The 144,179-nt window shown below is 42.6% G+C and overlaps 1 protein-coding gene and 1 pseudogene across 2 annotated transcripts; both read right to left on the bottom strand.

The window, feature by feature from the left end:
* Positions 1-7,102: 7,102 nt before the first annotated feature.
* On the bottom strand, positions 7,103-60,370 carry LOC145546355 (immunoglobulin kappa light chain-like). 2 transcript variants are annotated; one of them, XM_081592946.1, is made up of 5 exons: positions 60,290-60,370; positions 59,766-60,062; positions 35,380-35,384; positions 12,592-12,640; positions 7,103-7,629 (listed from the first exon to the last, which is right to left on the bottom strand). In XM_081592946.1, exons 1-5 carry the CDS (start codon positions 60,336-60,338, stop codon positions 7,307-7,309), a joined length of 723 nt encoding a protein of 240 aa, XP_081449072.1. In that variant the 5' UTR covers positions 60,339-60,370; the 3' UTR covers positions 7,103-7,306. The 2 variants fall into 2 exon arrangements, with proteins under 2 accessions (XP_081449072.1, XP_081449073.1); XM_081592947.1 differs by lacking the exons at positions 59,766-60,062; positions 60,290-60,370 and adding an exon at positions 35,867-35,951 and having other exon boundaries at positions 35,380-35,666.
* Positions 21,449-32,487, bottom strand: LOC145546354 (testis-specific Y-encoded-like protein 5; annotated as a pseudogene).
* Positions 60,371-144,179: the final 83,809 nt, after the last annotated feature.

Here is a 144,179-nt window from a genome sequence, read left to right on the forward strand (position 1 = left end):
TTGTTTTTTTACACTGTACCTGGTCCAAGCACTGACAATTGCAAGACCTAGCTCTTTCATTGTGTTCCCCAATCTAGTAAGTCTCTTTGTATTTTCTTGAGATGCTGGACTTTAGTGAGCCCAGGTGGCTGCCAGGCCTCTTCTTCCCATAGAAGGTGCCACAGATCTATAGACTATTGGTTTTTTCGATTTCCCTAAACCATTTTCCTTTCTGATGCTGTCATTTCATGGGGCTGATTCAGCTTCCTTGCCTTGTTAAACAGTAAGAGCATTAATGATTTTCTGATGCTGACTCAACAGTACAGATGGAAGTTTGTTGAGAACTGAAATCTCATCCCTGTTATCACCATTATGTTAGTTTGCTTGGGCTGCTGTGACAAAGCATTTGTTTTTGTTCTTTAGTCACTAAGTCATGCCCAACCCCATGGACTATAACCTGCCAGACTCCTCTGTCCATGGGATTTCCTAGGCAAGAATACAAGAGTGGGTTGCCATTTCCTCCTCCAGGGAATCCTCCTGACTCAAGGACCAAACCCATGTCTCCTGGATTGGCTGGTGGATTCTTTACCATTGAGCCACCAAGGAAGCCCAACAAAGTATTGGGTTGGCTAAATAGTTTCATAAGATGGTACGGGCAAACCAGAATGAATTTTTTGGCCAACCTGATACCACGAACTTGGTGACTTGAAATGACAAAAATTTATTCAGTTCTGGAGGCCAGAAGCCTGAAATTATGGTGATTCCTCCTTGAAGCTCTGAGGCAGAAGCCACCACAAGCCTCCTTGCTAGCTTTTCTAGCTCTCCAATGATCCTTGGGGGGCTTTCTTGGTGGCTCAGTGGTAAAGAACCCACCTGCAATGCAGGAGACATGGGTTGGATCCCTGGGTTGGGAATATCCCCTGGAGGAGGGCACAGCAACCCACTCTAGTTATTCTTGCCTGGAGAATCCTTATGTACTGAGGAGCCTGGTGGGCTTCAGTCTGTAGGATTGGAAAGAGTCTGGCATAGCTGAAGCGACTGAGCACACACTCACGTGCAGTGATCCTTGATGTGAATTACCTTGCAGTTGCTTTATTCCAATCTTTGCTCTCATCACCACATGACCTTCTCCCTGTGTGTCGCTGCATCTCTAATCTCTTTATAGAAGGACATTGGGCATTGGATTTAGGGACCACCTTAATTCAAAATGACCTCACTTTTTTAAAAAAAAATTTATTTTGAAAAAATTAGAGATTAATAGGAAGCTGCAGTGACAGAACATAGATATCTGGTGGGCTCTTCACCCATTTCCCCCAGTGGTTGCTGCTGCCGCTGCCAAGTTGCGTCAGTCGTGTCCGATTCTGTGCGACCCTATAGACGGCAGCCCACCAGGCTCCGCCATCCCTGGGATTCTCCAGGCAAGAACACTGGAGTGGGTTGCCGTTTCCTTATCCAATGCATGAAAGTGAAAAGTGAAAGTGAAGTTGCTTAGTCGTGTCCAACTCTTCGCAACCCCGTGGACTGCAGCCCACCAGGCTCCTCTGTCCATGGGATTTTCCAGGCAAGAGTACTGGAGTGGGCTGCCACCGCCTTCTCCTCCCCCAGTGGTTACTTCGTACATAATTACAGCACAATATCAAACTCAGCAAAGTGACATTGCTACAATGTGTATGTATCATGCTATGTCATTTAATCACACATCTGAAAGTGAAACTGTTAGTCACTCAGTTGTGCCTGACTCCTTGAGACCTCAATGGACTATAGCCCATCAGGCTCCTCTGTCCATGGGATTCTCCAGGCAAGAATACTGGAGTGGGTTGCCATTCCCTTTTCCAGGGGATCTTCCTGACCCAGGGATCCAACCCATGTCTCCTGCATTGCAGGCAGATTCTTTACTGTTTGAGCCACCAGAGAAGCCCTATCACATTTCTAGATGTATATAACCACTACTGCAATCCAGAAATAGGATTATTCCCTTATCACCAATTTCTCTCCATATTTTTTTATTTTTAATTAACTAATTGACTATTGGAGGCACTGGGTCTTGGTCGCTGCATGTGGGCTTTCTGTGATTGAGGTTGTGGTGAACCTGGCTGCGGTGGTGCTACTCTTTAGTTGCGATATGCAGGCTTCTTATTGCAGTGCTTCTCTTGTTGCAGAGCACAGGCTCTATGGAGTGAGTGCGGGCTCCGTAGTTGTGGTGCACAGGCTTGGTTGCCTCACGGCATGTGGAATATTCCAGAGAAGGGATTGAACCTGAGTCCCCCACACTGGCAGGTGGACTTTTAACCCCTAGACCACCAGGGATGCCCACCAAGGCCTCCCTTTATAGTTACATTCAGTCTTCTTTCCCCCCACCATCCCTCACCCCTGGCAACCAGTAATCTGTTCTCCACCTCGATATTACAATTTCAAGAGGGCTGAGCACTGAAGAATTGATGCTTTTGAACTGTGGTGTTGGAGAAGACTCTTGAGAGTCCCTTGGATTGCAAGGAAATCAACCCAGTCAATCCTAAAGGAAATCAACCCTGAATATTCATTGGAAGGACTGATTCTGAAGCTCCAATACTTTGGCCACCTGATGTGAAGAGCTGACTCATTAGAAAAGACCCTGATGCTGGGAAAGATTGAAGGCAGGAGGAGACGGGGAGACAGAGGACGAGATGATTGAATGGCATCACCAACTTGATGGACATGGATTTGAGCAGGCTCCGGGAGGTGGTGAAGGACAGGGAAGCCTGGTGAGCTGCAGTTCATGGGGTCACAAAGAGTCAGACATGACTGAGCGACTGAACAACAACAACAACAACAACAATAATGTTATGTAAAAAGAATCTTGTACTGTGTGACCTGTTGAGACTGGCTTTTTTTTTTTCCACTCAGTATAGTACACTTCAAGATCATCCTAGTTGTTGCATATATATCAGTATTTTGTTTCTTTTTATTGCTACATGGTATCCATGAAATGGATATATCACAGTTTGTTCAGCCTATTATTGAGAGGCATGTTGAGGGATCTGCTGAGTCACCTTTCGAGTCATGTATAGGGGGCCATGTTGGTGGTTTGCAGTTTTTAGTTATTACATACAAAACTGTTATGAATAACTATGAACAGGTTTTTGTGTATGGGTACTTTCTCATTTCTTGGGGATAAATGCTGTGGGATGCAGTTGCTGGTGTATTTTGTTTAGTTTTTCAGGAAACCAGCAAACTATTTTCTAGTGTTGCCTGTATCATCTTACATTTCCACCAGCAATGGATGAAAGATCCAGTTTCACTGCATCTTTACCAGCATTTCATTATAGTCTCACTTTAATTTGATTACATCTGTAAGAACCCTATTCCCAAATGAGGTCACTTTTATGGGAATGGGAGCTGGAATTTGAACATATCTTTTTTTTTTTTTTTTTTTTTTACTCGCTAGAAAATATTTATTGACACATTTTAATTTCCTTTCTATTTTCTGAGAAATTAACATTATACACAAAATACAGTAAAATGCACTTTTCCCATTTTAAATAAATATAGTTTACTCTTGTAAAAAATTTAATAATCTGCGTAATTCACCACAGTATCTTAATCTGTGAAATAAGGCAAAAAAAAATCTCTAGCTAAATTGTCACTTACTTTAAGATTCTCTTGGCTTTTTGCTAGAGAAAAGGAAAACTATTAGCTGTAGAATTAGATTGAGACTTACAGACTGCTGCTTCTGGTTTGGAGAGAGCAAAGATAAGTTCCTTTATAAAGTTTAGTGTCAAAATGAGTCTCAGTTTGGCAGAAGGATAACATCCAGGTCTTTGCTGAATGAACTAAAATTATGTGTAAACTTTTTATTTTTTAAAGAACATATCTTTTTTAAAGATATGTTTTTAAAGAACATATGTTTTAAAAAGAACATATCTTTTTATAGGATACAATTCAACCCATAATACCTGTTTCTACTTCCTTGAGTCATAGCAGGTCTGTCTTCAAAGTTTTGCTTTATGAAAAGACCCTTGCATGGGATCAGAGATGCCATTGACTGTTGAGTTTTGCATCCAGAGATGGATGAGAAAGTTTATGTCATTTGAAGGGACCTTACTGAGTCTTTCTGAACTCTGTTCAGACCTCCAAAATTTCAGAGACTTGATAATAATAAATATTCTCAAGATGTACAATGTCAGTGTTGTCTCCCTACCCTCTTTTCCCATGAGAATCCTTTCCCACTTGCTCCAGTACTGACAAAGGAAAGGAAAAAAATGCAAGAAAAACTGGATTATAAAGTTCTTGAGGGAAAGGACACCATCCTAGTTACTTGTGTACCTCTTTCAGGGTATCAGCTGAAAAAGGTGCTCAGTACATGTTTGTTGGATGGATAAGTAGATGAGATGGGAGAGGCTAGGATGCCTGCACAGAAGTGGGGGAAGAGAGTCAAGGTTGGTTTTATATGTGGCCTCCTCCTGACCTCCCCACTTCCCAAACACATAACCTTTCATTCATGGGATCCTAATATCCGGATCAGGTTAACTACATTCTTTTGCCCATAGTTGAACGTCTATTCCATTCCATTGCTACTTATGTATGTATGCCTCTGATTTCCAAATGGAGAAGTCCCTGAGAAGGTAACATTTGACCTTCTGTTCTGTGCAGCACCCTAAGCTCCAGAAAGCAGAATTGTATAGGTGTCTAGAGAGCAGAATTAGGTGGGTGGGAATTTGATCCTTGGCCCACCATTTACCATCCGTGTGGCTTTAACCTATTACTTATTCCTCTCAGCCTCTCTTACCTGTAAATTGGGTATAAGATACTTATGTGAGCTTATCTTGAAGTAGAATGCATATACAGAATTGTGCACGGATTATAATTTCACAGCTCAATACATTTTCACAAAATGGCATACTTCACATTACCAAGAATACAAGAAGCCCCGTCTTATATTCTCTTATGCACTACCTCAGCCCAAAGTAATTCCTATCCCAATTTCTAATTGTATTTTTCCTGGTTTTGAATTCTTCATAAATGAAAATATTGGCCATATCTTTTGTTTGGTTTCTTTTGCTGACTGTCATGCTTATGAGAGTCATCTATATTGTTTGGTATAGTTATTAATATACAAACATGTTACAATTTAATGACTCATTCTACTGTTGGGGGACATTTGGATTGTTTCTAGTTTGGGGCTTTTATGAATGAAGATGCTCTGAAAAATTCTTACATAAGTTTTTTTGGTGGGCAGGGACATGTTCATTCAAGGGCAAGATTGCTAGGTTATAGGGTATGAATATCTCTCAGCTATATAGAACCTTACTTACACTTTAATAAACATTTTGTGTTTTAACTGTGTTTCCTGGTAGCTCAGCTGGTAAAGAATCCACCTGCAATGCAGGAGCGGAGAAGGCAATGGCACCCCACTCCAGTACTCTTGCCTGGAAAATCCCATGGACAGGGGAGCCTGGTAGGCTGCAGTCCATGGGGTCGCTAGGAGTCGGACACGACTGAGCGACTTCACTTTCATGCATTGGAGAAGGAAATGGCAACCCACTCCAGTATTCTTGTCTGGAGAATCCCAGGGACGGGGGAGCCTGGTGAGCTACCGTCTATGGGGTCGCACAGAGTCGGACACGACTGAAGCGACTTAGCAGCAGCAGCAGCAGCAATGCAGGAGACCCTCTTTGGATTCCTGGGTTGGGAAGATCCACTGGAGAAGGGATAGGCTACCCACTCCTTGGGCTTCCCTGGTGGCTCAGCTGATAAAGAAACCACCTGCAATGCGGGAGGCCTGGATTCTGTCCCTGGGCTGGGAAGATCTCATGGAGAAGGGAACAGCTACCCACTCCAGTATTCTGGCCTGGAGAATTCCATGGACTGTAATGGGGTCACAAGAATCAGACACGACTGAGCAACTTTCATGTTCCTTCACTTTAACTGTATAGTGTAGTGAGAATTAAATTAGGTTGTGGAGACATTTAACGTGGTCTTTGGCAGATAGGAGGCCCTCACTATGTATTGTGTTTAAAATGTAATGAAGGCATCGTATTCCCTTAAGTTAAAGTGCCATAATGGACTTAAATATTTCCCTATTGCTTCTTCACCTACATTATCATCATTGTTTTGTCACGAAGAATGACTGTTTCTAGCCATTCCCTTCTTTTGAAAGATTTTCTGTTGGTAAATTAGATTCAACTGGATCAAAGAGTATGTGATCATCATCCTGAAAAGGGCTCTGAAGGCCTCCTGAGAAGGGGGAAATCAAAGAGGCAAGAGTCTCAATCCCAATGACATATATAACTAAGGAGAATTTATTATATAACCCAGGAAACTGTACTCTATACCCTGTAATGACCTGTATGGGAACAAAATCTAAAGAAGAGTGCATATATGTATATGGACAACTGAATCACTTTGCTGTACACCTGAAACTAACACAACATTGTAAATCAACTGTATTTCAATAATAAAAAAAAAGAAGCAAGCCTCTCATACCATGGCCCAGGAGAGGGCTTATGAATATAGATGGCTTATGGGTTTCATGAAAGAGTGTCTTGTAGGTAAAGTAGCGTAGGCTAGAATGGAGGCTGATGATTTTTATTAATGATGGTATGGTTTTTATCAACTCAATATTTAATTTCTTAGAAGATAAACTGGGTCATTAGAAAAACAGTGTTTAAAAACCTTTAATCAAGGAACTTCCCTGGTGCTCCAGTGGTTGAGAATCTGCCTGCCAATGCAGGGGACTTGGGTTTCATCCTTGGTCCAGGAAGATTCCACATGCTATGGCTGGACAACTACTGAGCCCATGTGCTGCAACTGCAGAAGTTCGCATGCTCTAGAACCCATGCTCCGCAACAAGAGAAATCACCTCAGTGAGAAGCCCCTGCACCACAACTAGAGAGTAGCCCCTGCTCGCTGCAACTAGAGAAACTCCATGCTTCAACGAAGACCCAGTGCATGTGTGTGTGCTAAGTCCCTTCAGTTGTGTCCAACTCTTTGTGACCCTATGGACTATTGCTTGCTAGCCCTCACTGTCCATGGGATTCTTCAGGCAAGTACAGTGGAGTGGGTAGACCCAGTGCAGCACCCCTATCCCCCCAAAAAAAGTTAAAAAAACAAAACAAAACTCCTTAAATCAGAAAGGAGAGAGAAATCACAGGTGCAAAGATTTACTTTATTTATTCATTGTCCCCCCAACATTAGCATGATTAAAGCCAAAGAGGGGGAGGGGGGTGAGGTGAGGAGATGGGTCGGAGGATTGCAATAGGGGTTGATCTGTGGAAAAAGGGCCTGAGGAGGGGTGAGGAGCTGGGAGCGAATCAGCACAGGTGACTGGGGAGCCTGTAGACCTCTCGCTCTAACATTCATCCTTACTGAAGCTCTTGACCAGGGCAGTAGTCAGGCTCTTGTGGCTGATCTTACATGCATAGGTGTTATGGCTTTGGTACTCTGAACTGGACAGTGTCAGGGTGCTGCTGAGGCTGTAGGTGCTTTTCTTACTGTCCTGGTCTGTGAAACTGTTTTGGAAGTTGTTTCTCTGGGTAACCCCATCCACTTTCCACTCGACACTGATATCTTTGGGGTAGAAATCATTCGCCAAGCACACAACAGAGACAGTGTCGGTCTTCAGCTGCTCATCAGATGGTTTGAAGAGGAAGACAGATGGCTGAGCATCAGACCCTGAGGAAGGAAGGACAGAGAAGGGTGTTTAAGTAACAGTGAAGTTCTCTACTGGGGTGCACTGTCTGGGGGTGACCTTGGAAATGCAAGAGACAGATGTGCAGAGAACCGCATGCTCTTTTTGCAGTATCCAGGGGCCACCCAGGGAAGTCAGGAAGCAAATTCACAATTGCCATGGTTTTGAGTTTTTCCTTAGCCCCTACTCCTTAAGAAAGCTCTGAATTTTTTGTACTCTTTGCAGCCATTCTAAGGCTGCAAAGTAATATGAATTTTAGAAAAAAATGAAGTGAGATATCCCATAAAGATACTCCTCTTTGGATCAATCCTTGATAGCTTTAAACATTCTCTCCTGCATTAAAATATTAAATAATTAGCATACTTGATATAGAAAGTCTTGTAAGTCCTTATATCTTCCAGGGGATCGTCTCAACCCAGGGATTGAAACCAGGTCTCCCACATTGCAGGCAGATTCTTTATTGGCTGAGCCACCAGGGAAGCCCTATCAACTTTTTAATGGAATTTAAAAATTCATTAAAAGATTTTTTTAAAGCCCTATATAATTTTAGAACAGTTTAAAATACTTAAATAGTTTAAGCAGTTTGAAAGGAGTTTTAAGTTTTCCGACCTTATCTTTCTTTCCTTCTTCTGTGTTCCCTGCCTCCTACAAGGGAGCCCAGTGCAAGAGGCCAAGAAACAAAACCACTTCATCAGACCCTCTTGGAGTTTAGAAGTGAGAACAGATCTAACATGATCACTTCCCCTTGCCTCTCCTAGTCCTGTGCAGTGATGTCAGGCTGTCTTCCACTTCCTGGGCTTCCTTTGGGTGTGTAGGGGTCAAACACACCTTGCATGATTGAGCCCCAAACTCTGAGTCTGGGTCCAAGCGTGTGTGTGTGGGTGTCAACCCCTTCATCCTCTGATCAGGCCAGCAACTCTCCCACTCCTTGCAAAAGCCCTCAAAGGGAGACCCCCAGCCCTGGCCTTATGACTGTCGCCATATGGGGCAAGTCTCAGGCAGACTCGTAAGGTCAACTGTAATTTCAGCCACCTGCCCAGGAGAAACTGATGAGCTTCACTTCTGACTGTGAGCAGCTGCCAGATGGGCTGCTAGAAATCCCTTTGGTGGGCCTTTGAGTTCTCGAATGGGAGAGCGTGAATTAAATAACAAATTAAGAATTCTTTGCTGGGAGAAGTCACAGATCAGTGAATAGATTTTTATAAAGCTATAAACCTCCATGTTAACCAAGCAGTTCAATATCAGATACTGAATTTTTAATGTTTTGATATTTTCCTTTCTTTTACCCTTCATATTATTTTTGTTTCAGAGAATTTTATAAAACAGCCTAGGCAGTAAAATAAGATGAATTCTAGAAAAAAAGGAGATGAAATATCCTATGAAGATACTCCTATTTGGGTCAATCCTTGATGGCTTTAAATATTCTATCCTGTATTAAAATATTAAACAATTATCATATTTGACATGGAAATTCTTGTAAGACCTCGTATTAACTTTTTAATAGAGTTTAAAATTCATTGAAAGATTTTTAAAAGGCCCTAAATTATTTCAGAACAGTTTAAAATACTAACATAGTTTAAGCAATTTGAAAAGAGTTTTAAAATGGCCCTAAAATAGTCCTGTCAGGTTGTCTGCAAACCAAAAACAACCTTTTTCAAGTATCACTTTTGAAATTAGCCAGAGTAAACCACAATGACAATAACAAATTTTTAAATGATTTTAAAGTGTAAAACACCCAGATTAAAAGTTTTCTATCACGGAATGAGGGGGTTGGAAAATACTTTTCTATTTCCATTGAGTTTTTATCAATGGCATTTATATACGTTTAGATATTTTGTACACCTGAAATATAATCTTACTGAAGCCATTACATTTCTGAAAATTAAAAACATCACAAACTTATTTTTTTTCAGCAATATACCTATAATGATATTTAGTTTGAACTTTTAACTCAGTAAAAGTTAACTGATCAAAACCTGAATGGCCAGATTGCCAGTTTTCAGTTAGACTTTTGCTGGTGTGAATTTTGCCCTAAAAGAGTTATATGTATATAGAGAGAATTATATATATATATATATATATATATATATATATATATAAAAATATATAATATTAACTTTTAAATATTATTTATTTAACATTAATGCCTAATATTAATATTAATAAATTTTTATTAATATTAAATATATAATGTTAACTAAATGGAATTTAAATTCATTAAAAAGTTTATATATATTAAATTTGTTAATATATATATTTAATTTTGATGAACATTTATTACTTAAATATATTTGATGAGAGGACATTGAAATAATTATAGATCACTGAAAAAATAACCAAGTTCTTTATAGTCTCCTACTGGAAATTTTTATTAAGCAGATACAATAATATAAATTTTATTTCTGGAATTGCTGATAAAAATCAGGCTTCTCCCTATTTTCCCCATGTTAGCTCGCGCCCATCACATTTCTGTTCTCTACCGTTAGCGACATGATTCGTATCACTGTGTCAGGAAAGCGGGCCATAACACAGCTGAACGGGCGATCACGGGGTTGGCCATGCCTTTTGCGGCCTTTAGCGGCCAGGTGCGCGGCCATTTAGAGCCCAGGGGCCCGGCCGCCAGCGTCGTTCAATCAAGAAAGAAGACCGCCCTGAAGTCTAAAGACAGCCGGGAGGTCTACAGACCACGTTAGAGGGCCACCGCATCCACAGCGGTACAAAGACACCACCAAGTAATAACAAAAATCATACTCATTAAAATATTTCCTATCTTCTTAACGTCCGTGGGCATCTAAAAAGTGCAATTATTTTATTTTCCTTCACTTAAACAAATTTCTTCAAAGCTGAGCTTTTGGTAACAGCCCTCTTGCCTTCATTTATAAGAGGAGATGTATTTATACATTTCCAGTATAGTCTAATATAGAAATTCGTTTTTTTTTAAAGAGTAGTCTGTCAAGGTATAGAACCCCTATAACATTTCTGAATATTGACAGTTTATCACTCATTTTAGACTCTAAAAATAACACTGCTGCTGATTCTCAATCAAGCAGAAACTTTAACATAGATAAGTATATTTTTCTAACGTCTTACTGATTTTTTAGTGCATTCCATTAATTTTTGTTGGTATGAAATAATTTATCAGAGAGAGAAGACAGAAACACATTTTTCTACTTTTCTGTTTTGTACATCTAGCAAAAATCAGTACAATATTTGGCAAATCTCAATGAAAATTAATCCACTTTGGCTCTTTAGAGCTGCAAACATTCCTTTTTAAGGAGATATTTCAAAAATTTTTAATATCCTATCCCAGGGACATTCTACAAATCTTAAGATGTAAAAAATTTAAGTCTCTGTTCTGATTGTTAACAGCTAAACATCTTTATCTTTGAAAAAGTGTCCTTTTTCATTGACACTTATTTTTCCCCTTTGAGTCATTTGGTTTAGATTAAATTAATCTTTTTTGTCTACAAATCCAGTTTTGGAGCTGAGTTTAACTTTTCAAACTGTTAATAAATCTGAAATATTCTCATTTACCAATCTCTGCAAAACTCATACTTAAGCCTCTAGAAGTCCATACTGGCATTTAGACTCACATTTCATAAGGTAATAGAGAAAAATTACTTACATCTAATCTCCAGACGTGTCCCTTGGCCAAAGATGATCCGCAGATTTAACTTACTTTCCTCTCAACAAAAACCGCTTTTTGCTGTAAATCTCTTTCGATGGTCAGGTACAGAGAAAATCTGGCCATTTAGGTGCCACATCAACTAACTAGCTCTTTGCTCTTCCTTGAGACAAACTGATTTCCAGTCCCTGACTCATCTGATTTTTCAGAAGAATCCCATTCTCTTCAAAACTGACCTCAACTCATATCCCAAGCATTAAAACCCCCAAATTTCACAGCTCTATAAGAAAAAGGAGTTGAAAAGTGCATTTACGTTTGATTTCCACCTTGGTCCCACTGCCGAATGTAATTCACAGTGAGGTCCCTGACATATCCCCCTTAACAAAAACCTCCTTCTGAAGCCAATCACAGGAAAAAGCCCATTCCACAGAAAAATCCAGCCATTTCTCTGCCTTTCTCTCCACAAACCCTACTCTCTTTACAAATTCAACGATATGGCTGTTTGTTCAGCTTAAAAATTGACTATCTTCTGATTTTCTTTTACTTTTTGGGTCACCAGGCATGGCTCATGTAACCAAAATGTCACAAATTTGCACAACTGATACAACAGGACAAAAGTCTCACAAACAGTTGAACAAAAATGTACTCACGTTTGATCTCCACTCTGGTCCCTGGGCCGAAAGTGAACCACAGTGATGACCCCTAACTTCTGCTTGTACAAATACCTACCCTGAAGGGGTATCAAGCCCCTTTCCCCAGTTACATTAAAATCCATCTTAAATTTACCATCAGCTAGCCTCTTATGGAAGAATTTCCCTTCCCCTCCTCTGTACCTAACCTGGGAATGAAATTTGTTTTAGCCCTGACACCAAATTAATGAAAACAGGCAAAAAGGAACAAAAAGTAAACCAATTAGACAGAAACAGCAAAGGATTAGCTGAAAACAGTACTTACTTTTGATCTCTAGCTTGGTTCCTGGGCCGAAGCTATTTACACAACGGTTCCTCTTAACCTTGTTCCTATACAAAAACCCTTTCCCTTCCTGACCTTTGAGCAAAGCTCTGTTTCAGAATAGACCCTTTGCTCTCCAATACATTTTTCTGAAACTATCACTCAGGCAAGTTATTCTCACCCAGAGACTGACTCTGGTTCTTCATAGAAAATGTGCAATCAGTTCTTCTGTTTGATTATGGATGGACTGTAGCTTTGCCCTGGAGGATGGCACAGTCTGGTTTCATAGAGTCAATGTATGGATCATTACAGAGACACAGGGATCATAAGACACAGACAACTGAGAAAGGAAAGTTTGGATTTTACTCACGCTTGATTTCCAGCTTGGTTCCTTGGCCGAACGTCCGCCACAACGATAGCTGTACATTATCTTGCTGTATAAAAACCCTTCTCACCAAAGGGGAACAGAGCCCCGGGTAAAGCCGCTGAAGCTTAACTCCCATCTCAAGCAGGTGTGGAGGCCCTGGGGCTTCTCTGCTAGAGAATGTTTGTCATTCTTAGGTGAATTCTAAAATCCTAGAGGATGATTTATTTATGTCTATGGCCTAAATAAATGGTCCCATATGTTAGCAATCTCCCATGTCTGGACTGCTGCTTACTTATTTACTGGAAAGCAGGTTGAATATAAATTAGAAAGAAAGATAAACTCATTTTAAAAATCCCTGTACTTTTAGACAGTTGAAGCATAGTTGATTTACAGTGTTGTGTTAGATACATCAAAGTGATTCAGTTATATACACACACATGTATTTTCTTTTTAACATTCTTTTCCATTATACATTATTACAAGGTATTCCAGTAGTCATGTATGGATGTGAGAGTTGGACTATAAAGAAAGCTGAGCACCGAAGAATTGATGCTTTTGAACTGTGGTGTTGGCGAAAACTCTTGAGAGTCCCTTGGACTGCAAGGAGATCCAACCAGTCCATCCTAAAGGAAATTAGTCTTGAATGTTCATTGGAAGGACTGATGTTGAAGCTGAAACTGCAATACTTTGGCCACCTGATGCAAAGAGCTGATTCATGTAAAAAGACCCTGATGCTGGGAAAGAGTGAAGGCGGGAGAAGGGGACGACAGAGGATGAAACGGTTGGATGGCATCACCAACTCAATGGACATGAGTTTGAGTAAACTCTGGGAGTTGGTGATGGACAGGGAGGCCTGGTGTGCTGCAGTCCATGGGGTCGCAAAGAGTCGGACAATACCGAGCGACTAAACTGACCTGAACTGATTGAATGTATTTCCCTGTGCTATATACAGTAGGACCTTGTTGTTTATCTCTTTAATATTGTTTGTCTGTTAATCCCAAGCTCCTACTTTATCTCTCCCCCATCTTTCCCCTTTGGTAACCATAAATTTGTTTTCTACGTCTGTCTATTTCTGTTTTGTAAATTATTTCATTTTAAAAACTGTACTTCTTTATACCTTCTCCTGGGGTGAGGGGGGTGGGTCTTGCACATGACAAACCTCATTCAATGTCATTATGAAACTTCTTAGCTTTTCTCAGTTAATAATACTGAAATAATGTTTTTTCTATTTGAACCTCTCTTTTGCCACCACGTTGTTTACAAAAAAAGACTAAATGTATTAATACATCAAACCAAGGCCCATGTCTTATTTTGAAATATATTTTGGAGTGAAGCTGTAGATGGCCCATGAGACAAAAACAAATATCAAAAGGGTAGAAAAGTAGACTTTACTTGTTAGTTGTCTGTTGTCATAGGACAGGTAGAGCTGGAGGGGTACCTATCATGCCATAATGAGCTGAACCAGGTGTATGCTGTCTGGAGCTGCTAGAGAATTGTGGCATGCCTTGATGTTTCCATAGTAACCCCATCAAGGGCCCTGAAGACCTCATTTTGCTGTGAGTCCAGCTCTACATTCCAGTCCTGTTTCCCTTTTAACTTTCCATTCCTACTTCAGCATCCTAAAGTCCTTACTCTCCTCCTGAGACCTCCAGTTTCTACAAAGCTCCCCCTCTTCTTGGAAACACTTTTGTTCACCTGCCTTAACTTGTGAACAATGAATTGTCTTTCAAGACTCAATTTAAGAGAGACTTTCTGGGGGACTCCCTGGTGGTACAGTAGTTACGACTCTGTGCTCTCAATGCAGAGGGCGCAGGTTCAATCCCTGGTCGGGGAACTAGATCCCACGTGCTGCAATTAAGACCCAGCGCAGCCAAACAAAAAAAAAAGAGAGAGAGAGAGACTTTCTGTTGGATTATCTCCCAGCAAACAACTCAATGTTGTAGAGTACAGAGGCAGGTCACTGAGCCTGTAACACCTAGTTGCTCTTATCTGCAGTCAGATTCTTTCTGCCCTACTGGATTGTAAGCTGTTTGATGTTTCATTGCTTTATACTTGGAAGGTCCAGTCTAGTATCCTCACTTGGTAAATGCTCAACAAACATTTGCAGAATGAATGAAAACAACAAAACAAAGAGACAGAAACAACCAAACCATAAATAGTTGAAAAATCAAGACTAGATCAGAGCCGATAAACTATAAAGGACCAAGGATTAATACTGACTATGGTAATAGTAAGTTTTACAAAAGAAATTGTAATAGAAATTCTGAAGATTCGAATAGTAATTCTGAAGTAGGCTCAAAACTATATACAAGACTGCACATGAAATGTTGTTTAAAAAGTAAAAAAGAGAAGTTGTGGTAGGCATATACAGTGGAATATTACTCAGCCATAAAAAGGAACAAAATTGGGTTATTTGGAGTGATGTGGATGAACCTAGAGTATGTAATACAGAGTGAAGTAAGTCAGAAAAAGAAAAATATCATATATTAATGCATATATATGAAATCTAGAGAAATGGTACTGATAAACCTATCTGCAAGTAGGAATAGAGATGTAGACACAGAAAATAAACTTGTGGATGCAGCAGGGGAAGAAGACTATGGGATGAATTGAGAGAGGAGCATTGACATATATTGTGTGTAAAATAAATATGAAGGGCTAGTGGGAGACTGCTGTATAGCACAGGGAGCTCAGTTCGGTGCTTAAAGATGACCTAGAGGGGAGTGGGATGGTGGGGGGAAAGGGAGGCCCAAGAAGGAGGGAATATATGTATACTTATAGCTGATTCACTTATAGCTTATACTAACTAACACAACGTTGTAAAGCAATTATCCTCCAATTAGAAAAGAAGGTAAAAGAAGAGAAAATAATTGACATCTTCATCATAAACTAATTATGATAGAGCTTTGCAATGGAGCACAAAACAGCCAACAATAGGATAAAGTAGAAGGCGATTGCAAAGATATAGGCTGAATGGTATGTATTGTATGATACTATGATTCTGTTTTAATTGAATATGTATGGATATGAATAGAGGCTAATTGCAGAAGGAAATACAATCAACTGTGCTCAGTAATTGTCTCCTAAAATTGATTACAGTAGTGTGTTGTTGTGGAAAAAAGGGAAGCAATGTCTTCTCTTTCTACTGTACTATTGTAGATTATTTGATTTTTAAAAATTATGGGAATACATTCATTTTTTGATTTTCAGAAACACTAAGGCTGTACCAATTTTGATAGTTTGATATCATCGAGTAGAATTCTCCATAGTCATGTGCAATTGTAAAGATAATTTTTAAATGATATATACATGTTTAATTTTTCTTTGTCATTCAAATACTGTTTTAATAATCTTTAAATTAAGAGTGCAAAAAAGGTAAGAGTTTTCCTGTTCAGTATAGGAGATATTGTTTTACCAATGTAGGACATGTGGGTGTGATGTAGGGGCTAGAAAATGTATGTTCCTAAGTGAGTAAATAGGAGATTGAAAGAGAAGCATGTAAGTAAATGACTATTAAAAGCAGAATTTGCTACTAATAAAAGATGCTTATTATAAGAACTGTTGTGCAAAAGCTAGTTTTTTTGACCACACACAGTAGGATCAGTAGGAATGGTTGTTGTGATGTTTGCTGTAGCATCACATGGATCATTGAAAAGTGGCTGAGAACCTTAATATGTATGTTGTTTATTATTTGATGGCAAAGGATGTCTTAGAAGCATCTGTGAGGACCTACCATTCTACAGAGTGTCCAGGATGGGCCTTGATAAGATTGATTTACTAAGGAAAAATAGAGTCAATAAACTAGTCTGAGGGGTTCTCAGATTTTTGCATGAGTGATGGAAACAGAAAATTTAGGGGAGCATTCCGAAAAACTCATCACTAAAACTGCTTTCCATGTGACTGCCAACAAAGTCAGATTCTTAAAATAAATTCTCAGCTGCTCATGGTGTGTGTGTGTGCTCAGCTGCTCAGTCGTGTTTGACTCTTTGCAGCCCCATAGAGTGTAGCCCACCAGGCTCCTCAGTCCTAGGGAGAGAAAGAAAAAAGGAAAGAGAGAAAGACGAAATACATGTGTATAAGTCATCCTGAAAACTGTTGAGAAGCTTTCTCATCAGTTGTTCTCAGGTCTAGCATTTCAAAAAACACCATATATTTTTTTTTAATTTGACACAAGTAACCAGCCTATTTGAAAGGTCTGTCTCCCATCAGTACCATACACAAAATCACCCATGTCAGAGACACAGTGACACAAGTTTGCAAAGTTTGAGGACTGAGGGCTTCCCTACCTGGCTCCTGAATGTTTGCATCTGATAATCCATCCAGAAGTCTTTGGTTCAAAATTTTTTCCAGCTCATCATTCACAGTAAAGTCCAAAGTAGGTGTGGTTCTTTTGGCTTCAGCTTGATTCTTTCCTCCTTAGGATCCTAGTGTCTGTCCTTTGTATTTGACTTAAGCTGATATTTCAAAAGATGAGGAGGAAATTCTTGAGTGGTGATCAGAACCTGATTAATTGCTGTTCTCTGGGCTAGAGTGCCACAAATGGACATCTGCCTTGAATCCCCAAGGGGCAAGGATGCCCCTCCCCCCCATTTGCCTGGAAGGAGGGAGACAGAGGAGGTCACTTGAGAACTCACTGCTTCTTTGCTGCTTTGGGGCTGTGTCTATTTCCATCCATTTCTGAAGAAAGACATGCTGAGAGAAGCAAAGTCCTTTGCCCAGCGACGTGTAAACACATAAGCTGTAATCCTGACCCCAAATTCTGGTCCCGCTCTGGAAAATGTAGACAGGCATCTTGTTTCCAGGGCTTTCCAGGTGACGCTAGTGGTAAAGGATCCGATTGCCAGTGCAGGAAATGCAAGAGACTCATGGGACAGGAAGATCCCCCGAAGGAGGAAATGACAACCCACTCCAGTATTCTTGCCTGGGAAATTCAATGGATGAGGAGCCTGGCAGGCTACAGCCCATAGAGTTGCAAAGAGTCAGACACCACTGAGTGCCTGAACATGCACACAAACACACACATCTTGTTTCCATGAAGACATGAAGGCTGCAGGTGTTGTTTTTTTTTTTTTTTTTTTACTTTCTAGAGTGGAAGAGAAAACATACCAGGGCTTATGAACCCTTGGAGAAGCTCTGACAACGAGATTTACATATTGAAAGCTGTGGTTTCCAGTTGGTTTTACACTAGTGATGAACCTTTCAAGCTCTACCCTGGAGTTCCCTGGTCCCCTGTCTGTCTACTTGGCATGCAACCCTGTGTCCCCCTCACCCTACTGCACAGAAACCCATCGAGGACAATTACTGTGATTGAGCCAGCTCTGCGTGCAGCCATGGAGTCCCTGAATTCAGGCTTGGTTCCTTACATTTTTGCCTTTGTTGTCAAAATCTTCAAGTCCTTCATGAACACTCTACTCTGCTTTCTGCTAACTCAGGACAGCTCAGTGAGAGGCCCCTCCCGCCCCTCTGACCACTCCCCCCTTCCTCCTCTTCCCAGTCTTGCTCATCTAGACTAAGAACCTGGGCTCTGGATCTTTCCTGTCCACTGCCCCACATTGCCTCCTTCCTTTGATATGTATGTCCTGATTCCATTTCAAAAGGATTTCAGTCTCACTCTACTTTCCAATTCCACAACCACCCCCTCCCCCCACCCTCACCATTCTGTTCAGCTCCAGGGATCAGTTAAGCTGCTTACCACACAACTTAATATTTTGCTGCTGCTGTCTCTGCCCTGTTCTTTCTGTATTTGTGGTTTCTTTCTTTTTTCTGATTGTACCACAAAACTTGTGGATTTCAGTTCCCTGATCAAGGATTGACCCCGGGGCCCTTGGCAGTGAGAATGTGGAGTCCTAACCACTGGACTGCCAGGAAATTTGCTGTGGGTTTATTTCTTTAAAAAATTTTCTCAAAAAATCGCTTTTGCAATTTAGGTTTTTAAAAAATTTTTGTATTTATTTAAAATCTATTTATTTGGCTGCTCTTGGTCTTAGTCAAGGCACATAAAATCTTCATTGCAGCCTGCCAGATCTTTAGTTGCAGCATGGGGGATCTTCAGTTGTGGTATGTGGGATCTAGTTTCTTGACCAGGGATGGAACCCAGGTCCCCTGCATTGGGAGCATGGATTCTTAGCCCCTAGACCACCAGGGGAGTTCCATGATTTTGTTATTAAACAAGGGGTGTATTGTGATTGAATCTGTGAGTTTAATCCCTCTTCTTAAACTAGATTTTTCTTAAATTGGCTCCTTTGGTTTCTAAGTGGGGTTAAACTAGACTTGTTCTTGGTTCTTACTCCCATGTTGCTGTTCAGTCACTCAGTCACGTCCAACTCTTTGCGACCCCACGCACTGCATGCCAGGCTTCTCTGTCCTTCACCATCTCCTGGAGCTTGCTCAAACTCATGTCCACTGGATCAGTGATGCCATCCAACCATCTCATCCTCTGTCATCCCCTTCTCCTGCCTTCATTCTTTCCCAGCATCAGGGTCTTTTCCAATGAGTCAGTTCTTCGCATTAGGTGGCCAAAGTATTGGAGCTTCAACTTCAGCATCAGTCCTTCCAATGAATATTCAGGGTTGATTTCCTTTAGGATTGACTGGTTTGATCTCCTTGCAGTCCAAGGGACTCTCAAGAGTCTTCTCCAACACCACAGTTCAAAAGTATCAGTTCTTCAGTGCTCAGCCTTCTTTATGGTCCAATCTCGTATCCATACATGACTACTGGAAAAACCATAGCTTTGACAAGACAGACCTTTGTCAGCAAAGTAATGTCTCTGTTTTATAATGTGCTATCTAGGTTTGTCATAGCTTTTCTTCCAAGGAACATCTTTTAATTTCATGGCTTCAGTCATCATCTGCAGTGATTTTAGGGCCTAAGAAAATGAAGTCTGTCACTGTTTCCATTGTTTCCCCATCTATTTGCCATGAAGTGATGGGACCAGATGCCGTGATCTTTGCTTTATGAACGTTGAGGTTCTTTTTCCCAGAGATTCAAACTTTTATTTTTTTCCATCATGCAAGTAAGCTTACAATTAACCCACTTCAGTATTCTTGTCTGGAGAATCCCAGGGATGGGGGAGCCTGGTGGGCTGCCGTCTATGGGGTTGCACAGAGTTGGACATGACTGAAGCGACTTAGCAGCAGCAGCAGCAGAACAGAGAAATAATTGCATTATTACCAGAGTGCCAAATTACCAAGTAAGACAACCAGTTACTGATTACTTTGGCGATGTTATTTTCACAGAACACAGCAACAATTTCCAAATTATACTTTACTTTCAAGTTCAGAATTATATCAAGAGACCAGGACATGCTGATAATTGTAACAATCACACAAAGTCTCCATCTTACAGGGGGAAAAAAGACAGTTATTCTGGTGAAAGGTCTCAAGTAAGCACCTTATCAAAGACTGATAGATAAGTCTTTGTAAGAGTTTACAACAGAGCAGTCTCTCTTTCCTCTTGTGGGTGCAGGGAAAAGGTAGCCTCATCACTTTTTGAGACTTCCTGTCAATTCTGAAGACTTTCATTTCTAAGGCCCATCTCTAGAACGTCATTTGTTAACGTGGAACGCAAAAAGCAGACCTGATAGGATAGTGATAATGCACCCACCACTATCACCACCAGCAGAGTGTCTCAGTTTCCCAAAGTAGTCCTGGTTGAACTGGCACCGTGTCTTGGACTTTTGATAAACAATACAGGCAGGGAGAGGGAGATGCAGATGAAATCAGGTTGACCATAATTGATAAATGATGTAGCTAGGTGACAGCACATGGGGTCTCTCCACTTCTGCACATATTGAAAATGTACGTAATAAAGAGGGAAAAGCTTTAAGGAAAAAAAACAGACTGTACAGCTCTATTTTCCCATTAGGCAAAAAAAATGGGGAAAATGGTAAGATTTACTCAGAGACAAAATAAGTAGCATATAGCATTAATCTTCCACATAACACAAGACCACATCTGGAGCCACAGCTTGATGACAGTGAGTGCGTGTCCACACATACCAGCCTGTCATCAGTCCGGCAGCCAGTAGGGTTCCTGGAAGGCTGGAGAGGGTAGGTGTGGATCTCATGCACTGGCAGAGAGCTTGTGTCCACAGGTAGTTCTTGAGGTCCTTGTTAACCAGGAAGCCAATTGGGGCCAATGGCAACGTAGACAAAACTCAATGGCCTGACAGTGATGAGGCATGGTGCAGACCTTGACAAAGGTTTACAAGGAAGGAGAAAGGCCTAGAGGCAGAAAGAGATGCTGAACAGTACAGAACACAAAGCAAACTGCTTCTTACCCTTAACCTGAATCTGTGTCCAGGAGAGTAGCATGGGTCCCTGGCCAAAGCCAGAGATCCTGTAAGTGGCACCTTGACTGGTGACCCCAGAGCCAAGGGACAATCAGTTTTGGTTGATAGCCGATGCCATATGCACTAGCTTCATTTTGCAGTAGCAACAGAAAAGCTTGCCGCAGATGGCATGCATGGCTGGCATGAACTTGAATCCCAGCAAGTCACAGGCCCTGAAGGAGCAGAGCTTGAGGATGCACTGGTCCTCTTGTTGGATGACTCATGAGTGCTCACATTAAAGACAGGTGGGAAAGGCCATAGCCAAGATCAGGGTCCAGCACACATCTGAATCATGTGAGTTTAACCTATAAACAGGAGGGGTGAGATCAGGTAACATGTGATACTAACGTAAAAAAAGCAAGAACGTCATGGGGAAGCAAAAGAACATGATCATAAATGCCATATTCTTGTAACTGAACTCCAACAGGAACACAGTGCATAGAGGCCAACACCAAGAGAAGGCAGACAGCCAAACACATAAGGTCAGCCAGGCACAGGGCCAGCAGGAGGTAGGATGGAGACTTGTGCAGGATCAGTTGGACTTGTTTACCCCAGGTTCTGGGGTCTCCATGGGCTGCCTTGCTGGACCTCGCCTGCCCTCCTTTCCTTTCTCTGCACAGGCCCTTTCACTCATAAGGTAGTAGTGTAAGGGACTGGGCCACAACTCCTCCTACTCCTCCTTGATTATCTCCATAATCTTGTCAGACTCAATGGAACTGTGGTTTGAAAACCACCCAAAAGAAGCTCCGGCTGTTGTCAGGTTTCTCCTGGCTAAGGGTCTGGAGATCATCTCAGAAGAGCCACTGGATTGGAATAGAACGAGACACCACCTGACCGGAAAGGCCACACCCATGTTCTTTGATGAGCATCTTATTTTGGAAATAGGGGTTGCACTCGAAGTAGAACTTGATTTTGTAGCCCAATTTTGCGAGGCCAAGCTCTTCCACCTCCAAGCTATTCAAGTAGCTGAGGACCTCTTTATCTTGGTTGTTCAGAAAAGACAAGAGCTGGGAGTGGTTCTGAAAAGCCTGCCCCCAGAAGCCTGGAATATTCTGGATAAGGAGGTTTCTGCGCTTTAAGTGGTGCCGCGGCAACTGCCCAAACTTGCGGGCAAGCTGCAAGTAGACCCTGTCCGCCTGGGTGTTCATGGTCTCCAGCCTCAGCTGGACGTTCTCCAGCGTATCCATGCTGCTTTCTGTCGCTGCGGGCCCTGACCCTGCATTCTCCATCTTCTCTCCCACTGGAACGGAGGCAGGCTCCCCAGTGGTCCTTTTCTTCAGCGTCCCATCTGCTAAGGCTGGAGACCCCCCCCCCCCCACTTCACTACAGGCATCTGGGGCCTTCTTCACAGCGGGGCCGCGCCGATTCCCAACGCGGGGGCCATTTTTCGGCCTTCCCACGGTTCCCATGAAGACAGTGTCGGTCACCAGGTGCTCTGGGAAGGATGTGGCCTTCCCGGGCCGGGCCTGGTCATGGCCTGCCTGCGATTTCCACCGCCTGGGCCAGGAGCGCGAGGCCATGATCTAGGAGGAGCCGGCAGGCACCCTCTTCCCCGGACCTGCGGGGCGGCACGGGTGCAGCGGTCTCCAGGCCACCCCAACCCACACCAGCCTGCACCTGTGCTGCCTTGGTCTTCTCCCCAAGCATCTGGCGCTCTGGAGGGTCCGGGTCGCGTGGGACGTCGTCAGGAGCAACGCGGACTTGGCCTTTGGCGGGGCTTTTGCCAAGGCTTTTGACGCGGGAGGACTTTCTACCCTTACTCGGCCACGCATGTTGGCAGGCAGCCCACTCAACTTCAAAGCCACGCTGAGACCCTGGGGCTCCTGGCGCTGGCTCGCGGTACTTGAATGTTCAGTTTTAAGCCAAGTTTTTCACTCTCCTCTTTCACGTTCATTAAGAGGCTCTTTAGTTCCTCTTCACTTTCTGCCATATGGGTGGTGTCATCTGCATATCTGAGGTTATTGATATTTCTCCCGGCAATCTTGATTCCAGCTTGTGCTTCTTCCAGCCCAGCGTTTCTCATGATGTACTTTGCATATAAGTTAAATAAGCAGGGTGACAATATACAGCCTTGACGTATTCCTTTCCCAATATGGAACCAGTCTGTTGTTCCATGTCTAGTTCTAACTGTTGCTTCTTGGTATGCATACAGGTTTCTTAGAAGGCAGGTAAGGTGGTCTGGTATTCCAGTCTCTTTAAAAAATTTTCACAGTTTGTTGTGATCCACACAGTCAAAGGGTTTAGCGTAGTCAATGAAGGAGAAGTAGATGTTTTTCTGGAATTCCCTTGCTTTTTCTATGATTCAATGAACGATGGCAATTTGATCTCTGTCTGGTTCCTCTTCCTCTTCTAAATCCAGCTTGAACATCTGGAAATTCTCGGTTCATGTATTGTTGAAGCCTAGCTTGGAGCATTTTGAGTATTATTTTGCCCCCATACTTACCCCCACACTAATCAGCATACAGATTCAAAGGCTGTTAGTCTGGCGCTGGGGAAACAAGCACAAGTCACTCACTTCCCTTAATGTGACTGCTTCCCTTAAAGCCCCTCAACCACCAAAGTGCCCTATTTATCTTGGCTGAGACTAGACTTCCAAACCTAAGAGCACACAATAGAAGAGGGCAGAGTGGCAAGAAAACAAACAGCAAACCAAAAGAAAAAAATCAAAAAAGCAACAGATTGAAGCAAGGAATAATTGGAGTTTTATGTTGAATATGATGGACTTGTCTACCACTCTCAAACTCCCCATTGCAAGGACAGAGAAATATAAAAATGAGAATAAATATATTTCAGGAAGCATCACAAAGGAGAAAAAATAATTGAGGGAAAACTGCAAAGATTGCAATTGTGTGATTGAAATGATGGAGAAGCTAGAATCTTCCATTCCTTGGAAAAAATAGGCAGGGATCCTTGAAGCAGCCAGTATTAGTTTTGCCCGCAAAGCCCTCAGAAAAGCACATGCACCTCAGAGCTAAAAGGCATCGATTGGGTGGACTTCCCTGGTGGTCCAGTGGCTAAGACTTTGGGCTCCCAATGCAGGGCACCCAGGTGTGATCCCTTGTCACAGAACTAGATTCCCCATGATGCAAGTAAAGATCCCAGTGAAGACTGAAGATCCCGTACAACTAAGATCTGGTGCAGCCAAAAAATAGAAAATGCATTGGGACTGGAAGTTAGAAGGGGGGCCTTGGAAGGTGAAATAACACTGGGCTACCTACCACTCAGCCTTCAGGTCATGTGAATAGTGATGGCAGTAAAAAGGGATCAACTGACAGGCATCCAAGAGCAATGAGATAAAAGTTTTCCAAGGTACCGGAAGGAAAAAAAAATAGTTAAAAACCTAAACCAGTGTAGCAAAATTCAGGAAAAGGAAATTAAGAAAAAATCAAGAGAAAAATATGACCAACAGAAATGTAAAATAAGATGGGAGGACCAAGTACAAATAGAACAAACTACAATAAATATCAAGTTATTCCAAAACTTGAAAATAAGGCTCCAAAATCACTGCTGATGGTGATTGCAGCCATGAAATTAAAAGACGCTTACTCCTTGGAAGGAAGGTTATGACCAACCTAGATAGCATATTTAAAAGCAGAGACATTACTTTGCCAACAAAAGTCAGTCTAGTCAAGACTATGGTTTTTCCAGTGGTCATGTATGGATGTGAGAGTTGGATGGTGAAGAAAGCTGAGCACCAAAGAATTGATGCTTTTGAAGTGTGGTGTTGGAGAAGACTCTTGAGAGTCCCTTGGACTGCGAGGAGATCCAATCAATCCATCCTAAAGGAGATCAGTCCTGGGTGTTCATTGGAAGGACTGATGTTGAAGCTGAAACTCCAATCCTTTGGCCACCTCATGCGAAGAGTTGACCCATTGGAAAAGACCCTAATGCTGGGTAGGATTGGGGGCAGGAGGAGAAGGGGACGACAGAGGATGAGATGGTTGGATGGCATCACCGACTCGATGGACATGAGTTTGGGTGGACTCCAGGAGTTGGTGATGGACAGAGAGGCCTGGCATGCTGCAATTCATGGGGTCGCAAAGAGTCGGACACGACTGAGTGACTGAACTGAATTGACTCTGAACTGTCTTCTCAAGCAGGCTCTGAATTTTGGGCTTCTCTGTTTGTTACTACTTTGTCCAGTTTTAGCATGAATCCTGCTAAAGTCATTTTAACCAGAATTCCCCATCATGGATCTCCCTACCCCCACCCCTTGATATCTAACTCAGTTTTTTATACTCTATCATCTCCCAGACAGTATGTGAGGACTCTGGCCTGCCTTCAGCAAGACTCTCATCCTATGGGTTCAGCCAGACTCAGAATTACCCCTGCTGTTTCCTCTTAGTAATTTTCCATCTACTGACCCCCACTCCAACCTTCTCAACTTGACTGTAAATTTTCACTAGTCTTTATATTTGAAGCCCAGTCTCCTCCCCTTTTGTATAACCTCATGTTGCACTGTGGTCCCTACACTTACGTTGATGGTCCTGAACAGGATCTTCCTTGTTTGTTTACATTGAGTGGCTTGTGGGAGCCTTGACCAGAGACTGAACTGAGGCCCTGGCAGTGAGAGCACAGAGTCCCAACCACTGGACCACCAGGGAGTTCCCAAGCCTTTTTACCATTCTTTAACAATCATCATACACAATTTTTCTTCAACACTATTTGTCCTTTTCAAGGTCATTTGATTTACTAGGAAAATAAAGTTTGTTTGGCTTGTGTTTATTACTCATTAGGATTTGATTCCAAAAAGGTAGACCTAGAAAAAACTGATATCATGAAAATGATAAATGATTTTTGTATGGGAAGACCATTCTAATACTTAAGGTTTTGTTGCTGTATCTGGGCTTCCCAGGGTGACTCAGATCGTAAAGAATCTGCCTGTAATGCTGGAGACTCAAGTTTGATCCCTGGGTTGGGAAGATCCCCTGGAGAAAGGAATTGGCAACCCATTCCAGTATTATTGCCTGAAAAATTCCATGGACAGAGGAACCTGGCAGGCTATAGTCCATGGGGTCGTATAGTCAGACATGACTGAGTGACTAACACTTTCACTTTCAGGATATTAATCAGTTTTTTATTTTGTTTACCAATCTTATTCCAGCCTTGATAGGCGTGTGTCTGTGTCAACTAAGGAAAGGGTGGGTCTCATGACATCCTCAGCTGACTCTATCTAATCAGAAAGAAGTAATTCCTCAAAAGGAGAGATCAGTTTACTTTTAGGAAGTGCAAGGATGCAGTTAGGAAATGAAATGTCCATTGCTGTCTCTTCTTTGTGTGTTTTGAACCCAAAGCTGGTGAATTAGGATATTTTGACTATATATAAAAGGTACAATTCACCGAGAAGTCTTGTGATGGACTTTTATACTGAGTCACAATGCATTATATATTAAAATATTTTTGTTAGAGACACAATAAGAACTTGAGAAAATGACAGTTACACTAAAGTATGTATATACTTTCCACATACAGAAGTTGGAGTCAACACAATGAAAAACTTGAACCTCTCTCCTCCATATCCATCATTCTATCCTGTGTGGAATCAGAGAACAGACCATAGTGTGTTGTGCTGGCATAAACATGTTAAAGATTATGTTAAAGATTAAGATCCTTTCCAAGTATATTTATGTGAAAAGGGACATTTCCAACTGTAGCTGGGAATATTTCTGGGTTCCCTGGTTAAGAAGCACAAGTTTAAATAGAGTCTTTCTAATCCATATTTATTGTTCAGTCACTCAGTCGTGTCTGACTCTTTGCGATCCCATGGACTATAGCATGCCAATCTTCCCTGTCCATCACAAACTCCCAGAGTTTGCTCAAGCACATGTCCTTAACCATCTCATTCTCTGTCGTCCCCTTCTCCTCCTGCCTGAGGAGCCTTGCGGGCTGCAGTCCTTGGGGTTGTAAAGAGTTGGATACGATTGAGCAACTGAATGCAAAGATACCATCTCATACAGAGGCAATGTTTAGAAATTGAAAAGATTCTTTTCCTTGTGATGATAACTCTTAGGATTTACTTTCTTAACAGCTTTTATATGCAGCATACAGCAGTGTTAATTATCTTTATCAGGTTGTACATTATATCTCTAGGACTTATTTATCTCATAACTGTAAGTTTGTGACTTTTGACCACCTTCATCCAGTTTGCTTTTTGAACATCTACATAACGTGCACATTCTTCATCTCCCAAAATAAATGGAATAATTTGCCCAAGAAGAGGTAGACACTAATTTTAGAAGAAATTTAAGTGTTTGTCAAAAAACTAACTCCTCCAAAAGTACCTAATACGAGATAGTTTTCAAACAATTTCTTTATATAAATTTTTTTTTTCTTGAAACTGATAATTTCCTAGGTCAAGCAGTTACACGTGTATGTAATACTTGTCAACTTATTCTCTGAATTGGCATGACTACGATACTGTGAGTGGACTGGAGTAATCCTCAAAAGAAACCTGGGACTCCTACCGATTAGAAAGCCTCATCTCTATTCCTTTAACCCTAAATCCAGTAATTTCCATGGCCTTTTAAAGTGCAGTGAAGAGAAAGAGTAAATAATATTTAGTCCATCTTGTAATTGGCCCAGCTGGGAGTTTGACGTACCGCAGACAAGGGGTAGTTGCCACAGGTAATGACATGCACCAGGAAGGGTCCACCCAAATGTAAGACACATACACAGGACACATCAACCTAGGGGAAAACCAGGATTGCAAAAATATACACAAAGTGTATATACACAAAGTGACACACAAAGTGTCATTGCCAACTCCATGAAAAAGACAATTTTTCACATCCCTCATTATTTCTTGAATTATACAGGCATCTCAGAGGGCTTGCACTCACCACTGCGCTCTCAGTAACTAACAGGTGTCTGGTATACACTTGGAGTGAAATGAGCAAAGATTGTTCTGCTGTCACATGGTATTTGCTGTTTTCTCCTCTCTTGCTCTGGCACCCTCTGGTGATAACTTTACATACTTTCTGAAGTCCTGAAGGTCCTGTGTGGACCACCATAAACTCTGGAAAATTCTTAATACCAGACCACCTGACCCACCTCTTGAGAAACGTGTATGCAGGTCAGGAAGCAACAGTTAGAATTGGACATGGAGCAACAGACTGGTTCCAAATTGGGAAAGAAGTATGTCAAGGCTGTATATTCTCACCCTGCTTATTTAATTTATATGCAGAGTACATCATGAGAAACACTGGGCTGGATGAAGCACAAGCTGGAATCAAGATTGCCAGAGAAATATCAATAACCTCAGACACAGAGATGACACCACCCATGTGGCAGAAAGTGAAGAAGAACTAAAGAGCCTCATGATGAAGGTGAAAGAGGAGAGTGAAAAAGTTGGCTTAAAGCTCAACATTCAGAAAACTAAGATCATGGCATCTGATCCCATTACTTCTTGGCAAATAGATGGATGAACAGTGGAAACAGTGACAAACTTTATTTTGGGGGGCTCCAAAATCACTGCAGATGGTGACTGCAGCCATGAAATTAAAAGACACTTACTCCTTGAAAGAAAAGTTATGACCAACCTAGACAGCATATTAAAAAGCAGAGACATTACTTTGCCAACAAAGTTCCATCTAGTCAAGCTATGGTTTTTCCAGTGGTCATGTATGAATGTGAGAGTTGGACTATAAAGAAAGCTGAGCGCTGAAGAATTGATGTTTTTGAACTGTGATGTTGGAGAAGACTCTTGGGAGTCCCTTGGACTGCAAAGAGATCCAACCAGTCCATCCTAAAGGAAATCAGTCCTGAATATTCAATGTGAGGACTCATGCTGAAGCTGAAACTCCAATACTTTGGCCACCTGATGCGAAGGACTGACTCATTGGAAAAGACCCTGATGCTGGGAAGGATAGAAGACAGGAGGAAAAGGGGACGACAGAGGATGAGATGGTTGGATGGCATCACTGACTCGATGGACATGAGTTTGAGCAAGCTCCGGGAGTTGACTATGGACAGGGAAGCCTGGTGTGCTGTAGTCCATGAGGTCACAAAGCACTGGACATGACTGAGTGACTGAACTGATTACACATATTTATGCTAGATTTTCCTTGTGTTCTACATATTACTCCTCATGCTTTCTATCCTGTCTTTCCCCAGACCAAATGCCAATTTATACCCTTGCACCTATTAGCACTATGTTCCTTAAACTGCATGTTGCATCATCTTATCACAAAATCTTTTCAAGATCCTAAGAGAGTCTTGGACTAAGGACATTAGAACCCAAGTATGATGAGGAAGCAGTCACATAGGAAGATGAAGGTGGAAGACCCACGTGGAATATGGAGTCCATAATATGATTGGGCATCTTAGAATCTTGCCTGGGAGACTCCATGGACAGAGGAGCCTGGTGGGCTACTTTCCATGGGGTTGCAAAGAGTTGGACACAACTGAGAGACTGAGCACGTAAATTAATTTATGTTTTCAGGCTTTCTTCAGTTGGTTTGAAAAAATACAGCTGATATCAAGAAAATTTTACATTTAGGAATTTCTGCTGAATGGTATTGAGAAATCACAGTTTTAATTTGGTTGCCGAGCCTCTCATAGACCTCACATTTCCTGGAGTAGTGATATTTTTGTCTCCTTCTTTTCATTGTTCATTATTTGTCTTCACAGCTCACTGCACAGGTACTTTTGATGTCAGGCTCTGATGCTTTGCTTAGGTCCTGGAGCTCTAGGCAGGATGCTCAGGGCTCTATTAAAGGAGTTTCCTGAAGATGGAGCCTGAGTGTGTCAGATGAGTGAGCAGCAGCAAGATAATGCCACAGCCATAACTCCTTATCTTCCTGGCCCTCTGGGTCTCAGGTGAGAGATTTAGGGAAGAAGTATCTTTATAAAACTAAAAGATGATTTTACCATGCAAAATGAGTAAATCATTTTACTTAAACGGTGTAATTAGTTATGATAAGGGGCAAATCCTACATTTTTTATATATATGCTTTAATATATGAATGATGCAATGTATGATCACAATTCAATCGTGATTGCAGGTGTCTCTGGGGACATCATGATGACCCAATCTCGAAGTTCCTTGGCTGTGTCTGCAGGAGAGGGAGATCACCATCAACTGCAGGTCCAGCCAGAATCTTCCATACTTCAACCAGAAAACCTAGTTTGCCTGGTGCCAGCAGAAACTGTGGGCTTCCCCAGTGGTGCAGTGGTAAAGAATACGCCTGCCATGCAGGAGCTTCAGGAGAATGTGGGTTTGATCTCTGGTCAGGAAGATCTCCTGGAGTCAGATTAACAGACTTTTTCCCCCCATCTTCTTCCTTTACAACCACTAGTACCTTGAGTAACTTAAGCTCTAAGTACTTCTAAGTAGCTCTAAGCACTAATGATTTTTCATCATTAGATGGGTTATTATGAGATAATTGCTATAGGTGAATAAGTCGTTGCTACAATATTCAACACTTAGTAAACCTCTAAGACTTCATTGATCATGGAGGAAGGCTTTCTTATCTCCCCTTGCTATTCTTTGGAATTCTGTATTCAAATGGGTGTAGCTTTCCTTTTCTCCTTTGCCTTTCGCTTCTCTTCTTTTCACAGCTATTTGTAAGGCCTCCTCAGACAATCTTTTTGCTTTTTTTTCTTGGAGATGGTTTTGATCCCTGCCTCCTATACAATGTCAAAAACCTCCATCCGTAGTTCTTCAGGCACTCTGTCTATCAGATCTAATTACTTGAATCTAATTGTCACTTCTACTGTATAATCGTAAGGGATTTGATTTAGGTCATACCTGAATGGTTTAGTGATTTTCCGTACTTTCTTCAATTTAAGTCTGAATTTGGCAATAAGGAGTTCATGATCTGAGCCACAGTCAGCTCCCAGTCTTGTTTTTGCTGACTGTATAGAGCTTCTCCATCTTTGGCTGCAAGGAATGTAATCGATCTGATTTTGGTATTGACCATCCAGTGATGTCCATGTGTAGAGTTTTCTCTTGTGTTGTTGGAAGAGGGTGTTTGCTATGACCAGTGCCTTCTCTTGGCAAAATTCTTAGCCTTTGCCCTGTTTCATTCTGTACTCTAAGGCCAAATTTGCCTGTTATTCCAGGTGTTTCTTGACTTCCTACTTTTGCATTCCAGTCCCCTATAATGAAAAGGACATCTTTTGTGGGTGTTAGTTCTAGAAGATTTTGTAGGTCTTCATAGAACCATTCAACTTCAGCTTCTTCAGCATTACTGGTTGGGGCATAGACTTGCATTACTGTGATACTGAATGGTTTGTCTTGGAAACGAACAGAGATCATTCTGTCATTTTTGAGATTGCATCCAAGTACTGCATTTTGGACTCTTTTGGTGACTATGATGGCTACGCCATTTCTTCTAAGGGATTCTTGCCCACTGCTGCTGCTGCTGCTAAGTCGTGTCAGTCGTGTCCGACTCTGCGCGACCCCATACACGGCAGCCCAACAGGCTCCTCTGTCCATGGAATTTTCCAGGCAAGAGTACTTGAGTGGGTTGCCATTGCCTTCTCCGATGCATGAAAGTGAAAAGTGAAAGTGAAGTCACCCAGTCGTGTCCGACTCTTAGCGACCCCATGGACTGCGGCCCACCGGGCTCCTCCATCCATGGGATTTTCCAGGCAAGAGTAATGGAGTGGGTTGCCATTGCCTTCTCTGATTCTTGCCCACAGTAGTAGATATAATGATTACCTGAGTTAAATTCACCCATTCCAGTCCATTTTAGTTCACCGATTCCTAAAATGTCGACGTTCACTCTTGCCATCTCCTGTTTGACCACTTCCAATTTGCTTTGATTCCTGGACATAACATTCCAGGTTCCTATGCAATATTGCTCTTTACAGCATCGGACTTTACTTCCATCACCAGTCATATCCACAACTGGGTATTGTTTTTGCATTGGCTCCATCCCTTCATTCTTTCTGGAGTTATTTCTCCACTGATCTCCAATAGCATATTGGGCACCTACTGACCTGGGGAGTTCATCTTTCAGTGTCCTATCTTTTTGCCTTTTCATACCATTCATGGGGTTCTCAAGGCAAGAATACTGAAGTGGTTTGCCATTCCTTTCTCCAGTGGATCACGTTTTGTCAGAACTCACCACCATGACCCATCCATCTTGGGTGGCCCTACACAGCATGGCTCATAGTTTTTCATTGAGTTAGACAAGGCTGTGGTCGATGTGATCAGATTGGTTAGTCTTCTGTGATTGTGGTTTTCAGTCTGTCTGCCCTCTGATGAAGAAAGATAAGAGGCTTATGGAAGCTTCCTGATGAAGAAAAGGAAAGATATACCCATTTGAATGCAGAGTTCCAAAGAATAGTAAGCAGAGATAAGAAAGCCTTTCTCAGTGATCAATGCAAAGAAATAGAGAAAAACAATAGAATGGGAAAGACTAGAGATCTCTTCAAGAAAATTAGAGATACCAAGGGAACATTTCATTCAAAGATGGGCTCAATAAAGGACAGAAATGGTATGGACCTAACAGAAGCAGAAGATATTAAGAAGAAGTAGCAAGAATACATGGAAGAACTATACAAAAGAGATCTTCATGACCCAGATAATCACGATGGTATGATCACTTACCTAGAGCCAGACATCCTGGAATGCGAAGTCAAGTGGGCCTTAGGAAGCATCACTACGAACAAAGCTAATGGAGGTGATGGAATTCCAGTTGAGCTATTTCAAATCCTAAAAGATGATGCTGTGAAAGTGCTGCACTAAATATGCCAACAAATTTGGAAAACTCAACAGTGGTCACAAGACTGGAAATGGTCAGTTTTCATTCCAGTCCCAAAGAAAGGCAATGCCTAAGAATGCTCAAACTACTGCACAACTACACTCATCTCACACACTAGCAAAGTAATGCTCAAAATTCTCCAAGCCAGGCTTTAACAATACGTGAACCGTAAATTTTCAGATATTCAAGCTGGATTTAGAAAAGGCAGAGGAACCAGAGGTCAATTGCCAACATTCATTGGATCATCGAAAAAGCAAGCGAGTTCTAGAAAAACATCTATTTCTACTTTATTGACTATGCCAAAGCCTTTGACTGTGTGGATCACCACAAACTGTGGAAAATTCTTCAAGAGATGAGAATACCAGACCATCTGAACTGCCTCTTGAGAAATCTGTGTGCAGGTCCGGAAGCAACAGTTAGAACTAGATATATAACAACAGACTGGTTCCAAATAGGGAAAGAAGTACGTCAAGGCTGTATATTGCCACCCTGCTTATTTAACTTATATGCAGAGCACATCATGAGAAACGCTGGGCTGGATGAAGCACAAGCTGGAATCAAGATTGCTGGGAGAAAGATCAGTAACCTCAGACATGCAGATGACACCATGCTTATGGCAGAAAGTGAAGAAGAACTAAAGAACCTCTTGATGAAAGTGAAACAGGAGAGTGAAAAAGTTGGCTTAACACTCAACATTCAAAAAACTAAGATCATGGCATCTAGATGGGGAAATAGATGGGGAAACAATGGAAACAGTGACAGACTTTATTTTCTTGGGCTCCAAAATCACTGTAGATGGTGACTGCAGCCATGAAATTAAAAGACACTTGCTCCTAGGAAGAAAAGTTATGACCAACCTTGACAGCATATTAAAAAACAGAGACAGTACTTTGCCAACAAAGTTGGTCTAGTCAAAGCTGTGGTTTTACTAGTAGTCAAGTATGGATGTGAGAGTTGAACTATAAAGAAAGCTAAGCACCAAAGAATCGATGCTTTTGAACTGTGGTGTTGGAGAAGACTCTTGAGAGTCCCTTGGATTGCAAGGAGATCCAACCAGTCCATCCTAAAGGAAATCAGTCCTGATTATTCAATGGAAGAACTGATGCTGAAACTGAAACTCCAATACTTTAGCCACCTGATGTGAAGAACTGACTCATTTGAAAAGATCCTGAGGCTGGGAAAGATTGAAGGAGGGAGGAGAAGGGGATGACAGAGGATGAGATGGTTGGATGGCATCACCAACTCAAAGGACATGAATCTGAGTAAACTCCAGGAGTTGGTGATGGACAGGGAGGCCTGGCGTGCTGCAGTCCTTGGGGTTGCAAAGAGTTGGATACAACTGAGCGACTGAACGGACTGAAGACTTCAATAAATAGCAATTGGCCACGTAGTTATTGTTTGTATTTATTATTGTTAGTAGTAGTAGTAGTAGTAGTAGTAGTAGTAGTAGTAGTAATATCAGTAGTAGAAATAGTCCTATTTCCTTGAATTTGCAATAGTAACAGTGGTAGAAATGGTCATATTCCTTGAATGTGGGTTCTTTTTGTTGATCTAGTTTTCTGTCTTTAAAAATACTTCTCAGAGTGCTTTTCAGAGAAGAGATTCAAAGACTGTGCCATGATCGAACTCTGCTTAATGTTATGTGGCAGCCTAGATGGGAGGGGAGTTTGGGGGAGAATGGATACGTGTATGTGTATGGCTGAGTTTCTTCACTGTCCACCTGAAACTATCACAACACTATTAATTGGTTATTCCCCAATATAAAATGGAGAAGGCAATGGCTCCCCACTCCAATACTCTTGCCTGGAAAATCCCATGGACGGAGGAGCCTGGTAGGCTACAGTCCATGGAGTCGAGAAGAGTCAGACACGACTGAGCGACTTCACTTTCACTTTTCACTTGCATGCATTGGAGAAGGCAATGGCAACCCACTCCAGTGTTCTTGCCTGGAGAATCATAGGGACAGAAGAGCCTGTTGGGCTGCCATCTATGGGGTTGCACAGAGTCGGACATGACTGACACGACTTAGCAGCAGCAGCAGCAGGAATACAAAATAAAAACTTAAAAAAATTAGTTACAAGGATATATTGTGCAACACAGGGAAAATAGCCAATATTTTATAATAACTAGAAATGAATATAGGGCTTCCCTGGTGGTTCACACTGTAAAGAATCTGCCTGCAAAGCAGGAGACTTGGGTTTCAATGTCTGTGTCTGGAACACCCATGGAGAAGGGCATGAAAACCCACTCCTATATTCTTGCCTGGAGAATTTCAGGGACAGAGGAGCCTGGCGGGCTACAGTTCATGGGGTCACAAAGAATCAGACATGACTGAGAGACTTTCACATAAATGAATATAACTTTAAAAAATTGTGAATCTTTGTTGTACAACTGAAACACATATTACACAACTATACTTTAATAAAAGATAATAATAATAAACTTTTTACACACTGTGAAAAGATCGTGTTGTGGACAAACTCCTCTGCAGGCCTGAAATGGAAATCTCTTTTTAGACTAAATTAAATAGAGGTTGGAGGGTTTTGTGTTGTCCAGAAAGGAAGCTTTCAAAGGACTGAAGTCTCTCACAAGGATTATCCTTGTACCCTGCAAACCCTTCCTCAAAGTAAACCCTGCAGCTCTGAACAGATCACACAGCACAGTGCAGCTGCTGTAACCACCAACCCTCAGCACATAACTGGCCTGGGAGGACAGTTTATGTTTGGGGCTGTAACACTGTGGGAGGAAATACGTAATCTTGCTGGCAGTAATACATGGCAGCATCATCAGCCTCTACCTGGCTGATTGTGAAAACAAATTCTGTATCAGATTGAGTCGCAGTGAACCTCTCTGGGACACCATTATAACGGTTATCAGCATCATAGATGAGAATCACAGGAGCCTGGCCAGGTTTCTGCTTATACCAGCTTAAGTAATCACTAATGCTCTGATTGGCCCTGCAAGTGATAGAGATCCTCTCTCCTAGGGGCACAGAGATGTAGGCTGGAGTCTGGTAGAACACAGCTTCCCCACTGGCAGCTGAGAATGAAGCAAAACACAAAGTCACCATGGTTGACAAATCCCATGCCACTTGCCTCCCAGCAGAGTTTAGCTGCACTGGGGTCTCCAGGAAGGGATTGGGGGTCAGAGATCCACAGAGACCCTGGGCAGGATTTCCCAGTTAGCAGGGAAGAATTCCCATTGTCTCCAGGGGGTATTCCCTGCATTCCCCTTCTCACCTGGGAACCAGAAGAACAGAAGGCAGGAGAGTTGAGTCAGGACACCCATGTTTCATCCAGGTCCTGCCTGAGGTTCTTTTTTCTTGCCCAGAATCACTTAGCAGCCTATTTATGAGGATTTTGAAGAGCAGAAATGGACTCTGAAGAAAGCATGCAAATCACGAGGGGTTAAACAGTTCTGTCCTTGCAGGTGCAGAGCCAGTGCTGCTGTGGGGCTCAGGGCCTCTTGGGTGCTCACATCATGGATCCACATGCAGTCCCAGGGGGTTTCTCTCTGGTATTTGTAAGATAAAATCATCTCTACATTTTGTGGTACTTATCTATACTCAGGGTCTAAAATCTAATTACAATAGGAAGGTCTTCTAAAAATTTAGAAAGAAAAATAGTTATATAGATCTCTAAGACTTAAACTTTAATTTGAACCTATTGTGTATTATATGGAGCTATCAAGCTCTCGAGATGGGTGTGAAATATTGGTTCTAACTTGATAGATCCTTTTTAATCTTTTCTGCATTTCTCTAACACTTGCCTCATGATTTACAATAAGGAGAAAATACTGCTGTGACTTTTGCGTTTGTTCCAGTAAAGTTTCTTCAGGCTTTTAATGCAGGGCCTTTGTAACATGTCACGCTTAGAAGCCTATTCCCTAGGGCTGTATTTTAAAATGGAGCATTTTATCTGTTTACGGGCCAAGATATTAATTAATTTAGAGCAGCAGTCCCCAAGCTTTTTGGCACCAGGGACTGGTTTCATGGAGGAAAATTTTTCCATGTACAGGAGAGGGGGAATAGTTTGGGGATGACTCAAGCATAGTAGGGTTTGCGCTCTTATGAGAATCTAATGCGGTGGCTGATCTGACAGGAGAAGGACCTCAGGCAGTAAGGTGAGGAATGAGAAGCAGTTGTAAACATAGATGAGGCTTTGCTCACTTGCCCGCCCCCGCTACTTCCTGCTGTGTGGCCCAGTTCCTAATAGGCCTCGGACTGGTAGCATTCCACGGCCTGGGGCTTGGGGACCCCAACTATAGAGTATCATGACCAGATAGTTTAATGACAATAGCTAGAATAATGAATTAAAATAGAATAAAATGGAATAGAATGGAAAACAAGTATGTGATACGGTCTTATGGTAAGTCTGTTTTGTGGATTTTTAAAGTATGTATTATACCTATGTTGTGTATGTGTGTGTGCTGTGCTGTGCTTCGTCGCTCAGTTGTGTCCAACTCTTTGCAACCCCATGGACTGTAGCCTGCCAGGCTCCTCTGTCCATGGGGATTCTCCAGACAAGAAGACTGGAGTGGGCTATCATGCCCTACTCCAGGGGATCTTCCCAACCCAGGTATCAAACCCAGGTCTCCCGCACTGCAGGTGGATTCTTTACCATCTGAGCCACCAGAGAAGCCCATATGTGTGTGTGTGACTGTGATCTAAAAACTTGAGGGGCACTGGCTTAAGGATGCCTACTTTACCCAGTGTAGATGTCTTGCCTCTCTAAGAAAGCATTAGAGACCCTGACAATGTGGAGATGTATGCGCAAATCAGTCTCTGGGAGGTGAATGGGCATCTTGCTTGGTTTTCTCCTAGCTAATTGATAGAAGGAAACAGCTTTCATCCCCACTAGTATTGATCTTCAAGTTTTCTCCACAAAACATCATGGACTTTAGTTACTTTAGTTGTCTGTCATGTTCTATCACTTGGTTAACTGTTTAAGAATTTTAGAGCCAAGTATTAGAAACTGTCTTTCTCCAGTATCGAGAGAATTCAAGTTTACAAAGCATTCAAGTGACTCGGGTCAAAAGAAATTTATCTGGCTAGAAAAATCTCGTTCTTCTAACTAAAGATCTTATAGTCCTATTTAAGGCAAAAGACAAGAAAACAGAATTTCATGCCTCAGACAGTGAATGTGAAATATGCGGTAACCAGTTGTTATAGACTGGTGAATATCACATTTTGAATATATATACCAGATTAATCAAAAGGATTTCTTAAGAGAAAAATTTCCTTGGGATAATAGGAGAGAGTGAACAAGGAATATTTTCATATTGCTATACATTTTTTTCTGAACGGTTATAAATTCTTCTCATATCAACTTTTTCTCATCATGTATTTGGCTGGCCATAGTCTTGAATCTACAGTTTAAAAGGAAATTCTGTATGTTATAATGAGAACAAATCTACTTTTTTAATGTCTCAGTGTTCTGTACCTATGACTGACATTTTCCTGGGCTTTCATCAAAGATGATCACTGTGTGTGGATGGGCCTGGAGTCTGTCATACAGAGTGAAGTAAGTCAGAAAGAAAAAGACAAATGTCATATATCAATGCATGTACATGGAGTCTAGAAAAACAGTACTGGTGAACCTATTTGCAGGACAGGAATAGAGACAGAGATGTAGAGAATGGACATGTGGGCACAGGGCCAAAGAAGGGGAGTGTGAGATGAATTGAGAGTAGCCCTGACATATATACACTACCATGTGTGAAATAGACAGCCAGTGGGAAGTTGCTGTGCAGCATAGGGAGCCCAGCTCAATGTTCTGTGATGACCTAGAGGGGTGGGATATGGGGTAGAGGGGAGGGTGGTCCACGAGGGAGGGTATATATGTGTATGTATATATATAGCTGACTCACTGGAAAAGACCCTGATGCTGGGAAAGATTGAAGGCGGGAGGAGAAAGGGATGACAGAGGATGAGCTGGTTGGATGGCATCACTGACTCTATGGACATGAATTTGAGCAAGCTCCGGGAATTGGTGATGGACAGGGAAGCCCAGTGTGCTGCAGTCTGTGGGGTCTCAAAGAGTCGGACACGACTGAGCGACTGAACTTATAACTGACTCACTTCATTGTACAGCAGAAGCCAACAAAACACTGTAAAGCAATTGTACTCCAATTTTTAAAAAAGTGAAAAAATATATGGTCACTGTAGAAAACGGTGCTGGATCAGAACCCCTCAGGGGTATTAATTTTAAACATTCTGCCTCTGGAGCTATGAGAGAATAAATTTGTGTTGTTTTAGGTCTCTAAGTTTGTGAAACTTGGTTATGGCAGGCCTGGGAAACTAATCACTCACTGCCCAATATGGAAACTTCTATAGTGAAAAAGTAAGAGTGGAAATTAAGCTGTATTTTATTCTGTTGTAAATCAATTCTTTTTTTTTTTTTAATTAATTTGGTTGCTTTTTTTTTATTTTTTATTTTATTTTTATTTTTATTTTTATTTTTTATAAATTTATTTATTTTAGTTGGGGGCTAATTACTTTACAATATTGTAATAGTTTTTGCCATACATTGACATGAATCAGCCATGGGTTTACATGTGTTCCCCTTCCTGGACCCCCCACCCACCTCCCTCCCCATCCCATCCTTCTGGATCATCCCATTGCCCCGGCCCTGAGCCCTTGTCACATGCATCGAACATGGAATGGTGTTCTGTTTCACATATGATGATATACATGTTTCAATGCTATTCTCCCAGAACGTCCCACCCTCACCTTCTCCCTCAGAGTCCATAAAATTGTTCCATGCATCTGTGTCTCTTATTCTGTCTCGCATATAGGGTTATCGTTACCATCTTTCAAATTCCATATATATGCATTAGTATACTGTATTGTTGTTTTTCTTTCTGGCTTACTTCACTCTGTATAATGGGCTCCAGTTTCATCCATCTAAGTAGAACCGATTCAAATGTATTTTTTTTAATGGCTGAGTAATATTCCATTGTGTATATGTACCACAGCTTCCTTATCCATTCGTCTGCTGATGGACATCTAGGTTGCTTCCATGTCCTGGCTATTGTAAACAGTGCTGCGATGAACATTGGATCTTCGTTGCTGCATACAGGCTTTCTCTAGTTGTGATGGGTGGGGGATGCTCTTCATTGCGGTGTGTGTGTTTCTCATTGTGGTGGCTTCTCTTGTTGAGGAGCGCAGGCTCTAGGCACACGGGCTTCAGGAGTTGTGGCTCATGGGCTTAGCTGTCCTGGGGCCTGTGGAATCTTCCGGGACCAGGAATCAAATCCATGTCCCTTGTATTGGCAGGCATATTTTTATCCACTGTACCACCAGAGAAGTCTCAAATCAACTCTTTAAAAGGCTACTTTACAAAGTATTCTTTAGCTTGAATTTCAGAGAGTATTGCTATTTTCTGTGAAATTAACATAAAGCTTTAAATTCTGATTGGTGTTTTATTTTACCATCTGTTGCCTTGAAATACACAGAAAAAGTAAATACTTATAAAAATTATTTCTTCATCAGAAAAAGGCTTTGAACTTTTCTTATAGAGCCTGTACACAGAGAACATAATATCCCTAATTCTAAAAAAGAATCTCTGCCTCCTTCATGTTATCAGATAGTGTTATTGGTGGAATCATTTGAGTGTGTTATTGTGGAGTCAGAATTTGTGGGGTGGAGAGTGTGATATGGTTACATAGTTTGTAGTCATTGTTGTTGTTCAGTTGTTCAGACGTGTCTGACTCTTGCAACGCCACAGACTGAAGCATGCCAGGCTTCCCTGACCTCTACTGTCTCCCGGAGTTTGCTCAAACTCATGTCCATTGAGTCGGTGATGCTATCTAACAGTCTCATCCTCTGCTTCCCTCTTCTCCTTTTGCCTTCAACCTTTCCCAGCATCAGGGTCTTTTCCAATGAGTCAGCTCTTCACCTCAGGTGGCCAAAATATTGGAGCTTCAGCTTCAGTCCTTCCAATGAATATTCAGGGTTGATTTCCCTTAGGATAGACTGGTTTGATCTTCTTGCTGTCCAAGGGACTCTCAAGAGTCTTCTTCAGCACCACATGTCTTGTAGACTTTGATCTATAGACTTTGTCAGCCCAAATAGTACAAACCCACATTGCTTTGGCCAAGATTAGAGACAGACATAGGATTGCATCCTGACAGATCCAAATGGAGGTTCTTTCTGATGAAAAGTGAGACTTTCTCCTTGGATGATAACTGAGATAAGCCATGCAGCAGAGGGAGCTCCCCACCTGCAGGTCACTGGACTGGATTCCTGAGCCCTGAGCCCTGTGAATGTAGTGGGTCATCTTTCCTAAGTAACTGCACCTGTTATTGGCTATCGGAAAAATTCACTGATAAATATTCTAGTTTAAAGGGAGCTCAGGGAAGGTTCTGTAAATGTCTTTATTATCTGAGTTGATGGAGAAAAAAGTGTGTTAGTCGCTCAGTCGTGTCTGACTCCTTGCGACCCCACCAGGCTCCTCTGTCTATGGGATTTCCCAGGCAAGAATAGTGGAGTGGGTTGCCATTCCCTTCTCCAGGGGATCTTCCCAGCCCAGAGATCAAACCCACATCTTTTATATCTCCTGCATTGGCAGGTAGATTCTTTACCACTAACACCACATGGGCAGCCACTCTGTTTATGGAAATATTATCTTTACATGCCTGATTTTTATGTTTTCTCAAGGCCATATTCTCTCCTTGCTAAATCTTAGTGAGGAATAATAAATGAAATCAAATTATGGGCTCATTGGAGCAGTTGTAAGGCATAGTTGTGAAATTCAGTAATTCGCTAGAAAGTGTTGACTACTTGTTAGAAACTCACTTAGATCTTACTCATCTTTATTATCCTTGCCCTTGGAATTAGGAACTTCTACAAGCCAGAAACTGTTTGGCTCTGATTATGGTTCCTTAGCAGCCCTGAAATTTAAACCAACCATAAAAATTTATGTTAATGATCTATCCAAGAAAAAAAAAGATTGTACCAAAAATACTTTCATAAGGCAAAATAAAAGAGGAGATCCTCTTGATTACATGGAGAGATTAAAACATATATTTCATGGTCAACAAAGTTTCTGGCTTAATGATAAAGTTTTAAAACCAGAAAATTAATTTGTCTTAGATTTATGATATCCTCCAAACTCCTAGAACACAATAAAGTGATAAAGAGGGCTGTTAACAAAATTTGTCCCAGATTAATAGATACCGGTCCTAGTCTCATGGAAGTCATCCAGCTTTGGGTGGAGCCCCGAGGGGCAAAGAGTTCTGCAGAAGGTCAAGCTTTCAGCGGAAGCAGCCCAACCACTTGGACCAGTGAGGATGCCGAAGACTTAAACAACACTTTCAACCATCTCAGCACCATTGGCACCTAGGGAACACTACCACAACAGAGGACACACAGGCTTTTTAAGATATTTGGTATCATAATCCATATTGTGGAGCAGAAGTTCAGTCAACAAATGTAGGTAGATTCAAATCATACAAAAAATATTACCCGAGTCTAAGGAAAATATATTATAAATCAGTAACATGAAATCAATCAGGAGATCAAACCAGTCAATCCTAAAGGAAATCAACCTTGAATACTCATTGGAAGGACTGATGCTAAAACTGAAGCTCCGATATTCTGGCCACCTGATGTAAAGATCCGACTCATTGGAAAAGATGTTGCAAAAGATGCTGCAAAAGATTGAAGGCAAAAGGAGAGGGCAGCAGAGGATGAGACGGTTGGGTAACATCACTGATTCAATGGACATAAACTAGGGCAAACTCTGGGAGATAGTGAGGGATGGGAGGCCTGGCATGCTGCAGCCCACAGGGTCACAAAGAGTTGGATACAACTTAGTGACTGAACAACAACAACAGAAAAGTAACAGAAAAGTTTCTCAATTATATGAAACAATAATACCCTGTTCAGTGAAACTTGGTTCAAACAAAAAATAAAAAGAGAAATTAGGCACCATTTTACATTGATGGAAAACATTTCACATTAATATTTGTGGGTTGCAAAAAGTGTGACTTTTTCTCACTGAATTTACAGCATTAAATATGTATTGTTGGGGCTTATCCCTTAGAGACAAATATTTCCTTTCTGCTTCAGAGCCAATCACTGTTCTTGCTGGAATTTTAACAACCTTGTGGCCTTTGTCTTTATAAGCCTCTGACTTTTTTTCTTCTCTGGAACACTTCAGTTTTACCTGAATCTTTGTCTCCTGAACTGCTATTTCTAAGACTCTAAACAAAGCTCTTTGTTCTTTGCGGTCTCGGTACTGATTATTGTTCCACACTATTCTACTGGTTCTCTCATGTCATATACAGAAGCAGAGAGTTTTGTTGAGCCTCCATCCCAGATGGTGGCTCAGATGGTAAAGAATCTGCTTGCAATGCAGGAGACTGGGGTTCGATCCCTGGGTCCAGAAGGTGCCCTGGAGAAGGAAATGACAACCCACTCCAGTATTCTTGCCTGGAGAATCACATGGACAGAGGAGCCTGGTGGGCTGCAGTCCATAGCGTCTCAAAGAGTCAACATGACTGAAGCAACTTAGCATGCATGTGAGCAGAGGGGCCTGATGGGCAGGAGTTTGAGTTCAGGGCTGTACCACGGCAGGAGGCACTTGCATACCTTGTATGCAATAATAAACTCTGACATTCTCAGCCTCCACCCTGTTGATTTTAAGTGTGAACTCTGTTCCCATTCTGTTGCTCCTTAGCCTATCTGGAACTCTAGAGGCCCAGTTAGATGTCGCCTTGAACAGGAGCTGTGGAGACCAACCTGACTTCTGCAGGTACCAATGCAAATTTGGTGCTTCCTTTACTGTGTACATGACCTTGACTAGACCTGCAGGAGACGGAGGCTGGCTTTCCAGGACTGATGAGCAGGGAGAGTGGAGTCTGGGTCAGCACAATAGCCCCACTGTATCCTGACATAATGAGGGAGAATGCAAGGTGACATACGAACATTATGAACTATTTTCATAATCTTCCTTCTGTTATTTATTTCAAGTTAAGTAACATTTTGTGATTTTGGTTAATATCCTAATATATCCAATTTCACAAAAGAGTGTAAGATTTGCGATGCACAAAGGGGTCTCTGAAAGTCATCTACAACATCCCGCTCTTTCTGTGTCACAGTCTTCACCAGAGGATAGGTCCTTGTTCTTTCTAGAATGTTCCTCAGACTCATAGACCTAAACATCACATGCCTCTTCCCAGAGGATAAAATATATGCCTCTAACTCTTGGACAAAACAGACATGGAGGGCAGTGGTGCCCCTAGAACTCACCCCCCATCCTCTGTCTCATCCCTCCTCCGTCCTCACCTGGGACCCAGAGCAGGAGGAGCCCCAGGAGCTGAGCAGAATTTCATTTTGAGAGTTTATCTGATGAGTCATGATAAGTCAAAGCAAGACTAGAGCTGATCTTTTATCTCAGACTGAAAGTTCTCACCCGAAGTGTTTGATCTCAATCCTCTCTTAGGGACCAGTATGCAAATACCCTGGTGGGTGCAGCCACGTGGAGAGTGCCAATGGGAGGGTGAGGGCTCTTGCGAGAGGGCAGAGAAATATAAAATGTCTGTGTTTGAGGGAAAACCAACAGAGATAAAATCAATGCTTCCCAATGGGAAAGAGATGTAATTAAATGTTTCCTTCATTTCCTCAGCCAGTTTTCTAGTTCTCTAGTACTTTTCCAGTTACATTTACACTTCTCTTTAATAAGCTTAAGTTTCATAAATATTCAGTGATGCTTATTCTCTTTTCATGTTTATTTAAAACATGAAATAAATGTTTGTACTTTTTAAAAAATTGAGATTAAAACAAATGCAGGGTAAATGGCAGAAATCTTATTTGTGCAACTGAGTCAAGTGTATATAAGTTCACTGACCAAGTCTTTTCCAAACATCTCTCTCAAGGAGCTTTTGGATCAATAATGACTCCTCCTAATGCAACAAAGTAGCTGTTATTGTCACATCTATCACAATAGTTTGGTTTTTCCTGGACTTGAACATTATGTAAATTGAAGCAAGCATTTTTTTGTTTCTATCTTCTTTACCTTTGTTGAATCCTTTATTCCTTCCTGAGGATTTGAGTCAGTTGATCTGAAGGGTTTTCTTTTGTAATTTTTATAGGCATACCTGCTAGCAATGACTTTTCTTCACTTTTGTTTATTAGGGGGTATTTTTACATTTCTTTGTTCTCAAAAGATAGTTTCGTTATAAAATTCTTGTTGCCTTTTTTTTTCCTTTTGGCACTTTAAATCTGTCACTGTTTTGTAATACCAACTGGTCATGATAAAAATTTAGTCAATGAGAGTAGTCCCTCCTTATCCGGAGTTTCACCTTCAGCAGTTTCAATCACCAGCAGTCAATTGCATTTTGAAATTACTGCTCTCCCTAGGGATCTGGTGGAAGTATGGTCAGGTCATGTGGAAATTTGTTATAAACAATACGAAGAAAATCTTTCCTGGAGAAGTAAATGAGAATTGATTTAACATTATAGAATTACTATTTCACAAATCGTAGAGTACTTGATTGTCAGATTCAAAGAAGGAGCACTCATTCATTTTCAGGCTAAAAAGTGTGAGAACTTGTGAACTAGAGAATGAATGGAGAATCACATTGATTGATTTGCATATATTGAAGAATCTTTGCATCCCTGAGATAAATCCCACTGGATCGTGGTGTATGATCCTTTTAATGTGTTGTTCGTATGTCACCTTGCATTCTCCCACATTAATGTGTTGTTGAAATACTAGTTTACTAGTATTTTGTTGAGGATTTTCCACTCTGTGTTCATCAGTGATATTGGCCTGTAATTTTCTTGTTTGTGAAATCGTTGCTGCTTTTGGTATCAGGACGATGCTGCCTCTTAGAAAGTTTGGGAGTATTCCACTCTCTGCCATTTTTGGAAGAGTTTGGGAAGGATAAGTGCTATATCGTCTCTAAATGATAGAATTCATCTGTGAAGCCATCTGGACCTGGATTTTGGTTCATTGGAAGATTTTTAACACAGTTTCAATTTCATTGCTTGTGCCGGGTCTGTTCATATTTTCTATTTCTTCCTGGAATGGGTGGAGAGAGTGCTGGGGAAGAGGAGAAAGAGCTGTGTAATAAAGGCACCTTCTCAAAACCCTAAAAGACACAGGCTTCTTTGCCTTGTGTGGAACCAGAGAGCAGAGTGAGGACCAGAGGTACTGCTCCCAGCCCTTAGACTGTATACATTCAATATGGTTTAAAGAAGCAATTTAAATCTCCCCATAAATAGTGACATAAAACCACGGTATACTTGGTTTAGAGAATACAGAAAAGTGTCCATTCCTTCCGTAAGCATCTAGTGGACACCAAGTCCTGTGAGATTACTAAATGGAGTGAAGCGTAGATCCAATCAGAACTGAGACCTTAAGGACCAGCTTTCCTCTGCAGCCATCACTCTGTCCTCATAATACCTTCCAGGGGAGCTGAGGGATGCATTGAGACAGAAACCAAAAATTGACACATAGATTAAACCAGCAGAGAACAACAAAAGCGTGGTATAAGCAGAGACTAACTGAATAGCTGAGGACCCCAATCTTGACCACACCACAGTAACTCCGTTGCCAAGTAGAAATCCTTTGCTTTCTCTTCTTTTGTCTCTCTCAAAAAACTGCTTTATTGGTGTTATTCCAAATTGTAAGACAATCTCTGTACATTCAGGAATTAGAGCTTTACCCATAGCCACTGTGGTTAACACACTGAATCTTGAAGTTAAACCATCTCAGTTGGATTGGAGCTCCATAACTTACTTGGTTGTGTGATATCAATCAAATTTTTACTCTTTACCTCAGTTTCCATACTTGTGAAATTGTGAAAACAGTAGTAGATACTTTACAGTATATTTCTATATATTTTAAGTGTATTTCATCCACAGCCAGGGTTCAGCATCATCTTTTGTCCAACAGGTTCACAAGTCTCTTAATCTTAATTTATCAATCAGTTCTAAAGCCTGTAGATCTATAGTCATGAACCTTCAGACTCTTTCAGTGTGTTTTCTCCCACTGCCCATTATATTTTGTCCTGTGAAAACTAGAATGTCACATTGCTGTTCTCTTTCTTATATAATCCTTATTCAGTTTTTTAAATCTTTTTACTTTGTCTCCAAAACTTAGCCCATGACATAGAATAAGGAAAACTACTATTATCAGTTTGGGGCCTACTCTAGGGTATTTTTTCAAGTGTTTTGGACTTCATTTTCAATCAGTCACACTAAGAAGCATATGCTTGAGAATAGTATTTTGTAATGTGGAGTGTTTTATTCAATTGTGGATCAAAAAATTAATTTAGTGGGCAACGAGCAATTGTTTAATGATATAAACTAGAATAACAGAATAAAATAAAATGAGCTAAAATAGAATGAAGATCCCTGTGCGTGTTGTGTATACTAATGAGAATTACTTCTTCTTGGATTTATTTTTCATATATGTTAGACATACATGGTCTATATATGCATGCTGGTGATTCAAATATTTTAGCATTGCTGGCTTAAGGAATCCCTGTGTTACACTGGATTTTTCCAGTTTTATTTTTATGACTAGAAGGTTCAGTATTATTCCTGTTAGTTTGAGGAAAAAAGCAGAGGAAACTTATTAAGATCAAGCAGTCGAAGCAGTAGAGGTCTGTCCTGTGATGTTGTGGTTGTTGCTGCTGTTGTAATTATGGAATAAAATTGGAGAAAAAATAGCTGAAAGATTTACAAGTTGTTCTCTTCCTCATACTCACAGTTTCTTTACAGACGTATAGAGGATGGTCCAGGAATCTCTGAATCTTCCAGAGAAGCCTTGTTCATTCTATTCTAAACGTCTTCCTTGGCATGGTATTGCTTTGAGTGACATGCTAGATGGAACTGGGATGTGGACTTGAATATTGGGAAGAAATGTTGAAACCTCAAGTACTGGTTAGAGGGATAGGGGACTAGTGGGTTTATAGGTTTAATTAGGTGCCATTTATTTCTATGACAGAGGAGACATGATAAATCAGACTTAATCCTGGAAGAGTTATTGGATTATTTTGTATTTAGGAATTATTACTGTTATTTTTTGGCTGTACCTTGTGGCTTGCAGGATCTTAGTTCCCCGCCCAGGAATTGAACCTGCACCCTCAGCAGTGAAAGCACAGAGTTCTAATCCCCGGACTCCCAGGGAATTCCCCTAAGAATTCTGAATACTTGCTAAATAGGTTTTTTTAAATTCAAAGTCATTTCACATTAAAAAGTTATCGACACCCACTGAGTTTTGGAGGATACCATTGTCCTGGCTTTGAAGTAGAGATTTGCATTACTTATGTGAGTTACATCTGTGAGGAGCAGGAAAATTCTGCATTGTTTGGGAAGAGTGCTTGAGTATTGATCACATTTTTTGAAGGAGAATGTTATGTCACAGCACTTTCCACACTATTAAATTTAAACAGGGCAAATAGTCTCATACCTAAAAGAATAAACGGGTCGTATAGTCACACTGTTGAAATGGAATAGTACCCTATGATCCCTGGGCTCCCCCCATGTCCTCTGCCTGCCTTCTGTCTGTGGAAAACTTTCATCAAAGAAAAAGTTTAATCAGAGAGGTGAGAACATATGAAAACAAAGCAAAACAATCAAAGGAGACCAAATAACAATGTAGTCATTAAGCATAGTCAAGGGCCTTTAGTTCTTTCTCAAGGGCTATAGATAATATTCTCAGCCATATCCTGTGAGCTGTCTTCTAGATACTAGAATACTAGGTGGAGAAGGTAACACGTGATGATCAGACTGTACCCAGGACATGAACTGCCACAATTCAGAGAGCTGGCCTCAACGAAATCGGAACAAAAGGGCCCTGGAACTGAAGATTAACTGTACCTAAAACAACCAAGCTGGTCAGACCATCAGTGACCAATCTGAAGATGACTGTCAGAGCTGACCGTGCTGCTTCTGCATGTCGCCCCCTCCTTCTGTCCACAAAAGCTCTTGCCCCACTGGTTGCCAGTGGTGGGGGGGGAGTCGACCTTTGGACAGATGTCTGCCACCCTCCCCCCACCAGTTGCCAGCATCTGAAATAAAGCAAATTTTCCTTCCCACCAACCTGACTGTTTATTGGCTTTTGAGTGGCAAGCAGCTGGACCCACCACAGCTTTTGGCAACACCATCACCAAGAAGGAATCAAAGTATATGGCCTTCTCACAATGGAGAAAAGACAATCTCTTTAACAAGTGGTGCTGGGAAAACTGGTCAACCACTTGTAAAAGAATGAAACTAGAACACTTCCTAACACCATACACAAAAATCAACTCAAAATGGATTAAAGATCTAAACGTAAGACCAGAAACTATAAAACTCCTAGAGGAAAACATAGGCAAAACACTCTCTGACATAAATCACAGCAGGATCCTCCATGACCCACCTCCCAGAATATTGGAAATAAAAGCAAAAATAAACAAATGGGACCTAATTAAAATTAAAAGCTTTTGCACAACAAAGGAAACTATAAGTAAGGTGAATAGACAGCCTTCAGAATAGGAGAAAATAATAGCAAACGAAGCAACAGACAAACAATTAATCTCAAAAATATACAAGCAACTCCTGCAGCTCAATTCCAGAAAAATAAACGACCCAATCAAAAAATGGGCCAAAGAACTAAACGGACATTTCTCCAAAGAAGACATACAGATGGCTAACAAACACATGAAAAGATGCTCAACATCACTCATTTTTAGAGAAATGCAAATCAAAACCACAATGAGGTACCATTTCACGCCAGTCAGAATGGCTGCTATCCAAAAGTCTACAAGCAATAAATGCTGGAGACAGTGTGGAGAAAAGGGAACCCTCTTACATTGTCGGTGGGAATGCAAACTAGTAGAGCCACTATGGAGAACAGCGTGGAGATTCCTTAAAAAACTGGGAATAGAACTGCCATATGACCCAGCAATCCCACTGCTGGGCATACACACCGAGGAAACCAGAATTGAAAGAGACACGTGTACCCCAATGTTCATCGCAGCACTGTTTACAATAGCCAGGACATGGAAGCAACCTAGATGTCCATCAGCAGACGAATGGATAAGGAAGCTGTGGTACATATACACAATGGAATATTACTCAGCCATTAAAAAAATACATTTGAATTGGTTCTATTGAGACGGATGAAACTGGAGCCCATTATACAGAGTGAAGTAAGCCAGAAAGAAAAACACCAATACAGTATACTAATGCATATATATATGGAATTTGAAAGATGGTAACGATAACCCTATATGCGAGACAGAATAAGAGACACAGATGCATAGAACAGTCTTATGGACTCTGAGGGAGAAGGTGAGGGTGGGGCGATCTGGGAGAATAGCATTGAAACATGCATATTATCATATGTGAAACAGAACACCATTCCATGTTTGATGCATGAGACAAATGCTCAGGGCTGGGGCAATGGGATGACCCAGAGGGATGGGATGGGGAGGGAGGTGGGAGGAGGGGGGTTCAGGAAGGGAAACACATGTAAACCCATGGCTGATTCATGTCAATGTATGGCAAAAACTACTACAATATTGTAAAGTAATTAGCCCCCAACTAAAATAAATAAATTTATTAAAAAAAAAACAACAAAGTATATGGCCTTCTCACTATTTGCAGGTGAATAAAAAAATGCTATAGAGCTCTGGATTCTTTTTTTTGTTGTTGCAACTTTCCTGATTTGTCGTTTACTATCATGTACTGAATGTTGAAATTAGAATAAAATGAGTTTTAATCATATTCCATGAAATTTTACCCTGCTTTCCTGAACTCCATCACAGTAACTCCAAGCATAGTTGTGGGAACATAGAAAGGAACAGGTGCAGTCTGAACTCAAGGGTCAGCAGGTAGCATAAGAGGATCATTCCTGACCTGTAGCGCTATGTGAGGATGCTCCAAGGCGGGTGACTCTGTAGTATCTCTAACCTACAGGCCTCTAACTGTGGGCAGGGTACGTGTCCTAAACCAGTCTACTGAACCAGAATAAAGCCCTAAATTAGAGAGGGATGCACTCCTGCTGAAGATCATAGGACTCTACACTGGATTCTGCTAATACTAGGCTAAGTACTTTCTGAGAATTAACTGTCTTGGCTAGTTATTGTGACTCTTTCTGAAGTCCAGAGGCTGGGTCAGCACCCTGAATTTTTCCTTGTCCACAGAGTGGAAAATTCAATATTGTTAAGATTTTATTTCCACAAATTTGACATGTAGAGTCAATGCAATCCAACTAAAATCCACAAAGGATTTTTTGAAGTTGAAAAGATGATCCTAGAATTTATGTGGAAATTCAAAGAACCAGGAAAACCTTAAAGAATAAAAACAAAGTCAGTAGACTTATAATATCATTCTTCTAGATTATTATAAAACTACAACGATCAACAGTATGTGTACCCTCGGTACCTAGATAGACAAACAGACAAAGGAGACAGAACAGAATCAAGAAGAGCTGGGACTTCCCAGGTGGCCCAGTGGTTAAGGTCTCGCCCTCCAATGCTGGGAGTGTGGGTTTGATCCCTTATTAGGGAGCTAAGACCCCACATGCCTCCTGGCCAAAAAATTAAAACATAAAATACAAGCAATATTATAACAAATTCAATAAAGAGTTTAAAAATCTTAAAAATAGAAAAAAAGAGCCACAGGCACAACCACTTGATTTCTAACAGATGCACTAAAGTGGGGTACAATTTCCTAGTTTTTTGCTTGTTTATTTTTGTTTCATAATAAATGGTGAGGAGCTATGAGATATGGAAATGTAAATAAAATTCTGATTCATCTAACACTAGGCAAAAATACAAATTAGAGTTATAGTTTTCATATGAGAGGTAAAATACTGAGGCTTCTAGAAGAAAGTTTAGGAAAATATCTTTGGGCCCTAAAAGTAGCCAAAATTTATTGAACAGGACACACATGTAAACTCATGAAGCAAACACAAGAGAATGCGGGAGACCTGGGTTTGATCCCTGGGTTGGGAAGATCCCCTGGAGAAGGGAAAGGCTACCCACTCCAGTATTCTGGCCTGGAGAATTCCATGGACTGTACAGTCCATGGACTCGCAAAGAGTAGGACACAACTGAGCAACTTTCACTTCACTTCACTTTTCTTTTAGCAGAGTGTTCTTTTGTTCTTATGTGTGTGTGCATGCTAAGTTGCTTCAGTTGTGTCCCACTCTTTGCAACCCCATGGACTGTAGCCCACCAGGCTCCTCTGTCCATGGGATTTCCCAGACAGTAACACTGGAGTGGGTTGCCATTTCCTCCTCCAGGGGATCTTCCTGACTCAGGGATCTAAACTGTGTCTCTCATGCCCCTTGCATTGGCAGTCAGGTTCTTTACCACTAGCACCACCTGGAAAGCCCTCTTCTGTTCTTGTCAGTGTTCAAAACGTGCTTTTCTTGCCACCTTTTCATCTAAGACAGGTCCTATCCTGGATGATAGATTTCAAGAAACTGAAAGAAATTTTACAAGATCTCTGTATTTGGTACCTGGGGATATCATTGAGGCTAGAATGTCTTCCTCTTTGACCTCTACTGAATTGTGCAGTTATCCTTAATGTGCAGGTAAACTAGAGCTGCCAATGCACGCTAGCGGCAGAGAGGAATATATCTGGGATGTAGGGATTTCTTGGAGTACCCCTTAGTACTCTCAAGTACAGAGGTAAAATTTTTCCATCAATAGAAGAATATAGTAGCACGTGTGTGTGTGTGTGTTAGTTGCTCAGTCGTGTACGACTTTTTGTGACCCCATGGACTGTAGCCCACCAGGTCCTCTGTCCATGGAATTCTTCAGGCAACAGCACTGAAGTTGGTTGCCATTCCTTTCTCCAGTAATTGAACTCGGATCTCCTGCATTGCAAGAGAATTCTTTACTGTCTGAGCCACCAGGAAAGCACTGCAGTAGCACAATACATGACAAATTTCAAACAGTTTAATTCGTTAAGGAGTAAGAGATTAGAGTTACTGTACAGCAAAAGGGTTGCTATACAGAGCAAGGGGAATGTGAGTAGTGGAAAAATAAAATTATAAATGCTATTCATGACTGACTTGGGCCCAATTTCAGAAAACAGAGCTTTATATTTATGTCTCTATCTATCTCAGTTTGCACCTTCTTCTTTCCTTATATTTATTTATAAGGTTTACTTATAGTGATTAGCCTTATAATTCTGTCTTTAAATTTTATTATGTAAACATGATTGCGGGTGAGTTAAAAAATAAAAAGGCATCCCCTTTGGGGAAATAGAAAGATTTATCTTGAGTTTTACAAAGGGTCATTGTATGATATTAGACTGAGACACAATGGTGTTGTATTTTTGATTGGAATCTTCAACAAGGGTCAACTTGTGTTTTGGATGCCGGAGTATCACAGAAGTGAGCCAGATTGCCTATTTCTTAGCTTAGCATCACTCTGTGTCCACCTGGACTCTAATCTGCATCCCTTCCCAGAATCCCTTTCTGAATAACTTTCATCTAATAAAAGCGGCTTCTCTGTGATTAGAAAATTGGAGGAAGGAGGGACACCATTCATCTCTAGTGATAGTCACGCACCCAAGTCACCTTGTGACAAGGCAGCAGATGTGAGAGATGTAGGAAACACTGGCCGGGGAGGAGGAAAGTGAGACAGGGAAGCGAACAGGGACAGTGACAGGTACATCAGCAGGCCTGTTGCTGATAAGCATACCTGGTTCTCAACCCCATCTGGAAACAGAAGGATAGGTCACTGAGTTATTCCGCCTGAGATGTGAGAGAGCTGAGAGGTATTTATTCACCTCCTTCAGTCACTGACTGAGGGTTGTTCCAGGAGATGCTCCTTCTAGTTTCTCTGGCCCACCAAGGAAGGTATGAAGTAGAGGCCTCCCCAGCTTTAGAGAGGACAGGGAGGTGCAAAGAGAGCCTGTGGGAGTCAGCAGAAGCACAGAGAAGTGGAAAGACTCAGGATACTGACAGCAATGCTACATTGACCAAGAAAAAAAATGTGGCTTTCAGTCTGGAGTTCCTAGTGTCACTGGGTCTCTCTGGTACATGATCCTGGCAGCCTGGTTGCAAGCAGATTCCTTAGAAACTCAGGCCCAAGGAAGCAGCAAGAAATTTGTGCACAGGCTGTACCACCAGAGTTTGGCCCCTCCAAGTCCTGCCTGCAGAAATATAATTGAGGGCCCCGGCTCCAGGGCAATGGTGCTGGAGGCAGAGTAAGTTTCATTTACCTGCTGCTGAACCGGGCTGGGATGCTCCTGCCAAAGCAGAGATCTGAGATGTAGGGGGGTTCAAGTCTTTGTCTAAGTTATACCTTCCTCCCAGAGATACAGGCAAGCCAAACTGGCATCTGGGTCAGGATTATGTCCCCACTCACTGCTGAAGAGTAACAGAGAAGAGTGTCCTTTTATGCTGACCCGTTCTCTGGAAAATCAGGTACTAGAGAGCTGCACCTGAGCCCCCAGAAAGATGGGGTAGGAAGTGCTCAGGGCACTGGGAGTGCATGAGGCATCAGATCTTTGTAGAGACTTGGGTTAACATGGTGAGTTGGGTATGTGGCACAGAGGAGACCAGAAACAAAAACAAAAACAAAGGCTGCTAGAGAAAGAATTCTTTGAACTGTGCCCATTTAGGACCTGAGATGGGAGTAGTAAGCCTGTGAAAATGTCTGAAATACTTAGGAGAAAAATTTGCCATCCCTTGACAAGGACCTACAGGAAAATGATGCCCCTTGACAGGAGAAAAGCAGCACCTTTGTGATACTTCTCTTCTTAGCCAGCCTAGAATCACTAAGACTTTAGACTTCAAAAGTGACCAATAGATTGACTATCAGTGAGTGGGAGAACACTCAAGTATAGAGAGATGTCAGTGTAATTTGTATTGTTATTGTTGTTGTTTAATCACTAAGTCATGTCCAGCTGTCTGTGACACCATGCACTGCAGCACGTACGGCTTCCCGGTCATTCACTGTCTCCCAGAGTCTGCTCAGACTCATGTCCATTGAGTTGGTGATGTTATAGGTAATTAGTATAAAGTCCTTCAATAAAATCCCAGTTGTTGTTTTCCACTGATCATCAACCTATTTGCCTTCTGAACAGTGACTCTCCTGTCTCACTTTCGGGCTCTTTCCCACACATTCTTGTGTGAAGTCTGCTTCATCCAGAGGGGTCCATCCAACCTCCACTAAGGATCTAACAGTTATTGCCTTTGGGGAACATGTGGGGACATTGATAACAATGGATCCCAACCCGAAGGACAGGCAGGAGTGTCCATTGATGAAATGGGCTTTCGATCAGAACCAGCCCATGTCCTTGTGGCTCTTTGATCAGTGGTCTCCCCCATGGAGCTCCTCAGGCTGTGTCTGTAGGTCTAAGGTCTAAGTTCTTTCTTCTCACATGCACAAACCCAATCAGGACTCACTCTGGCCTCCCCTAAGCTGTGAATCCATAATCACCTTTCTGCCTCCCTCCCTGAGAAGCCAGCACTGACTGCCTGGAAGTTTTCATTGTAAATTATCAAAATATACCTCAGGTAAGAACCTGGCTGGATGAGTCAACAGCTTCTCCTTAAGGACAGAATGGAGGAAAATCTGTGAACACACATACTAGTACCACATAATCCCTGATTCGGTCTTTTCTCATTTTTCTTGTCTGTTTCTTGATGGCAATTCTATTTTAATGACCCTGAGAGGAAGGAGGAATTAAGGAGAACAAGAGACTCTTTCATGCTTAAAATATCAAGAGAAATGGAGACAGAGAAAGTGAAATTCATGAACTCTTCAAAATGATTTGGTTTCTCCATCCATGGGCACAGCATGACTAAGATGCCAGGGAGGGCACTATTTCTTATGGTTTCCTGTCTTTCATGCCTCCGACTCCCCACAAGCACTCACACAGACCTATGAGAATCACCGTCCTTTACTAAAAAAGCAGATCTAAGCTCACCCTCCCCAAGCTCTTCCCTTGACATGTCTTTTCTATATAAGTTAGAATAATTTTAGAAGTGAAAGAAAAAACACTGTAGCAATGGCTTAGAGAACAACAGAAAGTCTGAAGGTTGGTGCTTGTAGTGATGGTGCACCAGCTCACTGACTGCAGAGAAGACCCAGGTTCTTTGCATATTTATGTTTTACCACCTTTACTGCATTCACTGTTCAATTATTGGCTTAATGCCTCAAGGACACAAGAGGGCTGCAGTTGCTCTGAACATCATGTCTTCCTATGTGTTTCAGGAAGAAATGCAGTGCAAAGCTCTTTATCTCCCCTTATTTTATGAGGGTTTAAAACCCTTTAGGGAAACCATCCTCACACTGTCTGTCTTTTATTTCTGCCTGCCTGAACGGATAGCATTTTCTTCTAATCCCTGATCCTCCTCTGACTTGGGGAGAAGCTTACCCATCTTCACCTGTCACAGCAGGACAGAGTTGGGCTTCCGTAAACCTAAGGAGAAGCAGGAGGGCTACTGTAGACAAGGTCAAGTACCTCTGCTGCATTTAAAATTTCACTGTGAATTTAAATTTTTTTAAATCTCAAATTCAATTTTATTATAACCAAAACAGTTGAATTAACTGTACATAATAAAATACTGTATGTAACAGTTACAGATTTTGGGTATATAGATAGATAGATAGATTTAGATATAGATAGATTTCCCAGGTGGCTCAGTGGGTAAAGAATCCACCAGAAATGCAGTAGGTGCAGGGAGATGTGGGTTTGATCCCTGGGTCGGGAAGATCCCTCAGAGGAGGGCATGGCAACCCACTCCAGTATTCTTGCCTTGAGAATCCCATGGACAGAGGAGCCTGGTGAGTTACAGCCCATGGGGTCACAAAGAGTCAGAAACGACTGAGTGACTAACATTAACAGAGACCATAGAATCAGACATGAAGTAACAACAGAACAGCTACAAGAGACTACAGTGTGGCTGGCAGTTCCCACAGAATGGGGCCACCCTGAAAGTCTTGTTAACCTGTACTGACTGGCATGAATAGCTTGAGTTATCTTAACAATACATTCTCATATTGTTATTGTTGCTTAGTCCTTAAGTTCTGTCTGGCTCTTTGAAACCCTGTGGACTGTAGCCCACCAGGTTCCTCTGTCTGTGGGATTTTCTAGGCAAGAATACTGGAGTAAGTTGCCATTTCCTTTTCCAGGGGATCTTCCCAATCCAGGGATCGAACCCTCATCTCCTGCACTGGCAGGCGGATTCTTTACCTCTGAGCCATCAGGGAAGCCCACACTCTGATACACATAGCCCAAATGGTATAAAGGATGACATGCAAAGACCAGTTATTCCTACTTTCAACAAAGGATTCCAGATACTAGAAAAAGTACTGATTAGACTCTCAGACTGTATCCTTGGCACCAAGCACAGTGATACCAGGACAATAGATTTGATTGCAGAGAAGGCTACCAAGTGACTAATGGGTAGATGGTATAAGCAGTGTACATTCGCTGGTCAAAGACATGACTCCCCTCCCTGGTGGGACTGAACAGGTTGGGGTGAGATTTCATCACATTACTAAGAATAACAAGCAATTTATTTATTTTTTTTTTTTTTTGATTTTATTTTATTTATTTATTTTTTTTTTATAAATTTATTTATTTTACTTGGGGGCTAATTACTTTACAATATTGTAATAGTTTTTGCCATTTAAAACTGATGAATTATTTGTTTTTGTTTGCTTGTTTGTTTTTTGTGAGCAGTCCTAGGCTGTAGAAACTACTTGGAAATGTGGAACTCATGAACTGTTTATTTCTGGAATTTCCACTCAGTATTTTTGAACCATACTTGACTGCAGGTAACTGAAACCATGGAAATCAAAACTGAAGATAAGTGTGGATTATTGCACACAAGAAGCCTGGTAGGCTACAGTGCATAGGGTCGCAATAGAGTCCTACACAACTTAGCAACTCAACAGCAACATTATACACACACCCAGCCTTCTTGTGATCCTTGCGGTGCATGCACGCCATCTTGTGGCCATTTATGGAGCGACAACCTTGTGGTGTCTAGGGCAATGTGCGCTTCTTGCAATTTTCAAACGTTTTCTTTCAGATGGTTGCAACAAATACAGGTTGCCAGGTGCTATCCAAGAATGTGGCCACATAAGATTGCAATTTGTAATTTTCAGTTAGATATTAATTGTCTAAGTATTGCAACTTCCCCACCAAATCTGGGATCCAAAAGCTGTGGAGGCCATTCAGTCATCTGCTGTTCAAGCCTCTCTGCTCACGATGGAGTGACTGTCAAGTCATCAGGTTTGAGGCACAGGATTCAGTTAGTCTGTGTTTACACTGCACTTTTGTTCTCCTTAGTCATAATTCATGGGGCAGTTTCTCTCTTATGTCTCACTGGCATCCCTCAGTTTCCTTTGGATGTACTGGGAGGACAGGGTGATGGTGTACTGGAAAAGTGGTCTTTAAATTCTCAGTTCTTACTAGTTCTCAACTTTACTCTGTTTAGTGATGTCACAGGAACCAGGTGGTACCATCTTCCATGATGAAGACCCTTATCTATCTTTCCTAAAACAAGCACATCCTGCATTTTTGTGGTGGTGTAAGCCTACGTTTACTGAAAGATTCAAATTGTCTAAAGTACACATGGAACAAAGCGTCTGAAGTTTGGGAATCGTGTCTTTGGTTTCCACTTTGCTTCCTGGTTTTACAAAAGGCGATGAACCTGTACTGTTTAAGACTGTGAGTGTTCTTTGGGTATGTGTGTGTGCTTAGTTGTGTCTGACTCTTTGTGACCCCATGGACTATAGCCTGACAGGTTCCTCTGTCCATTAGGTTTCCCAGGCAAGATTTGCCATGCCCCCCCTCCAGGGGATCTGCCAGACCCAGGAATCGAACCCACGTCCCTTGTGTCTCCTGCATCTCCTGGGTTGGCAGGCAGATTCTTTACCACTGAGCCACCAGGGAAGCTCAGGAACCTGTTCTTAACTCTTGAGAATATTGCAGAATCTACTGCTAAGGCAATAGCTGCCAACAAAATTCCTTAGGCTCTCTGGCCAAAGTTGATTTTAATCATAGGATTGTCCTCATTCTCTTTTGCCACCCACTTCTCCTTTTGCCTTCAATCTTTCCCAACATCGGGGTCTTTTCCAATGTGTCAGCTCTTCACATCAGGTAGCCAAAATATTGGAGCTTCAGCATCAGTTCTTCCAATGAATATTCAGAGGTGATTTCCGTTAGGATTGACTGATTTGATCTCCTTGCTGTCCAAGGGACTCTCAAGAGTCTTCTCCAGCACCACAGTTGAAAGCATCAGGTTTCAATGGGTGGCAGAAGATATGGTAGATAGCATCACCGACTCAATGGACATGAATTCGAGCAAACTGCAGGAGATAGTGAGGGACAGGGAAGCCTGGCGTGCTGCGGTCCATGCAGTCTCAAGGAACTGAACACAACCAGCAACTGAATAACCTGATTCTCTTTTAGCTGAGCAAGGAGGTGCCTGTGCTGTGGCCAACACCACCTGCTGTGACTAGCTTAACTCTTCTAGGGAAATTGAAAGTCGGTTATGTAAATTGATTTAAAAAGTTGACTTTTTCAGCAAGGTCTTTTTTTTTTTTTTTTTTGGATATATTTGATATTGATTGCTTTGGGTCTTGGAGACCAGGACTTCAAAGTATGCTATGGAATGGATATTGGCAATTATTCTGCTTATAATAACCATAGTGGTCCCTCTGGTCATGTTCTCTCAGATTTTCACATGCATGCTCACAGTCCTTGGATACCAAGCAAATGATTCCCCTAAGACTGGGGCAGTACAAAAGAAACAAAGAAACCAATTTAAAAACTGTAAATCTGAACTCATGTTCTGTGCATATCACAGAGATTAAACAAAAAAAATGTCACGACCTGTGAATATCCACAAAGGACCGACAAAGCTAAGAAAAGTACAGGAAAAACTTGGACGCCCTCTGCTCTTTTGCTGCTTCTGCCATGCCAACACTGTTGCTCTGATGGAGCCTTAACGTGTGATACCTAAAGTGTAGCCAAGGCTCTCGTGGTCCAGAGCCCTCACTGCAACCTATTTCCTGAGATCTCCACCATCTTCCTCTTATACAGACTCAAAGCATCTGCTGTCAGTTCCCCAGAGAAGCTGCACTTTGAGCAGCTGAGCCACCCTGGCAGGGAGGTTTGTGTTCAGGGCTGTATCACTGTGGGAGGATTTTCTGTACCTTGATAACAGTAATAGACTCCAGCATCCTCAGCCTGCACTCTGCTGATAGTAAGCGTGAAATCTGTCCCTGACCCACTGCCAGTGAACCTGTCTGGGACCCCAGTGTAACGGTTGGAAACCTGATAGATCAGTAGCTGTGGAGACTGGCCTGGCTTCTGTAGGAACCAATACTGATAAGTTTTTCCATCACTATACAGGAGGCTCTGACTTGACTTGCAGGAGATGGAGGCCGTCTCTCCAGGGACAACAGACAGAGCGAGGGGAGTCTGGGTCAGCACAATGTCTCCACTGGATCCTAAAATAATCAGAGAAAGGATAAGATTTAAGACACACTTCACAGTCATACACAGAATTTTCTGTTTGTTGTTTACTTTAGGCTAAATTAGTTTAGATTCCGATTAATACCCAAAATATCCCATTTCAAAATGTATCAGAGGTTCACAAAGAGAGGTTCATGAAGAGCCGTGCTGCCCCCAGAGTTCACCCTCCACATCCTCCTTCTCATCCCCTCTCCATCCTCACCCGGGACCCAGAGCAGGAGGAGCCCCAGGAGCTGAGCAGGGAACCTCATGTTCAGAAGTGTGGACAAAGGAGTCCTGATAAGTCAGAGCAAGACCAGAGCTGAGCTTTTATCTCAGACTTGCAAGGGAAGGTCCTCCCTGGCGAGCAACATGCAAATCTCCTGGTTGGGGCAGCGGTGTGGACAGAGCCCAAGGGAAAGAGTTGGCCTCTCCTGTCAGCAAAGTAACAAAATACTTTCTGTGTTTGTACCTAAATAGAGTTAACATTTATGCTGTCCAAGTAGAGAGAAGACACAGGTTTAAATGTTTCCTTCTGTTTCCTCTACCAGATTTCTCCTTCTTTAGCTCTTTCCCAGGTAGATTTTAGACTTCTCTTCAGTGAGTTTTCATAAATATACTCAACTTAAGCTTTTTTTCATATTTGTTTGAGCCTGGCTTTGGTCTTCTAAAGTTGTAATTGAGATAAAACACACGTAGAACAAAACAAAAAAGTCTTAAATGTGCAACTGAATACATTTTTTATGAATATGCACTATCTGCATGATAGTACAGAATATTTCAAACTCTTAAGACGTATCCCTTTATTCACCTTCCCAGTCAATAAATAACTGTTCCTGGTAATTCAGCACAGGTAACCGTCATCCTGACATCTATTACAATTGCTTTTTTCCTGAATTTAGACTTCACAAAAGAAGTAAATGTTCTGTTATTGTTGTTTATAACTTTGTTTTTGTTTCTTTTCTATTTTTGACACCTTTATTTCTCCTTTTATATCTGAGTTGCCATCAACTGTCATTTCCTATGATTATGAAGGCTTTCTTCTTAAATTTCTTTTTTTATAATTAAATTTATTTTTAATGAAAGGATAATTGCTTTACAGTATTGTGTTGGTTTCTGCCCAGCATCAACATGAGGATTTCTTCTTAAATTTCTTACAGGAAACATCTGCTAGTAATGATTTGTCTTCATTTTTGCTTATCAAACCTAAGTAAGGTACTCAACTGAAGATAAGTTGAAACAAAAGCTGAGAATCTCAGGGTCAATTCTTTTTATTTCATCTTCAACAGTTTCAGAAATCTACAAAATTGTAATACAGATTTTTAGAAAAAACAAGACCCACTGGAAAAAACAAGATTATTAAATCACTTAAACTGATTTTTAAAAGCAACCAAAATGATCTTTGACGATTTTCATCTCCAGTTACACAAATTGAAAGTTCAGAACCAGAGAATCAAGGATTGAATGAAATAGCTAGTGGTCATTTCTTTCCTTGAAGTAAGTGTACAGCTTCTGCATCAGTAAGTGAAAGTGGTGATTTTCTGCCTTAGAGGAGCAGCAGGCTTACCTGTGAATTTCATATCTGCTTAGTTTCTTTGACCAGGAGCCATGGATCACCCAAGTTAAATGCTCTTTGAAGTATCAAGAGCCCTCAGCTTTCAGTGCTTCCAGAAATTTTCATGTACATTCTTCTAAAGAACCTATTAGGACATGAAGAGAATAAGAACTAGAAATTTTAAAAAGTAATTATGCAGTCAATTCTGAACTCCCTCGAACAGTCACAGGAAGAAATTATAAACCTTAACAGAGATCAGTGGGCTATGATAACTCATTACCAACTTCCTCAGACATACCCTCCTCATACTTCATATTTTTTCTCTAGTAAATTGGGAACATCTTCAACCCAGAGATTGGCGCTCTCATATTCTGAAATTCTAAAAGCACTAGGCACAGTTTGAAACCAGTTATGAGAACAGGCTGATTCATATATTATCCCAGAAAATCTGATTGCACCAAAATGATTTATTTAAAGCAAAATGAAGAAAAGAAATGGATTAATTCTGTGGAAAAAATTAAAGCAAATATCTGCAAGTCAGTAACAATTTTGGTTACCCTACAGACAAGAGCAACGGTTGCAGTTCATGGCTTAATGCAGAAGTTTCCAGATTCAGTAAAGTAATTTACCTTCGTTTCCAACTTGTAGTGTTGGTATTAATGATAGTTCAATCTACACTGAAAACATATAGAAAAAAAGAAATAATGAAAAATCTTTCAACAAAATTTGTTTCAATGTTAACATTTGCAGAGAGAGAGAGAGACAGAGAGACAGAGAGGAGGGAGGGGAAGTGTAATTTGAATAATCACCCTTTTAGCATTAAATCTACAATGTGATAGGGGCTTCCCAGGTGGCCCTAGTGGTAAAGAACTCCCTTGCCAATGCAGAAGATGTGGCTTCGATCACTGGGTGGGGTAGATCCCCTGGAGGAGGTCACGACAACCCACTCCAGTATTCTTACCTGGAGAATCCCATGGACAGAGGAGCCTGGTGGGCTACAGTCCATAGTGCCGCAGAGTCGGACATGACTGAAGTGACTTAGCACACACTACAACGTGATAGACAAATACAATAGTCTTTGGACTGGAACTAGCAGCAGGAGAAAGATGTATATTAAAATTTTGACTTGACTGCCCCCTAGTGTGCTTTGACATAATGACCAGGTGAAAGTATTAATAAGTAAAATATTAATATGGGTACAGAAACTATAATTTCAAATGTCAAACCCTCCTAACTAGACCCCAAAATTGTCTCAAAATAAACAAAGTCATCTGAAAATGATCTGGGAACTCTTTCTGGGCTGCCTGGTAACACTCTGGTGGTGGTCTGGTGGCTGGTTTCCTCTAGCTGGAGGTACATTCCAGACTGTATTTGGAGCCACTCTGTTCTACAGTTGACATCAAATCACACGAAGTCTTTTCCCCCAAAGATAAGAGAGCTCTCAGGTGTACCCCACAAACAAGGTGGGGGTAATATTTTCTTCTGAGTTTAATGTGTGTGTTTTTCTTTAAACAAAGACATTGCTTGCCAGCATCACTGACTACTACAAACAACACATTCCACATCTATGAACACTGGTCTGACTCATGGACCAGGGGACACGGACTCTGCCAGATTTCAGAGGGGTCAGAAAAGCAAAGGGCTCTGCAGTGGGTTTAGCCTGTGGTGCAAGCAGCCCTGCCTCCTGGGCCAGTGAGGACACAGAGAGCTGATCAGAGACATCAGCCATTAGGACATAACCGACACTCAGAGAACACATGCGTGAACAAGAGCAAAATATATATTTCTTTTTAAACAATTGCTAAGATAGGTCATATTGTGGGTCACAAGACAGTCAATAAAATCAAATGAATTCTAATTGTATAAAGTATAGTCTACAAAAACAAGGAAATAATATTCAAAGTCAGTAACAGAAAGTAATCAGAAAAATCTTCAAGTATTTGGAAAATAAATAAGAAACTGCTTTTAAAAAAGCTAGAGTCAAAGAAGAATCCAAAGAGAAAAGTAGAGCTCACTGTGAATTGAAAAAAAAATATTGTGTATCAAAACTTGTGGGAGGAAAGAAAGCTGAATTCATAGCAATAAACTTGTGTAGTAAAGATGAATTGCAATCAATCACCTTAGCTACCACTTTGATGTACTAATAAAATTTAAAAAAAAGTTACAGTAAAACACAAGGGTCTTTCACGAAGAGGGACGTGGCCATGTAGACTGTGACACAGGTACCGTGACACAGGTGCAGCTTGCAGTACTAGAATCATCTCAGGGTGGGAAAATGCATATTACCAGCTTCAGATCTCCCACCCATTTTTTTTGTCTGGGTTGTTTATTTCTTTGTTTTTTGATACTGAGCTGCATGAGCTCTCTGTATATTTTGCAGATTAATCCCTTGTCAATTGCTTCATTTGCAAATGTTCTCTCCCATTCTGAGGGCTGGCCTTTCGCTTTGTTCATGGTTTCCTTTGCTGTGCAAAAGCTTTTTGCAAGTCAGACAGCAAAAGACACATATCATATGATGTCGCTTACAAGTAGAATCTTAAAAAATGGTACAAAAGAACCTCCAGAACAGAAATAGAGTCACAGATGTAGAAAACAAACTTATGATTACCAAGGGCGGAAGGGGAGGAGGGACAAACTGGGAGACTGGGGTTGACATATGCACACTAATGTATATAAAGTGCATATTCAGTCACTTCAATCATGTCCAACTCTTTGCAACCTTGTGGACTGTAGGCCTGCCTGGCTTCTCTGTCCATGGGGATTCTCCAGGCAAGAATACTGGAGTGGGTGGCCATGCCCTCCTCCAAGAGATCTTCCCAGCTCAGGGATAGAACCCATTTATAAATATATATAGAAATAAAGTAGGTAACTATTATTAATAAGAACCCACGTATAGCACAGGGACCTCTACTCAATACTCTGTAATGACCTATATGGGAAAAGAATCTAAAAAGAGCATATATGTATATGTATATGTAACTTATTCACTTTGCTGTATGGCAGAAACTAATACAACATTTTAAATCAACTGTACTCCAATTAAAATTAATTAAAAATACAGCAAAAAGTGCACATTACTAGTTTCACAAGAGAAAATTTTGAGAGTGGATAAACATTTTGAGTAAATACTCTGAGTGAATTCAGTGATGAGGAAAGTCAAAGAGGATTTTTAGACAATGTTGTTATGGTTCCTTATATATGTGAGCTTTGAGTTGCTCAAAGTCCAAACACCACTGTAGCGCAGGCAACTTTTTATTCTCCAGTTGGTTAGTGAGAGTGATGATGTGCTGGTAAAGTCATGAAGCGAGTGCCTTGAAGGGATTAAGCGGCAGTGGTGCTGTCACAACCAGACTAGAGTGTCCTGCCAGTGACATGACTGAAATTCTGTGCAGCTGTGAGGTCAGTAGGGAACCTAGGAGGTGCTCCTGGGAGACATGGCAGCCATTGCTTGGGGGGACTACAGAGTGTGAGCACCCTTCTGGGGAGAAAGATGGAGGCTCACGGAGGCTGTTCTAGCGATGCCTTGACCCCTGATTACACAGAAGAGGTGCCCAGGCATAGGCCACCATGACTGTGGTGTCTTCCTCAGGCTCCACAGACATTTCCACCTGAGCCCAGCCTGGTGACAGATTGTCCTCCGGGCACCGCAGCTGCTCCTGCCACCCTGAGGGTTGAGCCTCTGGAAAGCTTATGTTTGGGGCCCTTATGCTGTGCAGGGTCCAGTGAGTGGCCTGCTCACAGAAGTATGTGCACTGTCTCCAGTTTCCAGATTGGTGACTGTAGTAAAACATCAAGAGAATTTCGGATGGATGTGTCTCCATGGCGAATATATACAGAAATATACACTGAAATTTGCCATTTGTTTTGGTATGTGTTAGAAACCTTGTATACGGATGATTTTGAGGGATTTCTAGTTAAGTATGGGCTTCTCAGATGGTGCTAGTGGTTAAGAACCAGCCTGCCAATGCAGAAGATGCAGGAGGGGGGAGTTCGATCCCTGGGTCAGGAAGATCCTCTGGAGAAGGGCATAGCAACCCACTCCAGTATTCTTGCCTGGAGAAACCCATGGATGGAGGAGCCTGGCAGGCTACAGTCAACAGAGTTGTACAAAGTCAGACATGGCAGAAGCAACTTAGCACACACACACACTAATTAAGTATACAATTTTAATTGCAATCGCTATGAAACCCATTATCCTGAAATAGAAAATCATGTCTAATAGGTTTATTTCTTTAACCAGAAAGAGTATTATATTGTCCTAGCAATCTGGGCTTATTTTACTTTGATCATAGTATGTCATGACATGTAACTAGCTGGCCCATTATTAATTCAGAAATATCTTTAGAACATTAAAGTATTCACTTTCTATACAACAACAGTGGAAAAAATAGACATTAGATGACATAAAATTGCAAACTTTAAAGATCCTTTTCCAGTTAGACTAAGTTTACTTAACTTTATTCTGTATTATTTTCCAAAATTGCCTATGGTTATTAGACTGGATGCATTTAATTGACAAATGTAGACAAGGCAGGGCAGACGAGGCTGACCTTTCACTCAGTCCCCCTTTCACAGAACTGCCTGCTATAGGACACAGAACCCCCTATAGTCCCTGTTGCTTCTGCCAGGACCAGACTGTGCCACTGATGCAGCCTTAACACATGGTAGCTGAGGGGCAGACAAGACACTCATGGTCCAGAGCCCTCACTGCAAACTCTTCCCCTGAGATCGCCACCATCTTCCTCTTACACAGACTCAGAGCATCCGCTGTCAGTTCCCCAGAGAAGCTGCACTTTGAGCAGCTGAGCCACCCAGGCAGGGAGGTTTGTGTTCAGGGCTGTATCACAGTGGGAGGATCTTCTGTACCTTGATAACAGTAATAGACTCCAGCATCCTCAGCCTGCACTCTGCTGATTTTAAGTGTGAAATCTGTCCCTGACCCACTGCCAGTGAACCTGTCTGGGACCTCAGAGTAACGGTTGGAAACCTGATAGATCAGACCCTGTGGTGATTGGCCTGGTTTATGTTGAATCCAACTCAAATAGGTTTTTCCATCACTATGTACCAGGCTCTGACTAGGCTTGCAGGAAATGGAGGCCGTCTCTCCAGGGATGACAGACAGGGAAAGTGGAGTCTGGGTCAGCACAGCGTCCCCACTGGATCCTAAAGGAATGACAGAGAATTAGGAAGCTATAAATATTAGCAACCACTTTTATTGTTTCCATTTTCTGATTTATTTTAGCTAAAATATATCTAATATAGCTAAAATAAATTAATTTAGCTGAAATACAATATTAATACTACTTTGTATTACTCTCATTATCTGTGATCATAAAGCAAAATGTACAATCACAATAATGAACTTGACATCTGTGAAATGTAAAGAGACCTCTAAACATCCCCTACATCATCCCCACTTCCGTTGTCACGGTCCTGACCAGAGCACAGGACCTTCTTCCTTCTGGAACATTCCTCACTCTCATAGATCTAAGGTTCCCATGCCCATCTGCAGGACAAGTCATACACATCTAACAGAGAACACACGTGGAAGGCAGTGCTGCCCCAGAGCTCACCCCCATCCTCCTCATCCTCCCTCCATCCTTACCTGGGACCCAGAGCAGGAGGAGCCCCAGGAGCTGAGCAGGGAATCTCATGTTCAGAAGTTTGAACTGAGGAGTCCTGATAAGTCAGAGCAAGATCAGAGCTGAGCTTTTATCTCAGCCTTGCAAGGGAAGGTCCTCCTTGAGGAGCAACATGCAAATCCCCTGGTTGGGGCAGCGGTGTGGACAGAGTCAGGAAAAGGGTGGGAGGGGCCAACTTTGAGCAAAGTGAAATAAAGGTCTTCTGTGTTGAGCTGTAAACCAATGGCTACAGTCTATACTGCTTGGAGCAGTGGGACGAAGAATCTCACTGTGAAAGTGCAGATTGTTTGCAAGAACCCAGTGCACATGGGCCAGGACTCTAAGAAAGCAATGGGGACCCTACTCATGGACATGTGTGTTCAGGGTTAGTATCTGGGAGGGAATGTCCATCTTACTCTGATTCTTCCTAGCTGATCTAGGTAAGAGAACAACTCTTTCCCCACTAGTACTGACCCTCAGAATTTCCTCCAAAGAATATCATGAAGTTGAGCTGCTTCAAGAACTGTTAGATAATTGCAGTTCTCAAATTGCCTGTTTAAGAATGTTAGACTCAACTGTTAGAATTGATCCTGGCAACGAGTGAACTAACTTTCAAAGAATATTTAAGTCAAAAGAAATTGCCAAGGAAAAAGACAATATATATGTTGTTCAGAAAGTTAATAGTTCAGTTTAAGACAATAAAAATTTGATAAGACTTTTATGCCTAAATCAGTGATATGAAATACCCAAAACTCAGTTTTTTCAATCTGGGGCATGTTCTATTATAATTCTATCTGTGTTTGTCTTTGTCTCTGTCTCTCTTGACTTTGTCTCTCTGTCTCTGTCTCTGTCTGTCTGTCTGTCTGTCTCTCTCTATATATATTTATTTATATAAAACAGCTTAGTCACAGGAGTTTTTGAGATATTCACTTAAGATGATGGACAGTATGAAAAAAGTGTGACTTTGTGTTTCTTTTCTGAGTGGTGCTTAGGAAAACTTTTCCTCTGTGGACTCAGGTAGAATCAGGTGCTATAGGATTTCCTGGTTCCCTCAGCTCTGTGTGAGGACCTAAGGCTCTCAATACCTGTGTGTTGGAAGCTACAGCCATGAGTCTACATTTCCAAAGGAGGTAGTGTTTGTGAGAATTTGAGCAATGACTGGATCCTTTATTTGAATGTCTCAGGGTGGGCTGTGTCTGGTCCCCATGGAGCAGGATTCTGGGCCACTAGTGCTCAGAGGCACAGTCTGTCACAGCAGCTTCCTTAGGTAGACAAACAAGAAGACCATTGTCCTGACGCAGGTCATGTTGAATTGAACAGTTCCAGAAAAATGGTGCCAATATCAAATTGTTTTTGTCCTGAAAACAGAATCTTGAAAATTGTAAAAGTAGATTTTGCTGTCTTTTTAAAATTGGGTAATTTAGACACAAGGCGTGCATGCTAAGTCACTTCAGTCTTGTCCAACTCTTTGCAATGCTCTGGACTCTAACCCACCAGGTTCCTCTGTCCATGGGATTCCCCAGGCAAGAAAACTGGAATGGGTTGCCATGCCCTTCTCCAGGGGAATTTAAACCCAAAGACAGGCTTAATTGACTATGAAGACAAATTAACTAATAGAATACTCTGTAAGATTCCACAATAATGCTTGGTCTGCATATTCTCTTGGAAATATTCAAGAATAAAATTTTGAAAATGTTGAAATGATAACTGACCAAAAATGGTGTTCATCTTTAAACTCTGAACTTTCTGGACTCATCTCATCTGCTGAGAAAATCGTGGTGTCGAGTTACTTGCAGAAAGACATATGTTCCGTATTTCACTAGTCACACCATTAGTTATGCTTTAATTTTATTCCATTTCCTTAAGCTTTCACTTTCTTTGACCTGGTCTTTTTCAGAATGATTCTGGGTCTTATATCTGGCTCTGAAGATACCAAGACAATGGGGATTTCTAGTATTGGCTAAACACAGGACGCTGTGTGAATTTCAGCACTTTATTTAACCATGTAGTATAGAAGTTAAAAAAAATTCTTATAGTTTTGAAAAAGGGATATTTAAGACCCTGTGGAAAACACAACATCAAAGCAAATGATGTAAACTGATACCTGAAAGCAGTTAAATTCTCTGTAATCACTTCTTTTCCTCTCCTGTTAACACAAATGGAAAGATTAGAGCAGAACAGACACAGGGATGAATCAAGTATTTAGTGGCTGTTCCTCACAGGCAGCAGCAGCCTCATATTATATTGAAAATACACTGCCTGCATCAGTAAGTGAGAATGGTGATTTTCTGCCTTTAGGAAGCATCGGGCTCACAGGAGTGATTTTCTCATTACTTAGTCACTTTTGACCAGAAGCCACGGATCACTCAAAGTCCAAATGTTCTTTGGAGCATCAACTGCCCCCGTCTTTCTGTGCTTCCAGAAATTTCCATACTGAGTCTTTTAAAGCAGTGACCTGATCAATCAGAGAATAATGGTCAGATATGAAAAATAAGTACATGAATGAAAAATAAAAATAAAATAAAATGCTCCCATTACAAACACACATCCTGGTCAATTAGAAACATTTTCAATCCCACAGATCGGCTCTTCTGGAATTCTTATAGCCTTATGTTAAATGTGAAGCTGATTGTTAGAAAGTTGAAAATCCATTATTCAAGGGAACCACACCAAAATAGTTTATTGTTTTATAAATATAAAGAGGAATTGAGTCTCACCCTTTTGGTTATGATAAAGTGTATAAATACAAAGATAAGAAACCTTTGATTCTATTACAGAAAATAAAACAAATAATTGGTGGTCACAACAACCCTGTTTATACCCCTAAGCAGGCAGCATATTTTTGTTTGGAATTGAATAATAATTATTCAACAGTGAGTAAAATCATTTGTCTTCGTATAATCGAAACTTCTAGTGTTGGTCATAACCAGAGTTTACTACCATGTAGAAAAAAATGTAGGAAAAAAAAGACAGACCATGTAGGAAAAAAAAAGACAGAATGAAAAACCTGTTGCAAAATGTGTCTCTGTTAACATTTGCAGAGAAAAAAGAGAACACAGTGAGATCAGAGAGAGAGAGGAGAGAAGAGCCATAATACGAACTACCATCCTCCTCACATTAAGATCTTCAAGGCAAATAAAAACTTAAGACCAAAACTTGCAACAGGATAGACATGTATGTGTATTAGGACTTTGACTTGACTGTCCCTAGCATGTTTGGACATAAGGACCAGGTGAAAGTAGATACAAATACAGATAGAATTTTCCAACTCAAGCGCTAGTTCAGAAGTTGTGTCAAAACAAAGTCAAGAGAAATGACTTGGGAACTCTCTCTGGGCTGCCTGGTGGCATTCTGGTTGTTGCCTGGTGGCTGATTTCCCTTAGTTGAGGTGCTGTCCAAATGACACTTCAGGGCACAAAACTACTGGTACCAAATTGCAGGAAAAAGTTTCCCGCAGTGGTTAGAGAGTTCTCACATTGCTCCCTAAGCAAGTTGTAGATGTACATTCCCTTTCAGGGTGTTGAATGTTTGTCTTTCTCTTAATGAAAAGAATTGCCAGACAGCTTCTCTGGTTCTGGACACAGCATAATGTACATGGAGGAGGGCTGGTCTGGCTCCTGGACCAGGTGACATGGAATCTTGCAGATCTGAGTAGGGTCAGAAAAGCAAACTGTTCTCTGCAGCCTGCGGTGCCAGCAGCCCTCCACGTGGTCCTGGAAAACACACAAGACTTGACTGAAGACATCAATCATCTGGGTCTGTTGACACTTAGAACACTGAAGAACAATAGTAAAATGATTCCAAACCCGCCTGACATCAAAATACAACAGGGAGCCTAATGGATGCTCCAGGGGGAACATGGCAGCCATTCCCTGGAGGGATGGAGCATGAGCTCCATCAATGAGGAGGAAGATGGAGGTTCTGGGAGGCTGTCCGGGGGGAGCCCTAACCCCTGTTTACACAGAAGAGGACCCAACAACTGTGACTAAGGTCTCCATGTGGCCTCCTCCTCAAGGCCCTACACTCATATCCATCTCAGCCCAGCCTGGTGTCAGCCTGTCCTCTGCTCACCACAGCTACTCCTGCCACCCTGGGGCTGAGCCTCATTGGGAAGATTCCATTTGGATCCTTACATTCTGCGTGGCCCAGGGAGTGTCCTGCTCACAGATGTGTGTGCAGTGTCTCCAGGCTCCTCACTGCTGATTCAAACGAGAAACCAATAGACTCTTGAACAGAAATGTGAACATGTGGTGAAATACACCCTGAATACTTGTGTTTCTTCATACAGTACTCTTGCCTGGAAGGTCCCATGGACGGAAGAGCCTGGCTGCAGTCAGGGGTCGCTGGGAGTCGGACACGACTGAGCGACTTCCCTTTCACTTTTCACTTTCATGCATTGGAGAAGGAACTGGCAACCCACTCCAGTGTTCTTGCCTAGAGAATCCCAGGGACGGGGAAGCCTGGTGGGCTGTCATCTATGGGGTCGCACAGAGTCGGACACGACTGAAACGACTTAGCAGCAGCAGCAGCAGCAGCATATGTGTTACAAATCCATGAATATAAAACACTTATCTCTAGATAAAATGCAATTTTATTGATAGTAATTTTCAAGATAATAATACAATTTTAATAGCATTTGCTGTGTAATCTCAAGCTGGAAAGGAAATCATCTTTAATGAGTTTTATTCCTTTAACCAGCAACAGGATTATATTGTTCAGGGGGATTTGGAATTAGTTTATGTCAATCATACGCTGTCAGAATATGTAACTAGCATGTCCAGTATTAGTTGGGAAATATTTTAGAGCATTTAAAAACTGGGATCTATTTGAAGTACTCAGTTTCTGTACAAGAATCGCTAGAAAACGTGAGAACTTCCCTGGTAGCTAAGCTACCAGGGAAGAATCTGCCTGCAATGTAGGAGACCCTGTTTTGATTCCTGGGTTGGGAAAACTCCCTGGAGAAGAGATAGGCTACCCACTCCAGTATTCTTGAGCTTCCCTGGTGGTCAGACAGTAATGAATCTGCCTGCAATCCAGGAGCTTGGTTTCCATCTCTGGGTTGGGAAGATCCCCTGGAGGAGGGCATGGCAACCCACTCCAGTATTCTTGCCTGGAGAATTCCATGGACAGAGGAGCCTCGCGTGCTATAGATTCATGTGAAAACTTTGCATTTATTTACTGTTTGAATTCATTTGTTTTCATAATACTATGCCAGGCTTATAATCTCCAAACTGTATTTTGGTTAAAAATATGAAATGTGAAATAATAGAAAAGGTGAATCACCATTGCTAGGGAGAACATTGGATGGTTTGGAAAGCCAACCACTGCAGAAGGTACAACATAATAAAGGGGTAAAGTGAAGAATTCATATTTTTATTTTTATTTTTTTAAATTAATTTATCTATTTTTTAACTTTACAATGTTGTATTTGTTTTGCCATACATTGACATGAATCCACCATGAGTGTACATGTTTTCCCCTTCCAGAACCCCCCTCCCACCGACCTCCCCATCCCATCCCTCTGGGTCATCCCAGTGCACCAGCCCCGAGCACCCTTCTCATGCATCGAACTTGGACTGGCGATTCATTTCACATATGATAATTTACATGCTTCAGTTAATAAATTGAATAAAGTAATAAATTGAAAAAAATAAATTAATAAAGGGGTAAAGTGAAGAATTCATATTTTTAGAACATCAGAAAAGAGTGGAAATTATGAGAAGTAGATGACATAAAAAATCAAAGCTTTCAGGTTTAAGGTGATATTTACCAAGCAATTTGTCCTTCTATATTATTTTCCAAAATGGCATGTGGATAGAGATTCTGATTTGGCTCTAACAGAGGAATGGAGCTGGAAAGAGAGAATCCACCTGAGGGCTATGGACCCAAAAGGCTACTTCTAGCATAAGGGCAGTTTCCTAAAGGGAACATTCTGAGATCTGAGTCAGCAGTCAGGGGAGGGGATGCTGGGCCAAAAACCAGGAATCCTCCCCATTGGTCTCCATCTCCTCTGCATCTGCTGTTCTGCACCCTTCAGGCCTTTCTGTTCAGGCCTACAGATGCCTGTAGCATCTCCCAACCCAACCACACGGCCTCTGCTGGACCACCTCCAGGAGCAAATAGGTTTTAGAGACTCTCCTCATCTGAAGTAGGTTGACAGTGACTGTGGGACATGACCTCAGGTTTCTGCACAGGGACATCACCGAGCCCTTGATGATGACAGACCTCAAGCCTGCTCCACATGCTCATTTCCTCTGACACTAACAGGGCCTAGATATCACGAAGACACACAGGCCCACATCCCTTCCTCTCTGTGATTCCATAAGGAACACACTGTATCTTCTTTCTGGGTTCCTATTTTCAGTTCTCAACCCCACCATCTTTTTGAATTCCACCGAACAGAAGCCAAAGAGCAGATTATATCCAACAGTAAGAGTTGGCTAGATTTCCTTCGTGTTTCCATTCCTGCAGTCTTCCCACAATATAAAATTCTTCCTTTTCTTCCTTTACAAAAACAAACAAAACAAAACCTCTCATATCATTCTGTGTTCTTCCAGGATTCTACAGAATAAATTCTACACTGTATAATCCAGTTTATATATATATATTTTTTGTTTTTAAATACCAACTTTTGAAGACACCTTATTCCTTTCTGCAATAGGTAATTGAGAAAAAAACCCAAATGTCTGTCTAGTCAAGGCTATGGTTTTTCCAGTAGTCATGTATGGTTGTGAGAGTTGGACTATAAAGAAAGCTGAGTGCCAAAGAATTGATGCTTTTGAAATGTGGTGTTGAACACAATGTCCCCCTTAGGAAACTTCTCTCAAGAGAAGACTCTTAAGAGTCCCTTGGACTGCAAGGAGATCCAACCAGTCCACCCTAAAGGAGATCAGTCCTGAATGTTCATTGGAAGGACAGATGTTGAGGCTGAAACTCCAATACTTTGGCCACCTCATGCAAAGAGCTGACTCATTTGAAAAGACCCTGATGCTGGGAAAGATTGAAGGCAGGAAGAGAAGGGGAGGACAGGGGATGAGATGGTTAGATGGCATCAACAACTTGATGTACATGAGTTTGAGCAAACTCTAGGAGTTGGTGATGGACAGGAAGCGGAAGCCTGGCATGCTGCAGTCCATGGGGTCGCAAAGAGTTGGACATGACTGAGCAACTGAACTGAACTGAACTGAATAATATATCAAAAAGTGTGAAATGCTAACATGTATTGAACTTGTTTTGCTATAAATTCGCCTCACTTGTCCCCTGATATACTGACTGTATTGATTCTACACATCACTGTACACAAGGGGGAAAGTAGGATGACCTCTCACTCACCTCCCCTTCCTCAGGTCTGTTTGCTCAGAGGACACTTAGACTGTCCATCCTCCTGCTGGTGCTGTCACTCAAGAACCCACATGGGGCCTTAACCTATGTTGTCTGAAGTTGAGCAGAGAGACTTCATTACCTTCCTGAGCCCTCAGACACATTCTTTTTCCATGGTTCTCCAGCATCTTCCTCCTACACAGACTCAGAGTCTCATGCCCCACCATGAATACATGTGAGCAACTGGGCCACCAGGAGAGAGAGGTTTATGTTTGGGGTTGTACCACTGTGGGAGGTGCTTGTAAACTCTGCTGGCAGTAATGAACTCCAGCATCATCAGCCTCCACCCTGCTGATTATGAGGATGAAATCTGTCCCTGACCCACTGCCTGTGAACCTGTCTGGGATCCCAGACTCCCAGTTAGAATCTCTATAAATCTGAATTTGTGGAGACTGGCTGGGCTTCTGCACATACCAGTGCAAAAAAATTGCATCCATATCTATTTTGAACTCTCTGACTGGTTCTGTAGGAGATGGAGGCCATCTCTCCAGGGATGATAGACAGGGAGCGTAGAGTCTGGGTCTGCATAATAGCCTCAAGGGATCTTAAAATAAATAGAGAAAAATACAATATTTCAGACAAATTTGAAGAGGCATTTTCAGAATTTTTCACTTGCTTATTTCAGGCTAAGTTAATTTTTTTTAATCCTGATTAATACTCAAAATTGGCAGTTTCAAAATAATCCAAGATTCACAATGTAAAAAGAGGTCTCTAGGAGTCATACACACTTGCCCACCCTTTGTATCTCACAGTATTTAACAGAGAACACCTACTTATTTCCTCTGTATTTATTATCATTCTCGTATCGCTAAATATCACATGCCCTTTACAGAGGGCAAGGTGTGCATCTAACATGGGGACAAAGACACATGAAAAGCAGTGCTGCCCCAGAGTTCACCCTCCACATCCTCTTTCTCATCCCTCCTCCATCCTCACCTGGGATCCAGAGCAGGAGGAGCCCCAGGAGCTGAGCAGGGAACCTCATGTCCAGAAGTGTGAACTGAGGAATCCTGATAAGTCAGAGAAAGACCAGAGCTGAGCTTCTATCTCAGACTTGCAAGGGAAGGTCCTGCCTGGGGAAAAACATGCAAATCCCCTGGTGGGAGCAGCAGTGTGGACAGAACCCAACAGGGAGGGGAGACTCATGTGCGCAAAGGAAGAGAAAACATCTCTGTGTGGAAGGAAGAACTTCAACTTCAGTACAGATGAAATTCACGCCTTTTAAGGGTAAAAAACACACAGTTAAATACGTCCTTCCATTTCCCCTCCCAGTTCTCTAGTTTCTTAGAAGTTTTGAATTCATGTTGCTGTAGTTCAGTTACTAAATGGTGTCTGACTCTGCAACCCCATGAACTGCAACAAGCTGGGCTTCCCTGTCCTTCACAATCTCCTGGAGCTTGCTCAGATTCATGTCCATTGAGTCAATGATGCCATCCAACCATCTGTTAACTCCTTCTCCTCCTGCCCTCAATCTTTCCCAGCATCAGGTTCTTTTCCAATGAGCTGGCTCTTCGCATCAAGTGGCCAAGGTACTAGAGCTTAAACTTCAGCACCAATCCTTCCAATGAATACTCAGGGTTGATTTCCTTTAAGATTGACTGGTTTGATCTCCTTGCTGTCCAAGGGACTCTCAAGAATCTTCTCTAGCACCACTGTTCAAAAACACGAATTCTTCGGCGCTCAGCCTCTTTATGATCCAACTCTCATATTCGTGCATCATATTGCACTTCTATTTAAGAATGCTGAGTTTCCCTCTCTACGTGCTGATTTTTTTTCTTGTTTAAATATTTGTTTAAAGACTCTGGATTTGTTCTTTTTAATTTTAATTGTGATATTAAAAACATACAGGAAAAACGGGCAAATATGTTAAGTATACAACACATGAAGGTTTACATATATCACTATCTGGATAAAAATATAAAATACGTCATACCCTACCGATGCCTGACTCTTGCACTTTGAAAACCACTAACTACTCCAACCAAGAACACAGGCATTCTGAGAGTTAGGGGAGAAGATGTCTACCTTCAGGGAAACCTGAGGTCATGGTAGTCTAGGACAGAAAGAGGAGCTGAGATGCATGGAGCAGAGAAAAGGCGTGAGTATGATTCAAAGCCAGGAAATTCTAGAACAGATTTAGTTGAACAAACTTAGAAGCTGTGACTACATGATACTCACATGAAGTTCAAATTTCATCATGGTATTCTGTCTCTAATATGAGAATAATTTTCAGATTTTAAGAGAATATACATCAGGATGATTAAGATTTTCCAGACTAGGATTTTCTGCCAGAGAGACTGAGGGAAAGACAGTTTTCTCAGAACCACTGAGAAAGTCCCTCCCTGGGGCCCCAACCCTGTCTATGAGCAAGTGTGTGAGTCTGGCAGGTAAATCAGTGTAGGGAAGGTCTGTGCTCCAGGGGACTGGAGAGCAGGTGGTCGGTCCTTCACAGTTAGTAATGCTGAGAGCTGAGCGAGAGTCAGCATGGAGCCGTCCATGAGCATCTCAGTCAGCGGTCCAGACCCTGGGGAGCTCATGACAGGGACTCCTGGGCTCTGGACCTGAGGGTGTTCCCACCTCCTTTCAGGGCTCCTCGCCATTTCCTCCTCCCCAGTTTGTTCTCCACTGAGAGGAGCAGCTGCTCTGACCCCGATTCCCTGGGGGAAGCAGCTGCTCAGCTGAGTACAAGGGCTGAGCCCACGAGGGAGGGGTGTGTTTAGGGCTGTGACACGTGCGGGTCCCAGTGAGGGTTCTGTGCACAGAAGCCACGTGCAGGGACCCCACCCTGGTGAGTGTGAGTGTGAAATCTGTCCCAGACCCACAGTCACTGAGCCGGGCTGTGACCCCAGGAGCCGAAACCCTGTGATCAGTGGTTGAGGAGAGTGTGTGGTTTGTGCTGGAAGCAGGGTGGGCAGGTGTGTCCATCACTGTGGAAGAGATGAGATGGCCTTCAGGAGATGGGGACGCTCCCTCCACAGCCACAGGCAAGAGGGAGGGAACGGAATCAGCACAGCAGCCCCAAGGGGAACTGGGGAAGAAAGGAACTTAGTGTGTGTGAGCGCAAACAGGGGAGAGTAGTGATGAAGGATAAAATGATGGTCCTTATACAGCTATTTTATTTTACGTGAATGTAGTTCTGTGTATAAATTTTTTCGAGTTTTAAGTATCTGTAACTTAAGCAATGACTAAAATATCCTTAGGATGTAGATAAACCTAAGGATACGGGCGTGATGTAATTATAACCTGGTATGACGTCAACATTTTGCAGAGATATACCACTGACTAGACCCCAAACAACAAAGCACTGGAAGAAGCACTGGAAGAAGCTCAATCAAGTCTCTTGTTTATTTAGGTACTTAATTCTTCTTGGTCATTTTTAAAAGTCTCTGGCTTCATGAAAATATTCTACATCCTGTCACATATATGATAAGCATATAATAAGTAATTCCTCTCATAGCTACCAATCCTCTGGCTCTGTCTTGATGTCCATTATATTCCACCAGTGTTCATTGCCTTTTCTGAAACTGAGTATTTTTCCCTCTTGATAATGTATGCCTCCATGTTTTAATAAAAGTGAGACTGTAATGTATATACTTAATGTTTATGTAGATTAATATACATATTTACCCTAAAAATGTTAGAGATGATTTTAGACCCTGGAATGATTTATGTCAACCAGGAATGATTTACTTTTGAATTTGGCAAAATGCTAGGTGTTGATCACTTTCATCCAATCAGGGAGACATGACTTTGCGGCTGGTCCTCAACCTTGCTCTTCCTGGTTCATCTCCCCTTCCAGGTGTGGCCCTCCCCCCATTACCCCCATTGCCTTCCCCTTACCTGAAGGCTTTGTTCTAATCAGGATCCAACCTTCTCTGCCCTTAGAGACTTATTTTTATCTCTGGCCACAGATATTGCTGAAAGCTGTGCTTGGCTTTGAGACCTCTACCATCTCTTTTTTTTCCCTCAAACATTTTTAGCTTTGAGGATCCCTTAGTGAGACAGCAATGTGTTTAAGGGACATTAAAGAGGTTTGAATAAGGCTCACTTCCCTAGGCTTCATTACTTCTCAACTTTTCAAGTACATCCTCTCTTTATACTCCCTGTACATGAGATAGAATTAATTATTAAGAATTTTCTTGTTTGATGCATGAGACAAATGCTCAGGGCTGGGGCAATGGGATGACCCAGAGGGATGGGATGGGGAGGGAGGTGGGAGGGGGGTCCAGGCGGGGGAACACATGTAAACCCATGGCTGATTCATGTCAATGTATGGCAAAAACTACTACAATATTGTAAAGTAATTAGCCCCCAACTAAAATAAATAAATTTATAAAAAAAAAAAATGTATGGCAAAAACTACTACAATATTGTAAAGTAATTAGCCCCCAACTAAAATAAATAAATTCATTAAAAAAAAAAAAAAAAGAATTTTGTTGAGTCTCCAGACAGTCCCCATACCTATATAATTTGAGAGAAAGATTATCACTTGCATAAGGAAATTCCAGGTGGAGTAAGGTGGGCACTAACTGGAGCAGGCAGGGTTGAAAGAGGCGGAAGTTTGGGCTTTTATAGGGCTGAGGAGGGACTTGGGCTTGTGAGTTTTGAGTGTCCCTGAGGCTGTTGGACACATATGGGGCAAAGTGGATGCTGGAGAACAGTCTGAGAGGTGTCACTGATCCCATATTAACAATGGATTCAGACTCCTTGTTACCTGGAGCCCCTCTGATGTCTATATAAAGACTCCGCTTGCCATTGCCAATGCAGGCAATCAGGTTCAATCCCTAGGTCAGGAAGATCCTCTCGAGAAGGTAATGGCAACCTGTTCCAGTATTCTTGCCTTGGAAATTCCATAGATAGAGCCTGGTGAACTGTAGCCCATGGTGTCACAAAGAGTTGAACACAACTGAGCAACTAAACACAACAAATATATATATTCCTTTTTTTACAAATTTGTATACTTCCTGGTAGGTTATAGAAAATACAATATTCCACCACTTAACGAAGTCAGAGTTACAGAGGATAAAGAGAATCTAAGGAATGATTTGAAACAAAGACACTGCAAAAGACCCGTATCTCTGTAAGTACAAGATGAAGCAAACTGACAATGGTAACAAGTATTTACTGAGTGAAAACCTGGAGAATTCCATGGACAGAGGACCTGGACAGGCTACAGTCCATGGGATTGCAAAGCCACGACTGAGTGACTCACACTGCCGCTCACTTTTCATTTTCACTTACAAGCTTTACCAGTCATATAACTATTTTGTATGTATTCATTTATTTAATTCTTATAACAAGTTTTAGCATTTTTATTGCTAAAGAAAATAAAATCTTTTATTTTCCTTCATTACTGATCAATAAACCAAGGGAAAAGGGCTTTACTGATAACATTAGTGGTAAAGAACCCTCCTGCCAATGGGGAGATATAAGAGATGTGAGTTCAACACCTGGGTCGAGAAGATCCCCTGGAGAAGGAAATGGCAACCTACTCCAGTATTCTTGCCTGGGAAGTCCCATGGCTAGAGGAACCTGGCAGTCTATAGTCCATGGTGTCGCAGAGTCAGACACAACTGAAGTGACTTATTATGCATGCAAACCAAGAGAAAAAAGGTTAAATAAATCTCCAAATACACACAACTATTAAATACAAGTCAAATTCTGAACCAGAATGTGTGGTTCCATCCTTTTTGTCTCAGATGGGAGTAAATACCATTGTTATGTTCCGTTCCCTTAGCTTTCCTCCATATCACCCCGATGAGACAATGGTAACCTGGGTGAGAAGAAATACCTGACCTTTCACTTAGCCCCCCTTTCACAGAACTTGCTGCTACAGGACACAGGACCCCTACAGTCCCTCCTGCTTCTGCCAGGACCAGGCTGTGCAGCTCGTGGGACCTTAACATGTGGTAACTGAAGAATAGCTAAGACACTCATGATCCAGAGCCCTCACTGCACACTCTTCCCCTGAGATCGCCACCATCTATCTCTTATACAGACTCAGAGCATCTGTTGTCAGTTCCCCAGAGAAGCTGCACTTTGAGCAGCTGAGCCACCCAGGCAGGGAGGTTTGTGTTCAGGGCTGTATCACTGTGGGAGGATTATATGAATCTTGATAACAGTAATAGACTCCAGCATCCTCAGCCTGCACTCTGCTGATTGTAAGTGTGAAATCTGTCTCTGCCCCACTGCCAGTGAACCTGTCTGGGACCCCAGTGTCACGGTTGGAAATCTGATAGATCAGTAGCTGTGGAGACTGGCCTGGTTTATGTTGAAACCAACGCAAATAGGTTTTTCCATCACTGTATTTCAGACTCTGAGTAGATTTGCAGGAGATGGAGGCCGTCTCTCCAGGGATGACAGACAGGGAGAGTGGAGTCTGGGTCAGCACAATGTCCCCACTGGATCCTAAAGAAATGACAGAAAATTTTCAAGTTACATACAAATATTATGAGCTCTAATTATCATTTCCAATTTCTTATTTATGTTAGCTAAAATACTACTTCATTTTACTCTCATTATCGATACTTTTTACCCATACAACAAAAATGTACAATCACAATAATGAACCTGATATCCGTGAAGTGTAAAGAAGCCACTAAACATCCCCTACATCATCCCCACTTCCTCTGTCACAGTCCTGACCAGAGCACAGGTCCTTCTTCCTTCTGGAACCTTCCTCACTCTCTCAGATCTAATCTTCCCATGTTCATCTGCAGGACAAGCCATACGCGTCTAACACACAGACAGAATACACATGGAGAGCTGAGCTGCCCCCAGAACTCAGGCCCCCATCCTCCTCTCATCCCCCCTCTGTCCTTACCTGGGACCCAGAGCAGGAGGAGCCCCAGGAGCTGAGCAGGGAATCTCATGTTCAGAAGTTTGAACTGAGGAGTCCTCATAAGTCAGAGCAAGATCAGAGCTGAGCTTTTATCTCAGACTTGCAAAGGAAGATCCTCCCTAGGGAACAACATGCAAATCCCCTAATGGGGGCAGCAGTGTAGACAGAGCTAGAGAGAGGGTGGGAGGGGTCAAGCTCAAGCAAAGTGAAATAAAGCTCCTGTGTGTTTAGATGAATACCATTAGCTAAAGTTTATACTGCTTGGAACAGTGGGAAGAAGAATCTCACTGAGAAAGTGCAGATTGATGGTCAGGACACAGTGTACATGGCCAGGGGCTCTAAGAAAGCACCGAAGACCCTGACATGTAGACAGGTGTGTCCAGGGTCAATATTCGGAAGGGGACCACCATCTTGCTTTTCTTCCCAGATGATCTAGATAACAGAACAGCTAGTACTGACCTTCAGAAATTTCTCCAAACAACGGTGTGGAGGTGAGCTGCTTCAAGAGCTGTCCAATAACTCCAGGTCTCAGGTCACCTGTTGAAGAATGTTGAAATCAGGTGTTAGAACTGGTCTTTTCCTGGCACCTAGTGAATTAAATTTCAAAGGCACTTAAGTCAAAAGAAATTGACAGGGGTAAAATCATATGGCTTGTGCAGAAAGTTGATAGTTCAGTTCAAGATAAGGAAAAATGTGTAAGAATTTTATGTCTAAAACAGGAAAATGAAATATCAAAAACCCAGTTGCTTCAACTAAGTGCATATGCTATCATAATTCTATCTGAATCTGTCTTTGTCTCTATTTCTGTCTCTCTCTGTCTGTCTCTCGATATATCTATATGTATATATGTTGCTGTTTTTCTTTAGTCACTGAGATGTATCAAACTCTTTGTGACACCAAGGACTGCAGCCTACCAGGCTCCTCTGTCCATGGGATTTCGCATGCAAGAATACCGGAGTGGGATGCCATTTCCTTCTTCAGGGGATCTTCCCTACCAGGAAGCCACATATATGTATGTATGTATGTATGTGAATATATACATATATAGTTAGAGAAGTTCTTGAGGAAAAAGTTCACTTGAGATGATGGGACAACATGAAAAATATATGACTGTGTTTTCTTTTTCCTGAGTGGTACTTAGAGAGATTCTTCCTCTTTTGACTCTTTCTCATCAGGTAGAACCAGTTTCCGCAGGATTTCCTGGTTCTTGTCAGTTCTGTGTGAAAAATGAAGTCTCTCACTGCCTATATGTTGGAAGCCACAGTCATGAGCCTACATTTCAAAAGGAGATGGTGTTTATGAAAAGAGCAATGACTGGATTCTTTATTTGAATGTCTCAGGGTGGCCTGTGTCTATCACTGTCACCTTTCTGGGCTTTTCTTTAAGTCCAGTTCCTATGGAACAAGGCTCCAGGCCACCAGTGCTCAGGGGGTCAGTCTGTCACAACAGCTTTTATTAAATAGGAAAACTATAGGACTATTCTCATGGGTCAGCCTGATTCAGGTCATGATGAATTGAATGGTTCCTGAAAAATAATGACAATGTCAAATTCCTTTTGCCCTGAAAACAAAATCTTGGAAATTATAAAAGTAGACTTTGCCTTCTTATGAAACTTGGGCAATTTAAATCCAAAATCAGACTAAACTAATTAAGACAAATGAACCAGTACAATATTCTGCAAGATTCCATAATAATATTTGGTCTTTACATTGTCTGGGAAATACTCAAGAATAAAATTTTGAAAAATGTTGAAAAGATAACTGAGCAAAAATAATGTTTACCTTCCAACTCTGAACTTTATGGTAATAATCTCATTTACTCAAAAAACATGGTTTAGAGGTAGACAAAGAATTGTATATGTTCCATTGTTGTAGCCACGCGTTCTGGGAAACAAACTCACTCAGAAGGACAATGCAGGTAGTGGAATGCAGTTTATTACACCGGCGGGCCCAAGGCAGAGTCTTCTCTTAGCCAAGGACCCTGACCAGCATTTGTGAAAATCTTTTATACGTCATGTGTACGTTTCTGAACCCATCACCCCAAATTCCTTGAGACTTACATAAACAAAGGAAGGGTAAATACAATCACAATAACCCCATCATTCATGTGTTATAAGACTAGATAAACAGTGGACATTTATCAATAGGCCTGTGGTCATATACTGATAAACATAATGGAATTTATGACTTTGTTCTGTTATAGAGATAATTAGCATATTCTTTTAGGGAGTGGAGAGTCCAAGTACAAGTCCTAAGGCTGTTTTTTCCGGGGTGGGGGTGGGGGTCTGGTTTTCCATTGGTATGCCATCTCTATAGACACCGGGCACAAAGTTCAGAGTCCATTGGGAGGGTGACCGTGTGTGTAGCCTGATGTTCGCAGCCTGGCCTAAGATGGAGTGCAGCTCTGTCTGTTTCCTCCCTCACCATAGTTCACCAAAGTGTAATTCACCCTTTTATTTATTTCTACTTCTTCAAGTTTTTGCTTTCTTTGATTTTTTAAAAAAAATTATCCTGGGTTTTCTTCCTGCTTTCTGAAGCTACCAAGACAAATAGGGGTTTCTAACAGGCGGCAGGCTACTGTTCTGAAAACTCCAGCCCTCTAATTAACGATGCAGTGAACGAAGTCAAAAGATAAGCATATGAAAGAAAAGCAAACAAATACAACGCAAAGTGAAGAAGCTATTAGAAATATTAATGCTAGTTTTATATGAATCCTTGAGCATCTATTAAAGTAAGAATTGCTTTTATGTACTATTACTGGTTGAATTCTGTCCCCCTAAAAATTATAGTGACATTTTAGACTCCAGGACCTCTGAATGTGACATTATTTAGAAAATCGCCTGTATTGATATTACTAGGTGATCATGATGTGGTAATAATGTGCTATGGTGGGCCGTTAATATAAGTGGCCTTCTAAGGAGAGGAGAAAGGACACAAAGACAGGGATTCAGAGAAGAGGCCATGTGAAGACGGACTCTGTGACTGGACTTATGGTGCCAGTGGTTAAGGAAAACCTGCAGCTCAAGAAAGGGAAAAAAGTGAGGAGTGCCTTCACCTCAGAGGGTAGCTGACCTGGCCTGGACAACATCTGGTTTCATTCTTCAGGTCTTCAGTCCTGACAGAGAATACCTTTTTGTTGTTTTAGCCCATCAATCTCTAGTACTTCCTTACAGAAGTCTTGAGAAAAAAATACATTCAGTTCTGAGAATGCAAACATATATTGTGGGAAAAAGAATTAAAGTGAGAATTCTGTGGTGTTTTCTTTTATGACAAATCAAGTTTTCAGAAACTCCTTTTACCAAGTATTCTTCAGGATGGATGAATTTCAGAGAGAATTTGTCTCTTTTGTGAAATTACTAGAAAACTTTTAAAGATCTCTATTACTGCTTGTCTTATCACATAGTCAACTATCCTAAAATCTACAGAAGATGTAGAATCTCTTAAAAATTGATTCTCTGTCAGGAAAAAAGTCTTTAAAATATTCCTCTCCTACTTTAGCCAGAAACTATAAGATTTCTCACTCTAAAAAACACTCTCTGCCTCACATATGTTAGCAAACCAGGCTGAGGCCTGTAAACAAAACTAAATAGCAGCCCCCACTGGTCACGTCACACCACCCAGCAATAAGGAGAGTTTTTCAGGGTTGAATGTATAACCTCCATGAGTTCCAAATGAGGGGCAGGCCTCTGTGAGTCTCCAGTCTTGACTGTAGTCAGCTGAATGAGGAAGGCCTTAGGCAGGCAGGTTCATTGTACTTTTGTCTCTGTTGTCAGATACTATTAGTTTCAGTTCCTTAAAACTAGAAGCCAATGTGCCATATGCATGACCTTGGAGACAGTCCTGTTGGTGTTTGAGCTTGTTTTCCTGCTGTCATTTTCTGTGGAATGAAGACTGCGACACTGTGACATCCTCTGTGCAGGGTTTTCTGCAGACTTGGCCACCCTCTCAGACAAACCCATGCTGCCATGGGCACGATTAGAGACACACAGAGGCCTGTTCCCCTCCTGGATCCAAACCCAGATTCCTTATGTGAACAGGTGACAGATTGTCATTGAGGAAGAGTTGAGGGCAGTCCACCCAGCAGAGGGTGCTCCATGATGCAGGTGGGCTGGGCTAGATCCTGCACCCAAATGCATCTGTGATGATCAGGGAGCTGGTTGCCTTTCAAACTTGAAAGCAAATTGTCACCCACAGCCCATGGAAAAGGATTTTAATTTCTAGGAAGCAAAGAAAAGTCTATGTGAATGTATTTATCCTCTGATTGTATGCAGCTGCTGCTGCTGCTAAGTCGCTTCAGTCGTGTCTGACTCTGTGCGACCCCATAGACGGCAGCCCACCAGGCTCCCCCGTCCCTGGGATTCTCCAGGCAAGAACACTGGAGTGGGTTGCCATTTCCTTCTCCAATGCATGAAAGTGAAAAGTGAAAGTGAAAATGAAGTCGCTCAGTCATGTCCGACTCTTCGCAACCCCATGGACTGCAGCCTACCAGGCTCCTCCGTCCATGGGGTTTTCCAGGGAAGAGTACTGGAGTGGGGTGCCATCGCCTTCTCCATCTGACTGTATAAGCTTTCTCAGAACACAGTTGAAGCAGGTTTGATGCCATGCCCGTCTGTTTTGCATCATTAAGACCTCACTTTTCATGGTCATGATAGAATCGGTATCTAAATGTTTGACTCATTTTTGTTTCCTTTCTCTTAAAAAAAGTAAAAAATTCCCTAAATCTACACAACTGATCAATAGGATGAGTGAGGAAATCGTGTGCTGGAGATGGAGCCTTTGTCTAGAAATGTTACACTATGTGCTGAATCCCACTCACCCATAGATGAACTGGACAAAGTAAGACAATAATTCCATTGCATTGTCCGCCCGAGCTTTTTCTGCCATATAAGCTCTTCATGTCCTCTGGGATCTTCACTCAAAATTCACCCTTGTACTCAAAATATATTCTCCTAAAAAGGCACAAATTCTCTGAATGTTTAATATTTTTCCACTCTCTACATGTGGTTTTTCCCTTTGACCTCTAAGAACGTCTAATTCACTTGAGAAATGGGGGAGTGGAGAACACTGGAAAATTTTAGGCAACAAATCACAGATTCTAGTCCCTTAAGTTTTAGCTGAAGCTGCCTTTGAATGAGAATTTGTATGGTATACCAAGACTACAAAGGAAATAATTTTCTCCAATTTTTCATCCAGATAAGCAGGTGTACCTGTAAAAAAGGAAACTATAAGCTGAGAATTCTTAAATTTAATGCTTTTTTTAAAAACCTATTCATGATTTCAGGAGTTTACAAATCCTTATATAGAAGGGATATTCAAGACAAGACAAGGGGGGGGAAATCAAGTTAAATCACTTAAACTGATATCTAAAATCAACTGAATTCTCTGTAACCATTTCTTTTCATCTCCCATTAACTCAAATGAAAGGTTCTGAACAGGAAAGACACAACAGATTAATAAAATATTTTGTGGCCATTCCTCATCTTAAAATAAAAATACATTGCCTTCATGAGTAAGTGAGAGTGGTTTTTCTCTGCCTTAAGGAAGTACTGGGCTCATAGGAGTAAACTTCATGTCTACCTAGTCACTTTGACCAAGACCAGGACTGAAATCCAAACGCTTTCTGAAGTATCAGCTGACCCCATCTTTTGGTGCTTCCAGCAATTTGCATGTTGGCTTCTTTAAAACAGTTAACAGACCAAGGAGAGAATAAGAATAAGATATTAAAAATAAATACATATGTTGAATATTAAATAGGGCAATATTTGCACTCCCTGGAGGAGATAAGATATAAGATTAAGGAAGAACTATAGTCTATGATAAATTGCTGGAAACTTCCTGTGCAGATGTTACTCATATTCCATACCCTTATCCTAGTAAATCAGAAACATCATGATCCCACAGATTGTCTCTCTCTTCTGATACCCTCACAGCCTATGTGAATTATAAAACCAGTTATTAGAACATATCAGTTCAGTTCAGTTGCTCAGTGGTGTCCGACTCTTTGCAACCCCATGAACTGCAGCATGCTAGGCCTCCCTGTTCATCACCAACTCCCAGAATTTACCCAAACTCATGTCCATTGAGTTGGTGACGCCATCCAGCCATCTCATCCTCTGTAGTCCCCTTCTCCTCCTGCCCCCAATCCTTTCCGGCATCAGGGTCTTTTCCAACGAGTCAACTCTTCGCATGAGGTGGCCAAAGTATTGGAGTTTCAGCTTTAACATCAACCTTCCCATGAACACCCAGGACTTATCTCCTTTAGGATGGACTGGTTGGATCTTCTTGCAGTCCAAGGGACTCTCAAGAGTCTTCTCCAATACCACAGTTCAAAAGCATCAATTCTTCGGCGCTCAGCCTTCTTCACAGTCCGACTCTCACATCCATACATGACTACTGGAAAAACCGTAGCCTTGACTAGATGGACCTTTGTTGGCAAAGTAATGTCTCTGCTTTTTAATATGCTATCTAGGTTGGTCATAATTATTTCAGGTAATTGCACCAAAATAATTTATTATTCTATAAGGAGTACGACTTGTTTATTCTATTATAAAAATATACCAAATAATTTCTGGTCACAATCAACCTAAACATACAAAACCTCTTTGTTTGAAACAGACAATAATGTTTCAAGATTCAGTCAAATCATTTGTCTTGGTATAAACTAAACTTCTGGGCTTCCCTGGTGGCTCAGTAGTGAAGAAACCAGCTGCAGTGCAGGAGATTCAGGATCGATCCCTGGGTCAGGAAGATCACAGAGGAAGGCATCGTAACCCACTCCGTATTCTTGCCTGATGAATCCCATGGATTCCATAGGGTCACAAGAGTCGGACATGACTGAAGTGACCGAGCACTCATACACAAGCTAAACTTCTAGTGTTGGTGGCTACACTTCTAGTGTTGGGAGTTCATGACACTTAGAATATATAGAAAAAAGAGAGAATGTGAAGCAGGTGAGAAAATATGTCTATGTTAAAGAATTGCAGAAATAAAAGAAAACAGAGATTTAGAGAGAGCACAAGAGAAGGAGAGAGGAGGCATAAAGTGAATATCCAGCCTCGCAGCATCAAAATCTTCAAGATGATAGGCAAATAAAGAAAAACTTAGGAACAAAACATGCAATGTGTATTAGAAAATGGACTTGACTGCCCCCTGGTGTGCTTTTGACACAAGGACCAGGTGACAGCAGATACACGCAAAGATAATTCCAATTTAAACTCTCTTAACTGGAGCACCAGTTCAGAAATTGTGTCAAAACAAAGTCGTTTGCAATGTGTTGGGAATCTTTTCGGGCTGCTTGGTGATTTTCTGGTCGTTGTGTAGTTGATGATCTCCCTTGGTTGGACGTACTGCCCAGATTATATTTCTGGACAAGAACATTTGGTACCAAATTGCATGAAAAGTTTTCCCCCAATGGTAAGAGAGCTCTCACGGGTCCCATAAACAAGACTGGGATGTGCATCAATTTCCAGGGTGCTGAATGTGTGTCTTTTTCTTAAAGGAATTGTCTGACAACCTCTATGACGTCTGGACACTACATAGTCCACATGTAGGAGGGCTGGTCTGGCTCATGGACCAGGTGACATTGAATCGGCCAGATTTCAGAGGGCTGTGCAGTAGGTTCAGCCTGTGGTGTGAGCAGCCCTGCCTCCTGAGCCAATGAGGACACGGAGAGCTGATCGAAGACATCAGCCATCTGGACATAACCGACACTCAGAGATCAGCCTGCTGAGCAACAGGAAACACACCAGGGAACCTAGTGGATGCTCCAGGGGGGACATAGCAGCTCTTCCCTGGAGGGACTGTGAGGCATGAGCTCCCTTAGTCAGAAGGAAGGAAGAGGCTGTGGGAGGCTGTCCTAGTGATGCCTTGACCTCTTTTTACAAAGAAGAGGACTCAATGTCTGTGACCAAGGTGTTCATGGTCTCTTTCTTGAGGCTCCAAGGCCATTTCCACTACAGCCCATCCTGGTGTCAGCTCATTCTCTGGGCACTGCAGCTGCTTCTGCCACGGTGAGAAGCTGAGTCTCTATGGTAAGTCTGTGTTTGGATCTTTATAAACCATTCAGGGTCCAGTGGGTTTCCTGCTCAGAGAAAAATGTGCAGCATCTCCAGGCACCTCACTGATGATGGTAGCAAGAAGTCAACTGAATTGGTATAAAACTGTTCCTACTGTGAATATGTCTAGAAATACCTCCTGAAGTCCAACAGTTCTTTGCATGTGTTACAAATTCTGTATGTAAACCATTTCTTAAACTTTCTGTTATAATCAAGAATCCAGTTTTAATTCCACTTGCTATGAAATCCATTATCTGGAAAGGCATGACCTCTAATAAGTTTTATCCCCTACACCAGAAGCAGTATTGTATAGTCCAGGTGGATTTGAAATTATTTAATGCAACTACACCATGTCAGAGAATGTAACTAGCATGCCTGTGATAAACTCAGAAGTACTTTTAGAGCATTTCTAAAAATGATCTATTTGAAGTATTCACATTCTATACATCTATCACTAGAAACAGGAGTCAGATGCACTTTTAGGAAATGAACATTCATGTGAACCCAAAGTATTTATTTATTGTTTGAATCTTTCGCTTTTATGACAATATACTATCAAGTTTCTAAGCTCCAAAAGTGATCCTGATAAAAATGTGACATAAATCTCCATGAATGTTGGAGAGTTTGGAAATCCAGCCACTGAAAAAGTTACCAATAAAGAAAATGTAAAGTGGAGAATTCATATTTGTATAATATCAGGGGAAAATGGAAAGTGTAAGAATTAGATAACTTGAAATAACAAAGTAAAAAACATTCCTTTCTTGTTGAGTCAATGTTTACCCAACATTTTGCTCTTATACTGTTTTCCAAAATTTCATGTGGACAGAAGATCTGACTTGGGTCAAGTGCACCAACCCAACTAGAAACCGTAAATCCACCTGAGATTTGAGGCCTCATAAGGTAACTTCCATGAGAGAGGAGAGTCCTGAAATCTGAGTCAGCAGGCAGGCTAGGAGAGCTGGGCCAGAAAATAGAAACCTCCTACTTATTCAGACTTCTTCTTTTTCTTTCCTCAAGGCGGCTATGTACATCCTTAATATTTGTCTGAATGCTGGAAGTCGGTCTCCATCTCCTTGGCATCTGCCAGGTTTTGCACCCTTTGGACCTTCCCTGTCACTGATGGTAGCACCTCCCCAACCCAGCCACATGGCCTCTGCTGGATCACCTTCAGGAGCAAGTATGTCTGGAGACTGCTCGGCTGAGTTAAGGTGACAGTGACTAGGTGACATGACCTTAGGTCTCTGCACAGGAACATCACTGAACCCTTGATGATGGAAGATCTCAAGCCCTGGCCACACACTCATTTCCTGTGACATGTGCAGTGGCCCAGACACAACAGGTGCTTCCCAGGTGGCACTAGTGGTAAAGAACCCACCTGCCAATGCAGGACACGTAAGAGACATGGGTTCGATCCCTGGGTTGGGAAGATCTCCTGGAGGAGGGCATGGCAACCCACTCCAGTATTCTTGTCTAGAGAATCCCACGGACAGAGGAGCCCGGCAGGCTACAGTCCACAGGGTCACACAGAGTCGGACACGATTGAAGTGACTTAGGAGCAGCATGCACAACCCAGGAAACTAGGCAGAAGGCCCTTCCTTCTTGTGATTCCGTAAGGAACATACTGGGTTTTCTCTCTGGGTTCTTCTTATCGGTCCTCAACAGCACCACCATTTTTAATCCCACCGAATAGAAGCCAAAGAGCAGTATGCTCAGTTGTGTGTGTCGACTTGATTCCATTTACGTTTTCATTCCTGCAATCTTCCCACAGCTTAAAATTCTTAACTTTTGAGAAAAAGAACTTGGCATATTATTCTGTATCCTTTCAATGTTCTTTGGTGTAAATTCTATACCCTACCCCTTCCAGTTTATGTTATTTACAAAATTTTTTTAAACCCAGTTAAAGGAATTCTAATACTCATATTTTTTTTTCCTCTGAAAGTTAATTGAGACAAATCAGAGGTGTTAGCATTAGGATATTGTGCTTGCTATCGTTTCAAAAAAAATATTGAACATTCATAACTCCAAATTTTCACTAAATTTTCCCCACTAATTCTGTCTGGGGACTTCTTGTAGAGACTGTGACCTGACACACGATGAAGAAACAGGAAGATATGTAGGAAAATAGGATATTCAGAAAGTGAAAAAAACTATTTTTTAATATTATGACGTTTTATCTTCCTAAAAATCCCACAATCTATTCTGATACAAATCTGCCTCATTGTCTCCCTGATACACTGACTGTATTAATTCTGCACGTCACTGTACATGAAGGGGAAAGTTGGATGACCTCTCACTCACCTCTTCCTCCTCAGGGCTGTTTGCTCAGAGGGCACTTAGACCCTCCACTGTCCTGCTGGCGCTGTCACTCAAGAACCCACATGGGGCCTTAACCTGTGTTGTCTGAAGTTGAGCAAAGACACTTCATCACCTTTCTGAGCCCTCAGATGCATTCTGTTCCCCTGGTTCTCCAGCATCTTCCTCCTACTCAGACTCAGAGACTCTGCCCGCCTGCTCACCACACAGCAAGACATGTGAGCAGCTGGGCCACCAGGAGACGGGGGTTTATGTTTGGGGCTGAATCACTGTGGGAGGAGTTTCTTTACTTTGCTGGCAATAATAAACTCCAGTATCCTTAGCCTCCACCCTGCTGATTTTGAGGGTGAAATCTGCCCCTGACCCACTGCCAGTGAACCTGTCTGAGACTCCAGAGGCCCGGTTAGAAGCTCCATAGATCAGGAGCTGTGGAGACTGGCCAGGCTTCTGCACATACCAGTGCAAAAGACTGTTTCCATAACTATCTTTGAGGCTCTGACTGGCTCTGCAGGAGATAGAGGCCGGCTCTTCAGGGATGACAGACAGGGGGCTTGGAGTCTGGGTCAGAACAATAGCCCCATTGGATCCTAAAAGAATTAGAGAAAAGTAAAAGATTTCAGACAAAATTGAGAAGTTATTTTCAGAATTTCCCAGTTTACTTCAGGCTAAATTATTATTTCTTTTTAATTCTGATTAATATCCAAAATTTCTAGTTTCAAAATAATCCAAGGTTCACAATATAAAAAGATTTCTAGGAGTCATTCACACTTGCCCACACTTTGTATCTCACAGTGTTTGCCAGAGCACACCTACTTGTTTCCTCTGTATTTATCCTCATTCTCATATTGCTGAATATCACATGCCCTTCAGAGGGCAAGGTGTGTATCTAACATGGGGACAAAGACACATGAAGGGCAGTGCTGAGGAGGTGGGGGAACGCAAGAAGCAAGGTGAACAAGGAAACAGCGTTGGCCCCAGGTAGCCCCAGGTGCGTGCGAAAGGAATGAATTCAGTGAACCCAAAGGCTTGCCTCTTCCCATACATAGAATGCTAAATTCCTTAACTTGATACCTTACCTTTGATTTTCAGATCTTCTGCTTCCTTTGTTGCAAACTTATATATAGCCAGACGTCCCCTCCTGTCTCCTTGGAGCAGTTTTCTCAGAGCTTCTGAAATGCTGTCTCCCAGGCTCAGTGTCCTAAACATTCTCACCAAATGAAGTAACCCTCTACTTTCAGGTTGTGACTATATTTTTTAGACGACACCTTCCAATTATCTCTTAACATCATTGATTAGTTTTGCTAATCTTTGGTGTTTGTGATATGAGACTCCTAGATAATGATCTATTTTAACTTGCTTTTTCTTATTACACTTGTGAGATTCATCTAGGTTCTTTGATGTTGTGGCAGTTTATATATTTCATTCAAGCATATAATTTAATTGTATGGATATATAACATTTTATTTAATCATCTTATGTCCATTTGTAGTTAAACTGGTCCTAGTTTCAGTTCAGTTCAGTCGCTCAGTTGTGTCTGACTCTTTGTGACCTCATGGACAGCAGCATGCCAGGCTTCCCTATTCCTCACCATCTTAGATCCAGATACTTGAGCTGATGGACTCAAACTCATGTCCATCAAGTTGATGATGCCATCCAACCATCTCATCCTCTGTCGTCCCCCTCTCCTCCCGCCTTCAACCTTTCCCAGCATCAGGGTCGGTTCTTCGCATCAGGTGGCCAAAGTGTTGGAGTTTCAGCTTCAGCATCAGTCCTTCCAATGAATATTCAGGACTGATTTCCTTTAGGACTGATTGGTTGGATCTCCTTGCAGTCCAGTGGACTCTCAAGAGTTTTCTCCAATACCACAGTTCAAAAGGATCAATTCTTCAGTGCTCAGCTTTCTTTATAGTCCAACTCTCACATTCATACATGACTACTGGAAAAACTAGAGCTTTGACTAGATGGACCTTTGTTAGTAAAGTAAAGTGAAAGTGAAGTCGCTTATTCGTGTCTGACTCTTTGCAACCCCATGGACTGCAGCCTACTGTGCTTCTCTGTCCATGGGATTTTCCAGGCAAGAGTACTGGAGTAGGTTGCCATTTCCTTCTCCAGGGGATCTTCCTGACCCAGGGATCAAACCCGGGTCTTCTGCATTGCAGGCGGACGCTTTACCCTCTGAGCCACCAGGGATAGGTCTGGTAAAGTAATGTCTCTGCTTTTTAATATGCTGTCTAGGCTGGTCATAACTTTTCTTCCAAGGAGAAAGCTCTTTTAATTTCATGGCTTCAGTCACCATCTGCAGTGATTTTGGAGCCCCCCAAAATAAAGTCTATCACTGTTTCCATCGTTTCTCCATCTATTTGCCATGAAGTGATGGGACCAGATGCCATGATCTTAGTTTTCTGAATGTTGAGCTTTAAGCCAACTTTTTCACTCTCCTCTTTCACTTTCATCAAAGGCTCTTTAGTTCTTCTTCACTTTCTGTCATAAGTGTGGAATTGGATATCTGAGGTTATTGATATTTCTCCCAGCAATCTTGATTCCAGCTTGTGCTTCATCCAGCCCGGCATTTGCATGATGTACTCTGCATATAAGTTAAATAACCAGGGTGACAATATACAGCCTTGACATACTCCTTTCCCAATTTGGAACCAGTCTGTTGTTCCATGTCCAGTTCTAACTGTTGCTTCTTGACCTGCATACAGATTTCTCAGGAGGCAGGTCAGGTTGTCTGATATTCCCATTTCTTTAAGAATTTTCCACAGTTTGTTGTGATCCACACAGTCAAAGTTTGGGCTATCACAAATAATGTTATAGGTATCATTGTGCATTTCTTTCTGGGCACACCTGTATATGCTTCTAAGTGGAAAGACTGAACTACAGTCTCACAACCTCAGTCTCCTGCAGTGCAGGTGGATTCTTTACTACTGAGCCACCAGGGACGCCCCTCATTGATCTACATCAAACTTTAATTCTTGTACTTGTGCAGGAAAGCTCCCGGGAGGATTAAACAACATGGACAAAGTTTTCAGGGACCTGCAGAATTGTCTTGAGTTTCTCTCACCTGGGAGCCACAGTAACAGGAGGAAGAGAAGCTGAGCTGGGGCTTCCATGGTCTAATCAGATGCAGATCTTCCCAGAGCACTCACTCAGGCATAGATATGCGGTCTGGGCAACAGGGTGGGAGGAAAATGAAAGGCAGCTGAGACGGGGGAGCTGGGCTTCCAGATACAGAAACCATGTGCCTCCTCTTCTCTACACTTGAGCAGTCCACCCCCAAGTGGTCATGTCAGAGGAAGATAACAGCTTGAAGAAAGAATTTTTCTCCTGTGGTCACATAGGAATTACTGTATATGATTACATACAGAATTTCGTTCCTGTGTTCTCCTGTCTCACCCATTCCCTAGACTCAGCCCGATGGTATTTAGCATAATCCTACTGGAAACAGAATAGAAGCTGGTGCCCCATTTCTGTCTTTCTACCCCAATGTGCCTAGAAGTCTCCTTTGGTCCATGGTCAGATCATGTTGAAATGAAACTTGATCATAGTTTTATATTTCAGATTTATCTTTTATCTGATGCTTAGCAATCATCCTCAAGGACTCAGAAGCCACCTCAGCATGGTTAGAATCAGTGAAAAGTGACATCCACTTGGGCCCAGCACACCGGGTACATGGATGATGAGCAGGCCTTTCACATTATCATCAAAACAAATAACCAGTAATTATGGGATGTGATGGATGCATTTACTAAATTCATTGTGGTCATCGTTTTCAAATGCATATGTGTTTCAAATCACCACATTGCAGAACCTAAACTTCCATAACGTTGTATGTCATGCTATCTCAACAAACCCAGAAAAAAATCATCTGAAGAAAAGTCAGTAGTCATTCATGATACAACCAACAAACAAGAAACAATGAAAAATTTCATTAATCTGATAAAGTTTCTACAATGATCCTATAGCAAACATTACACTCAGTGATAAATTACTGAAAACTTAACCCTTCAGATTGGACAAAAGAGAGGGCTATCTCCTCTCACCTATGCTGTGTGCTCTGTCGTGTCTGACTCTTTCATGACCCCATGGACTGTAGCCCACCAGGCTCCTCTGTCCATGGCATTTCCCAGGCAAGAATACTGGAGTGGGTTGCCATTTCCTCCTCCAGGGGATCTTTGCAACCCAGGGATTAAACCCACATCTCCTGCATTGGCAGGCAGATTCTTTACCACTGAGCCACCTGGGAGGCCCTTACTCTCACCACTTATGTTCAAAATTATACCTGAATTTTCTTAGCAGATAAAATAAGGTAGACAGCAAAATAAAAGGCACAAGTTTGGAAAGAAAGAAGACAACTATCTTATGATAACAAAATATGTACATAAATTGTTAGTGAATCTAAAATTGATCACTATAAATGACAATGTAGCCAAGTCTCTGGATTCGGTGTCAATATATAAATATCTCTTCTGTATTAAAGAGGATTTAAGTAAATGGAAATGTTTCCATGTTCATGGAGTAGAAGACTCAATATCATTTTCTTTTCCAAAAAATTGGTGTATAGAAACAGAGCAATTCAATTAAAATAACCAAGGATTAATTTAAAAGTTGACTCTAGAATTGCATGTGGAAAGCCAAGTGACTCATAATACTCAAAAGAATCTAAAAGAAGAAAATAAAGTAAAAAATTAATACTACTAGATTTATAGACTTACAATATCTACAGTAAGTGACACAATGGTCTATTTACAATGGCCTATTGTTTACAATGGCCTATTCATAAATGGGAAGCTCCTCACTCGTGTCTGACTCTACAATCCCATGGAATGCAGCTTACCAGGCTTCTCCATCCATGGAATTTTCCAGGCAAGAGTACTGGAGTGGATTGCCATTTCTTTCTCCAGGGGATCTTCCCAACCCAGGGATCGAACCCAGGTCTCCTGCATTGCAGGTAGACGCTTTACCATCGGAGCCACCAGGGAAGCATAATTGTCAAGTTTTGAAAACAACAAAGATATCCTTTACTAAAGGCTTACGAATAAACTATGGTATGTAAAGACCATGAAATATTATTTGCCACTAAAAAGTAATGGTTTAACAGCCATGAAAAGACATGGAGAAAACTTAAATTCATATTACTGTGCGAAGGAAGCCATCTGAAAAGACTATGTATTGGATGGTTTCATGTACATGACATTCTGGAAAAGCCAAAACTATGGAGACAGTGAAAAGATCTGTGACTGTCAGAAGCTGTGGGGAAAGATAACACGTGGAGAATGGAAGAATTTGAGGGCAGTGAAACTAGTCTGATGATACCATGATGGCAGACACATGTCATTGTAAATTTGTCCAAAATCATAGAATATATGACCCCAACAGTGAACCATAAACTATGAAGTTTGGGTGACAATCATATGCCAATGTACGTTCATCAATATTATGAAATGTACCAATGCATGTGGGTGGGGGAGGATTGAATGGATAAAATCAGAGATGTTGTGCATGTGTGGAGCAGGGTATTTATGGGAAATGTTTGTACATTTGCTAATTTTTATAGGAACCATCAAGGCTGTATATTGCACCCTGCTTATTTAACTTATATGCAGAGTACATCATGAGAAATGCTGGGCTGGAGGAAGCACAAGCTGGAATCAAGATTGCCGGGAGAAATATCAATAACCTCAGATATGCAGATGACACCACCCTTATGGCAGAAAGTGAAAAAGAGCTAAAGAGCCTCTTGATGAAGGTGAAAGAGGAGAGTGAAAAAGTTGGCTTAAAACTAAGATCATGGCATTTGGTCCCATCACTTCATGGCAAATGGATGGCGAAACAGTGGAAACAGTGGCTGACTTTATTTTGGGGGGCCCCAAAATCACTGCAAATGGTGACTGAAGCCGTGAAATTAAAAGACACTTACTCCTTGGAAGGAAAGTTATGACCAACCTAGACAGCATATTAAAAAGCAGAGACATTACTTTGCCAACAAAGGTCCGTCTAGTCAAGGCTATGGTTTTTGCAGTAGTCATGTATGGATGTGAGAGTTGGACTATAAAGACAGCTGAGTGCCAAAAAATTGATGCTTTTGAACTGTGGTGTTGGAGAAGACTCTTGAGAGTCCCTTGGACTGCAAGGAGATCCAACCAGTCCATCCCTAAGGAAATATTCATTGGAAGGACTGATGTTGAAGCTGAAACTCCAATACTTTGGCCACCTGATGCAAAGAACTGACTCATTTGAAAAGACCCTGATGCTGGGAAAGATTGAATATGGGAGGAGAAGGGGATGACAGAGGATGAGATGGTTGGATGGCATCACCGACTCAATGGACATGAGTTTGAGTAAGCTCCGGGAGCTGGTGATAGACAGGGAAGTCTGGAGTGCTGCAGTCCATGGGGTTGCAAAGAGTTGGACACGACTGAGTGACTGAACTGAACTGAACTGAACAACTGATTGGAACCTAAAATATCTCTTAAAAATAATGCTTATAAAAAAAATTCTTTCTTGGACTATCTAGGGTAACTTCACCCCATAGGTATGAACCCTGATGTCACCTCTCACACAAAGTAGGTGTAAACATCTCTGACTTTAAGTCAACAGAGACTTTTTCAAGTCTCTAGTGCTGGGGCTGAGAGAGAGAGAGAGAGAGAGAGATTTAGGGTGCTGAGGAGGTTTCCCAGCCCTTCTACAAAATCTTCCATCGATCTTCAAACCTGAGTGCATTTGAGAAGTGTTTTCAGCAGATGGAGGCACCCAGAGCAACTGGGGCAGCCCAGCCTCACACATCTGCTCCCCTGGGTGGTTTAGGCTCTGGTCTGTAACACTGTGGGAGGTGTACTATCATACTGCTGACAGTAATAAGTTGCATAATCGTCAGCCTCCAGCCTGCTGATGGTAAGGGTGTAATCTCTCCCAGATCCACTGCCACTGAACTGGGATGGGACCCCTGTGTGCAATCTGGATGCATAATAGATCAGGAGCTTAGGAGCTTTCCCTGGTTTCTGTTGATACCAGGCTAAGTAGTTGCTACTACTTAGTCGCTCTGACTAGCCTGGCAAGTGGTGGAGACTCTGTCTCCTAGAGATGCAGACAGGGAAGATGGAGACTGGGTCATCCGGAGGTCACACCTGGCACCTGAGATTGGAAACATAAAAACACATGCCCACAGGATTAATCAGGTTACAAGAGGACTTCCCTGAATGGCCAGGCAGTACTGACTACACTGGACTGAACAAACCCCCAGTGTTCTTCCTCCTTACCTGGGAGCCAGAGCAGCAGGAGACCAAGGAGTTCCCCAGGGGTCTCATCCTCACTCTGCGTCCTGTCTGGGACTGACCTGCATAGGCTGTGACCAGACTATGAGGAAGGGTCCAGGGCAGTGGGCTGAGCTCTGGGAACATGTAAATCAGCAGGGGAGGGGTGGGGCTGGGTGAGGCTGCAGGGCTGGCTGAGCTCAGTAACAGCTCAGGGGCAGGAAGTCCCCAGGTCCAGGGCCAGCAGGACAGCACACGCTTGCCTCAGAGATTTACTTCTCCCTTGGGATCACATGACACAGTCAGCCACTTTCCTGTGAATACAGGGTTCTTTTGACTTCTTCAGGATCCATGACGTGCTTTTCTTGCTCTCTTGATGGACATGGGTTTGGGTGGACTCCGGGAGTTGGTGATGGACAGGGAGGCCTGGCGTGCTGCGGTTCATGGGGTCGCAAAGAGTCGGACACGACTGAGCGACTGAACTGAACTGAACTCCAAGACAGGGTCTGTCAAGTAGGACACTCAAAAGAATTACACAGGTTCCTTTTATTTGGTGCCAGTAGATATTACTGTGGCCATAGAGGCTTCAGCTTTGTTTGGCTTCCCTGATATTCTTGGTGAGAGAAATTGTCATCACAACCAGTCAGAGACACAATGAAGTAGAAGAACAATAAAATGTGTGTGTTATGACTGGTCAGAAGTATCCAGATACTGAGCATTTCCATCACACCCTATCGTCTCCAGATGAGTCCTGTGACCTCCATACTGCATGCTCTGTCCCAACATTTCCTTTATCCCAGAGAAAAGAAAAGCTTTTCTTTTTTTCCTAGAAAAGTATAGAATGTTAAAGCCAAAGTTTATAGAAGTATATATTGAGCTACACTAGAAACACAGGTTGAACACATTAAAAATGCTCTGCTAAAACTGGGTGTGGGACGTATATATGTGTGTGTGGTTGTGTGTGTGTGTATAGTCAAGGGCATTTATTCTCATCACTAACCTTGTGTATTTATGCGGTTTCATGCTTCGAGAAACATGGTGAATTAAAAGACGACTATCCTTGATTGAAAGATGGCTTGCATATCTGGCAGTTAATGACTCTAGAACTGGGTCATTTCTAGCGTTTTGGATGAACATAGAATCTGTCATAAAGAGTGAGTTATCAAGTCAAAAAGAGAGAAAAAAATATTGTATATTAACACATAAATGTGGAATCTAGAAAAATGGTACTGATGAATCTATTTGCAGGGCAGGAGTAGAGACGCAGATGTAGAAAACGGACTTGTGACACAGCAGGGAAAGGACTGGGTGGGACGAATTAAGAGAGTGTCACTGACAAATACAAAACCATGTAAAGCAGACAGCTGGTGGGAAGCTGCTGTGCAGCAGAGGGAGCTCAGCTCAGTGCTCTGCGATGACTTGGAGGGGTGGGTTGAGGGTGGGGTTGGGAGAGAAGCTCGAGAAGGAGGCATTACATGTATACTTATAACTGATTCATGTTGTTGTACAGTAGAAACTAACACAACATTGTAAAGCAATTATACTCCAATTAAAATATAAATTTAAAAAAAATCCCATCTTTGTTAATCACATCGATTCACTTCAGAACTATCAAATGGTGTTCAGAGAACCAAAGCCTTATCTTCAGCAAGTTGCACATGAAGCCATGTGACTAGGTGACACCAGTGTCCTTGCCTCTTGCAGAAGTTTTTGCTGTGTGCTGCTATACTATGTAATCACCTCCTTCTATCAATCAGATTTTCTGACTAGAATCCCCACTTGCTATCTGGGTAATCTTACACACATTTCATAACCTCTTCCTGCCTCTGGGCTTTCAGCTGAAAGACAGGAATAAAATATACTTCTTGTACCAAGACTTAGTTTGGTTTCAAGGCACATAATAAGCATTCGATAAACATTGCAGCCATTCTTAACGTTGCTGTTGTGAAACTTATAATTAATAATTAAACTTGTAAAACAATTATGGTAAATCAGAAAATATGTTGCTCCCATTGGGGCTGCAGTCTAATTCATTGTGTGGTGATGGGTTTGGGGTCTTACTTTGACAGACAGAATGTGGTGCCAGGAATACCGTGCCAGCTCTGGAGTCCAGGCCTCAAGCACCCTGCAGCTTCCACCGTCCCTCTTGAACTGTAAGAGCACTGATCTAGCCTACTGGAGGGTGAGAGGCCACATGGAAGAGAGATGAGGCCCCCAGCCAACAGCCAGCACTGACCACTGTTGACTTCAAAAAATAGTCACAACCTAAAAGTTGAGAGTTATGTCTTAATCAGTGGAAATTTTTAGGATTTAAGACAAAGAGACAGCATCTCAAGTAAACTTGACAGAGTTGCTCTGAGGGAGCAAGGGGAGGAGCCAGGTTATATCGAAGTTTTGCCACAAAGGGCATGTAGTCTGAACATCAAGAGATTATTGTTAATTAAAGAAAAACAGATATCACAAGTTAATTTAAAAAAATAGATATCCCAAGCTAAAGAATTTAGTGTTTTTCTGTGCATGGGAAGATGCAAGAGTCTGGGATCATTGAAATCATTCCTATCATATGCATCTTGGCTATCCTGGGCAGGTATCCAGTATTTTTCCACATCCTGAGCTTCCTTGGGGCTCACCACAGGGAGTGGCTGCAGCCTGATGGGATTGAGACTACAGGTATTCTTCTCTTTTCTGAGTGTCCTTAGGCTTCACCAACTCACATTGGAGGGCTGGAATCACTGATGACCATGACGTCCTTTCTTACTGATATGACTGGAAATACTCCATTTCTCACCACTAAATATGTGGTCAGTGAACCAAGCTTACTGCTCTAAGAGCACCAGCTCTGCAGGAAACAGAACGGGCTCTGCAGGAGATGGAGTGGAGGGTAAAGGCTGGGTTCACACATGGTTCTGTGGTCTGGTGACATCTCTTCAGTATTTATCTCCTTCTTGATAGGGAATGCCCTGAACACTGGGAACTAAGAGTCTCATCCATCTGAATCTAGCATCCAAAGGAGCTGGACTTTTCCAAAGCTGGGAAAAATCCTAGAGAACAGCAGCATAAAGAAAGGAGTTCAGTCTGACCCTTGGAGCTCACTGTGATTCTTGTGGGAGTCTCACCCCTGGCTCTGGGGATGAGAGGAAGAAGGGTCTTGTATGCTGTGGGCTTCCCAGGCAGCGCTAATGGTAAAGAACTCACCTGCCAATGCTGAGTGAACGTGCATGCTCCAAGCATGTACCCTGCTAGCTGTGTACCACGAATGCCACTTTTCTCTTTTAATGTTTAGCAGTGAGTGCGGACATCATCCTGACCTAGACGCCCAGATACCAGCATCTCCAGGACAAAGAGTCACCATTTCCTATCAAGCCAGTGTTGATGTACACACAGAAATATCTGGATCTGAACAAAACTTGGACAAAGTTTGAGCCTCTTATATCTCACATCTCTACCGTCGCCCCTGAGAGATGCAGGCATAAGAGACATAAGAGATGCAGATTTGATCCTTGGGTTGGGAAGATTCCCTGGAGTGGAGCATGGCAACCTACTCCAGTATTCTTGCCTGGAGAATCCCATGGACAGAGGAGCCTGGCGGGTTACAGTCCATAGGATCGCAAAGAGTTGGACACAATTGAATCAATTTAGCACACATGTGATGCTCTGGGAAGAAAGCTGAGTGCCGAAGAATTGATGCTTTTGAACTGTGGTGTTGGAGAAGACTCTTGAGAGTCCCTTGGGCTGCAAGGAGATCCAACCAGTCCATCCTAAAGGAGATCAGTCCTGGGTGTTCATTGGAAGGACTGATGTTGAAGCTGAAACTCCAATCCTTTGGCCACCTCATGCGAAGAGTTGACTCACTGGAAAATACCCTGATGCTGGGAAGGATTAGGGGCAGGAGGAGAAGGGGACGATAGAGGATGAGATGGCTGGATGGCATCACCACCTCGATGGACTTGTGTTTGGATAAACTCCAGGAGTTGGTGATGGACAGGGAGGCCTGGTGTGCTGCGATTCATGGGGTCGCAAGGAGTCAGACACAACTGAGTGGCTGAACTGAACTGAATTGATGCTCTAAGGAAATGGGAAGGAGCACGAGCAGTGAGCTGCCTACTGACAAGCAGTTTCCCTAGAAATCCAGACCCTAAGTATTAGGATTTTTTTTTTTGCACAGACTGCACCACCATGGTTTGGCCACCTGTAGTCAGGCATGCCCCCTTCAGGGAACACAGCTTTGTCATGGCAAAAGGGCTTGAGTAACTCGATGAAGCTATAAGCCATGCCATGCCACCTGATGTGAAAAGCTGACTCACTGGAAAAGATCTTGATGATGGGAAAAGGAGAAAGAGGTAACAGAGGATGAGGCAGTTGGATAGCATCACTGACTCAGTGGACATGAACCTGAGCAAACTTGGGGAAACTGTGGAGGAAGAGGAGCCTGACATGCTACAGTCCATGAGGTCACAAAGAATGAGACATGACTTAGCAGCTTAACAACAACAACAGTCATACATGCAGTAATACTCTCCAGAGTACCTGGGCTCTAAGGTGCTGATGCTAAAAACATAGTGAGTGTCACTTCCCCTTCTGCCGTGCTGGGTTGGGACAGTGGGGGGCCAGGGTAGAGATGTGAGATATAAGAGGCTCAAACCTTTGTCCAAGTTTTGTTCAGATCCAGATATTTCTCTGTGTACATCAACACTGGCTTGATAGGAAATGGTGACTCTTTGTCCTGGAGATGCTGGTATCTGGGCGTCTAGGTCAGGATGATGTCCGCACTCACTGCTAAACATTAAAAGAGAAAAGTGGCATTCGTGGTACACAGCCAGCAGGGCCCATGCTTGAGCATGCACGTTCACTCAGGAGAAAGGATTTTGGAACTTCCCTGGGGGTACAGTGGATAAGAATCTGCCTGCCAATGCAGGGGACATGGGTTCCATCCCTGCTCTGGGAACACTCCACGTGCCACAGGGATGTGGCATCACAACTACTGAAGCTTGTTCTCTAAAGCCCTCAAGCCACAACTACTGAGCCCTCGTGCTGCAACTACTGAAGCTGGTACACCTAGAGCCTGTGCTCTGCAACAAGAGAAGCCACTGCAATGAGAAGCCCTCACACAGCAAGGAAGAGTAGCCCCTGCTATCCACAGTTAGAGAAGGCCCACCCACAGCAACAAAGACCCAGCACAACCAAAATTAAATAAATAGAAAAGAGAGAGGGTTTCCTCCACACCACCTCCCCACTGACTGCTCTCCAGAAAGCCAGACTCCGGAGGAGCTGTACTTGAGTCTGCTGTAACAAGCTGGTAAGAAGTTACTCAGAACCTGGGGAGTGTGCCTAGGACCTATAGAAAGAGACTGGGCAGGTGGGATGCTGGTATAACTGAGGGAGTGGGGGGATGCAAAAAGGGGATACCAAGGAAAGGAATCAAGTAGTCCTATGAGGTTGTGGGGCTTCTGATCTGAGATGGGGGCTGGAACACTTGTCAAAAAAAAAAAAAAAGGACCAAATATTTAAGATGGAACTTTTTTATCCTTTGATGTAACCACACCTGCAGAAAAAGATAAGAACCAGCTCTCCTGTGATAGTTTTCCGCTTAGCCAGCCTAGAATCCCACAAGATATTAGATTTCAACAGATGAAGAGTAGACTGTCTATAAGTGAGAAACTCTCGAAGCTTAGAAGATGTCAGTGTGTGCATGCTAAATAGCTTCAGTTGTGTCGTACTGTGTGCGACCTGCCAGGCTCCTCTGTCCATAGGGTTCTGCAGGCAAGAATACTGAAGTGGGTTGCTGTGTCCTCCTCCAGGGGATCTTCCTGAGCCAAGGATCAAGCCTGGGTCTCTAACATCTCCTGCATTGGCAGGTGGGTTCTTTAACACTAGCACTAACCGGGAAGCACCAGAAGATGTCAGTATACTTGGTATAAACTCTTCAAGAATTCCAATGCCCATCTGTTATTTTACCCTATGGATCACCAACCCATCTGCTTTCTGAATGGGGTCTCACTTTCACGGTCTCACGCAGCTTTGGGTGAAAACTACTTCATCCAGAGAGATCCATCCAATCGCCACTGAGGGACCAGAAAACCACTGTTTTGGGGACCATGTGGGCACATCAGTGAAGATGGGTCACAACGTTCAGGACAGGCAGCTGTATTCACTGATGAAATGAGCTTCCTGATGAGAACCAATTCCAGTCCCCATGGCCCTTGGATCAGTGGTCCCCACCCCCAGGCTCCTAAGGCTGTGGATGCAGGTCTGAGGTCTAAGTTCTTTCTTCCCACATGCACAGTCCCTCTCAGAACTCACTTTGGACTCCTCCAGGTTCTGAATCCTGAATCCAGAACCTCTATCCCGGTTCCCATCCCAGGAATCCAGCACTGATTGCCTGAAGTTTTTCTTTGTAAATCCTCACAATGGCACCCTGATAGGAAATGGCAGGATGAGTCAATACCTTCCCTCAAAAACAACTGAGAATGAAGGGAAAACCTGCAAACATGATTTTGGTGTTGAGGAGATCTGTATAACCCACAGAGTTGGTCTTTTCCAACTTTTCCTGTTTCTTGACCATAATTCTATTTGAATGACCCCTGGAGGATAGAGAGATTAAAGAGGTTGTTCCATACTAATGATATAAACAGAGGAGTGAAGATAGAGAAAGAATAGAATTCAGGAACTCTTTGAAGTGGTTTAATTTCTCCATCCATGGGCATAGCGTGACTAAGGTGCCAGGGACCACATGATTTATGGCTTTCTGCCTTCGAGCCTCTGATTCCCCACCTACACAGGCTTCCCTGATGGCTTAGATGGTGAAGAATCCACCTGCAATGCAGGAGACCAGGGTTCAATTTCTGGGTGGGGAAGATCCTCTGGAGAAGGAAATGGCAACCCACTCCAGTATTCTTGCCTAGAGAATTCCAAGGATGTCGGGAGCCGCAATAGGCATTACTGACAAAATGTAGGCACGGCCCCAACCCCCTCTCCTCATCCCGCAGGCACGGTCCCGGGATGAAGGAGTTAGGTCTTGTGATTCTGACTTGTCCTTTCCTTCCTCCGGTTGAGTTGGCTGGAAAGAATGTTATAATCTATAAAGTTAACTATTCACATTTGTTCAAGGATCTCTACAAAGAATGCTCCAGGATGAGCACATAGGCTGCAGCTTGAGACCATGGGAAACATTGTTATCTGAAACCTGCCTGTAAGGGGAATGTTTATGGCAAAAGAAGTTTGCTGAGTTTAGGGGTTAGGAATAATTAAGAATAGTTAGAAGCTAAAAGTTTAAGGTATGTTGTAGTGTTGGCATATTTTACTATAGCTTATAGAAACTAGGAATTTTAGAGATACTAATAGCTAAAAGCCTTTTTAGGAGATGATGAGCTTAAGTTACTAGGGGATAGCAGGATTTAAAGAGATAAGAAATAAACTGAGGAATGTAATATACAGCCCAGAGACAAACTTGAGTTACAATGTTATCACAAGGACACTGAAGAGGGAACTCTGAAGGACAACAATGATTTATGGAGACAGTAAATCTGGGTGAGGGGAAACTGAAGATGTCATACCTCTGACCTAATGCTTTTGTAAAAGTATAAAAGAAAACCTGATGCTTAAAATAAACATGCAGCCCAGTGCTTTGAGTGAGAGACTGCATCATTTTCTCTGCCAACGCTGTCCATCCTGAGGGAACCCCTGGACCAGCTGGAGCAGGACTCCAGCACAAGGACAGAGAAGCCTGGCAGGCTACAGTCCATGGGATCACAAAGAGTTGGACACGACTGGGTGACTAACTCACACATCCTGCTGCCCTGGGTTCCACGTGAAAAAGGAGAGAATGGAAGATTCTAAGGGAAGAGGATGTGCTCCCAGCCATTCTCTCATCTCAGAAGAAGCCCATCCGTCCCCCATTGCTCCTCCAGATCACCCCTATTCATTGTCCCCCCTTTTTGCAGCATCTTCAACCTTCCCCTCACTGACCTCTCCTCCTAAGCTAACAAAGCTGCACGAATATCAGCTTATTTTCCTTGGATTTGTGACTCCTTGTGGCTGTCACGCTTTTCTTTCTTTCTCTCACTTTTCTAAATTAAGAGCATCGCTCAACGACACTAATTATCGAGAAATGCAAATAAAAATTACAATGAGGTATCCCCTCAGAGGTCAGAATGGCCATTATCTAAACATCTACAAACAATAGATGCTAGAGAGGCTGTGGAGAAAAGGGAACCTGCCTCCTCTGCTGATGGGAATGTAAATTGATGCCGTTACCATAGAGTATGGTGGTAGCTGTTTAGTCACTAAGTCCTGTCTGGCTCTTGCGACCCCACAGGCTGTTGCCCACGAGGCTCCTCTGTCCATGGGAATTCCCAGGCAAGAAAACTGGAGTGGGTTGCTATTTCCTTCTCCAGGGGATCTTCCCAACCCAGGGATTGAACCCACATCTCCTACAACTCATGCATTAGCACGTGAATTCTTTACCATTATGCCACCTATACTGGAAAAAAAAAAAGAGCAATGGTTTGGAAGAGTTGCCCACACTCCCTGCCTCCACTTCCTCACCATCTTCTTATTCCTCAATCCACTGCTGACTACCGCCCTTGCCACTTCACTGAAACTGCGAAAGCACCATGGCAAATCCTCAATGGATGTGCAATCGCCAACTCCAACGTCTTAGCCCTTCTCATACCTGCTCCACCTGCAGCATCAAACACTGTTGTTCATGTTACAATGCTTCCTTTTTTCTTTGTGTGAGTCTCTTCTCTCTTAACTCTCCTCCTTCCTCTCTGATGGGTCTTTCTTTCTTTTACTAAATACACTTTTCTGCCCTCTCTATAAATGTTGATGTGTATGCAATCTTTCATCGAGTCTCTTTCTTTGTTCCTTGGCCCAGTGAGCTTGCATATATGAAAGCTTCACTAAATGCAGAGTGTGCTTATCATCAGGCAAACGGTCCACCTGGAACTAAGGGTCGGAACCTGAGTCCCCAATCCTCCAAAATGAACCTCAGTCCTGCGGATCCCAGGGAAACTGTGGCCTGGGAAAATCTCCCATTATGACTTATTAATACCCAATAGAAATGATCTTTGTGAAGAATAAGATATTGAAGTGGGATCCTGGTCCTATAGAATCTTATCTTGCCAGAAGTTACATGAGGTTTTCAAAGTTTAAAGGTATTAAAATGGGACTTCTCTGGTGATCCAGTGGTTAGGAATCCACCTTCCAGTGCAGGGGACGTGGGTTCCATTCCTGGCCAGGGAACTAAGATCCCACATGCTGCAAGCAACTGAGCCTGCTGGCTGCCATGAAGACCCAGTGCAGCCAAAATTTTTTTTTTAATTTTAAAAAGGTATGGAAAAGATCCAGATGTAGGGAAAGATTGAGGGCAAGAGGAGAGGGGGTACAGGGGATGAGATGGTTGGATGTCATCACCAACTCAATGGACATGAGTTTGAGCAAATTCAAGGAGACAGTGAAGGACAGGGAAGCCTGGCATGCTGCCATTCATGGGGTTGCAAAGAATCGAAACTGAGTGACTGAAGAGCAATAACAATGAGAAATGAATGCATGACTCATTTTGTAAGACCTTGCTTCTCAGAAGCCCCTGCACCGCACGTGAGAAAGAGGCATCAAGAGCCCTGCTGAGATTTCCTCTTGGGGTGAGTGGAGGGTTTGGGCTGGTGTTCAGGTCATCTTCCATGGGAAGGACATAAGACTCTGTGGCAACATTGGTTTTCAGATTGTATGACAGTATCTATACGATATCAGGAGAAGAAACTGAGTCGGGGGAAGTCGGGGGTGGGGTGTATCTAGGAAAACAGCACTATGCATATTTGCAGGTGGCAGCTATTAATATTTATACGATGCTCAGATTTCTCACAAGGAAGGACTCTAACGCCTACCCTCCTCGCTCGACACACACACACACACACACACACACACACACACACACACACACACACACACACACACACACACACACAAACACCACCAGGAGAAGGAAATGAGATAGAGTCGCAGCATCTGGAGTAGGGTTGGGCCAGCAGGAAGCATCAGTCACAACATCTAGAAACCAGAGTTCTATTCTCGGCTCCGTTCCTAACGTCTGTAAAGCCTTGCTCAAGTCACTTCCCTCTTATGATTGCTCCTTTGTAAATGAGGAAACTGAACTATGAACTCGCTAGTATTCCTCCTACTTCATCTCATGATTCTATAAATTAAACTTGCTGCTGCTGCTGCTGCTAAGTCGCTTCAGTCGTGTCCGACTCTGTGCGACCCCATAGATGGAAGCCCACCAGGCTCCCCTGTCCCTGGGATTCTCCAGGCAAGAATATTGGAGTGGGTTGCCATTTCCTTCTCCAATGCATCAAAGTGAAAAGTGAAAGTAAAGTCGCTCAGTCGTGTCCGACTCCTAGCGACCCCATGGACTGTAGCCTACCAGGCTCCTCCATCCATGGGATTTTCCAGGCAAGAGTACTGGAGTGGGTTGCCAGTGCCTTCTCCGAATTAAACTTGAGCTCTTGTGTTTGGAGAAACGGCATTTACCCACTTTGGCCACTAGAGGGAGACAGACGATCGTTACAAAGACAGGTTTTTATTTTTATTTATTATCTATTTGGTCACAAGAAGGTACTATTACTGCCCTGCACTTCAAGGCAAAGAATTTCTTGGATTTTTTCCGTTTTCTTCATCATGTAATTATCAGAGAAAGTCGGAGAGAGTCACCTTTCAATTTAACAAAAATTTATCAGCAAAACCTCCTACAGAACACATTTAAGAAAGAATGTTCAAAAATAATTTCTTTAAGCCTTGTATTGTCTAATTATGACTGCAACATTTTTAAAGTATTACTTATATGACTTTCATTTATAAGTATTATAAATCTGCATATTCTGTTTATCTTTGCATTATTTATATTAGGGAAAAATTAGATACTAACCAAGAATTCAAAAATAGGATGGTGGGGTCAAAGCATATAGTTTTTTGTAATAGTCACTAAAACTGAAAATAGTAACTAAAAGTAATGACATAAGAGAAATATATAATGTTGAATGAAAAAATCAAGATAATTTTAAAATTATTATTACATTTCATTCTTGACTATAAACACATAAAGATAGGGAAAAAATCAACCAAAATTTCAGAGAGTTTATCCTTGTTAAGCAAATTATCAACTGTTGTTATTTTTCTCTTTCTGATGTTATGTGATTTTCAGATTTTTCAGTATGGACTTGTATTACTTTTGTATTTTAAAATAAAAAACCCCAAAAAACTGCCGTGAACGTTCCAGTAGATTTAACTGATCAACCATATCTGTATTTCTGATGTGAACAAACACTGAAAACACCCTTGGCACCATCCATTTCTTGCCTTTATTTTAAAAATACCTGTGATGGGGGCTTCCCTTGTGGATCAGTGGTAAAGAATCAACCTGCCAGTGAAGGAGACACAGGTTCAAACCCTGGTCCAGGAAGATCCCTGCCAAGGAGCAACTGAGCCCATGCGCTGCAAATCCTGAAGCTCTTGTGCTAGAGCGCATGCTCCACAGCAAGAGAAGCCTCCGAAGTGGGCACTGCAGCTAGAGAAAAGCCCGCGCAGCAACAAAGACCTACCCCAGCCAAACATAAAAAATAAATGGAATTGTTTAAAAGTGCCTCTGATGAAAGTCTTCTTCTTCTCTCACATATCCTACAGTATATTTGGTTAGTTCTGGTTATGACAACATTCTGGATACAAAGTCAAACTCTGCCTTTTTGAATGTCCATCCATCACGTTGACTCTATCCTCTGTTGCAAAGCCCATGAAAGGACTTCACAAGCTTAAGGCGAGCTTACATGAACCCTCTGTCTTGCAAGGCTTCTCTTGTCCAAGCTGAATAATCACCATTGATAACCTTCATTGTGTTAATATTAAGGGTCAGAAGTTGTGCCAGATCATGACATTAAGCAATGAGCAGAGCTCAGGGTCTAACACAATAAACCACAAACCAGCTGTGTTACTAGCAGCGTCATGTTCTGTGATAGGAGTAAGCAGGGACCCCAGGCAGAGCGTGAAAAGATGTCTCCCTGGACTTTTGAGGTTAGGAAGGCTGCTCCCAAGAAACAGCCTCTCAACTGAGAACTGAGACGAGTGAGAGAGGAAAACAGTAAGAGGCTGGCTGTGGGGAGGAGAGCTCTAGGGATGTAGAGGAGGCTGTGCAGGGACCCAGAGGGGAGAGGGCTGGGGCTTTGGGAGAATGTACTTCTCCATCCCCAGTCTTCATGAAGCCTCTGCTTGGTCAGGGTCACCCCATCTTACAAGCTATTTGAGGATAAAGATTGTTTTATTATTAAAAATTTTATTCTCTCTTTTGTCTGTCCTAAACATCCAGCCCAGTGCATGGAACATAGTAAACAACAATGAATTTCTGTTGGTTGAGTGAATAAGTAAACATGATAACACTCACGCCATCTGATAAACACAGTAGCACAGAGTCAAAATATGGGTCTTCAATTTTTAGATTTTTCGTTTAATATAGAGGTCAATACTCAGTGATCCTTTAGACCTTTGAGATGCTGTAAAAGGTACAGTCACCCTCATGGACTCAGTTTTCACCCATTAAGTCACTATTGATTTCAGATTCGTTCATGATATAATTCTCCATCTTTCTTTCTTTTCTTTTCTTTCTTCCATTTCAATGTATTCATTTCTGTGCAGCAGGAAAAGGAATGCATGGTGGAAAATTCACAAGGGTTCCCAGATGCCCAGCTTCTCTCCCTAGAGTCAGCCACCGCTTCTAGTTTCATGAGTATCCTTCTGAAAAGAGCCTGTGTCTCTGCAAACATATATGCAGGTGCACTTTCTATCCACAAATAGTAGCAGAGTAGGCCATGGGTGCCATGCAAAAATTCGAAGCAGTTGGGAAAACAGGTGAGTTGTAAGTTCCAAGTGTACAAGGCAGGTTCCACAGGGATGGACCCAGCAAAGCAAAGGAACACAGTGCGATCAACAGTGAGTGAAGGGTAGAGAACACTCACTCTTGGCGTGTTCCTCCTGAATGTGGAACAGATAAAGGGCTTGCTTGCTTGGCAGATGCTAAACAGCTCTGTGTTCAGCAATGGTGATGGAAAATTTCACTCTGGACCTAACTGTTTAACAGCCCAGGAGTTTTTTTAGAAATTAAGAATAAGAGACAGACAATGCAGTGATTTCTCTTTTAAATTATATTTAATATTGCCACAAGTGCTGTCTCTATAATAAACTAGACAATAGTGACCCTCAGAGAACTAAGAGACATAAGTGGAAGTTAACTTACTAATTTTAACTAAGGATATATACATCATGACCAAGGGGGAATTATCCATGTGATGCAAGGAAGGTTCAACAGGTGAAAATCAATCAATTTGATACACCAGGTTAATAGAATGAAGGATAAAAAATTCATGATCAACTCCATAGATGCAAAAAAAAATTGACAAAATTCAACACCTTTTAATTAAAAAATCTCAATAAATTATATATAAATTAAAAATAAGGAACTTCCTGGAAATCCAGTGGTTAGGACTCTGTACTTTCACTGCCAAGGGCCCAGGTTCAATCCCTGGTCAGGGAACTAAGATCCTGCCAGCTGCACAGCACAGTCAAAACAAATTAATTAATTAAAAATAGAACTACTGTTTAATCCAGAAACCTCACTTCTGCATTTATAGCCAAAGGAATGTAAATCAGGATCTCAAAGAGATATCTGCAGTCCCGTGTTCTTTGCAGCATTATTGACAACAGCCAAGACATGGAATCAACTTAAAAGTCCATCAGTGGATGAAGAGATAAAGAAAATGTAGCATTTGCATATGTACAATCTTAAGAAAGAAGGAAGCTTTGTCATTTGTGAAAATATCGATGAACCTAGGAGATATTATGTTGTCAATCATGAAGAACAAATACTACCTGATCTCACTCATACAAAAAATCTAAATCAGTATTACTTCTAGGAACAGAGTAAAACCATTTTAGTTTTAAGTCCTAGAGCAAGGTGCCTATAATTGACAATACTGTATTGGGTACTTAAAAATTTTCTTAGAGTGTAGAACTTATGCTGAGTGTTCAGACAAAAGATAAATAGATAGATAATAAAGAAAACAAGAGGCAAACTTTGGAGGTGATAGATATACCTGTGGCATTGATTATGTGATGGTTTCATTGGTACATACTTATCTTCAAACTCACCAAACTGTATACACAAAATATGTGCAGCTCTGTGTATGTCAATTAACATCAGTACAGTGATTTTTAAAATGGCAACAAGTGGTGGTCCAGTAATTAAAAAACTAAGATCCCACATGCCACGAAGCAACTAAGCCTGCATGCTGCAAATAAAGAGCCAGGGTGCCACAACTAGAGAAAGTCCACATGCCACAACAAAGACCCAGAACAGCCAAAAAAATAAATAAATAAATAACATAAGTCTTCCCAGGTGGTGCAGTGGTAAAGAACCCACCTGCCAATGCAGGAGATACAAGAGATGTTGGTTCCGTCCCTGGGTCTGGAAGATCTCCTGGAGGAGGAGATGGCAACCCACTCCAGCATTCTTGCCTGAAAAATTTCATTGACAGAGGAACCTGGAGGAGAGTTATAGTCCATGGGGTTGCAAAGTGTCAGACATGACAGAGTGACTGAGCACAAATAAAATAAAAATAAAATGGCAACAAGTAAAGTCAAAAGACTAATGAGAAAGTGGAAAAGTAATTTTGCAGCTTGTTTCACAGACAGATGGCTACTCTCTCCGATATACAACAAGCACTTAGAAATTGAGGAATAGGCCAACAATTCAATGGAAAAAAAAATTTTAAAATATGGACACAGAGTTCTAAGGGAAGTAATTGAAAATAGATCTTAAACATGAAAAAGTTGCTCAACATATCTTATAATAAGTGTAAATTAAAGCTACCCTGGAACACTACTTCTCACCTACTAAATTCAACAATATATTCTGTTGGTGAGGCTGTATGGAAACATATACTCTCATACATTTTTTTTTTTTTTTTAGTTCTACCAGTTTATTGCTACCAACCCATCTCCCTCCACCCTCATGCACGCGTGCTCAGTCATGTAACCCCATGGACTGCAGCCCACCAGGCTCCTGTGTCCATGGACTTTTCCAGGCAAGAATACTGGAGTGGGTTGCCATTTCCTTCTCCAGGGTCTCATACATTTTTAGAAGTGACAAAAAATGGGTGGAACCCTATGGAGGGAAATTTAACAATGTCTAAAACATTACATGTATATTTCTATTTGTCTATCTCATTCTCTCCCTCTCAACACTGGACTCATAAATTTCACATAGTCAACTTGTTTTAATCAGCTGCTTTCATTATCTTTTTTGGTGTTCATGTTGTCCTATTTTTGGCCAATAAGAATCCCTATATATGGATGTCTATGTCTTTTGACTCAAGCTATTACTGCCCCCTCTTTTTTAAAACCAGATGAACATTTTCTTTATTTTTATTATGGAAAATGTAAAATAAAAATATAAAGAAGACTTCAGTGAGCCCACATATATCCATCAGATAACTTCAGCAACTCCCCATACATGGACAATCTTGTTTCATCCATATACCTTACCATCACAACCTCAGCCTCAATTTATATGAAGTGAATTTCAAACATCATAAAATATATATTTTACTATGTATTGCAGACTTGATAGGAAAATTATTAAGACAAATGACTTAATTTCTCCAACGATTAAATAGCAACAAAAAATGATGGAAAAGGAACCTAGAGATTAAGACTTAGAGGATAGAGCAACCAAACAAAATATCTTGGATCTTCAATCTTACTTGGATCTTTATGCAAACAAAATGCTAAAATAAGAACACACAAAAAAGTTGGATACTGACTGGATATTTGACATCATTTAATATTTGATGATAATTTGACATTATGTTATTGCTCTGTGTGTGTATGCTCAGTTGTATCCGATTCTTTGATGTCCCATGGACAGTAGCCTGCCAGGCTCCTCTGCCTATGGAATTTTCCAGGCAAGAATACTAAAATGTGTTGCCATTTCCTTCAACAGGGGATCTTCCTGACCCAGGGATTGAACCTGCATCTCTCGCATCTCCTGCATTGGCAGGTGGATTCTTTACTACTAGCGCCAACGTTATTCCTAGTGTGATTCAATTTTCCCAAGCCATTACTCTTTAACTTCCTAGCTTTTGGGCATGAAAAATATGCCAGGATCATCTTGTATATTTTCTGCTCCAGATCTGGAATCAGCCATTCTTTTAAGAAATCCTGGTCCCTTTTAGTGAAAACTAGTGTTGAGAGGATCACACTCATTGCTATCAGATTGTTGTTGCTTTTAAGATTTTCAGCAGACATAGAGGAAAAGAGAAACAATCCATTGAGCAGCAATGAAAGCGACTATCATACCAACAATTTAATATGAAAACTGTCATCTTCATTCAGTTCAAAGGAAAACACAAGCATCTATCCTATCTTCTTTATATAAACAATATGAGCAAGATTGTTCTAGAGCATGAGAAAGTCTGCTGTGACCAGAATGAACAAAGTAGAAAAATCACCCTTTTCAAAGCCTAATGAAAAAAAATGTTCAGGCAACAGTTACTAACGCATTATATCATTATCACTATCTGAATATAATGATTAATCTTAGCATCATGAAATAGGAACAACAGACACTGAGAGCTTTGTTGTGATGTGACATGAGGGATACTGCGATATATAAAGCACTTTGGCCACAGAAATTGCACATGAATTTATTAAGCCTGTAGAGATAACTTCCTTTTATAAATATCGCAAATAGAAGGACTTCCCTGGTGGTCCAGTGGTTAAGAATCGGCCTTCCAATGCAGGAGACTCAGGGTCCATCCCTGGTCAGGGAATTAAGATCTCACATGGCACAGGGCAGCAGAGCCCATGCACCGAAACTGCTGGGCCCATGCAGGGTCCATGCCCTGCAACAAGAGAAGCCACCACATGCAGCCATAAGAAAACATAAAAATTAATTCATTAGTAGTAAAAAGAAATATAGTAAAATGCGAAAGAAGATACATGACACCACAAAGAAGCAGATAGACAAATGCAGAGAGGAAGACAACCAACTTGGTGAGGACAATTAATCTGATGTCTGCAGCAGGTCAGTGGCAAGGGGATGAAAGGGAAGAGGGACCCTTCTAGATTAGAGTCTCGAGAGTCATGACAACCAAATTTAAATGTTAAACTTATTTGGAAACTTATGTTCAAACGCCTGCTATAAAACAAAAATTATGATATAACTGGGAAAATTCAATTATGAACAAGGTAATAAACAATATTAAGGAATGAATGTTGACTTTGTTAGGTATGATAAGCAGGGTCACATTATGACTTTTATGAATTCTGGAAGCTTTTCTGTCTGCAAAACCCTTCCTCCATAAAATAAATATTAAAAAGTGTACTTTCTGACCATATTGGTATAAAGACTATTAAAGTCCAAGGTGAATTCAATAGTATATATTCAATTTATATTTTTTTCTGATTTTAAAAGAAATAGAAATTAAAACATTTTTCTGTGCTCCTAAAAGTATTTTGGGTCCTAGGTACTGTATCCTCTCTGCTTGGTGGATCACTTAGCCCCAATGACAATGCCACAAAAAACTGAAGGAAGCTCTTCACAATCGTTTTTACATCAAGAAGAATTTAATTCAACAAAACAAGAGCCCCAAGATGAGAATATAAACAAAACAGAATAAGACTGAGAGATTGCAATTCTTATGAGAAAAAAACTGAGAAAGAACCCTTATAAATAATATCACTAAAAGTTGATATAGGGGCTTCCCTGGTGGTTCAGTGGTAAAGAATCTGCCAGTCAATGCAGGAAACACAGGTTTGATCCCTGATCCAGGAAGATGCCACGTGCCGCGGAGCAACAAAGCCCATGGGCCACAACTATTGAGCTTGTGCTCTAGAGCCTGGGAGCTACAACTACTGAGCCTGTGCACCCTAGAACTCTAGAACAATGGAAGCCACTGTACTGAGAAATCTGGCTGCACACCGCAGCTAGAGACTCCTGCAACTATAGAAAAGCCTGAGTAACAACAAAGACCCAGCACAGCCAAAAGTAAATTTAAAAAAAATTTTCAAGGTTAATATATAAACAGCAAGAAAGAGAATAGTCATTATCTTCATCAGTTTGTGCTGCCATAACAAAAACTACAGACCAGGTGTCTTAAAAAAACAGCAGACATGTATTGTTCACAGTTGTGAAGTTCTGGAAGTCTGAGATCAGGGTACCAATGAGGTCATGTGGGGGCCCTCTTCTGAGTCACAGACTTCTCATTGTAACCTCACACAGTGAGTGGACTAGGGAGCTCTGTGGGTCCTCTTTTACAAGGGCACTAACGCCATTCACGAGGGTTCCATCCTCATGATCTAGTCACTGCCCAAAGGCCCCACTTTCTAACACCATTATACTGAAGGTTAGATATTCACCATTGGAGAAGGCAATGGCAACTCACTCCAGTACTCTTGCCTGGAAAATTCCATGGACGGAGGAGCCTGGTAGGCTACAGCCCATGGGGTTGCAAAGAGTTGGACACGACTGAGTGACTTCACTTTTCACTTTCATGCATTGGAGAAGGAAATGGCAACCCACTCCAGTATTCTTGCCTGGAGAATCCCAGGGACGGAGGAGCCTGGTGGGCTGCCGTCTATGGGGTCGCACAGAGTTGGACACGACTGAAGCGACTTAGCAGCAGCAGCAGCAGCTATTCAACATATGGATTTTAAACATTTATGAACATTCTGACCGTAGTGGTCATTATTCAAAATATTTTGTTGACTGAATAATGACTGATGATAATCACAATGATCACAATAATTACATTGTGATCACACTGTGATCACAATATACACAATGTTCATAAAACAAAGAGTAAGACAAAAGAAACTAGTCTAAATACCCCCAGTTCTATTTACTAACCCACGATAGAGTGGAGCACATGCAGGGTCTAAACCAGTGACCTCTTGATGAGGTCTGAGTGACCTATGACCCCTCTAAAAGTGTGTTGCCCAGGGTGGACTATAGCTTCCCAACTATGGTCAAATCAATAGAAAGTAGGGCAAAGCCCTAATATTATTTGTCTCTAGTCAGTGTATACCAAGGGCGATATCTGGAATATTTGCATCAATGTAAGGAAACAGACCTCATCTGGGAATCTCAACGAAGGATGCATTATTATGCTTGGGAATTCCACTTGTTATATTGTAGCTGGAAATGCAATACCAGGTGCATATTCCTGCGTAGTAGCACTTGTATAGAGTTGGATATTAAATACTCTTGAGACCAGGAATATTTCCAATGCAATAAAATTCCCATCCAAGCCTCTTCACTCATTTATATTATTTATTGAGCCCCCATACACGTTTGAATGGTGACTCCTGCATAAACCAGTAAAATGCTCACCAGTGGGTAAAATTCTCCATCTTTTATGAGAGATTCTGATGGGAGGGGCCATGCTCGGTAAATCTTTAATCCAATTTTCTGTTGATGGGCGAGGTTGTATTCCTCCCTGTTGTTTGGCCTGAGACCAAACTATGGTTGGGGTAATGAAGATAATAGCCATCTCCTTCAAAAGGTCCCGTACACACAGTGCCTTACTCAGTGCTCCCAACCCTGCAGCAGGCCACCGCCAACCCACGCCTCCACCAGAGACTCCTGGACACTCACAGGCAAGTCTGGGTCAGTCTCTGGTGGGGTCACCACTCCTTTCTCCTGGGTGTTAGTGAGCACAAGGTTTTGTTTGTACCCTCCAAGAGTCTGTTTCCCCAATCCTGTGTAAATTCTGTAATCAAATCCCACTGGCCTCCAAAGTCAAATTCCCTGGAGGTTCTCAATCCCCTTGGCAGATCCGCAGGTTGGGAAATCTGTTGTGGGTCCTAGCCAAGAGTCTGACATGACTGAGTGACTGAACTGAGCTGACCTTATGAGAGATTATCTGTAGATGTGTGAGAGAAGAGTTTTTGAAGAAGACACTTCTGATTCCAGTCATGATGAAATAAAAGGTGTCAGATGTACCCTCCTGCTGTGATTAGCTATAAAACTGAACAAAATATATAGAGCAATTATTTCTCAGGCATAACATGCAATGCAAGTCTGTGATCCTTGGGAGAAGAGAAACACTCATACAAGTCTCACATTCATCAGAGCTGAGAACTGCTAAAGTATGTAGAGTTTGAGGAGCAGAGGGGAAAAAAAAAGAGGGCAAAATTGTACAGAAAAGGGACACTTGGACCCTGCATAGGGGTCTTTTTGAATCTTTGGCCAAATATTTTAAGGCTAGGAGAGAATGGGTAAATGTCAGGGAGGGTTGTGTATAAGGAGCTGAGGCCTTGGAAATTCAGGGAAGAGCATAGATGGAAAGTAGTATTTTGGGAATGGGGTCCACAGAGCCACTCTGCTTCAGAGAGGCTCCTCTGGCCAGTTCAGTTCAGTTCAGTCGCTCAGTCATGTCTGACTCTTTGCCACTCCATGGACTGCAGCACATCAGGCTTCCCTGTCCATCACCGACTCCCAGAGCTTGCTCAAACTCATGTTCATCGAGTTGGTGATGCAATCCAATCATCTCATCTCTGTCATCCCCTTCTCCTCCTGCCTTCAATCTTTCCCAACATCAGGGTCTTTTCCAATAAGCCAGTTCTTTGCATCAGATGGTCAAAGTATCGGAGTTTCAGCTTCAGCATCAGTCCTTCCAATGAATATTCAGGACTGATTTCCTTTAGGATTGACTGGTTTATCTCCTTGCAGTCTCAAGAGTCTTCTCCAACACCACAGTTCAAAAACATCAATTCTTCAGCACTCAGCTTTCTTTATAGTCCAACCCTCACACCCATACATGACTACTGGAAAAACCATAGGTTTCACTGTGTGTGTGTGTGTGTGTTATTTGCTCAGTCGTGTCTGACTCTTTGTGACCCCATGGATTGTAGCTCGCCAGGCTCCTCTGTCCATGGGATTCTCCAGGCAAGAGTAGTGGAGTGGGTTGCTATTTCCTTCTCCATACAACTGCGTGTGTGTGTGTGTGTGTGTGTGTGTGTGTGTGTGTGTGTGTGTGAGTCGCTCAGTCATGTCTGACTCTTTGTGATCCCATGGATTTTAGCCCACCAGGCTCCTCTGTCCATGGGATTCTCTGGCAAGGGTACTGGAGTGGGTTGCCAGTTCCTTCTCCAATAGCTTTGACTAGACAGACCTTTGTTGGCAAAGTAATGTCTATGCTTTTTAATATGCTGTCTAGGTTGGTCATAGTTTTTCTTCCAAGGAGTAAGTGTCTTTTAATTTCATGGCTGCAATCACCATCTGCAGTGATTTTGGAGCCCCCCAAAATAAAGTCTGTCATTGTTTCCACTGTCTCCCCATCTATTTGCCATAAAGTGATGGGATACACTATGGGTGATTAGACCAGCAGCCATCAGGAAATGACAACTCACTCCAGTACTCTTGCCTGGAAAATCGCATAGACAGAGGAGCGTAGAAGGCTACAGTCCATGAGGTCACAAAGTCGGACACAACTGAGCGACTTCACTTTCATCAGCCTGGAAGAGCATAGTGATCAACAGCACCCTCTTGTGGCATCTTGAGGGAATAGCAGCATTGGTCCCCCAGGTATGGTCTCGCTTCCCAGGTGGCGCGAGAGCCCACCTGCCAATGTAGGAGTCACAGGAGATGCAGGTTCAATCCCTAGGTTGGGAAGATTCCCTGGAGAAGGAAATGGCAACCCACTCCAGTATTCTTGCCTGGGAAATCTCATGGACAGCAGCCATGGAGTTGAAGAGTTGGATACGACTGAGCACAGCACGCACAGACATGGTCTCACTGGCGCTTGGAACCTCCAAGTTTGGACCACATTTGGGTCTCCCTTACGAGCCAAGGGTGAGACTTTCTGAAAGTTTGGATTCTCAAGCAGTTTAATTTAATTTGCATAGCAGTTTGTAGCTGTTACAGTTACATGAACTGGTATATAACATTCAAGAGAAATATGATTTTTCTATGATGATAATTGCCTTTCTAAATGATGATAATTGCCTTTTTAAAACAAGTTAATATCCTCGTAATATTCTTTCTCTTTTTTGTTGGTCGCTCATGCCAGACTATTTTAGCCATACTTTTAAATAAAAAATCAAATTTCGGTTTTTCACTCTTGGGTTAATATGTCTTCCATTTTCATTTTTTTCCCCCTATTTTTTCCCCACTGTTACAATTAGTTTTTTTGCAAGGGCTGACTGATTTGTTGATTTTATAACGATTTTAATTACTTGGTTAGGTGTTCCGTGGAGGATTTTATTTTTCTTTTTAAAGTCTGGATTAATGTTACAAATTTTATACTTGCTATTGCTTTCTCTGCGTCTTGTACAGTCACTGGTTTCATCTCTGATATATTCATCATCTGCCAATAGTTGTTCAGTGTCTCCTTTTTTTGTGTGACTATGTAGTTATTGGATATGCATTCTCTTTGTCTGTGTGTTTTGTGTGTGTTTGTGTGCTGGAATATGATATTGCAGACTATACTCACATCTGAAACAAATAAGCAAGCCAACAAAAACAGTTGCCAAAAATTCTGCCTTCAGGAGTTCTCAGTGAGGATTCTCAGTAAGAGGTGAAAGAATTTTCCTCAGCCCACCAGGATGAGACCCCTTTGAGCTGTAATACAAAAAAATGCCTCTTCACATATCTTCAAATAAAGCCCTCAAAAAAATTCCACCAAAGTTGGCGCAGTGGATAAGAATCTGCCTGCCGATGCAGGAGACACTGGTTCAATCCCTGCTCCAGGAAGATTCCACACATCATAGAGCAGCTAAGCTAGTGCATCACAACTACTGCGCCCACGACAACTACTGAGCCCACGTGCCTAGAGCCTGTACTCCGCAACAAGAGAAGCCACTGCAATAAGAAGCCTGCGCACCGCAATGGAGAGTAGCTCCTGCTTGCCGCAACTAGAAAAAGCCCACCCAAAAGCAACACAGACCTGGCACAGCCAAAAACAAACAAACAAAAACTCTGCCAAAGTCCCTGAACTTCACCAATTGTGAATTAAAAGGACTAGATTTCCTCCAGGGGCTTGGAAAGTTCTCAAACCCCAGTGCGCATTAAAACCACACTGTTGGCTTCTTTGAACATATCAGTGCTTGGGTCCCATTAGAGACCACAAGACTCAGCTCTTTGGGGGTAGAGCCAGCTCCCACAGGTGATTCTACCTGTGGTTAGCTGTCACTTGCAACCAACTACATTTGGGAGCCACCATGCCTGGCTACCCAAAGTCAACTTAGGAGCTACAACTACTAGGGAAATCCTTCCCCATGGCTGGGACCAGTGGCAGAACAGACAGTAAGAAAGAACACCTGTGGAGAACCCACTGGATGAACCTGAAGAGTGGAGGTAAGAAGAGCTTGCAGCCAAGTGTTGACACCCATTGGTCCAGCTGATTTATCAGACTTTTCCTACGTGCAACAAAGTGGCAAGGACGATGGTTTTACAAACCTGATTATGTTGAAGAAGGTAATTTTTTTTTTCCAAAAACAAAATTATTTTGTTCTTTCCATTTTTCTTTTCTTTAGGGGTTCTTAGAACTTAGGGGCTATTGCTCCTTGACAAAGTTTCAAGGCTGTCAATATGGTTTGTTAAACTGCTTTGCTGTCTAAATTATGGAAATTAAGTTATCTGCTTTCTGCTTGGTCTCTTTCCCTAATTCTGTAAGTTTGTTCTCTGTTACCTTTATTCAACTATTAATGGCTCCCAGTGTGTCTCTGGGGGTCTAACTGTATCACATACCTAGAAACAAATTCCTTAAAGCTTTAGAGCTATTAAGTAGAAGAGGCGAGAGCAGGAATGCCTGCAGTCTGTGGCACAACTCTCCTCTCCCTGGGCCTCGTTTCCTTCCCCAGGCAAGTGGGTGGCTGACAGAGCTGACCCTCAGCCGGTGTGGGGCGGTGAGGAAGTGGGGGAACCTCCAAGCTTCCTGTTGTGCTCTCCTGCTGACTTTAACTTTAAATTATACTACTGCTGCTTTTAGAAAGAAAAAAAAAACTGCTCTGGCCCTTCTTCCTTTCTTACCTCTCTGCTTGCTCAATTTCCTTCCAATCTCCTTTCATTCGTCCTTTCTTTCCCCTTGTTCCTCCCTCCCTCCTTTCCTTATTTTCCTTCCTTTTCTCCCCAACTTACCCACTTTCCCCTCCTCCTCATCCTTTTATCACTCCTCCTCCTTCCTCATCTCCTTCCTCTTTACTCTCCTTCTCCCTCTTGCTCTCTCTCTCTCCCCCATCCCTCCCTCCCTTTTTCCTTCTTCCGTCCCTTCCTTCCTTCCTGTCTTTCTTTCTCTGCCTATTATTTAGCTGGACACCTGAGCTGAAGAATCTAGCTGCTTGCTCAGGTCCTTTCTAGGTCCAAGTTGACATCTCTCTTAATTATTTTCTTAATCTCTAATCACAGTTTTCTGGATTCGTAGATGTTATCAGTAGAAGTTTAGGCATTTTCTTCCAAATTCAGCCAGGACCAAGAGCATTTCAGAGGCACTCCATTTTTGTCAATAATGATGGCTTGCACATCACTCCATGATAACCCTCATGCCAGTGTTTTCCCTGCCTTAACTCAGACCCTGCCCAGCTGGGGCCCTGCAGCTTCTACCTCCAACAGCTATCTTTTCTCATAACCTTGAACATGCTTTTCAATCTGATGAGTCTACTTGCTGGTACTTAATTGAGCCTTGCTTCCTCTGCTGCATCACTTTCCAATTCAGTCACTGGGCTCTCAGTCTGATTTTGGTACCTTGCCTTCATCCTATCCTCCTTTCCATTTACAACCAGGCACTAGTCCAACTTATATAACAGGTGCCTATAAATCACCCCAACTATGTTGGGGAAAGAGTGTCCTTCTTTCTCCTTGTCACTGTGGATGGACATAGAAAGTGAAAGTGAAAGTCACTTAGTTGGGTCTGACTCTTTGTGACTCCATGGACTGTAGCCCACCTGGCTCCTCTGCCCATGGGATTCTCCAGGCAAGAATACTGGAGTGTGTTGCTATGCCCTCCTCCAAGGGATCTTCCCAACCTACAGATTGAACCCAGGTTTCCCGCATTGCAGGCAGATCCTTTACTGTCTGAGCCACCAGGGAAGCCCAATAATACTGGAGTGGGTATCTGATCCCTTCTTCAGGGGAAATCAAACTGGGGTCTCCTGAATTGCAGGCAGATTCTTTACCAGCTGAGCCACCAGGTGGTTGAGCCACCAGATGATGGTGCTGAGTCCATCCCCTGCTCCCAGGATGGGGCTATGACACACACCAGACCTTATCAGAGTCTTGTATTCCCTTGACCATTGTGATAGGTTCTGGGATCAAGTCACATCTGAAGTCATACCACCGAACTCTCTGTCACTTGAACCAACAAATTCCATCTTTGCTTTAGCAGCTCCAGGTTGGGTTTCCGTCACTTGCAACCATAAGAGGACTGCTGATTCATTCATTGGAGCCGAGTGCCTGTGGGGGTGTCCCCGTGTAAGACCAGCTGCTGGAATGCAGGGACCTCACACCTGGCCTCAGGTCTGTGAGCAGCTGCTTTGACCGAGATGTCTGTGCAGAGAAGCAGCATCTGGGAGTCAAGACGGAGTGGGATGCGTGGCCACAGGATGTGTGCACAAGGGGCCGCCAGCCAGAGTGATCCTCCAACCCTGTCCAGGGTTGCCAGTCCCCAGGCCTCTGCTTTGGCTCCCCTCCAGTCTGGGTCTTTTTGGTGCTTCTTTTCCCTCCATTGTAACGAATTCAATTATGCAGTCACTGTGTGCCGCTTTATCACTTTTCAAGTCCAGTTCAGACTCACTCCAGCTCTTTCTCATCAACACCCAAGGCTTAAAAAAGGAGGTAATCGTGCCATTTGTGAAAACACGATGGGCCTTGAGGGCTTTATGCTATGTCAAATAAGACAGAGAGAGAGAAAGACAAATATGTATGAATTCACTCATGTTTAGAATCTTAACAAAGAACAAGATCATAGAAACAGAACAGATCGGTGGTTGCCAGAGGCCAGGGGGGAAGGATGAAATGGGTGAAGGGGGTCAAAAAGTATAAACTTCTAATTATGAAATAAATATGTCATGGGATGAAATACGGGCTTGCCATGTGGCTCAGTGGTAAAGAATCTACCTGCCAATGTAGGAGACGCAGGTTAGATCCCTGGGTCAGGAAGATCCCCTGGAGAAGGAAATGGCAACCCACTCCAGTATTCTTGCCTGGGAAATCCCATGGACAGAGAAGCCTGGTGTGCAACAGTCCATGGGGTCACAAAGAGTCAGACACGACTGAGCAATTGAGTGTGAAATGCGTGTTTGGTGATGATAGTTGTAATATCGTATTGCATACTTTAAAGTTGCTAAAAGAGTAGATCTTAAAAGTTCTCATCACAAGAAAAAAAATGTTCTGAAACTTTGTACAGTGATGAATGTTAACTAGACTTATTGTGATGATCATTTCACAATATATGCAAATATCAAATCATTTTGTTGTACACCTGAAACTAGTATATGTCAATCACACCTCAATTTTTAAAAAATAAAAAAATACCCAGGCCTCTGTAGCATGTTTTCATCTCCTCCTTTCACACTCAGTCCATGGAACTGATGGTCAGTTGTCTCAAAAACCCCACAGATCCTCTCAACCTTCACATTAACAGCCAGGATCTCACCGACCACCTTCAGCCAAGGCCAAGTTTCCCCAGCACATAGTGGTTCTCAGCTCTCGCGGTGCATAGAATCACTCGAAAAGAGTAGATGAAACACCCGCAGCTCTTCTGATGTAACTGCCCATGGGTTGTACCCGGGCATCCGTGTTTTGTAAATTCCCCTCATGATCCAAATGTGCAGCTATACAGAGCGGGTCTCTTTACAGTTCAGGGGAGGTCTGAGCGTGGCCCTTTGTACTTGTTGGTTGAGTTTAATGAAAAGACCAGGCAGAAGCACAGAAAGCCTCACGTGGCACTGCAGGCGATGTCAGCCTTGCATTGTGTCCGATTCTTTGCGACCCTATGGACGGTAGCCCACCAGGCTCCTCTGCATTGGTAGGTGGATTCTTTACCACTGAGCCACCAGGGAAGCACCTGGAAGACCAGAAGACATCAAATTCCACCGCGTGGGGGCAGCACATACCTGACCAATGGAAGTTCTGCTTTACACTGAGAATCTGCGGAGAGCCTGGAGAGACTGTCAGCCCCTCTGGCTTTCCAAGCTTTCAGATCTATCTCAAGAACCTACATACAGTGAGGATCAGCCATCAGACCATTTAGAAGGAGGCTAAAACTTTACATTTTTCTCAATTGTTTTCTTTTTAATGAGCACATTAATATTCTTCATATTAATATTAATGTTTCTTCAAAATATTGTTTAATAATAATAAACTGAAATTGTAAGGTCCTTTATTTTTTATAAATCTTTGCCATGTTTGAGTAGACAAAAATGCATACTTGAAACATCCAGCAACAAAGGGCTAAAACTTAGTAGTTTACCCAGTTGAAAATGAACAGAGCAATGTGGAAAGGGGGGACAATGGCTTGGAGAAAGAAGACCTGAGTTTGAATCTTGCTTGGGTCTTTGTCAGTTACTTAATCTCAAACTAAGTGTCTGCTATCAGCACACGACTGGGTGCTTCGTGAGTGTTTGTTGAGCAAATACATTTGTAAAGTGGGAATGCTAATAATAATACCAGTTTCTGTGGTTGTGAGAATTAAATGAAGTCATGAATTCAAACAGGCTTTGAAATGCGATGATATGTTGTGTGTCATTATTATTAGAGCTAACTGTATGGTTGAATAAGAGAGCCTGGAGGTGGAACGGAGGGGTCATTGTCCACCTGAGGTCCCAGGGAAGGCTTCCCAGAGATGGATAGGGGAGACAAAGTACTGAGCATCCTTCTCTATCACTACTAGGAAATCTGCATCCCAGAGATGCCCATCAGGGAGCAGGAAATTATTTGCCCTTACTAAGGTGGGAGATGTGGTCTTATTCGGGAGCAGAAACACTTTCCTCACGTCTACATACTCTCACACTGCTGAGGGTTGTTTTCCACCAAATGGATCTAATTGTATTTCTGGTAGGACCCCTTTCACCCCACCTCACACATATTAGCATCCTCAGAAGAAAGGCTCTCAATCCATTCAGAATCTTATTATTGCCTCCAAAATTATTATAGTTATGACTATGACAGTCATTCTAAGGAAAATTACCCAAATGTAGGAAGGCAGAGGAAGGCGGGGGCTCTGTGGCTCTGAGCAAAGTTAAAAGGCCAACGAATAGAGAGAGATGTCCATGGCAGTCCTCTGGGGTAAGCTGGCTGTGAGCAGCAGGGGTGGAGAGTAACCACACTATGGTCTAAAAAAGCCCTTTCCTCCTCCTTCCTTCCCAAGCATTGTCCATGTCCTATTTTGTTTTAATATTTATTTATTTGGCTGTGCTTGGTCTTGGCTGCAGCATGCAGGATCTGCAATCTTTTTAGTTACAGCATATGAATTCTTAGTTACTGTGTATGGGATCTAGGTCCCTGACCAAGGATCGAATCCAGGTCTCCTGCATTGGGAGCCTGGAGTCTTAGCCACTGGACCACCAGGGAAGTCCAGGTCCACTCTCCTTTTATGATGTCTTTAGCCCCCTCACTTCCTCTCTATCCCCTCTGAGATTGCCCTCGCTCAGGTCCACATCACCCTATGCCCAGATCATTTCAATGCCCCTGTCACCCACCTCCCAGCCTCTGGGCTCCCTCTAGTGAAACCCCAAAAGGGTCTTCCCCACATAGATAGTATCATGTCACTCCCCTATGCAAAATCAGTTCTCATTTATTAGAACATACATGTTGAAGTCTTCATCATGGCTTGAAAACCTTCATATCCCAGCTGTTACTTTATCCTATCAGCCCAGAGATGGAGAGACAGACTCACAGTTCCTGCACACACATCACTTGTTCACACCTTGTGGCCCCGACTTCTCTTAGCCTGACAGTCTGAAAGTATCTCATTGTCTTTCCTTCAAAACCCCGGCTCAGACTGCCTCCTCCAAATATTTCCCAGTGTTGGGATTGTTTTCTCTTTCATCTCTCCTAGCATTTTGAGTCCAGGATACTCTGCCTTGGCTTTGAGCTACTAAGTTCATACTGTTTGTTGTTATTGTTGTTTAGTCACTAGATCATGTCCAACTCTTTGAGATCCTATGGATCTTGTCCTTCCCTATCTCCCATCAGATACTAAAGCTCACAAGTTTGCTCAAGTTCATACTGTTAGTTCCCCCTAATTGACACTCTCTAGAGGTCAAGATCTATGCCTGAGTCACCTCTGGTGCTAGTATTTTGCACCTGGATATAGTCAGAACTGAAAAAATGCCTGGTGAGTTTCAAATGTATTTCATCACCTTCCTTTGACTTGTTCTCACAAAGACCCTAGGAGGTAAGTCTGTGCATGTAATGACCATAGGCGTTACACATGGGCAAACGGAGGCCAGACAACTTGACCCAGGTCAGACACCTAGTGATGGAATCATACATAGAACTGAGCTCCATACATAAAAGTAAGTGTGGACCCAGCCTGGGGGTTGCATCCCCTGGTGGGGAAATGCCCCTGATGACTCCAATGAGTCATAACACTGTAAGTTAGTGATTAAGAGTCTAGATTTGGGGCTTCCCTGCTGGCTCAGTGGTAAAGAATCTGCCTGCCAATGCAGGAAACACAGATTCAATCCCTGGTCTGGGTGGATCACACATGCTGTGGAGCAACTAAGCTCAGGCACCACAATACCTGAGCCTGTGCTCTAGAGGCCAGGAGCCACAACTACTGAGCTCACATGCCACAACTACTGAAACCCGTGCACCTTAGAGTCCATTCTCTGCAACAAGAGAAGCTACCACAATGAGAAGCCGGAGCACCACAACTAGAGAGTAACCCCACATCTCTGAAACTAGAGAAAAGCCCATGCAGCAATGAAGACCCAGCACAGTCAATAAATAAATGTGCTATACATGTGCTTAGCTGCTCAGTCGTGTCTGACTCTTTGTGACCCCATGGACTGTAGTCCACCAGGCTCCTCTGTTCATGGGATTCTCCAGGCAAGAATACTGGAGTGGGTTGCCATGCCCTCCTCCAGGGGATCTTCCTGACCCAGGGATCTAACCCAGGTTTCTCACATTGCAGGTGGATTCTTTACCATCTGAGCCACCAGGGAAGCCCAATAAATTAATAAAGTTATTAAAAAAATAAAGTAAAAGAATCCAGATCTTGTGTCTGGATCCTGGTCTCATCATTTCTACATCTACAATTCTGGGGATGTTTCCTGACCTAGCTGATTCCTTATGTAACAGCAACCTCTTAAAATTGCAGATAAATTAGACAGCATCAAATATCTCACACTGAAGCAGGTGCATCTTGATACACAGATAGAGCTTGGTTGTCATTAAGAGTCAGTACTAAGAGCATTGAAAAACACAGGACTCAGATTTCTCTTTTGTGCCTGGGAATAGTGGTGAGGAGTCCAAAGTACCATCCCAGGAATGAGGAGGAGAAGGAGAGGCTGGAAAAACATCCCCTGGTCATCTGAGCACATTCCCAAGATACCAGGCCACCCATCCAGCATTTCCCAAGCAACAAGTCACTGTCATTTCCTCCCCCATGCCCTGGGAAAGTGCGCATATTGAGTTCATTCCATGAGCCACTGTCTCCTGTTCTCAGGCCCAGTCGTGACCCTTGCCAGCTATTTGATAACTCAAAAAGCCAGGTATCCACCATATTGAATGTGGGTCCAGGCTGATCCCTAGACGTGCAGGGGCTGAAAACAGCTTGCTCAGCTAAAGTTAGAGATGGTGCATGAATGAGATGCCGCCTTGCTCCTCTGAATCCTAAGCAGTAGTCACTGAATCCAGTCATCCAAATGGAAGGCAGAAGACAGGGAAAAAATGAGAAGATATAACAATGACTGGGAATCAGGAGTTGCCTGAAAGTTAGCCTTCCTGGATTCAAATTCCTATACCACTCCTTCTTTTATTTTTTTTAACTTTTTATTTTGTATTGAGGTATCATTGATTAACAATGCTGTGATAGCTTCTGGTGGACAGCAAAGGGACTCAGCCATAATTACACATGTATCCATTCTCCCCCAAGCTTCCCTCCCATCCAGGCTGCCATATGACAGTGAGCAGTATGTGCTGTACAGTATGTCCTTGTTTACACCATCACTTCTAACTGCATGGTATTGGCATTTTGCAATTCATTTCCTTGGTTAAAAAAGCCAGCATCTGTATCAGAAAACTGTGAGGATTAAATGAGGTAATGACGGGTTTCCCCGGTGATCCAGTGGTTCAGAATCCACCTGCCAATTCAGGGGCCATGGGTTCACTCCCTGGTCTGGGAAGGTTCACTTGCTGAAAGGCAACTAAGTCCCTGCACCAAAATTACTGAGCCCACTCGCCATAATTACTGAAGTCGGCACACTGTAGAGCATCCGTGCTCCTTGACAGGAGAAGCCAACACAATGAGAAGCCTGTGCACCGCAACAAAGAGCAGCCCCCACTTGCTGCAACTAAAGTCTGCATGCAGCAACAAATGTTCGGCTCAGCCCAACATAAACAAATAATTTTTAAAAAGCGAGATCATAGGTGGTCCTATTGGTAAAGAACCCACCTGCCAATGCAGGAGACATAAGAGACGCAGGTTCGATCCCTTTGTCAGGAAGATCCCCTGGAGGACAGCATGGCAACCCCCTCCAGTATTCTTGCCTGAAAAATCCCATGGACAGAGGAGCCTGGTGGGCTACAGTCCACAGGGTGGCAAAGAGTCAGACACGACTGAAGTGACTTGGCATGCCACAAAGCACGTCACATGAATGCTTAGCACAACACCTTGACCTGGACCAGTGCTCACCTGGATAACAAGGTTGTTGGTGATGTTAATTTGACCCTGACACAGATTGGCTGAATATTTTTATTCTCATTTCAGAGTTGAGTAAACTCTGCCTCGAGAAATTAGGTGCCTTGCTTGAGGTCCCAGGGACAGTCCATAGCAGATCTTCTAACTCAATTTCCCCTCTGTTTCTACCCAGGACCCCAGCAAGGGATCCAGATGCCTGAGGGGCTAGGACCAGAATGGGTATTATTCTTGGGAAATCAGAGGACAAGAAAGATGCAAACCAAAAACCAACTGAGCCCAGCCTCTAGGTAAAACATCAAAGCACTGCAAATCATTACATGGGACCAGATAAGAGCATGTCTGCTGAGAAAGTCTCTCTCCTCTACTTGCCTGAATTGCCAACTTGTGCAACATTTAACCATTCTCTCCCTGCCAGATTTATACACCTGAGGTCATTTAAGTCATGGGAAGTTTTACTACAAGGGGCAGGTGTGAAGTTCCTTTTAGAAGGAGTCGAAGTTCTGTGCACATAAGCAGCAAAGGCAGGAAGGCCTCAGTCTTGCACCCAGGCCATTTCAGGATGGCTTGAGCTACAGAAAAAGACCATCTCTCTAGGATCTCCACGGGCTTCCCAGGTGGCTCAGTGGTAAAACATCTGCCTGCCGATGCAAGGAGACACAGGAGATTTGGGTGCAATCACAGGGTCAGGAAGATCCCCTGGAGGAGGGCATGGCAACCCACTCCAGTGTTCTTGTCTGGAAAATCCCACAGACAGAGGAGCCTTGTGGGCTACAGTCCATGAGGTCACAAAGAGTCAGACACAACTGAGAGACTGAACACGCAACACAAGCTAGGACCTCCATCTATGGACCATTATTTGACCCCAGGTGAAATCTGCTTGGTCAAAGCATCAAGGCAGTATTGATTGACCAGGAACTGCAAGAGGAGGGGGTGACCCCAAGAGTAACAAATGACTTGAGGGAGTCATGCGCAGTGGCATTCATCACCCTTTAGCTATTGTAGTGATGTCACTGGGAGCTCATCTTTGACTTGCCCATTGCTCTGGTCCTAGCACCTATATACTGGCATGACAGGTAGTCCATAATTACCTGTCAGATGAACAAATAGAAGCCACCATCATTCGATTTGAGCTTAGCTACACCCTCAAGCAGCATCTCTCTCCTTTGGTCCTCATGACAGCTGAGAGTTCCCTCGGCACACGCTGTTATCTAAGATTCACAGAGAATCTTCTGGAAGCATCTAGCTAATAAACAGGATCACAAGAACTTCCGAGCATGATCACACAATCCTGTGAGCTCTCTATGCTGCCACCCTCGGGGTAATGGGGATGCAGGGGAATGGGGAGGGCTGCAGGCTGGTGCATTCTGGGACAAATGCCAGCTCTCTGCATCCTTCTCCTTCTTCTGCATGGGTTGCCAGAGGAACCAGAAGTTTGGGCTCCATGTGGCAACTGCCTTAGGCTATCCTGGCATCATTCTCACTAGTTTCTCTGAGAAGAGCCAAATAAGACGTTTTCAAAAGAGTGGTGGCTTTTCAGCGGGCAGAACTGGAATCTAGGAGCAGCTCAGCTCTCCACTGGCCATGGGTCCCTGGCAAGTCATAAAATATTTCTCTTCCTCACTTTCCACGTATGTCACCTGGGGTGTGGTGATGTGGACTTAAATGGCAAGGGGGTCTTCCCTGGTGGTGCGGTGGATAAGAATCCACCTGCCAATGCAGGGAATACAGGTTCGATCCCCGGCCCGGGAAGATCCCACATGCTGCGGGGCAACTAAACCTGTGTGCAACAACTATTAAGCCGGTGCACCACAACAAGAGAAATCACTGCATTGAGAAGCCTCCAGAGTGCAACAAAAAGTAGCTCCTGCTCATTGCAACTAGAGAAAGCTCACACACAGCCATGAAAACCCAGTGCAACCAAAACAGTAAAATAAATAAATTTTTTAAAAAATGGCAACAGGAATGTGGAAGGACTTTGGGTGGTACCTGGCACATTACAGATGCTAAAAACAATTGTCATGAGGGATAAATGAGAAAATACATGCCAAGGGCTTATCACATGGCAATTTGACACCTGGATTCAATTTGATACCTGGATTCAGTGATGGTTGCTTCTACAGTTATTGTTTCTGACCAGCTCTCATCCCTGGGGTAATGTCTGTCCAGTGGCCTCACATCGGGAATTTCCTCTCTCTGGCCACTGTGCCTTTCTTCTCCTGGGGTCCCCAACAACCACCCACCACCTCTCCACCCTCACTGGTCCTCTCAACCACTCTGGGCCATTATTCAGTCCTCTGGGCCTCAGCCTCATCCAGCTTGGCCCTCAAGATAAGGCCCATCACCATCTTCCCCGATCTACTGGAGCCCCTGCCTCTCAAAAATCCATAGAAAATGTCTGAAAACCCTGGGTCATGACACACCGCCTTAGGGCACCATCATATTTTTTCTGTCCCTTTTCTCAGCTGGGCAAATTTAAAAATTTTATTTATATATTTTTTCAGTCATTTTTAAATTTTATTTTTAATTAATTTACTTATCTTTGGTTGCCCTGGGTCTTTGTTGCTTTGCATGCGCTTTCTCTAGTTGTAGCGAGTGGGGGCTACTCTTTCTGTGGTGCACGGGTTTCTCATTGCAGTGGCTTCTCTTGTTGCAGAGCAGGGACCCTAGGTGTGTGAGCTTTAGTAGTTACAGCACGTGGGCTCAGCAGTTGTGGTTCCTGGGCTGTAGAGTTCAGGCTCAGTAGTTGTGGTGCCAGGGCTTAGTTGCTGCTCGGCATGTGGAATCTTCCTGGACCAGGGATCGAACCTGTGTCCCCTGCATCGGCAGGCAGAGTCTTATCCACTGCACTACTAGGAAAGCCCCTGGCCAAAGTTTTAATCATCTCATGTCCATTTTGAGCACATTCCTCACCTGAGTTGCCCAAAATCTCCTTCTCACTGCCCAGGTACCTGATTCTATCCCAGGATTCCTTTCTAGCTGGTGACTTGGCCTCCATCATTGGTGATCACCTTCCCATATCCCATCCGGGATGACCCACAGATCACATGGCACAGCTATGGGCATTCAAGAGGGGGAGGTGAGACAGGAAGGGTGGGGCTAGAAGAATGCAGGCATCATGGAAGTAGAAGTGGACCTGAGTGTAGGCCTAGGGACCCACCCACCCAGAGCCCTGATGGAACAAGTGATACCTAATGTGGAACCTGGCACTGAGTAGCTGCTCAGTAAACACCCCGTTACTCATGCCCTGTGTTGACATTTAATATTTTTAATTGTTTTCAAAAACACCCCAAGTATGCTGGTATTCAGGATCAGGCTGTCTATAGCTCTGCCATCTTATGGACTTCATGTCTGGACAGGAATTGAAGAGAGGGAGGCTTACCCAGCTTCTGTGACCCAAGGTAATATGCTAGTGATAACCCAGAGCCCTGGGGAGAGGGCAGGGGGACTCTGCTGGGTCTGTGTGAAGAGCTCCAGTCTAGGGGAAAAGATCAAAGGTAGGAATGGACATTCTGATCATCAGAAATCAGATGTCCTCAGAAGTCGTGACTCTCACTGTCCCCTGCCATCCAGGACAGTAGGGCTGCAGGTCTTGAACCTTGTAAGAAGCATCAGTGTCTGCTGTCCTGGGAAACACTGGTCACCAGCCTGGCTCATCCTCTATGTTCACAGATGCAAAGTGGGAAGCAGGCTGGAGGAGCCACTCTGTGGAGCAGATGGCCCAGAGGTCCACAGAGGGCCTGTAGGGGACAGGGGAAGGGGGCATGACGGAGCCTGGGAATAGGCGTCTCATTTGGGCTCAGTAGCTAACTGTATATGGGGCAAGGAAAGTGGCCCACAGGGGCTCTTGAAGTTTAGGAGTTGGTCCAGATCAGTGGTCTCTAACTTGAGCAGGTACCCGAGCCATCAGCTAGTGTGTGCATGCTAAGTCGCTTCAGTCATGTCCAGACTCTTTGCAATCCCATGGACTGTATGCCAGGCTCCTATGTCCATGGGATTCTCCAGGCAAGAATACTAGAGTGTGTTGCCATGCCCTCCTCCAGGGGATCTTCCCAACCCAGGGATCAAACCCGCATGTCTTATATCTCTTGCATTGGCAGGCAAGTTCTTTACCATTAGTGCCATCTGGGAAGCCCCGTCATCAGCTAGAGGGCTCGTTAAAACACAGATGGCCAGACCCTACCCCACCCCATAAGACATACACACTCTGACATACACACACACACAGAGTTTCAAATTCAGGACGTCAGGGATGGGGCCTGAGTCTGCATTTCGAACAAGTTCCCCAGTGGGGCAGATACTGCTGATCCAGGGACCACACTTTGAGAACCACTGATCTAAGTGAGGGCTTTCCTGGTGGCTCAGATGGTGAAGAATCTGCCCACAATGCAGAAGACTGTGGTTCGATTCCTGGGTTGGGAAGATCCCCTGGAGAAGGTTTAGGCTACCCACTCCAGTATTCTTGGTTTTCCCTGGTAGTTCAGATAGTAAAGCATCCTCCCGCAATGAGGCAGACCTGGGTTCAGTCTAAGTGAGGGCTTCCCTGGTAGTTCAGATGGTAAATGAACCTGCCTGTCAATGCAGGAGACATAAGAGACGCAGGTTCGGTCCCTGGGTGGGGAAGATCCCCTGGAGTAGGAAATGGTCTAAGGGATGAATACTAGAGCTTCTTCTGCTATGAGGTTTTAGGATCTGATTTCCAAGAAGTACATAAATGGGAAGAAAAAAAAAATGAAAATTAAAGGAGAATTTTAGAAGAAATAAGAGGAGACAATTCCACACTTGTCACCTACCTGTGGCTGCAGGCAAGCACCCAGTCAATGGCCCAAGCCTTGCAGGAAAGGGGTAGAAGGCATGGTAGACTCACTCTCACCTCCTGTCTTCTCTCAGGGTTTCTTTTCATCTGGTTTTCATTGGATTCTATGTGAGAGCATATTTCACGATGCCAGCTGCTTGAGTCTGTAATGAAATACTTTATGTGAAAGCATTTTGAAAATATGAAGTCTAAGGCAGGGGGTTATTTTTAATGTATGTTTATATTTTCTGCTTTATCTCCTTCAAAACAGCAAATTATGATTGCAATAAAAGACAGAGACGTCGTTGATGGGAGAGAGTTGAATGGGATGGAATGGAACTGATTTGAATTAAATAAGAGTTGCATTATCTCCACTCATAGAAGCCGAACACTGAACAGAGGCGGGAGGGGAAGCCTGATGACTCCAAAGCTGAAAGAGACCGGCTGCTGGTAAGGACTTGAAAGTGGACGGCGCAGTAAGTGCAGAGCATGGGTGTTGTGTTGAGTGCCACTCTTGGAGAATATTCACTCTCAGAGGACCCGGAGCCACATGGAGACATGGTCTTCTGTACCTGGGACACTAGACTCTGGTGAGCCACAAATGCCTTGGGGCCTGCAGTCAGAATATTTGGAAACTTCCTTGGCAGTCCAGAGGTTGTGATTTGGCGCTTTCATTGCCAGGGCCTGGGTTCAGTTCCTGGTCAGGGAACTAAGATCCCACAAGCTTCCCTGTGCAGTCAAAAAAAAAAAAAAGATTTTGGTGACCAGGTCCAAGAATGGGAGCTCAGGCTCTCTGACTCCTGGTCAATGTCTTTCCCACCATCTCAACATCCTTCCGTGGCCTGGGGGTTTCTTCCTTATGAGAACAGCAGAGCACCTTAGACATGGACCCAGCCCCTGCTCATTTGGGTTTTCTGTCTACCCTGTGCGACTGCTCCTTCCAGCCATCTATCCTGGTGCCCCCTCCCCCCATACACAGGCACAGACATCTACAGGGACTGAAAAACTGGTCAAATGCAGTTCCTCCATGAGCTATACCATCTTCCACCCTAGGACAACCAAAGCCAGTGCCCTAAACCCTGTGACTCTGAGTGCTTCCTAAGCACTCCTCTTCCCATGAGATGAGGAGACTGAAGGGCTAAGCAGACAAGCCCACCGGGAGCTCCCTCCCCACATGGACCATGGTCCAATACACATGCCTAACCCTGGCGGGTGGACAAGGGGAAGCTGTTGTGGGGAGGGCTGAAATGGTACCAGAATGTCTGTACACCTGTGTGCAAAGCCCCTCAGGGTTCAGGTCAGAGCTGAGATGGGAGGGCAAGGTGGGCTTTAGTCTTGCCTATAAAACTAAGTGCCAGCTTCACAAAGGGATTATATTCTATTTGTATTAGGAAAGAGGCTAAAGAGAGGCAAGGCCAGAGTCCCACCCAAGTGTCAGGGCTGACCTCTAGATCTGGCTAGAGGAGCCCAGACAGGTGGGTACCCCACCTGCAGAGTCCCATGGCTCCCAACCTTCTGGTGGAATCACCCAGCATCACTCAAGGGTCCTTTTCCCAGGGATCAGCCACACTCTTCACCAGAGTTGTTTCAAGCCAAGATCCCGGTTCCTCTTGAGAACTCTTGTAAGTGGAGCGCCAGCCAGGGTGGCGCCAGGCAGCCCAGGCCTCAACAACCCCACGACTTTCGCCTGACCTCTGCATAGGAACGGGGCCAGCAGAAGTCCTAGATGAAGTCCAGTGGGAAATGTGTTTTGGAAACACAGCTGAGACATCAAGCACCTGCTTTCCATGGGCAGCACTGGAATTTAAACAGGCTGGGGCTCTGAGCTATTATCAATCAGATAAATGTAAGTCTTGGATTTAGGCTCAAAAATCCAGCTGAACAAGTATCAAATGGAAAAGACTCCAATAACCAGATCATCAAGACCACAGACTATCAGCACGCCACAAACTTACCTGAGCCAATAGCTGTTAAGACAAAACCAGAAAACGAATACAATTTTTAACAGAAGTATAAAAGACTCCAAATAAAGAAGGTTAAAATGGTTCAACCCATGTCTGGCATGTTGTGTTCTGTTTTAGGTAGCTTATTTTTAAGACTGTAATTATAAACCAGAATATCCTTTAATTAGCAGGATGATATGGTAAAGAACTTAGAAACCAGCCTTGAAAGAGTTTTTAAGGAAATGATTGTTTGGCCTAGAGAAGGCAGGAATCCAGGAGATTTAAGACCTACCTTCCAATATTTGAAGGGTCGTATGTTAGAACGTTTGTTTCAACCTGAATATGACAGTGGATGCTGAGAACAGAAATCCCATCAATAGACACTGACACGCCTTTTTGGAGAACAGTACGGTCTGCAGTACCAAGGAGCCTAAAAAATCCTCATGGTCTTTGATCCAGGATTTCTATTGCTAGGAATTTAGCTCAAAGAAGTACTTAGAATGTGCAAAGATTTTCTTGTAATGATGCTTGTTGTTTGTTTAATCGCTAAGTTGTGTCCAGCTCTTTGAGACTCCATGGACTATAACCTGCCAGACTCCTTTTCTCATGGGATTTCCCAGGCAAGAATAGTGCAGTGCGTTGCCATTTCCATGTCCAGGGGATCTTCCTGACCCAGACCTCAAACCCAAGTCTCCTGCATTGGCAGGTGGATTCTTTATCACTGCACCACCTGGGAAGGTACAATGGTGTTTACTGTCATGGTATTTATAATATCATTTAGAAACAGCCTAGGCATTCAGCAGTAGGGTAATGGTTACTACACTGTGATACACCCATGCCATAGAAAATTTGGCAACCCGTAAAAATATATCTTCAAAGACTAGTGATATGAGAAATGTTTCCAATGTCAATGAAAAGAATGCGCTGCATATAATACCTATAGTCAAATATGATTCTAATTTTATAAAACACATGCACAGGTGTAGGAGGATCTGGAAATAAAGCTTACCTTAAGAAAACAGAAGGCTACTTCCACAAACAGTAAGAAATACACCAAAGTACTAACAGAGCTTATCACTGCAAGTTATATTTGTCAGTGATTTTTTTTTTCATATTTATTTTTCTATATTTTTCAAGTTTCTGCAATGCATATGTATCATCTTTATAATCAGGAAAAAAAGTATTAAAAATATCTATAAAGTGGGGATTCCCTTGGTGGTCCAGTGGTTAAGACTCCACGCTTCCACTGTAGGGGGCGCAGGTTCTGCCCCTGGTCGGGGAATTAAGATCCTGCATGCGCATGGCCCCCTCCTCCCTTGCCAAAATTTGTACAGCTGTTGTGGGCTGAACAGGTGATACACTCGGGGATGAAGCCAAAACTGCTCAGTACCAGCTTCCCCACGAGGTGGAGGCCTCCCTGTCACTCAGTGACAGGGACTGGGTGAGAGGTTGAGCAACAGGGCTGCTGAGTGTGAGAACCAAGGGCTTCCCTGATGACTCAGTGGTAAAGAATCCACCTGCCAATGCAGGAGACTCAGCAGACACAGGTTTGATGCATGGACTGGGAGGATGTCTGGAGAAGGAAATGGCAACCCACTCCAGTATTCTTGTCTGAAAAATCCCATGGACAGAGGAGCCTGGCAGGCTACAGTCTTTGTGTCACAAAGACTTGGACACAATTGAGCGACTGAGCATGCGCTCATGTGGATTAAAACTCTAGCTGATGGACTCCCTTGTAAAGTCTGCAAAACAGATGCACTTCCAATCCTTGAAACATGAGGTTTTCCCCAGAGACAAACCATCCGCATGTAAAGCATCCTATTTTCTCCCCTCACCTTTGCTGCCTCACTCATCTGCAGCTGCTTGGCTAAGGTAACAAGGAGCATATAGTTCAGCTTCCTTTCACGGATGGCAATACTGAGTCTGCCATCAAAAGTTCCAGACACCAAGCCTGGGACAGTGATGCATCTGTCTCCTACAAAGGCTTTGGACTTCTGCAGTGGTCCCCAATCTTTTGGGCACCAGGGATCAGTTTCAGTTTTTCCATGGACCAAGGGAAGGGGGATGGTTTTGGAATGATTCAAGCACATTACGTTTATTGTGCACTTTATTTCTATTATTATTACATTGGCTCCACCTCAGATCATCAGGCATTAGATCCTGGAGGTTGGGGACACCTGTTCTAGAGGTTTACTTGAGTGAGTTATTTTCATGAGAGACCTTCAATGGGTCCTAGAAAACAAGAAAACAAGCCACAAATATAATAATGACTAGAACTATCTTAGCACTGATGCGTTCCTGGGTTATCAGCCACTGCTCTTTTCCCTCCCTTCCCCCACCAGCTACACACATACACACGTGTGCACACAAGTACAGGCACGAGCACACACACACAATTTTTCCCATAAAGGCTCTGAGGGTCAACTAATTCAAGCAGTTACTGACTCTCACCAACAGAGCATGGAAAGCAGGGGTTGTTTTTGGAAAAGTCTGACCCACATTTGAGAGGGGAATGTTCTCAGGGACAGGCCCCACTAGGGACACCTGACTACCTATAGGAGGTCAATGTGTAAACTCCATTTACAGACATGGACACGGCTCTGAGGGTCAATGTCACTTGCATAGTCTGTCAAGAAATAAAATGTTCTCCCAGCTCAGAACTAGGAGGTTAGAGGGGAAAAGGAATATCTTTCTTATTTTCTGATTTCCAAAAATTTAAAAGTAGCCTTTAGTTGAAGACAGTATGGTAGTTTCTTGCAAACTAAAAGTAGAACTATCATATGACCCAGCAATTCCATGGGTATATATATGAATAAATGAAAACACTAATTAGAAAAGATACATGCACCCCAGTGTTCATAGCGGCACTATTTACAATTGCGATGTGGAAGTAACCTAAGAATCCATTAACAGATGAATGGATAAACAGAATGTAGTATAGCTATGCAATGGAACAATACTCAGTCAAAAAAAATAAAATAAAATTTTGCCTTTTGCAATAACCTGAATGAACATGGAAGGTATTGTGCTAAGTGAAACAAGTTAGACAGAGCAAGACAATTACAGTATAATCTCACTTATATGTAAAATGACAGCAAACTAGTGAATATAACAAAAAAGCAGACTCACACATACAGAGGACAAACTAGTGGTTATCACTGGGGAGAGGGAAGTAGGGAGAGGCAATATAGGGGTAGGGGGATAAAAGATATAAACTATTATGTATAAAATAAGCTACAAGGATGTATTGTATCACACACAGAATATAGCCAATATTTTACAACAACAGTAAATGGAGAATAACCTTTGAAAATTGTTCATCACTATTTTGTATGCCTGTAACTTAGAATTTTGTACATCAACTATACTTTGATTAAAAATAAATAAAAATAAAAGTAGCCTTTAGTTTTCTTGTGTGTTCGGTTGCTTAGTCATGTCCAACTCTTTTTGACCCCATGGACTGTAGTGAGCCAGGCTCCTCTGTCCATGGGATTCTCCAGGCAAGAATACTGGAGTGGGTTGCCATTTCCTCCTCCAGGGGATCTTCTCAACACAGAGATCGAATCTGTGTCTTCTGCATTGACAGGTGGATTCTTTTACCTGAACCACCGTATTTCCTACACCTAAAACATTTTCTAAGATAAGGCAGTCTTTGGCCGTGAATATATACTTACCTAAGAGTCAGAAATGCCAAATTGGACCATTTCACACAGCAGAACCCTTCACTGCCAACCTTCATAATATCATGAGGAGAAGATCTGAATATCCCCCTAGAACAAGCGAAAAATCCTAATAACCCACTATGAGTATACACTGTATGAATTTGAGAAGCTCAGTTGACATTTCTTGATGTCGCTCTCCTGCTTTATAAAGTGAGAGTGGGATCACCAAGGTACCTCCCAGTTTTAAATTATATAATTCCACCCAGCTATGAATGGATCTAGACCAAGGGTTAGCAAACTTCAGTTGGTGGATCAAATTCAGCTCACTGCCTATTTTTGTAAATAAAGTTTTATTAGCACACAGTCACGCCTGTTTGTACATACAGTCTATGACTGGTTTTGTAACAGAACAAAGTTGAGGAATTGGGACAGAGTTGCCACATAGCCAAAAATAATTGCTACCTGCTCTTTTACAGAGAAAGTTCCCCAACTTCTTGGCTACACCATTAGAAACTAAGGTAGCCTTAGTTAGACAACGGGAAACCAGGTATTCTGTAGGGAACACACAGCAATGTATACATAAGCCAGGAATCTATTTATATTTTGAGCCTGTGCCACCTCTTGGGATCACACAGCAGGTAGCAAACTTATGAGACGTGTTAAGTAGAACTTTCTTGTCTTTGTCCTAAAACTGCTGCATGCGAGCTTCACTGAGTATGCCCTTGGCGGGCACCTGCCTCCTCCTCCTCCATTCCCTCCACTACCCCATAGATTTCCATCACATTCTTGGTTGCCCTTCCTCTTTCCAGACTTTACTATTTGGTCTTTCTTTTGAGTTCATCTTCAAACAGAAGGCTCTCTTTCCCCGCGAGCATTTTAATTGTCCTTCTCTGGACCGTGTCCAGGTTCATTACGTCTCCGAGGGGCTTATGACCAAAACCGCACACCTTCAGGAACACACTGTGGCTTCAAGCAAGAGGGAAGTTTGGACCCTGGGGCTCATGGGGTGGAGGGCCGAGCCCTGTGGTCAGACTTGGACTAGAATCTTGGCTCCCAAAGATTTCAGTTATGAGGCTTCATGGGTAAACCACAAGGCAGCCTCCAGAACCCCTAAGGTGGTTATAGTCATGAGCTGGTGAGACATGGGACACAGTGCAGACCCTGCAAGAATGCACAGCTGAAATGAATAGTTGGCTGATGGTGCTCTGTGGACAGGTTTCCCAGGTGGCGCTAGTGGGAAAGAACTCAACTGCCAGGGCAGGAGATGCCAGAGATGAGGGTTCAATCCCTGGCTCAGGAAGAGCCCCTGGAGGAGGAAATGGCAACCCACTCCAGTATTCCTGCCTGAGAGATCCCATGGACAGAGGAGCCTGGTGGGCTTTGGTCTATAGGGTCGCAAAGAGTCAGACATGACTGAAGCGACTTAGCACGTACACACACTGTGTGGATGCCCATCTTTAGAGATGTGTATTTGTATGTGTGTGTGTATATGGTTGAAATCACAACTGATTCCTCTGAAGATAAGACTCGCTGTCTCTCTCTCTCTCTCAACTGCTTTAGTCATGTCCGACTCTGCTACTCTATCGACTGTAGCCCACCAGGCTCCTCTGTCCATGAGATTTCCCAGGCAGGAATACTGGAGTGGGTAGCCATTCCCTTCTCTAGGGGATCTTCCCAACCCAGGGATCGAACCTGCATCTTCTGCATTGCAGGAAGTTTCTTTACTGCTGAGCCACTGGGGAGGCCCATATATATACAATAATTTTTAAGCTAACAATATGTTTCTGAGCTGAACACTAGGCTCCTTGTGGACATGCAGCCTCACCCATGTTTCTGCACACTCAGGGACAAGCATGGCACCTGTGACATATCGAGCTGCCTCGGTGAAGGAACCCTGAAGGCCACCATGAGGCCCAGAAGAGTAAGTTCCAGGAGAATTTAAAGCCATAAATGAGGAGCTATAATTGCTCCATAAATACTAGGTAATTCGTGTTTTAAGCTGATCAGCTCTCAGAACCAGAGTGTAAAATGTTCTTTAACCAATTGTGATTGAACACGGAATACGAGCCAAATCCCTTCAAATAGGACGTGTCCTTTGCACCCCTAAGTATTGGTTTACAACTCATTAGCCAACTGACAGGGCGATCGGGAGGGCAGGGTTGGAAAAGAAATGTAACCCTGGTGGGTCCCGAGCCATTGTCACCTGGAGATAATACATCTCTGAGATGTGAAGGAAGTCCGTGAGAACCCATTTTCAGTCTCTCTCACTCAGTGGATACCCCAACCTTTAGCAAATACTCTCTTTGTGACCCCATAGGCTGTAGCCTGCCAGGCTCCTCTGTCCATAGAATTCTCCAGGCAAGAATACTGGAGTGGGTAGCCATTCTCTTCTTCACAGGATCTTCCCAACCCAGGGATCAAACCCAGGTCTCCTGCATTGCAGGCAGATTCTTTCTCATCTGAGCCATCAAGGAAGCCCCTTAGGGAATACAGAACACCCCGACTCTTTGTGCTCCCAGACCTTGTGCTCTGCATCTGGTGAGTATGATTGGACTGAGTCTCCTGGGAACTGCTCACCTGGCAAGTGGCTCATTTGTCCCTCACCTGCTGGGTCACTACAGCAGAGAGTGGCCTCAAGAGGCCCCTGTCCCTAACCTCAGAATCGACCCTCTCAGACCCAGACAGCCAGAGCCAGATTACCTGAGAGTTGAGAGCAGCCCAGAGCATCTCCCGCCTCACCTGGATCAGCCCCGGGTAACTCTCTGTGTTTCAGAAAAGCACAAGAGTTTCCCATTACCC

This window comes from Giraffa tippelskirchi, chromosome 4 (genome assembly GCF_054371585.1).
Source record: "Giraffa tippelskirchi isolate mGirTip1 chromosome 4, T2T-mGirTip1v1.2.pri, whole genome shotgun sequence".
NCBI lineage: Eukaryota > Metazoa > Chordata > Mammalia > Artiodactyla > Giraffidae > Giraffa > Giraffa tippelskirchi.

Bases quoted from the DNA above. Each gene is read 5' to 3' on its own strand.
- LOC145546355 (XM_081592946.1), bottom strand. From the start codon at position 60,338: ATGAGGTTCCCTGCTCAGCTCCTGGGGCTCCTCCTGCTCTGGGTCCCG. The intron at 60,063-60,289 runs GTGAGGATGGAG...TGATTATTTTAG, and splicing joins CCTCCTGCTCTGGGTCCCGG to GATCCAGTGGAGACATTGTG. The intron at 7,630-12,591 runs GTGAGTAAAATC...TTCCTTCCTCAG, and splicing joins AACCAAGCTGGAAATCAAGC to GGTCTGATGCTCAGCCATCT.